The sequence below is a fragment of the Phocoena phocoena genome, chromosome 15, assembly GCF_963924675.1.
Source record: "Phocoena phocoena chromosome 15, mPhoPho1.1, whole genome shotgun sequence".
Lineage (NCBI taxonomy): Eukaryota > Metazoa > Chordata > Mammalia > Artiodactyla > Phocoenidae > Phocoena > Phocoena phocoena.
Window position 1 is genome coordinate 72,467,809 of NC_089233.1, and position 144,179 is coordinate 72,611,987.

At 42.0% G+C, this 144,179-nt stretch overlaps 3 protein-coding genes and 1 pseudogene across 4 annotated transcripts; 3 read left to right on the forward strand and 1 right to left on the reverse strand.

Moving 5' to 3' along the window:
- The first annotated feature begins 4,341 nt into the window (after positions 1–4,341).
- Positions 4,342–89,678, forward strand: STK4 (serine/threonine kinase 4). 2 transcript variants are annotated; one of them, XM_065891806.1, is made up of 11 exons: positions 4,342–4,423; positions 9,963–10,043; positions 16,067–16,195; positions 18,544–18,658; positions 22,176–22,340; positions 26,290–26,457; positions 28,784–28,921; positions 31,602–31,730; positions 32,449–32,635; positions 55,684–55,841; positions 89,117–89,678. In XM_065891806.1, exons 1-11 carry the CDS (start codon positions 4,389–4,391, stop codon positions 89,273–89,275), a joined length of 1,464 nt encoding a protein of 487 aa, XP_065747878.1. In that variant the 5' UTR covers positions 4,342–4,388; the 3' UTR covers positions 89,276–89,678. The 2 variants fall into 2 exon arrangements, with proteins under 2 accessions (XP_065747878.1, XP_065747879.1); XM_065891807.1 differs by lacking the exon at positions 89,117–89,678 and adding an exon at positions 75,790–75,873.
- A 7,882-nt stretch (positions 89,679–97,560) lies between these two features.
- Positions 97,561–101,867, reverse strand: KCNS1 (potassium voltage-gated channel modifier subfamily S member 1). The gene is made up of 3 exons (XM_065892832.1): positions 101,800–101,867; positions 100,286–101,328; positions 97,561–98,031 (listed from the first exon to the last, which is right to left on the reverse strand). The coding sequence occupies exons 2-3, from the start codon at positions 101,309–101,311 to the stop codon at positions 97,561–97,563; spliced, it is 1,497 nt and encodes a 498-aa protein (XP_065748904.1). The 5' UTR covers positions 101,312–101,328; positions 101,800–101,867.
- A 21,734-nt stretch (positions 101,868–123,601) lies between these two features.
- Positions 123,602–124,780, forward strand: LOC136135483 (transcriptional adapter 2-alpha pseudogene; annotated as a pseudogene).
- Positions 124,781–128,434: 3,654 nt separating this feature from the next.
- PI3 (peptidase inhibitor 3) lies at positions 128,435–129,658 on the forward strand. The gene is made up of 2 exons (XM_065892969.1): positions 128,435–128,516; positions 129,375–129,658. Exons 1-2 carry the CDS (start codon positions 128,435–128,437, stop codon positions 129,656–129,658), a joined length of 366 nt encoding a protein of 121 aa, XP_065749041.1.
- The last annotated feature ends 14,521 nt before the right edge of the window (positions 129,659–144,179 follow it).

The following is a 144,179-nucleotide window of genomic DNA, read 5'->3' on the forward strand; positions in this document are numbered from 1 at the left end:
AAGGTGACCACGTGGAGACTTTTTAAGTAAGGGGGGCGGGGAAGGCGTCTCCGAGAGACTAATAATTGAGCCGAGACCTGAGACTATTTAGGAAATGCTGTTTCAGACAAAGGGTTAGCAAGTGCAAAGGCACTTAGGCTGGAAACTGGCACCTAGTTATCTATAGATACTGATTTTATAAATGAATGCAATGATAGATTGATGTAGATCTTTCGCTGAGGGAAACTAGCTTATCTTCAGACTCATTTGACTTCACTCTATGCCCCACTTACAGCTCCAATTTTTTTAAAGCTGCTTGTTGCTACCTGTGCATATTAAGCTGTTTCTTTTGCTTCTTAACCTTTGCTTATGCTCTCCTCTTCCTGGAATTCTTTTCCAAACACTTTTTTCTCTTCCATAATCCTGACTCAACCACTAATCAACTCCGACATCATCTCCTCCATAATCTCCCTCCTCTGCTCGTATTGCTCCCGGATTTTATTCCTAATTTAGCTCTGATTCTGTGATTGTCAGTGTCGATGAAAATTAATCAATAGTCAATCTGTGAAAGAAGTGGAAAATTTTATTTGAGCCAAGTTTGAGGATTGTAACCTGGGAACAGCACCTCAGCTCTGAGAACTGTCCCCCCATTAGAAGTCAAGGCACAGTTATGTAAGTTTTTTGAGACAGAGGGCAAGTGTCATTGTGACCCCCTACAAGATCAAGAAGGAATGTTATCTTTTAAGAAGTTGTCTTTATGCTAGGAGAATGTTGCTGTTTATGGTTGAGCAGGTATTTCTGCTGATGGGGAGGTTTGGTTGATGCATAATGCAGATACACAATGCTCAGTAGGGGGGAGAGAGGAAGCCAAAGGGCAGAGAAAAATTTTTATGTTCAAATTTTTGTCTTGCCATAAAATATGAATTTTATTTCACATCAGTTTACAGTTTTTCTCAGACTGTGAGGTCTTTAAAGGCAGGAAGTAGGTCTTCTTTATTTTTCTCTCCCCAGACCTAATAGGATCTGGCACCCAACACGCACTTATAAAGGTTTGTTGACAAAAACCTGGTTTCTGCCATCAGGTATTTACTTATACAGTTGACCCCTGAACAAGGAAGGAGTTAGGGACAACCAACTCCTGCACAATTGAAAATCCGTGTGTAACTTCACTTGGCCCTCCTTGTCCAAGGTTCTGCAGCCTTGGATTCAACCAACCTTGTGTTGTGTAATACTGGAGTATGTACATATATATATATATATTTGGCTGCATTGGGTCTCCATTGCTGCACGCAGGCTTTCTCTAGTTGTGGCGAGTGGGGGCTGCTCTTCGTTGTGGTGCGCGGGCTTCTCATTGTGGTGGCTTCTCTTGTTGTGGAGCATGGGCTCTAGGCGCGTGGGCTTCAGTAGCTGTGGCTCACAGGCTTCAGTAGTTGTGGCTCGCGGGCTCTAGAGCACAGGCTCAGTAGTTGTGGTGCACGGGCTTAGTTGCTCTGTGGCATGTAGGATCTTCCCAGACCAGGGCTCGAACCCATGTCCCCTGCGTTGGGAGGTGGATTCTTAACCACTGCGCCACCAAGGAAGCCCTGTGGTACATATATATTTTAAAAAATCCACATGGACCCATGCAGCTCAAACCCATGTTATTCAGGGTCAACTGTAATTATTTGTGTAAACTCATAACCCAACCAGACCTTAAACATTCTGAGGGTAGGGTGGATGTTCCATCCGAATCCCCTTCCAGTCTGAATTTTGCCTGAGATTCTCCTGGCCCAGAAAATGGATCAAGATTTCTGTAAACCAATCACAATAATCTCATTCTTTTGCCAGTGATTGGGCAAGGGGTGAGCATGTGACCCTGATCTAGCCGAGGAGATAGGAGGATGTGTGCTGGGTGCTTATGGGAAATTTTTCCTTCCCTGATAAGATAGAGACACAGGATGTCAAAACAGCCTTTTTTGCTCTTTTTCTGTTGGGTTAAGGACATGGTACCTGGAGGTGTGGCAGCCATTTTGCAATTGTGAGTCAATAAGCCCAAGTATGAAAAGCCAACATGCTGAATCAGGCCAGAGAGGAAAGATGAAATCGATGTGCTTGTGCCCCCGAATCAGCCCTAGAGCTGCTGACTTCTGGACTTCTTAGTTATAAACAAGATATGCTGTAAGGTCAGGCCACAAGATGGCTGTTCTCTTGCTCTCTGTACATCCCCTGGCGGACCAGGGCCTGCTGCACCTATACCCTACTCACATGACTGACCTTCCTCCGTACTTGTCCTAGGCCCCAGCTAATCATGGGGTGGTGGGGTGCATGCCCCTCTGCTGGTTTCCCCAGTAACTAATGAGCCCACCTGACCATCAATTCCCCTATAACTGGTAATTCCCCCCCCCCAGCAAAGACTGCCACTATGTCCTGCCTGCCATGAACTGTACACGGGTGGGGTGTCACTCCAGGACCTTGCTTCAGGCGTGTAAGCTCCCCCATCCATCAAACCATTGATGTCTCTGTTGCTGATCCCAGGTTCTTTCTTCGGTCTTGAAGCTGGGCAAGCACAGGCCTTGTAGGCCTGTGGGGTGCAGCCCAACAAATGCCACTGTGCCTTAAACCACCACTTAGATTGTTCTTTCTTTTTCAGTTGCTTGAGGCTGAATATATTCTAAGTGGTATACCAGACAAGTACACCTGAGGCAAGTTGTATTTTCCCCAAATGGCTGAAACAGTATTTCCAGTTCTCCATGCTCCTCCAAAACCTTGCCACTCCCCTATCAAGAGATGGAATCATATGTCCACTCTCCTTGAAACTGGGTGGGTCTTTGGGGGCCCCTTCAACAGGGGAAATGACATTATGTACCTTCCAAAGCTATGCCATTGAAAGGCATTACAGCTTCCTCCTGGCTCTTTCCAGAAATATACTTTAGAAGCCAGCCTTTATTCTGTGAGGAGGCTCAAGAAAAATGGAGTTGGACCCCCATCCCTGATCACCAAGTGGGCTTCCAGCCAACACTAACACCAATTTGTCAGCCGTGTGAGTGAGCCATTTTGGACAGGGATTCATCCAAATTCTGACTGCCGCTGACTGACACAATGGAGCAGAGGAATTATGGGTATAATTCTTACTTCATAGGGTTTTTCGAGGCTTAAGTGGTAGCTTAGAATTGTGCCTGGCACATAGTAGATTCTCAGTAAATGTGTTCCTCCTGTCAAGAGAATGGCTCCATTACTCCGCTTTTAACATGTGGGGTCCCATACCTGGGTGACCCTGAAAGGTGGTTGATCAGGTGTTAGGTTTTGTAGATGGCATATCTTTGAGAAAAGCAGGACAATTAAAACCAGTGAGAGGCTGCTCTGGGTAACTTTCTCTGTGAGTAAATTAGGTGGAATCTTCCACTTTCTTAAACACTTGCTGATGGTGGTGGCAACTGAGGATTTATGAACTTCCACAGCTGTAACTGGATCTCTGAGTGGAGAGGAAGCTCTGTCTCTCATGCCCAACCAGAGGGTCCAAGTGGTTGTCCAGTTTGGTGGTGCAGGCTCTGGAATCAGATCCATCTGGATTTAAATCCCCAAACCTATACTTTTAGCTATGGGAGCTTCACCTCTCTGGCCTTACGAGAATAATATTACCTAACTTACAGTGTTTGAGAATATTAAATGAGTTAATAGTATTAGAGTACCGCAAACGTGATAAGCAGTGTCAAATAATTAATAGGTAAGATTGGAGATAACGTTACAGGCTTGATATAAGGATTAAATGAGATAATATATGAAAGCAAGTACATGGTAAGAGCTTAACAAACATTAGCTATTTTTATGTCCTCAAACTAACTGAAAGGTAAGGCTCTTAAAAGGATGCGGCAATTTGCAGGCTGATGCTATGTGACATCCAATGAGAGGTCATGCACGTTCCAGCCTCCACCTGGAACAAGAATTCAACCAGAAAGGAACGGTAGGAAACCACAAATACCTCCCGCGTAGAATTTGGCTTGTTAAGAATCCACAGTTCTTATCAAGCCGGTGCTTCGCAAGAAGCCTCAGTATCTCCGTCTGAGAAACGAGGGGCCGGGCCCGAGGCACAGATGGGTTCTTGGTTTCGAGACCGAGTGTCTCGGGCGAACAATGTCGCAAGAGACAAGGACGCCGTCCCGAGCTTGATTGAGGAGGCCTCCCCCGGGAGGAGGCTCCAGTGCTCCGCAGTTCCGGGTCCGCGCCTCGGCGCTCCACGTGACTCGGGTCCACACCACGTGGTCCAGGCCCGGACCTCGCGGCCCCGCCCCGCTCCCGCCCCGCTCCCGCCCCGCGCGCCGCTTCCGGTAGGGGCGGAAAGCGGAAGTGTGGGAGGGTCTGCGGGGCGGGATCCAGGAGGTCCCGGGGGAGGATGGATCAGTGAGCGGGTCTGGGCGGCTGCCGGCAGCGCCATGGAGACGGTGCAGCTCAGGAACCCGCCGCGCCGGTGAGGGGCTGCTGGCCAAGAGGAAGGGGGGGGGGGAGAGGCAAAGGCGGGAACTGGCGGAGGGGAGACACTGGCGTGCGAGACCCCGGAGGGGACGGACCTGCGGGGTGATCCGGCTGATGGGGCACCTGCTGAATCAGGGACCTCTGGCTGGTGGGGGTCCGGCCGAGGGGGATAAACGTGGGGCTGGTTAGAGAGATCGCTTGCTGGGGGGGGGACATATTGGCGGAAGTGGGGGACAGGTGGGGGGAGCAGCTGCTGAGGAACGTCGGGACAAGTTAGGGAGAGCACCTACTGAGGGCGGGGGCCACTGGGTGAGGACTGTCCTAGAAGGGACTCACTGAGGTAGGGAGCATGCTGAAGCCAGTTGAGAACCTACGAGGGGTCTGGCTAAGGGATGGGTCGGGAACTAGCAGAGAGGAGAGCTGGGCAGACTTTCTAAGGGAGGGAGTCCCACCCGAGGGGTGCAGTGGAGAGGATCTGCTGAGGGGAAAAGCTTTGCGCCTGAGGCCGAAGATGTGCCAAGGCAGGTGGACGATCTGGCAAGGGAGGCTTTGTGGAGGAGAGCATGTAAGAAGATGATTTTGATAGTGTCCCCACTCTAGATGATGGCACCTTTCATCCCTGATATCCAGGGTCCTCCAAATTTTCCTCATATCCAGCACTGGGAGGTAGAGAGGGAAATAAGAGACCATTTTCAGGACGGGCAAATTGAGGCCCAGAAGAGTTGAGACACAGTCCTGTATGTTGACTTCTTTGCTCTAGGTCTGGGTCACTGGACGTGGCCAGACTGCCCTTTTCAGGTCTGTATTGTTTTATATCAGCTCCAAATCCTCTTGCTCCCTGGAAATTGTTTTAAGTCAAGATCTGGGGGGTGGCTGATCCTGAAAAGTCTAATCCCCTGAGTTGGTTGCAGTTGTATCAGTGATTTGCTCTGTGGACACCAGGGTCTTCTCTCACTCTGCCACATCTGGAGAAAAATCGAGAGTAGAGACTGAGGTGCCAGTGCAGTTTGCTTCAGTTTCACAGAGACCTCTGACTTCCTGCAGCAGAATGAACTCTGAAGTAGGAAGTGTTCAGTGTGTGGGAATTCGGGGCAGTGGAGAGGTGAAGGGAAGGGATCGACAGCCTGGGCTGCGCCCTTGGCTTTGTTTGAAGGGCACAAACACTGCAGAAGGCAAAGAGCTGGTTGGGATGGACTCAGCTCACCCTACTGTAGTGTGCCGAGTCTGAAATAAAATCATTATTGCACTCATCTAGCACTTACTGGGCGCCAGACACTATTCTCAGTGCTTTCCATGTCTCTTGTTGAACCATATGAATTTGCTGATATTTGACCATTTTTGATCTATAAAAATAGAAGTTTCATATGGTTCAACTTATCGTTGACTCATTTGACCCTCACATCAATCCCATCACCTGTATCTCTGTTTTACAGGTGAGGAAACTGAGGCCCAGAGAGGTTAGTGATCAGCCAAAAGTCCCACAGTTACTAAGTGACAGAGCTGAGATTTCTTTTTAAATTAATTAATTTTTGGCTGAGTTGGGTCTTTGTTGCTGCGCACTGGCTTTCTCTAGTTGCGGCGAGCGGGGGCTACTCTTTGTTGCGGTGCGTGGGCTTCTCGTTGCAGTAGCTTCTCTTGTTGTGGAGCATGGGCTCTAGGCGCCCGGGCTTCAGTAGTTGTGGCACGCGGGCTTCAGTAGTTGTGGCACGCAGGCTCTAGAGCGCAGGCTCAGTAGTTGTGGCGCACAGGCTTAGTTGCTCCGCGGCATGTGGGATCTTCCTGGACCAGGGCTCGAACCCGTGTCCCCTGCACTGGCAGGTTGATTCTTAACCGCTGCGCCACCAGGGAAGCCCCAGAGCTGGGATTTTAATCCAAGCAGTCTGGTCCAGAGTCCATGCTCTTGGCTGCCTCAGTCTGATGCCTTTCTGGAAGTATCCCTGTTTCACAGGGCCTTGTGTATGTTAGCAGATATATGCTGTAGCACCATAGATCCAATTATAAATGGACACTGGTTATAAATCCTTCTGAAACATGTTTGTTCTCTCCCTGAGGCCCTGGTTTAATTGAAAAGAGAATTAGGAATCTGCGTTTTGTTTCTGCTTTTGCCTTGTGCTGTATAATCTTGGGCAAAAGAGTAAACCTTTTTGGTTTTGACACACTCATTTCCTGGGCCTTTTGGATTTTAAAATTTTTATTGAATGTGCAAGAGAAAAGCATTGCAGGGCTGAATTCTTTTTTTTTCTTTTTCAAATTATGTATAATTTTTAATCAACATACAGGAGTACAACTCCTCTCATGAAGAGGGCAAGTACTCTGTAACACCTATAAGGTTGCTCCAAGCTTTTCTAACCTTACAGTGTGATTCTCAGCCATCTTCAAGATCACTGAGATTAAATAAGTGGAGTATTAGTAAACTCTTGCTGGTCAGTATTTCAAAAAAAATTGTCCAGGAGGGCTGAATACTTAAATGACTGGTGCTTTCCTGCTCACCGTAGCTGGTGAACTGCCGGGACTTGCAGCCAGTTAACTTTATTATCATTTGTATCAGTTTGTTAGGCCTGCTGTGTCAGGTTCACAGACTGGGTGACTTAAGAGAAATTTATTTCCTCACAGTTCTGGAGGCTAGAAGTCCGAGATCAAGCCATCAGCAGGGTTGTTTTCTGTTGAGGCCTCTCTTCACATGGTCTTCCCTCTGTAACTGTCTGTGTCCTTATCTTATGAGGACACCAGTCATGTTGGATTAGGGCCCACCAATTGACCTCATTTTTACCTTAATTACCTCTTTAAAGGCCCTATCTCTAAATACAGTCACATTCTGAGGTACTGGGGGTTAGGACTTTAACATGAATTTGAGGGGGCTGGGAGAGGGAAACACATTAATTTTATTTTCATTAAAAAATTTCATCCACTTATCTTATATATTTGTTGTAACCCACAACAACTTCTGTGTGGAAAGAGGGATAGGTATATGTAAATAAAATGGACCTTACAAGAGTTCTAAGGTGGGAGAAAGAAATTTGGGAATTAGCCAAACCGGTGAGTAACTACTTCATAAACACCCTTATTTGTGTTTGGAAAGATACAGGTGTCTTTTCAGAGATTCAGATGGCATGTGTTTCCAGCAAGGGAAAGCAGTCCCAATGCAGGAAGTGTTCTTTGTGTCCTTGAGTTTGACATTTGTGTGTGACTAAGTGAATGATGATAGATTAAAGTTGACGGTTTATGTAGGAGTTTATGATTTTAACAAGTGAGTTGCCATTAGATACAAATAGTGTGGTGGAATGTGTAGGGTACATTTCTGGGATGCTGGCCGTCCACGTGGCCACCTGACATAGGAGCGGAGCATCCCCCTGTGTTGGATCCATGGAAGCTGTGTCGGCCAGGCCTGTTAAGTTATGAGCAAGCGGTGAAACTACCTAGGACCTGGGGAAGCACAGCTGAGAGGGGCTGAATCATCAGAGTTGGGCTGTTTGGTTATAGTGCTCCTTCCATGAAGACTCATGTAAAAAATAGCATTGAGTCCCTTATCAAAAGATTTTCCATAGAAATCTTATCTGTCGATAACACAGTAATACTTTTTCAGGGTGAAATTCTTTTTAGTTTTGAAACTTCACAAGGATTGCTGAGAAAGGTTTATGATTCTCATCATTGCATTCATTAATCCATTTAACAAATGTTCTTATTGACCACCTCTGGGTTCAGGCACCAGAGATAAAAAGATCCCTTAAGACCGGACCAAAACCAAACAAAAGCGCCACTTAGATGGTTTTAAAGAAGTATCTGAGCACTCATATAAAGTTTGTCTGTCACGGTATTATCAGAGGCCTGCAGCTGTCTCTCATGGCAGTGGCCGTTTCCTTTGTTATGCTGTGTTCTCAGTAATAGTTGAAATAGTGAGTTTTGCTTTTTGTAAACCACGAAGTCACCACTTCAAAGGAACACATTTGATCTTCCTTTATATGAACTGTTTATAAAACTGTAATTATACTTGAGAAATGAGGTATTGTCCATTGTTTAAGCAGTTATAAATTCAATGCTTCATCTCCCCCGGGTTATGAGATGTTCATTCTAATTTCTGAGTTCATAGAAATTTCACTTCTGACATTGAAGAGGAATTTCACTTCAGTCCTTCTTGTTTTGAAACTGGGAGTTTTTGTGATGTCATTGGAATTTAATTCTTAGAACCTTTTGATTTTCAAAGGTCGGTGTGGTCGTGTTTGTTAATTTTCAAGTTATGGAAGTTACTGACTTGGAGCAGTTCTCCATTTCTCTAGTCTTTGACATTTATAAAATCCTGTTAAGATTGTCTTTTTGAGATCAGCGTTTATTGGTGGATACACTTGATGTGTTGAGGTGTGTGGGTTTTTTTTTTTCTTTTGTCTCTTTTTTGGCTTCTTTCATGGTTTTGCCACTTTATCTAGGAAGGTACACATTTATGTGTATGTGTATTTTTTTTGTTCAAGTCTTTTCTTGTAAAAATTGGTATTGTCCAGCTAGTTTAAACATTTTTCTTTTCAAAGAAATTTTCAGTGGACTACTTCCATATTTCACCATTTCCTGAGCTCTCCTTTCTTTGTTGTCCTTTGTAGTTTCAGGAAACCATTGTGTAGAACCCACACACGCAAATAGTCCTTAGCAAACTCCTCCTTTAAGCCTGTTAATAATTTTCAGAGGTCTCAGAGTTTTTTCTTTAAAAAAACCCTACTCTTAATTTATAACCTCCCATGTTTGTCATAGTCAGAAAAATCCCAATTATCTGGAAGTTGTGAGTAGCACCTATCTTTGATTTCGGGAGATAGTCAGGTATACAACTGCCCATCAGAGAGTCTTGGTGAGACTATTTGAAACTCCCAGCTGCCTGGTTCGTTTTTACTTTTGGTCACGTCTGAGTGTATACTCTCCTCTTTCTGTTTCTGTGATACCTACAGAATCCACGTGTTTCGACAGAAGTGCCAAAGTCTTGCTAATGGAGGGCAAGACTCTTCTATGTCTTCCTTGGCCTCTAGTCTAAGACCATGTTTCAGTTCATAGCTAAGCTTGCATTAAACATCTTTTCTGAACAGAGAGTTATGCCATCTTAATTCATGGAATCTCAAGATTTAAATGGGTTCTGAAGGTTATAGCTAATGCTTAAATCCACTCTATAACATTTCAGCCACACGAGGACTCATTTTCTGTTTAGATGCTCCAGTGATGGGAATCTAGGGACTTCTTAAGGCAGTCTAAACCATTTCGTAACAACTGTTATTGTTAGAAAATTCTTACTCCTGTGGAACTGAAGTCAGCCTCTTGGTAGCTCTTCACCCTCTGGTCCTGATTCTGCTGATCAGGGTGACCAAGGACATGTGTAACATGTCCATAGACCAGCCCTTCAGCTTCCCTTAAAGTTCTCTTAGCTTGCCTTTGTGGTCATTTACCAGTGAAGACTTTGTAAAGAAATCCCTAAGATGCTAATTGTAAAATAAATAATGCATTTTGTATTCTAGTTGCTAGCAAGTAAAATGTATTTTATGTTTAAATTTCTTTGTCCACAGGCAGCTGAAAAAGTTAGATGAAGATAGTTTAACTAAACAACCAGAAGAAGTGTTTGATGTCTTAGAGAAACTTGGAGAAGGGTGAGTACACAGAAAATGTAGGTGGACTAAGTAGGTCCCAGTCTTTTTCCTGCCCCAACACCAGGAGGATGTGAACCTTTCTCGTGGCAATAATTTGGAAAACTAAAGAAAAGAAAGGGGAATGTTGCATATTACCACTGCTCTGGGTAGTGTAGGAGGTAAATTTAATACTTGAAATGCCCTTTCCCTCTTCCCCCAATTAGTTCTATAGACAGATTTAGTGATTCCTGATCTTTTCAAGACCATGGACATCTATTGTTTTCTCTCTTGTAAAATCTGTGGTTTGCATGATTTTATCTATTTAACAGATAACACTAATAAGTTTTTACTTCATTTAAAATTTTCTTATTAATCAGACATATTTTAATTTTCTGTTCATAGCTTCTGAGAGATATGCAATAACTTGTTTCATGAAAAAAACACTGGAAGGACTTCCCTGGCGGTCCAGTGGTTAAGGCTCCACACTTCCACTGCAGGGGGCACGAGTTCCACCCCTGGTCAGGGAACTAAGATCCTGCATGCCACACAGAGCAGCGGAAAAAAAAAGGAATTCAGCATTTTATCAATAGTTAATGCAGCTTTGGGAAATACAGTAAATAAGTCAAGGACTGTCACTACCTTTACATCTTTCCTAAGAGATCCAGAATTACAGATTGGGAACCAGAGGACTTCTTGAAACACAGATTGTGAATGAGTTTATAAAATACTGGTGAAATGATATTTGGTAGTAGATAGTGGCCGTCATTGGCTTTCCTGATACAATAAACGTTATATCATAAGTTTTTATACTTTTACATATATTGATACTTTTAATCTTTGTATGTTTATTTCTTTTTCTTAAGGACCAAGACATTAAAATATTACAGACACCCTTTCTTAAGTTTTTGTTGTTCATTTTTGAATAGGTAATCAAGTCACATGATCCAGAATTTTAAAAGTGTAAAAGTGTTACAATGAAAAAAATTTGCCTCCTGTCTCTATCTCTCAGCCACCCAGAAGCAACCAGTATAGCAGTTTTTTATGTGTTCTTCAGAGGTAGTTTATGCATATATAAGCAAATAAACATGTGGGTGTGTGTTTGTGTAATTTTGTAAAATCTCTTGGGAGTACTTCTGGTTCAAGAGAAGACCTGAAATGTTAACTTATAAAAATGTCAAATTAATGTCTGTTCTTTAAAATCAGCTTTTTTATGTCATTAGATTATTTTGGAGTTTAGTGTTATTTATGCCTAATATAGATATGCAATGTTAAACCCAATCCTGGATTACATGGAATAGGTTTTCATGGATTAGCTCCTTGTGAAAAACATTAGTCATCATCTTTTTGTAAGTTGGAAAAATACTCTTTGGAATCAAGCAAGAAATCAAGCAGAGAAGGGAAGTAAAAGATGACACCACCTGCGCTGCTAAAAGACAAGTACACGATGAATCTGAAACCACAAGTTGACTTGGCATTGTTAAAGGTATGCGGGGGGCGGGGAAAAACCCAGTCCTTCTATGTCTCTTTGCTTGCCATTTTCGGCTCTAACTTGATATCCTTGGTATTTCCTCAAGGCAGTGAGTCAAAGGCCCTTAATCTAACCATGCTCACAGGGTATACTTAGACTAAGATCAAGAGTGGTAGGCATAGTTGACTATGTATGTAACTAACTTGTTTCTTTCATTTTTAATGAAAGTATATTACAGTTGTAAGAACATAGACTCTGAAGTCAGACATATCTGGGTTAAAACTTGCTCTACTGTTTATTAGTCATAATAAACAAGTGAGCTCCAGCAAATTGCTGAATATTTTGAAGCTTCGCAAACCTCAACTATAAAGTGGGGATATTTGCATCTCCCTCATAGGGTCGTGTTGAGCGTTTCATGAGATGGGACTAAAGTACTTAGTGCAGTGCTTGTCACCTAATAAGACCTCGTTAAATGGCAACTATTATTATTTTATTTTTAAATTTATCAATTGAAGCATTTTTTCAGACCTTATCATGACAAATGAAAGTTAAGTCGTAAGTCTTAAAGTATATCTAGGTGTTTTTGAAGGGAGCTCTGTTTGGGTTGTTTGGTTTTGAGGAATGTCAAAAGAATACTGTAGACAGAGAGTGATCAGGAATGTAAAATAAGGAGAAACTAAGCTAATTATGATTATTTTAAATTATGTTTTAGATCTATGGATGTCTTCATTAAGGACCTTGGAAATTTCCCTGTAAAGACATCACCAGAGAGAAAACAATTAAAACTTCAGATCTTCCCATGTTATCCTCATATTGTCTTTTTAAATGATACCACAAGTGCTTGGATTTCTGTCATCCCGACTGAATGAGCCTGAACAAGCTTCATTTAATGAGCAAAATCCCAAAGGAAAACCCAAACTGTGCTTCCTTCCTAAACACAAATGGCCATGCCATCCCTGGAAAATGAATGGATTGTGAACTCTCACTGACATGGGCCTTGTGAAATGAGCTCTGGCTAAAAGATTGTATCGGATTCCCAAGGCTGCAGCTATTCTGCATTTTGAGGAAATCATATGGATCTGTGGCAGAGCAGAGCCAAAGCTCCAGACCAGGATGGATGGACAGCACTTGGAAAGTGTTTTGAATTAGAGCCTAGTGCCTTTTTTTTTCCTCTTATACTTAAAGTTTTACACATTGACTCATTTAAGTTTTTAATCATAGGATAATAACAAAAACATCTTGCCCATAGTTTCATAGCTAGTGAGTGGTATTAAGACTTATGCCTGGTTAATTTGGCCTCAAATACTGTATAATTTCTATGTTTCTGCATTGACCCCTTGCCTTGCATAGCTTGTGGGAAGCACTTCCACCCCCACCATCTTTGTTCTCTGCCAGTTAAAATTCATTGAATCACTGTAGTTTTTGTTGTAGGGAATTAGGTCTTAAGGGACTTGCCTATAAGGGAGCATGACTGCTAAAGCCTTCTAAATCCTCTGTACTGTAAGTGTGATCTGTGGAATCATGAATCTTAATTGTTCCTATGAGCTCTTGGAGTTTTCTTGGCTGTCCAGATAGCATAGTGAGGCGTGGAGGGTGTTCTGGTCAAGACTGCTGAGTAAGTGCACGTAGGAACCTCTCCATTTCAAATATATAGGAATAATAAATGAAAAAATTTTTTTAAAATATAAGGATACATAGCCAGCTATAGACCAGGGGTAGAAAAGATAGCTGTCATCGTAAGAGGAGAGTAAAGCATGCCTTGTCCTTGTCGGGGGATTGTGGATGGGCTTCCTGTATGAAGTTGTAGTATCATTTTCCTGTGGCCTGGGGAAAAAGCAGAGGGACTGGTCTGACTATAGGAACTGGGCCTGGACTGTATTCAGGTATGGTGTCTTGAGGGGCAAAACCCCTAAATCTTAGTGCAAGACCTGGTTTAAATTGTATAGCCTAGATGACTGAGCTAGGGGAACCATGAAACCATCCTGACATCATGAAACACTCATGACATTGAGCACTGTGTAGAGAAGAATCATTCAAAATAAAAGGAAACCCATACAAGGAAATCCAGCGCCGTGAGATAATCAACAGACCTAACAAGTGGGGGAACTCCCACCCGAGGAAATAGAAATAATGGAGCCATCTGAAACAGGATTTAACGTTTGTTTACGATTTTCAAAAAGGTAAAAGGAGAGAATAGCATCCTTAAAAGGAGAACACGAAATTATTAACCTGAACAACCCCATGAAAAAGAAAAAGTTGGGAATCTTGACAATGAAAACTACAATAATTGAAGTTCTAGAGCCCAATAAATTGGATAAACAGTCAACTAGACAAGCTGAAGAGAGAATTTGTGAATTGAAAGCTAGAAGTGAGACTGATCACAAAATGCAGGACAAAAATATAATGTTGGAAACTAGGAAGACAGCATGGATTGAGGTCCGATATAGGTCCCATAGGAGCTCTAGAAGGAGATTAGAAGTAATAGAGAGGAAATAAAGAGATAATACTAAGAATTTTCCAGACTTGAATAAAGCTTCAGATTGAAGAAGCTTATGGAGTGCCAAATAAATCAACTTCTAGTTATAGTAAAATTACAGAATGTTAAGGATAAAGAGAAATCTGAAAAGCTACAGAGAGATTACCCATGAAAAATGACAACCTGATGACAACTGACTTCTTTACAGCAATAGAAGATGAAAAACTACAGTAAATGAGCTGAGGGAAAGCTATTGTCAAAGAATTCTATATCCAGAAAAACTCGTTCCAGAATGAGGGTGAAATAAAGACCTTTTCACATGTATGGGACCTAGGGTATCAAGAATAACTTTGGATGAAGTTACAGAATACCCAGCTAACAGTGGCTAACCAATAAGAGCATTTGATAACTAAGTAGCAAAAAATCTGGGGGTGAAAGATTCCAGAATGGCTAACTGGCTTGATAATGGTTTAGCATTTGTGTAATTCTCATAGTCTCAAGATGACCATGTTAGTTTCAAGCGTCGTGCCTCACGTGACAGTAACCAAAGCAGGAAAGCAAGTGGCAGGTGAAAATGGGCCACCTTGTTTGCTTCTCTCTTACCAGGGAGGAAAGTTTTTCCTAGAGACCCTTCTGAAGAATTCCCCTTAAATTTCATTGGCTGGAACTAGGTCATATGCTTACTACTAGTTCAGTCACTGGCCAAAGGGGATAGAAATCCTGCAACTGGCTTGTACCACCTTGCTTTAGCCCCAGGGACCAAGCATTTGCCACCCTCACAAGTCAGGGTGTTATCGTATCAAGGAAGAAGGGTCAGTGGTTGGATCTTCCACACATGGTCAGCCGTTGCCTTTCCCTGGCAAAAAAAAATGTTTTAGGCAACATTTAAGTATCATTATACTAGCTTTGCCGATATAAGGGATTCTGATGGAATGGAAATTTTTTGTGTGTGCTCTACATAGATTTTTAAAAAAAGTTTTCTGTGACTTTCACATTGAAACAATCCTTGAGCATCATTTTGTTAGCTAGAGCACTCAGCTACTTTGATGTATTAGGTGGCACTGTTATGATCTTTTTTTTCACTAAGACAGTATGAAGAAACAGGTGTGTTTGGGAAATATGAAAGACAGTTTACTCATTATTTCACTGACAGCCATCCAGAATTTCAGTAAAAATGTAATCTATGCAAGATGATGATGATATCTCATTTAACCATCACAATTGTCTTGTAGTAGTGTTGTTGTCATTTTATAGATGAGAAAAATGAGGCACAAGGTTAATACTATGTCTGTAAATGAGAGCTGATATCTAGTGGTGGTAGGACTCCAATCCTGGGTCTTTAGATTCTAAATCTACTGTTCTTTTAGCCCCCAAATTGAATAGCTACATAACCTTTCATTTATCTTGATAATAAACTCGTAAAGGAAGATGGAGCAAAAGGCAAAAAGAATTTGTATGTGCTCTGTTCACCTGATACTAGCATTTAAGAGGCTTACATTTTTAGTTTCCTTAATGTTTTAAGTATTATTGCAAGTAAGAGGAGAAAGGACTAAAAGACCTCATGGTACTAGAATGAGTGCAAGAAAACCAAGACCCCCATTTTTGTACCCCAGTACAGATGTGGAAAGAATCTAGGCTTTGTATTCTGACAGACCTGGATTCATATCCTGGACTGACCACTTATTTATCACTTATGTGACCTTGGGCAAGTCATGTAACCTCTCTGAGCCTTTTCACATTTGCCTGCAAAATAGGGATGATGACCCCTTCATGACCCCCTTTTTTGTAAGGATGAACCTCAGATGATGCAATTTCTAGCAGACATCAGACATGGTAGCTACTCTATCACTGTTATTTCCTACTAATACATTCAGTAAAATTTAAATGTGAAGTTTCTAAGATGCCATTTTGTGGTAAGTTCTCTTAAGGCCAGTTTTTCCCTGAAGTACTTTAGCTATCTCAATTTTGCAAGTGTAGCTAAGTATATATGTCTTGGGCATGTAGGGGTATAAATTAGAATGGTGAGTTGCTTGTGTTTTACCACTTTTTATCTCTTGGCTTGCTTTGACTTTGTAAATGTTCTCCTTCCCCCAATTATAGGTCCTATGGCAGCGTGTACAAAGCTATTCATAAAGAGACAGGTCAGATTGTTGCTATTAAGCAAGTTCCTGTGGAGTCAGACCTGCAGGAGATAATCAAAGAAATCTCTATAATGCAGCAATGTGACAGGTAAAGGCATCTGGTGTTATTTTGGAGATAACATGGTTTCGAATATGCTGTGATTATTTAGAGTTTGACACCTAGAATTGCATTTACTTAGATATTTTGCAAACGGAAGAGTTTAGTGGAATCACTACGAATGTTCTTTTCAGAAAAAAAAATGATGAAAAAGTTTCTGTGTTTCAGCAGCTAAACTTACAGAGTTTCTATTTTTGCATTGTTTTGTTCTGTTTTGTTTCAGTTTAGCCCTTTTCAAAACTAGGAAGAAGAGGCAAAGAGGCAGAAGGTGGTGGTGGCTAGCCTTTTTTTTTTTTTTTGATAATGATCTCTCTTACTTCCTATTGAGAAAACATTTCTACAGAGACAGCTAAGAAGAGAGAATTCAAATGGTTTTCGCTCCAGAAACCTTAGAATAGCAAATGGACCTACAAAAAGAGAATACTTATTTATGTATTACTGTTCTGTTCCTTCCTTCACAATTTTAAGAAATGATTCCAGCTGAGAGTAGTTAAGTATTTTATTTTTGAGGAACTAAGATTTGTCAAATGCTGCAAGCAGGAAGTTGGGCCGGCAGGTGACCGCAGAAAAGCACGTGGTTTGCCCTGAAGCTCCATGACAACATGGGAGGTCACTGTGGTGGAGCAGGCTTCCTCGGTTTCGATTGGCGAGAAACACAAACTGAAGGGCAGTGGCAGCTCTAGGGAGTTGAAAGGAGACTGAGAAAGTCTTGCAGCTCGAGGCTGCCTTCATCTTTCTGAAGCTCTTTTGGTCCGCAGATCAACTCAGTACCTCCTGTTTGTAAAGCTTGTACCTTAAGGCAGGTGGGGCTACCTGCTAGGCATTTTGCCCAGGAGCCCTTAAGTCTTGTAGACTTGTGAACGCAATCACTTCTCTTCTCCCTCCCTCCCTTTCTTTTTTTCTTTATACTTTTGTGGTTATTTCGTACTGGCTAAAACCCTCCTATTTCTTGATTGGAGGGACCAGAGTAAGGTAGCAGTTTTTCTTTGCCTCTTGCATAAGATACATTACAGGAGCTCTTTCCAGTGGGCAAATTGGAACTTTGCCACTTTTGATAGACTGTGCAAGAGCTGTGTTCCAAACAGGGTGTGCAGATGTGTCTAATTAAAGATGAGGGATTTCAAAGAGCCTACTCTGTGCTAAGAAATACAAAGAGATACAGGGCAGAGTGCTGGCCCTCTTAGAGTTTATAGACTTTTAATTGGACAGGACAGGCTTATAGATGAACAGGAGAATCTAGTCGACAATACAAGATTGTATAGGACATACTCCAGCAGTGAGTACCTGACAGTAATTGCCTTGTAGAGGCATTAAACACTATAGAAATTCAGGGAAGGGAGAGCAGGTGTGGTGATCTGTATCTTAAGAGGTTTATTCATCCATTTCTTCATTAATATTCATTTTGTGTATGTGTATATATATTTTTCCTGCTGTCCTTGTCATTGGCGTGTTTCCCAAGGATGAAGGGGCGTTTGAAATTTTGAGAGTTAATGCAGCTGAGTTGGTTTTAGCATCTTCCGTTACTATGTTATGCAATATTATTTAGCCCTGATAATGATCTAGCTAAAGCTGGTAGCTTCAGAGGACAAATTATTTCATTTTAAAGGGATTTTGACATTTTTCTGAAATCTGTCTTCAAGACCAAACTTTCAAGTCTGATTCTGAATATTTTTCCTTTACAATAGATTGTAGTATGATTTTATTTTTTTCCTTGTTACAAAGTATATGTGACTTCTTGGAAAAATGCAAATAAAAAAAGAAAGGAAACCACTTTTCTCTTTGGAGAGAGAATCGTTGTTAAATACTACTTGGTATACATATCCTTCCACATCTCTTTTTGGAGTTTCACCATGCTTGCTATTATGTAACCTGCGTTTTTGTTTGTTTGTTTTTTGGTAAACAGAGTATCGTCTCGTATTATCAAGTATTCTTCTATAACGTCTTCCATGGATTCATGGTTGTTGCATTAAACGGATATATCATTATTTCTTAAAGAAACTCCCTAATGTCAGACATTTAGATGGTATCTGAATTTTCACTTTTATAGACAGTACTGTGATGTTACCTATTTATTTTTGAATATCTGTAATTCTTTTCTTAGGATGAATTGCAGACTTACAAATGCTGGGTTGAGGGACCCACACAATTTTTGCACTACTATTATTGCCCTCCAGAAATCTGTACTATTTTACATTCTCATCAAGAGGGTGCGTGTTTTAACCTTAAATATGAATAATTGATCTTTTGACCTGAGAAATTAATTTTCATGTATTTAACATCATGAATTCATAGGGATGTTTGAAGGCTGTTCCACTAACTCATATTGTCTCTCTCTCTAGCCCTCACGTAGTCAAATACTATGGCAGTTATTTTAAGAACACAGACTTGTGGATTGTGATGGAGTACTGTGGGGCTGGTTCTGTGTCTGATATCATTCGATTACGAAATAAAACGGTAAGTTTACCTTCTGGAATAGTAGGTATTTCCCCCTTTCCATGGTTCTTTCCCCCTCTGCTTTTTGATGTTTCTTAAATGTGGCAATTTTGATACCAACCAACCCAGTCCAGTGAAGTGCTTTGCTTATTTCTAACTGGGGACAAAAATGACAATCAAATCTTGGTTAAGCAATGAGTTCTGAGTGTTTAAATTTGGTTGGGTTTTCTCCTTCTACCCAGCGTGTTCACAGATTAGCTTCCTCATCAGAGAAAACTCTCTGTGAAAGATGATTTGCTGTTACTGTGATTGCTGAGAGAAAAGCTAGGAGTCATGGGTTCTAGTTTGGGCTCAGTGGCTTAAACTCTTTGTTTATTCGTTCAGTAAGTATTTCTAGAACACTGGTCTGGGCCTTCGGGATCCAGTAGTAAATAAGACAAGGACCGTGCTCTCATGGTAGTGCATTTTCTAGTAAGGCAACAAAAAGCAAATTAGTGGTAACCAGAGAATAAATACCAGATAGAGAGAACGGCTGTGAAGACAGGGAGTGACAATGAAGTGATAGTGGGTGCTTGGTGGGCTACTTGCGAGGAGATGGTTGAGAAACATTTAATTGTCTCTCGGGGAGGCGACATTTAAAGTAAAACGTGAATGACAAGAAGGAGCCATGAGTTCTAAAAGAACATTCTAGGTAGAATGAATTTGGCATGTTTGAGTGCTGGAGAGAAGGCCACTACATGACTAGAGAGGAATAGGTAAGGGGGAAGCTGTAGGAGGTGAGGTGAGGCAGGGGGGCAGGGCTAGATTATGTTGTGTATTATTGGCGGTGATAATGAGTTTGATCTTTTTCCATGTACAATAGGAAACAGTTGCTGGGTTCTAAGCAAGTGAGTGAGCCATCTGATATAAAAGATAACTTCTATAAACAACAAGGTCCTACTGGGCTGGCCAAAAAGTTAGGTTGGGTGTATTTGTTTTTTTAATTTAATTTAATTTATTTTTTATACAGCAGGTTCTTATTAGTTATCTATTTTATACATATTAGTGTGTACATGTCAATCCCAATCTCCCCATTCATCACACCACCACCATTTTCCCCCCTTGGTGTCCATACGTTTGTTCTCTACATCTGAGTATCTATTTCTGCCCTGCAGACCGGTTTATCTGTACCATTTTTCTAGGTTCCACATACATGCGTTAGTGTATGACTCACGTTATATTTCTGTTGGGCAGTGCTACCTTAACTGATTAACTCAGCTGGTTAGAATAAAGAGTTAGTAAGTCATGAACTTTGTTCTTTGGCCACAGAAGGTACCCCAAACTCTTGCTTGCCACTGTGCCAATAGTGTTTGCTTGGATTTTAATGAAACCTCTGTCATTTATTAGCTCTGTGACCTTTGGCACAAATTACTTGTCTGTGCTTCACCTTCATTATCTATGAAACGGTGATGATAATAATAGTACCTACCTCATTCGATTTTTTTTTTTAATTTGTATTTATTTATTTATTTTTGGCTGCGTTGGGTCTTCGTTGCTGCACGTGGGCTTTCTCTAGTTGCGGCGAGCGGGGACTACTCTTCGTTGCGGTGCGCGGGCTTCTCATTGCCGTGGCTTCTCTCATTGTGCAGCACGGACTCTAGGCGCGCGGGCTTCAGTAGTTGTGGCACACGGGCTCAGTAGTTGTGGCACACGGGCTCAGTAGTTGTGGCTCACGGGCTCTAGAGCACAGGCTCAGTAGTTGTGGCACACGAGCTTAGTTGCTCCGCGGCATGTGGGATCTTCCCGGACCAGGGATCGAACCCGTGTCCCCTGCATTGGCAGGCGGATTCTCAACCGCTGCACCACCGGGGAAGCCCCTCATTCGATTTTTATAAGGATTAAGTGAGATTATAAAAGTAGTGTGTAGCATAGATGAAATGCTTAATATTTTTTAGTTATTTTTAATATTATTAGCATAGTGCCTGGCTCATAATAGATGCTTATTAAATATTTGGTGATTGTCTGATTGATTCTGTAATAGTTATTAAACAACGTGGATTCTTACATGCCTTACTATATCATTTGATTTTCATGACGATCTTGAAGAAAGGTGATTCGCCTATTTTATAGATGGAGCAACTGAGACTAAGAGACATTAGATAACTTGCTGAAGTCACATGACTAGAAAGTAGAACCAAGAGTAAAAACTAGGTCTTTCTAATCCCAAATTGCATATTTTTTGCACCACAGCATATTCCCTTCTAAATATGAGTTGTTTGTCAGAAGGGGACTGATTGAGAGTCTGTTGATTGAGTTTGTTTAGGACTGGGGTTGGATCAGCACAAAGTCAGCATCGCACCGATCAGATATTCTGTTAGTCTCCCGCATTCTTGCTTACGTTTACTCATCATCATTCAGCAAATATTTTTTCAGGACCTACGGTGTGCTAGGTGGCTTTGTTGGTGCTAGGGATTCAATACTAAGCAAATCAAAGACATTTTAAAATGGAGCTTATGTTTCTAATAGGGAAGATGTCACATAAATAGGTATACAGATAATGTATAGTATGTCAGGTGGTGATAATGCTGCAACGACCAATAAGTAGGATAAGGGAATAGAGAATAGTCTAGGAATGGACGGAGCTAGCAAAGGCCTCTCTGATTTTCTGATGAGGTGACATTTGGGCAGAGACAGTGAAGTAAGGGACTCACTCATCCAGAAATCTAGTTGAAGGGCACTGCAGGCAGAGAGAACAGATAAAAAGGCCCAGAAGTGGTAGTGTGTTTAGAGTGTTCAAGGAATAGCAGGGTAGCCTGTGTGGCTGAAACAGGATGAGCAAGGTAGAAGGTGATAGAAGATGAAGGTAGCTGGGAGCCAGATAAGGTAAGACCTTGGTGAGGACTGGCTTTAATTCTGAGTGACTTAGAAAGCCACTGGACAATTTTGAGCAGATATGGCTTATATTTTAAACGGTTCATTATGGCTGCTGTGTGGAAAATACAATGTAAAGGGTCAAGGGAAGAAGCAACGAGACCAGTTAGGAGATTATTAGAATAGTTCTGGCAGGGCATTATGGTGGCTTGGATCTGGGTGATTACAGAGGATATAGTTGCATATATTTTGAAGATAGAGAAGAGCCAAGGATGACCTCAAGGTTTTTGGCCAGAGCAACTGGAAGAATGAAATTGCCTTTTACTGAGAGAGAGAAGACCATGGGAAGAGTAGAGTAGGTGAGTGGGTGGTAAAGAAAGGGATAGGGTGGTGGTAAAAATAAAGAATTTGATTTTGACATGTTATGCTTATGGTGCTTGTTAGGTATTCATCTGGAGGTGTTGTGTGGGCAAATATATGAATCTGATATTTGGGGAGAGATCTGGGCTGGAAATATAACTTTGGGAGTGGTCAGCATAGCAATGGTATTATAAGCTGTCAAATGCTGTTCACACGTTGAATAAGATTGTATATTCTAGGAAAGGAGTTTGGGTCTTATTTATTTTTTTCCTTTTTCAAATGTGCTGATGTAAACTAATAGCATTTTAACTTCTCATTCTTTTTTCAGTTAACAGAAGATGAAATAGCTACAATATTACAGTCAACACTTAAGGGACTGGAATACCTTCATTTTATGAGAAAAATACACCGAGATATCAAGGCAGGAAATATTTTGCTAAATACAGAAGGTCATGCCAAACTTGCAGATTTTGGGGTAGCAGGTCAGCTTACAGTAAGTAAAAATGTTACTTGTGTAGGTAACTTTCAGGTCTTCCTTGAGAAGGAGTTCCTTTTATTTATTTATTTAAAAATATAATATTTGATGTAATTGAATTGTAAAAAATTAAAAACTGTACCAATAGGTTACAAAGGAGCTGGTAGGTTATTTTAGATCCTTTCCTGGACTTCAGGTCCATAGTTTAACTTTGTTTAGCTTTGATAAAGATAAAAACAAAAACAGGAAATAATGGAGTAGAAGTTTAAATTCTATTGGGCTACATCATCATATTTATATATTTTTTTTTTAAATTTTTTTTTTTTTATTTTTCGGTACGCGGGCCTCTCACTGCTGTGGCCTCTCCCGTTGCGGAGCACAGGCTCCGGACGCGCAGGCTCAGCGGCCATGGTTCACGGGCCCAGCCGCTCCGCGGCATGTGGGATCTTCCCGGACCGGGGCACGAACCCCCATCCCCTGCATCGGCAGGTGGACTCTCAACCACTGTGCCACCAGGGAAGCCCTTTTTGTTTATTTTTTAATTTTTTTTTTTTTACATCATCATATTTATAAAAGGAAGAAGAATTAAATCTAAATGGCTTTCCTTGAATAAGACAGAATGTCATCTCATTCAGCCTCCAGGTAGCAGTTGGCTTTACTGAAAACACTCTCCTCATTTGGTTCCAGAATACAGACTCTTGATTTTCCTCCTACCTCAGTAGTGCATGGCAGTGAAATAAACCTTGCTTTAAAACAGGAAGTCTAAAATTATCTGATTTTGTAAAATCAGATAATATATGTGAAATATGTGTAGAAAAATAGAAGGAGTTCTGGACAGATATATACTAAAATTTGCAACAATGTTATCTGTCATTTTTCTTGGGTAGTAGAAAAATATATACATATATAGTTTGTTTGTTTAGAGCTGGTATTATATACAGGTTTTATTTTTTTAAATTTTAAATCTGCCTGGAACATGTTAGGGAGTTTCATAGGTATTGCAACAGCACAAAAATTGCTTTGATATTAAAAAAAAACTCAGGAACTTATTCCATACTGTGATTTGTGGGCCCTTCCAAAGATTTTGTTGTTAGCACATAAGTAAACAGTACTAAACAGTATTATCTAAATTACAATCTTCATAAGGAAACCAAATTGAAAAAAAAATCTCCTGGTGCTGTGTAAAAGATACTACAATTTAAAATATCAATTGCATTTAGTAACTGAGACTTTTTCCACAGAAATAGAAAATAACAATTTTAAAATTCATATGGAACCGCAAAAGGCCCCAAATAGCCAAAGCAGTCCTGAGAAAGGAGAACAAAGCTGGAGGTTTCACACTTTTTGATTGCAAACTCTATTACAAAGCTAAAGTAATCAAAACAGTATGGTATTGGCATAAAAATAGACACATAGACCAATGAAACAGAATCGACAGCCCAGAAATAAACTCATGTTTATACGGTCAGCTAATATTTGACAACGGAGCCAAGAATGCTCAGTGGGAAAAGATGGTCTCTTCAATAAATGATCTTGGGAAAATTAGATATTCATATGCAAAAGAATGAAACTGGACCCCTTTCTTACACCACTCACAAAAATTAACTCAAAATGGATTAAAAACCTAAATATGAGGCCTGAAACCCAAAAACTCCTAGAAGAAAGCATAGGGAAAATGCTCCTTGGCATTGGTCTTGGCAGTGATTTTTTGGATATGACAGTAAAAGCACAAACAGTGGGACGTCGTTGAGATTTTGGTTGGGATTGAATTGAATTGTGTTGAGGTTGTGTTGAATCGTAAATCAATTTGGAAAATATTGCCATCTTCATGATGTTGTGCTTTAAAAGTCCTTTTCTCCTTCAACATTGTATAGCTATTCATCTATACTTTCCTTTAGTACTTTTTGGATTTTGTTCTTTGTATTTAAATTTTCATCCTATTTGAACTTACTTTGGTGAAAGCATAAGGTAGGAATTTAACTGTAGAATCTTACAAATGAATAGACAGTTGCTCAGTGCTTTTTTCCCACCATAATCTATCCTTTGCTTGCTGATTTAAAAATGATGTTTTAATCGTATCTTCAAATTATACATTTATATACATATAGGGGTATGTGTGTGTTTGTATACCATAATCTGTTCCTGGACTTAATATTTTCCATTGCTATGCTACTATACTAATATAACTTTGTAATACAGATCTAGTTAGGTCAGTATCTACTTATTACTCTTAATGTTCAAAAAACGTTTAGTTATCCAGATATCCATTTCTAATTGGAAATAAACCTTGACAACAACATTGACTGTCACCACTTGAATGGTGCAAATTTGAAGTTTCAGAGCAAAGGAAATGACTTAAGCAGTAAGTTAGTTCCTTTGTTAATATTTTACATAGGACTGACAAAGTGAGATCAATTTAAAAATATTACCTGTTGTTTGCTCCTGACTGGCATAACCTAACTTAAGTGATAGACATTTTAGAAGGAACATGGGTGATGATGATGGGAAGTCCTGTTGTCTATTTAGTTCTGTTTAAAATCCTTCTCTTCCTAAAACACAGGAATTCTAGAAAGGTTCTCTTTCATTAGGGCCATGCTATTCTGGGAAAGTATGCAAGTAGTTATTTGCCCATGTGTACTATATTCATATATTATTTAAACCCCAAAGTAAGACTATATATATATACAGTATAATATTATATAAAATATATATATATTATAAAAAAGAAAATCATATTTGTACTATACGTACACACATATTTTCTCTTTTTTAAATTTTCTCTTTTTAAAATTTCCTGATTGCACATGTAATATACACTCACATAATGCAGCTGAGTGTTACAAAAGTATATGGGATGGAAAGTAAAAGTCTTTTGTAATTCTGTCTTCCAGATATGATTCTTGTTAATAGTTTGGTGTATATTACTTGGAGATTTTTTTTTCTATCCATATAACAACGTTTATTATTATTGGTTGTTGTTTTATTGTTGTTTTGATCATTGTTTTTCTTTTACAAAGACAAGGCTGTATTATATATAATTTTGAACATAAGTTTTTTGCTTCACAATGTGTCTTGTACATTTTTTCCATGTCAGAAAAGTGTATCTAGGTCCTTTTTTTTCATTGTATGGATATGTATTATATTTAACTTACTTCCTTTAGTTGGAAGTAAGTTGTGTTGTTTCCTTTTCTTTTTTCTCCCCCTTCTATTACAAATATTTCTACAGTACTTGTGCATATATCTTGGGGTACTTACATATAGGATACATTTCTAGAAATAGATTTGAATCAAAGGATATGGACATATAAAGTTAATAAATATTGCCAAGTTGCATACTAAAACATTGTATCAGTTTATGCTCCTATAACATTGTATTTTAGTGCCTGTATTTTAATCTATGCTATTATCAACAATAGTTATTAGTAATCAATCTCATTTTAGTGTTTCATTGATTGATTATTATTTTTTAATTAATTAATTTATTTATTTATTTTTGGCTGTGTTGAGTCTTCATTTCTGTGTGAGGGCTTTCTCTAGTTGTGGCAAGTGGGGGCCACTCTTCATCGCGGTGCGCGGGCCTCTCACTATCGCGGCCTCTCTTTCTGCGGAGCACAGGCTCCAGACGCGCAGGCTCAGTAGTTGTGGCTCACGGGCCTAGTTGCTCCGCGGTAATGTGGGATCCTCCCAGACCAGGGCTCGAACCCGTGTCCCCTGCATTAGCAGGCAGATTCTCAACCACTGCACCACCAGGGAAGCTCGATTGATTATTTTTTGTGTTTTAATAATTGATTGAGAATCTTTTATGTTTCTATGTCATTTGAATTTCTTCTGTGACTTGCTTGATCAATCATGCTTGAGTATGGTTTGTGTATGTATTTCAAGTCTAAGACATTTCTTATTGCTGGAAGGGACTCTTTTTCTCAACAGTTTTATCGCTTAGTGTTGACCTCTCTCCTTTCTATTTTAGGATACCATGGCCAAGCGAAATACAGTGATAGGGACACCATTTTGGATGGCTCCAGAAGTGATTCAGGAAATTGGGTACAACTGTGTGGCAGACATCTGGTCGTTGGGAATAACAGCCATAGAAATGGCTGAAGGAAAGCCCCCATATGCCGATATCCATCCTATGAGGGTAAGGAAATGGACAGAAAACCAGTGGGGTGGTTAGTTACCAGTGATCATTAGAAACTTAGTTAAATGACTTACTTGGTTGGGTACCAAACCATAAATGAATTAATTGTAAATAATTGATGTGTCAGTCTAGACTTCAGATGATGATACACTTCCACTAGTTGTAGTCGCTAATGAAGTCAGGTGTAATCCACCCCTCTCCATTCTAGAGGTTGTGTATTAGTAGCCCTGTGGTAGGACGTGGGCCAGGAAATGCGTGGTTGACTTGTACAGTGTGTATGTCTTTAATAGTTCAGGTGCTCACATTTTAACATAACAACACTAACTGGAGCTGAGCAGCAGTCCTCTCCTTTATACGGGGCATGGTCTTGCCACTTTATCAGTCTCCATGATTCCCTATTTGCCAAGTATCACTTACTGCAGTGTTTTCTCTAATGTTTTTTATAGTAGTATTGAGAGGAAAGGGGACTATTTTTTTAAACTTATGTCACTGACACCCAGTCTGATTCATTTGTTGTCTTTTTCCTGCCTGGCCCTTATAGGTATTTACATGTGTAAGTTCTGGAGGCTCTGTACTCTCCAACTTCCATCCACTTTTAGAGTATGAAGGGCCCGTAGGTTCAGTCTCCATTGAAACTCCTTCAGTGTAGCTACGCTAAGCAGTTTCCAGGCTTTCCCCACCCCTAGAACCCCTCATGATAGCACTGTTACAAGCCTTTGACCCTACCTTCTTCAGTGGCTCCGTAGTCTTCTCCATACCGCCCAACTCAGCCCCTCCTCTCTTCTGATTAAGTAGTCCTTCTATTAATAGACTTAACAGTTATTTATTTATTAAAATTTATTTATTGTATTCATTTATTTTTGGCTGCATTGGGTCTTCGTTGCTGCGTGTGGGCTTTCTCTAGTTGCGGTGAGCGGGTGCTACTCTTTGTTGCGGTGCGCGGGCTTCTCATTGCAGTGGCTTCTCTTGTTGCGGAGCACAGGCTCTAGGCACGTGGGCTTCAGTAGTTGTGGCACGTGGGCTCATTAGTTGTGGCTCACGGGCTCTAGAGCGCAGGCTCAGTAGTTGTGGCACATGGGCTTAGTTGCTCCATGGCATGTGGGCTCTTCCCAGACCAGGGCTCGAACCCATGTCCCCTGCATTGGCAGGTGGATTCTTAACCACGGCGCCACCAGGGAAGCCCCCAGTTTTTAAAAAAGTATTCATGTGCCCAAAGATAAGCTCCTGTCTTTTGGGGGGGCAGAGTGGAGAAGGGTGGGAAGATTTACTCGTTATATTTTTAGATTTAAAGAATATAATTTAAGCTGATTATTGCAAAGAGTTTTATGGGGTTTTTTTGTTTGTTTGTTTTTAGTTAATTAATTTATTTATTTCTGGCTGTGTTGGGTCTTCATTTCTGTGCAAGGGCTTTCTCTAGTTGCGGCGAGCGGGAGCCACTCTTCATCGCGGTATGCAGGCCTCTCACTATCGCGGCCTCTCTTGTTGCAGAGCACAGGCCCCTAGAGCGCAGGCTCAGTAGTTGTGGCGCATGGGCTTAGTTGCTCTGTGGCATGTGGGATCCTCCCAGACCAGGGCTCGAACCCGTGTCCCCTGCATTGGCAGGCAGACTCTCAACCACTGCGCCACCAGGGAAGCCCCAAGAGTTTTATGTTTTTAAAAAACTGTACCTCTTTTATTGGAAACTCAATAAATAATACAGACATACCTCATTTCATTGTGCTTCACCCTATTGGGTTTTTGACAAATTGAAGGTTTGTGGCAACCCTGTGTTAAGAAAGTCTATCAGTGCAATTTTTCTTTTTCAAGACTATTTTTAAAAATTAATTAATTTATTTGTTTGGCTGAGTTGGGTCTTAGTTGCGGCATGTGAGCCCTTCGTTGCAGCGTGCGGGCTTCTCTCTAGTTGTGACACGCAGCCCTAGAGCATGCGGGCTCAGTAGTTGCGGCGTGTGGGCTTAGTTGCCCCATAGCATGGGATCTTAGTTCCCTGACCAGGGACCGAATCCACGTCCCCTGCATTGGAAGGCGGATCCTTAACCACTGGACCACCAGGGAAGTCCCTATCAGCGCCATTTTTCCAACAGCATTTGCTCACTTTGTGTCTCTGTGTCACATTTTGGTAATTCTTGCAATATTTCAAACATTTTCACTATTATTATATTTGTTATAGTGATCTACTTTGAGATACCTGGATTTTTGTTGTAATTTGGATGTGCTTTAGTGGAGAAGAGAAAAATCATTTTATCAAACTCCAAATGTATTTCCAGTCATATTTTTATTGGAGCATCACTTTTATTTTGCCAATTTTTTTTTTTTTTAAAACTAGGCAATCTTCATGATTCCTACCAACCCACCTCCCACATTCCGAAAACCAGAACTGTGGTCAGATAGCTTCATGGATTTTGTGAAGCAGTGTCTCATAAAGAGCCCTGAGCAGAGAGCCACGGCCACTCAACTCCTACAGGTATGAGTCACTCTGGGGTGCTGCCTCTTCCTGTTTCATTCACAGGCTGACCAAAAGATGCTGTTAACCCACCTACATGGAGATGGTAAAGAGGTATAAAATATTCCCTTTGAATGTAACTGCTTAGAAAAGACAGAGAATAAAGTTAAATCATTGAACAAGATAATAAGAAAATACAGGGCTCTATGGGATTAGAGAACAGGAACTGACATTTATTGAGCACCTACCGTGTGCTAGATACTTTGCATGTTGTGCCATTTAATCATCACATACACCCGGTGAGAGAGGGGTATTAATTTACTTTTATAGGTGAGAAAATGAAGATTTAGAGAGTTAACTCATTTAGAGCCACTTAGCTGGTAAACAGCGAAGCCAGGATTAGAACCTAAGTCTTTTTGATCCCAAAGCAGGAGTTCCATTAAAGATACCCAGTTCTGACAGAGAACTGGGAGTAATGGTAGGTGCTGTTGTAGCTCAGGGTGGAAAGAGGCCACTTTGGACTAAAGATACCAGGACTGCTTTCCTGGAGGAGGTAACCTGTGTGCTTGGGCCTTGAAGGATGGGTGGGGTTTGGCAGGCAGTATGCTTAATAGTTAGGAGCTTGGATTCTCGATCCTGTCCTGGGGTTTGAATCATAGCTCCCTGTTTGCTAGCCCTATGACCTTGGGCAAGTAACATAACCTCTCTGTTACTTTAGTTTTCTCATCTATACAGTGGAGATCAAGTGCCTGCCCCATAGTTGGTTGTGAAGATTAAGTGATATAATATGTATGACTTTGAACAATGCTTTACACATAATAAAGGTAATATATAATGGATTTGACAAATACCTGCTGTTATTACTGAGCTAGGCCAATGGTTTTCAGTCATGTCAGATCCAATGCCCCCTTTTTATAACCAATGCATATTTTTTTTTTTTTTTGCGGTACGCGGGCCTCTCACTGTTATGGCCTCTCCCATTGCGGAGCACAGGCTCCGGACGCGCAGGCTCAGCGGCCATAACTCACGGGCCCAGCCGCTCCGCGGCATGTGGAATCTTCCCAGACCGGGGCACGAACCCATGTCCCCTGCATCAGCAGGCGGACTCTCAACCACTGCGCCACCAGGGAAGCCCTGCATATTTTTTTTAACATTTATAATCCTTTTGGAATGAAACTCATAGATGCTAAAATCTGTTTATGCCCCAAGTTTAAAAAGAATCAGGGTAATGTTGGTGCTATGATGGAGAAATATAAGAATAATAATTTATAATAATACAAATGTCAATATAGAAATGCTCCAGCTTTTCAAGTTATAGACATAATGAGGTAATGAGACAACTGTATCTAGCATCATGAATGAGTTTAGATTTAAGAACAGTAAGAAGAACAGAAACCATTCCATTCAAGAAGCACAGGAAAACGAGTGGATGGACACTAACAGAAATCTAATGTTAAGTAATAACAGGGCAGACCCATTTATATATAAGAGGAGGGAAATGATCTTATAGACTTGCCCAGTGGAGAGAACAAGGAAATACGATATTCTTGCAAATGAGCTGGGTCTTATTTCCAAGAGCAGTGGCAAATTCTTTTCCTGCCTGGATGAGGTACTGATGCAGTTTTATGAACAAGATATCTTCTGTATTTCGATCGTACCACACGTTGAGGTATACTGTCCGCTTCTAGGGTCCTTGCAAAGACCTTGGAGCCCATATCCTCTGGTGGGTGCTGGGGAACAGAGAATGGATTACAGATAAACACTGAGGGCAATGTCAGAATAAGTTTGGAAAACAATAGGCAATGCTCCCCCACCAAAAAAAAAAGAATTTCCACATGTAACTTTCACAGTATAGATTTCTTACTGTGTTACAAAGGCAGACAACAAAAATATAAGATGGTATTAACATTAAAAACTTTAAACTATTTCTGTGAAGGAGAGTCAGCAGTATCCCTGTGTTTCAAGTATCTTTGCAGATTGAATAATATTGGGGCCTACATCTGTTACATATTAGTGCCCAATTTTAGTATTTCTGTAGTAACTACACTTTGGCACTAAAATCCTTTTTACCTAAATACATAGTTCGAAATGCTATAGGACATTGAGTAGAAAGAACAAGCAGGAGGAGTAAACTATTCAGTGATTTCTGAACAATGTCTTTATTCCGCTTAAGCCCCCTCTCCAGAATCACCTCCCAAATTACTAGACTTTTTGCTTATCTCTTAAAGAAGTTCGTCAGCATTATTTATCAGAGTGTATATGTACTCTGAGACGTTTTAAAGATATGGAGAATTTGCTATGGTTCATTGTTGTATAAGACTGTTCCACACGTTACGGGATTACTTGTGTCCCTGCCCCCTTTCCTATGTCCCATGTAGTTTGTGTTCTCCAAACATTGTAGCAACAAGCTCCCAAGATGTTTACAGAACTTCCTCTAGGGGGCAATGCCAGCCTGTTGAGAATCTCCAGAGTTGGTAGAGAGAAATAGAGGAAACATTCCAGCCAAGCCAGAAAAGGTGGGCCAAGCCTGCATGCACCTGCTCACCATTATAAAGCAAGTGTGGGTTAGCTGTAGTCCAAAGCATAAAGAGAAAGAGTAGATTCACTTATTGATTCAACAAAGATTGTCAAGTGCCTACTGTGTGCCAGGCAGTGTTTTGGCACTCATGCCGTATAAACCGTCTTCAACTTTCTTGCTAAGCACCCATTTGTCAAGAGTGCCAAAGGAGTGTCCATACTGCGGGATTTAATTAACGAAGCCATGGACGTGAAGCTGAAACGTCAGGAAGCCCAGCAGCGGGAGGTGGACCAGGACGATGAAGAAAACTCAGTGAGTGGCAGTGGCAGGCGTTGTGGTGGGCCTTGGGCATCAGTGCTTGTTATTTCATGATTGCCAGCCAGGTAAGATGAGTTGGAGATGTGGGTTCCACCTGGAACTGGAGGCTCTTCTTGCTGACTGTGTCCTGCCTGGGACCAGGGCTTGCTAGAGGCTTGCTGGGTCTGTGTCTGTTCGTCTCCCAGTGCTTCCTCAGACACTTCCACATTTTATTCTTTTGCCTCCATATCTTTTCTTCAGTTTAGCTTTTTATTCGGGAAAGAGAATGCTCAGGTCTGAGACTGGATTTTCCCAGGCCCTTTTGGGGAGTCTAGGATCCATACTAAATATGTAGACTTTACATATGTATGATCTTCTTTGGTTGAATGAGAGTACTGTCAATGGAGTATAACCTTTAAAAATCGTGACCCAATGTCTTTTACACCTGTAACATATATAATATTGTACATCAATTATAGTTCAATTAAAAAAGAGTGCTCTCGGTTCTACAAGTTGGGTTTAGAACCCAAGTAAGCATCAAATCCAGAAATATTTGCACCAAGATAGTAAGAGTAATTCAGAAAACTCAATCTTTTTTTTTTTTTTATTGGAGTATAATTGCTTCAAATGGTGTGTCAGCTTCCGCTCCACAACAAAGTGAATCAGCTATACATACAGAAAACTCAATCTTTTGATCAAATTAGCCCTCATTTGAGATTTCGTCCTTTTCCAGGAGGAGGATGAAATGGATTCTGGCACGATGGTCCGAGCAGCGGGGGACGAGATGGGCACTGTCCGAGTAGCCAGCACCATGAGTGACGGGGCCAATACTATGATCGAACATGATGACACGTTGCCATCTCAGCTGGGCACCATGGTGATCAACTCAGAGGAGGAGGAAGAGGAAGGCACTATGAAAAGTAAGGCTCTGATAGAACAGACTAACTTCGCAGGCAGACCACGCACATTCCAGAGAGCAGATTCTCATGGTCCACATGGACTCAGTCTTGAAGCTCCTGTCTGTTGTCACAGTCAAAGGAGTAAGAGTGTTGGAGAGTTGGGGCAGCAGTGGAGGGTTCGGGGAGGGAGGAAGCCAGCATGTGGAATCAGAGGCAGGAAAGCATCAACAACAAGAAGGGATTGACTTTCAAACCTGAACGGCCATTCTCTCATTGAATGTTGTCACTTTTTCCTTCTTTTACTTGATCTGTGGAGGTGAGCACATACATTTGTGTTTTGTTTCCTTTTTCCAAAGTGATTGTTTATTTTATTTTTGTTTAATTTATAGTGATTGTTATTGATTTAAGTGATTACGTGACTTTAATTTATATTGCCCCGATCAATGTATGATAGTTCCAATGGTTCTACATCTGGGCCAGCACTTGGTATGGGCAGGCTTTGTAAATGTATTCGACCTAGTAGGTGTGTAGTGGTATTTCATAGTGGTTTTAACTTACATTTTCCTAATGACTAATGCTTTTGAGCATATTTTCATGTATTTCTTGGTCATTTGCATATCTTCTTTTGCTTCTCCCTCCTCTCCTTTGTGCTTTCATTATTATACATTTTACTTCTACGTAGCACATACGTTGTTTTGATGCATAATTCAAAGTGTAGTGAAATTCTGAGCTATTGATCATACATATTATCTTAGTCTGTTTTCATGGTACTCTGTGTGTCTAAACCAGACTTACCAGTTCTCAGTCGATCTGTTAAGGATGAATGTACAAATTGAAGAGTCCTATCCAGTCCCTTCTAGTGTAAACCCATCTCTGCTTTTCTTATGCTGCTGACCATTTTTACTTGGCCTATGACTGAGGCCTAACACCTGTGCTCAGTTCCCGTTGAAGAGGGCCATCCTTTCCTCTCCCTTCAGTTGTTTCCTTTCCCTTTACTCTGTGCATTACAGACCAAGCCATGGAGAAAAGGAATTTGGGAGTACAAAGTGGTAATAATAACTGAGTTCTAAACGTACAATTTAGCCTGAGCTTTGCGTAGGTTTAAAGCATTGTCTCTATGATCTTTTCATCATCTTTTTTTTTTCTTTCCTTTTACTTTATTTTTAATTAATTTTTATTGGCATATAGTTGATTTACAATGTTGTGTTAATTTCTGCTGTGAATCAGTTATACATATACATATAACCATGCTTTTTTAGATTCTTTTCCTGTATAGGTCATTACAGAGTATTGAGAAGAGTTCCCTGGGCTATACAGTAGATCCTTATTAGTTATCTATCTTATATATTTTAGTATGTATATGTCAATCCCAATCTCCCAATTTATCCCTCCCCTCTCCTTTCCCCCTTGGTAACCAAAAGTTTGTTTTCTATATCTGTGACTATTTCTTTTTGGTAAATAAGTTCATTTGTACCACTTTTTTAGATTCCACATACAAGTAATATTCTCCTTCCTTTTTTTAAAATTTAGAGTTTCTTCCTCGAAACCAGGGACTGATTGGCAAACTGTGGTCCACAGGCCAAATCTGACCTGACACCTGGCTTTAGCAATAAAGTTTTATTGGAACACAGCCATGTCCATTCATTTGCTATTGTCTGTGACTGCTTTTGCACTACAAAGGCAGAACTGAGCAGTCGTGACTGAGACCATTGGCCCCCAAAGCCTGAAATGTTTACTGTCTGATCCTTTACAGACAGAAAAAGTTCTCTAACCACTGCTTTAGACCTACTGCTTTGTGATTGATTAATTCATTCAATAAATTTCTCTTCAGTATCCCAGGTACTTTGCTAGATGCTGAGGATACAGCAGGGAATGAAGAAACAGTCCTTGCCCTGAAGGAAGTCACTGTCTAGTCTGTGGGACTGACCATTTAATTACACTTCAGCATATGAAATGGGCTTTAAAACAGGTAATCTGAGGGTGTTGGCGAAGCAGAGTGAAAGAGTATTTAATTTAGGCTGGGGATTACTGACAAATTTCTGGAGGAAAAAGGCAGGAAGGTTTGCAGTGAGTAGGGTGGGTGGAGATGTTCCAGCAGAGGGAGCCGTGTCCACAAAGTCCAAGTGGCAGTGAGTTCAGGGCAACTGCAGCTGGTTTATTGCGGCTAGAACACACCGTTCCAGGGCTTTAGATCTCAGGCAGCCCTCTTGAATTTTCACCTTCCAGGTCTGTGTATTTATAACCAACCCTTTGTTTTTGAAGGGAAAAGGTTTTCTTGTTTTCTTTTTTCTATTTTGGGGCCAAGGCTCATCATCTGTGTTTGGCTTCAGGTCAGAATTATACAAATGGTGAAAGAGTAGTAATACTGCTGATGGATGTGTAAATTGTTCTAACTTTTCCGGAATGTAGTGCATATCAAGAGTTTAAAAAATTCAAGCCTTTCACTCAGTAAATTCCACTTCTAGGAATTTGGCCCAAGAAAATAATTGAAGATACAGAGAAATTATATTCTAGCTTTACAAAAGTAAAAAGATAAATTAACATGTTAATATGTACATAGAAAAAAGACTGAAAAAACCAATCCAAAGGCCAGAGAAAAATAAACCAAATATTAAAAGTAGATAATGGGATTATAGGTATTTTACATTTTATTTATTTTCCAAATTATTTTCTAGAGTTATTATCAGAGAAAAAAATCCCACCAGAAATACTGCCGATATCATAGTGTATCCTGTAAATTAGGACTTAGAATTCTGCATTGCCTTAAGAATCCTTTTTTTTCCCTTCTTCCTCCTTGCACTGTTTTTTATGGCCTTAAAAATGGATATTTACAAAGAGTTTATTAAAACATTGTCACTCCCTGCTAGTCTCTCTTTAAATTCTTATCAAAAATGTGTTCTTACAGTATGTTTCATTCCCTGGACTCAAGATTTGGTGTTACATAAATTATTGAGTGAATGATACGTACTAAATTTATTTTTTCTTTTGCTCTTTTAAGTAGCTAGCCCGTGTGATTTGTTAGGAAGGTTTGTTTTGCAGCAGTGAGCTGCTGACTTCTTTCTGTTGACTTGGAATGCTATATCTTCGGCTTGTTTTAAGGGCTTTAATTATGCAGATGATTATAATCCCTGTGTAACATAACTAGACTGACCCATTAACATGTGCTGTGCATGTACGTGTTATGGGAAATCCACCTTTTTAAATTTAAAGAATTAATTTTGTTCCAAATGTAATTTTCATATTTTAAGTGCTCATTAATTCAGTGGGTTGTTTGTTCAGTTTCTGAGCTTGGATAGTTTTAGCATGTCTAATGAGAAACATGAATCTTTTATTATAGTCATGAGGGAAAAACCCATTTAAAAACCTCAACAGTCACAGCTAAGTGACGTTAACTAAACTTAGTTCACAATCTGTTTCAGGTCTTGTAATTCAGTTTTGAGTCACAAGTTAGATAGATTCGCCACTTAATTCTGAGATCTTTACTCATTATTTTAGGAGCTATTGAAACTTTTCATTATGGAAAATGAAAATATATACAGTTACACAGAATAATATCATGACCCCTATTGACATGTAACCAGTTTCAAAAATAACTCACTGCCCATCATATTTCAGCTCTCCACCAAAGAGAACAACAAACTGAATTAATTCAAAGCAGATCTGAGACATTAGACCACTTCTTCATATTGATTTCTAAACATTTAAAGGAGACTATCTGACCAAGCTTGGCTTAGATAATAACTATCTGTGTTACATTGGACAATTCTCTTTCCTTATATGGGCCTCAGTGCCTTAATCAATAAAAATAAAGAGTTATTAATCTTCTTTATTTTCCTTGTCCCTTGTAGCTCTAATTGTTTATAAAAATTATATAACTCGTGACTAATATAGAACTGAAGTTTCTACAGGTTAAAATTTGTGAAAATAAATAGGGTTTCACCTAGTACCTTAGAAAAGTTAGATATTTCAAATGCCTCTATTCTCATTTACTGTATTAAAAATTATTTATACCAACAGTATTACAACAGTATTAATGCACTGTTACAAAAGAAAGTAGTTCACCCCTAAGTCCTCTTACTCCAGCAAAGAACTCGTGTTCTTGACCATATGCCTGTATAGTTCCTGTATGGTAATAATTTGCTTAGATATTCTAATTTCTGATTAATTTCTCCTGAGTAAGCATATACATTTTTCATGTTGTTGCATAGTCCTTTTTATATTTATCACACTTAACAGTGTTTTTTGGTCATTTACCCATTGCTGGGCATTTTGGTTGTTTCCAGTTTTTCACTAGTACAAATAACTCTGCAGGGAACATCCTACATATAAATTTTGCCTTCCTTTTAATGTTTCCTAGGAAAAATTTCCAGAAGTGTTTGAACAATTTAATGTGCAGGTATTGCCATATTGTCCTCCAGAAGGTTTGTACCAGTTTACCTTCCACAAGGATTAATAGCAGCTATCAGTATCCTTAGTTTCTTCCCTTTACAGCAATTTCTCCTTTATATTTTTCATTTTTTAAAATCTCTCTGTGCCACTTTCTGGGTGTTAGCCCTGGATTCATCTTCTAATTCTATAATTCCTTTTTGAGCCATGTCTAATCAGCTGTTTGACCCAGACATTGCAATTTTTTTCAGTGGCTAACATTTGCTATGGTCACATGGCTAGTAAACGCGGGAGCTGGGAATTCAAAGAACTCCAAAGTCTATGGTCTTTTCATTCTGCTGAACTTCTGATTTGTTCTGGAAGCCTACCCTTATGTTAATGGGCATTAGATCCATAATATAAAACCCATGAAAATTCATGGTAAGACTGGTGCTGGCTTTTGAGGGGATTCCAAAGATACCTTTTTTTTTCTTTTTAAGAAACAGTTGTTTTTTTTTTCTTTTTTTTTTTTAACGTATATAGGTATCTATTCTTTTTCGAATTCTCTTCCCATTTAGGTTGTTACATAATATTGAGCGGAGTTTCCTGTGCTATACAGTAGGTCCTTGTTGGTTATCCGTTTTAAATATAGCAGTGTGTACATGTCAAACAATTGTTTTTTATATATAAATTATTTATTATACCCAAGAAGATAGACATTATAACTGTTAATAATAATCATTAATGATTAGGCACTTAATATCTACCAGGTACAGCGCTTAATCCTTTATAAGCATTTCATATATTTTAATCATTACAACCGTGATGTGTGGTGTTTTCATAGCCTGCCCCCAGCCTTTTACAGAAGCAGAAACTGAATTGCCAAGAGACTAAGTAACTTGCTCGTGATTACATAGTGAGTAACAGAAGAGCCAAGACCTGAAGCCAAATACGTTTGATTTCAAAGCTCATGCTCTTAACCATTATATTATCCTGCTCCTCAGCAGAGCCCCTTTATTAAGTTAAGGGACAGGACCAAGGCTCATGTTACAAGGGCGTCTGATGGCAAGTCTCAGCTTGCAGTGTCCCTTGCTGGTTGTTTGAGTACCTAGCCTTGCTCTGTGTCTGCCCAGGATTTCCAGACACAAAGGGCACAAGGTTTTCAAAGGGAACCTGCCTCTGATGATTTTGTTACATCTGAGGGAGTATGTTTTGGTTGTGTATATCTGAATCTACCATAAAGAATCAGATTGCAGTTGGAGGGAGGGTTAGAGTGGGGTGTGATTTGATTGCTTTATGAGAGACCCCAAGAATACCTGTCAGAACCATAGAGGTAAACCATTGTCCACACTACTTTGAAAACCCGTGTCTGGATAAGCTATCAGTTTGGGGATTTTGGAAGGCTTCTCCTGTTTGTCTGTGTCACTGGGTTTTTTTGCATTAGGACCGTAGAAGAACTTTGCCCTCACTATTTGAAAGGCACATTCCTGAGGTGACTTGAGAGGTTCTGTGTCAGTGTCAGGGTCCTTGTACTTTCTCTGGGCCAGCAGAGGGAGCTCTGTCATAGGTTATGAGTTTAAATGGTGTTCCCACTTGTGTCCACAAATCCCCTTTCTATGGAAGGCTTCTTTCTAGATCAAGACTGTTATTTATTTATATTTTAACATCTATTTTAAGTAACCACAGCAGCACTAGGGCAATGTCTTTATTTTAGGTAGGAGATTGGATACCTCATACTTGGCAAAGTTCAAATAAGACTGAAGTCAGTTAGAACGTCTCAAAATAGTTTAAACTTTTCCTTTCTCTTCCCACATTTCTCAGTAAACCATAACCAGAACTGATGTATTCTTTCTGCAGCGTGGTACCACGCATATAGTTTCGAACCTATCATCAGCTAAAATGGCCCTAACAAAGTAATTGAATATATTAAAAAAAATAAAACTTAAAATTCTTGTGCAGAACTGACTTGGGAAAAGTTATTATCTTGTTGTTGTTGTTGTTGTTATTGTTTTTTTGCGGTACGCGGGCCTCTCACTGTTGTGGCCTCTCCCGTTGTGGAGCACAGGCTCCGGTCGTGCAGGCTCAGCAGCCATGGCTCACGGGCCCAGCCACTCCGCAGCATGTGGGATCTTCCCGGACCGGGGCATGAACCCGTGTCCCCTGCATCGGCAGGCAAACTCTCAACCACTGCGCCACCAGGGAAGCCCGGGAAAAGTTCTTTTATGTATCAAAATAAATATTAATGATGGCAGTTTATAGCTTTTCTTGTGTAGTCTCTTTAGTTTTCGTTTAATTTATTTCCATGTTGACTATAAAAGTCTGATGCTTACTTTGCGAGTAGCCTTTGCCCTTTTTCTTTTCTTTTTCTTTCTTTCTTTGTTATTGGTTTGCAGTGGTTCTTTATATGTTGGATACTAATTTTTTATTAGTTATGTGCATTGTAAATATTTTCTCCCAGCTTGTGACTTGCGCTTTTAATTTTTCAGGATATTTTCTTAGAAAGCAACTTTTGTTTTCATGAAGTCACATTGGTCTGAATTTTCTTATACTGTATGTTTTTTGTGCCTTCTTTAAGAATTCTTAATAATATATTAAAAAAATTTTTATTTTATATTGGAGTATAATTGACTTACAATGTTGTGTTAGTTTCAGGTGTACAGCAAAGTGATTCAGTTATACATATAAATATATCTCTTCTTTTTCAGATTCTTTTCCCATATAGATTATTACAGAATATTGAGTAGAGTTCCCTGTGCTATAGAGTAGGTCCTTGTTGATTATTTTATATATTGTAGTCCCAAACTCCTAATTTATCCCTGCTCCCTACCTTTTCCCTTTGGTAACCAAGAAATTCTTAATAATATTGTAATAAATTTATATGGTGATAGATATTAACTAGACTTATTGTGGTGATCATTTCATAATGTATGCAAATCATTATGTAATACACCTGAAGCTAACATAATATTGTATGGTGACAACATTTCAATTAAAAAAGAAATTCTTTCCTACCCAAATGTCTTAGAAACAGTCTCCTATTTTTTTTTCTAAAGGTTATAAAGTTTTACTGTTCACATTTAGGACTTTATTTAATATACAGGAATTTTTTTTTAGTTTCCAGTATGAACTATAGTCATTTTATTCCTTCCATCTGAAAGACTCGCTTTCTCCCTCCATTCAGATCTTTGGTCCTGTTACCTTCTCAGGCCTTCCTTGACCATCTATCAAAAATAAATTCCCCTTCCCCTTTTTATTCTTCTTTCAATACAGATTACTCTTGAAATTTATATCATTATTCTTCCATGTAAATTTTAGCATTTAGATATGTTAAAATTCAAATGACATAGAAACATAAAAGATTCTCAATCAATTATTAAAACACAAAAAATAATCAGTTGAGCTTCCCTGGTGGCTCAGTGGTTAAGAATCTGCCTGCCAATGCAGGGGACACGGGTTCGAGCCCTGATCTGGGAAGATCCCACGTGCCGCGGAGCAGCTAAGCCCGCGAGCCACAACTACTGAGCCCGTGTGCCACAACTACTGAAGCCTGCGTGCCTAGAGCCCGTGCTCCACAACAAGAGAAGCCACTGCGATGAGAAGCCAGCTCACCGCAACCAAGAGTAACCCCCACTCGCTGAAACTAGGGAAAGCCTGCGTGCAGCAATGAAGACCCAACACAGCCAAAAATAAATAAAATAAATAAATTTATAAATTTTAGCATCGGTGTATCCAATTTTGTAAAATACCACTGGGATTTTGACTGAATTGCATTGAATACACGGATTAATTAGGCAGAATTGCCATCTTTATGATGTTAATTCTTTCTGTTCATGCACATGGTTTATCTTTCCATCTGTTTGGCTTATATCTTCTTTCTGTAGATAACTTTATAATTATATCTATAAAGATGTTTTAGATCTTTTGTTAAATTAATTTTTATGGAATTTTTTTTGTTCTAATAGGTTTTCTGGAGTTTTTGTTTTTATGAAGACAGTCTGTGAATTAGTTTTTCCTTTTGATCTTTATACTTATATATTTTTTCTATCTTACTAAGACCTGCAATAATAGAGGTGGTAATGGGCATTCTTGTCTTATTCCTTATCTTAAAGAAAATTCTTCTAATAATTTACCATCAAGTTTGATTTTGTAGTAAGTTTGGTGTAGGTACCCATTATCAGGTCTATTTCTAGTTTAAGAGATGTCTTTTCTAATCAAAATTGTTGTTAAATTTTATTCTTTGATTTTTGAGTTGAACACTTAGCTGTTTAATTTCCTTGCTTACTAATGTATTCAGGTAACGTAATTTTTTCTCTAAGTTCAGTTTTCACTGCATCCCATAAGTTTCATATGTGGCACGTTGTAAATACTTTTTCCCAGCTTGTGATGCTTTGTGCTTATCACATATTTCTTTTTTAACCCATGAATTATTCAGAAGTGCTTTTTAAAAACCAAATTTTATGAATTTTTTTAACTTCTTATTTTTAGTTTTCAATTTCAGAGAATTGTGGCTAAAGAACACAGTCTGTGTGATACCAGTTTTTTTTTTTTTTAAGATTTTTTGATGTGGACCATTTAAAAAGTCTTTATTGAATTTGTTACAATATTGCTTCTGTTTTATGTTTTGGTTTTTTGGCTGCCAGGCATGTGGGATCTTAGCTCCCCAACCAGGGATCAAACCCACACCCCCTGCATTGGAAGGTGAAGTCTTAACCACTGAACCGCCAGGGAAGTCCCCGATACCAGTTTTTTGATGTTTTCTTGCGACATTTGTGGCCTAGTATGTCAGTAATTTTTAAGTGTTTGTGTGCCTTAGAATGTGTGTTTTCTTATTGTTTGTAGGAATCTATATATATACAGTAGATTTAGCTTGTTAATTGTCTTCAAATATAGCTATTCCCCACTAATTTTTGATACTTGATCTTTTGGTTTCTGAGGGAGATATGTTAAAATTGTTACTCTGTGGTTGTGATTTGTCAATTTTTGTTAATTTTGAGACTTATATTTTTGGGGGGAGGACTTTTATATTTTGAGGTTGCATTGTCTGATGCATATAGATTTAAAATTGTTAACTCTTCCTGGGAATTGTTCCTTTTATACTTGACTTTCACACCTTCCCTGAGATATGGGAAGTCCACTAGTTATGAGCTTCCTGCCATACAGAATGAGGAGGTTCAAGTTAAAAGTTCAGCGTCTTGTCTAAAGTCACCCTAGATGACAAACCTTTGACTTCTAGTCCTCATTGCTACTGTGGTAGAGGGCTTCTTGTTAAATATTGTGAAAAGCCTGCCTTTCTTGTCTTTTGACACCTATTTCTAGGCTCTTCAAACCTCAGGCTTTTGTGATGTTGGTGTTTGGATTATCAAGACTCATAGCTGTGATAATACACAGACAAGGTTTTATGGCTAGGTAGATTGACTGAAGTATAATGCAAATGTGATAAAATGTTAACATTTGAGGAATCTGGGTGAAGGTTATCTGGAGAGTCTTTGTAACATTGGAAGGTTTTGTATATCTGATATGTCAACATAAAACATTACATGATTTTTAATTCATGATTTTCAGCTTTTAGAAATAAACCTCAAGAGGCTAACTTGGGATAGTTCATAAATTTGAAAGAGTTTTACTTAAGAGTTGCCTAATAAAATAGTATCTTAAGAGTTGCCTAATAAAGTAGTATCTTGAGGTTGTTCGTTTTTACTGATTCAGCTATTACATGTCATTAATATTGACAGAAATTTGTGCTTTAGAAAACCAAACATATCACACAGGTTTAGGAAAATGTTAATTTTTTAAATTAGTAATCCTTTTATTGAAAAAAATTATATTGTGTCCATATTTTAAATTGAGGTATAGGTATTTTATAATGTGTTTCAAGTATACAGCAAAGTGATTCAGTTATATTAATTATTAATAATGTCATTCAAAGTAATATGTTGGACACTGAATATCATTAGTAGTGCTATGAAAATAATGAAATTTTGGACATATTGCCATCCGTGTATTTTATATTAAATTATATGTGGGGTTTTTGTTGGTGTATTTTAATATGCAGAAAAATTATTTCACCATTTCATTATCAAGCGAACATTTTTTTTGAAAGGAAGAGAATTTCTCCTGTTTTAGTTGATCATTATCAAATAAGATATTTAGGAGCAAAAATGAGAAATTCTATAAGTAGAGAAAGAATCCAAGCTTTCAAAACATATTAAAATATGTTGTCAAATAAACTACATTACTATACTTTAATAATACTTTAAGTATCAAGTGTCCTTGAAAACAACAAAAAAAGTTCTTTTTTCAGAGGCAGAGATAACAAAAAAATCCTGGAGCAACTGATCCCGAATTGCATAAATTTGTAGTTTAGCAGTTAAATGCTTTTGCCCCAAATGAGGAAATGACAAGCCAAAGGATGGCCACTTAAAATATGTACCTCATCTCCTAAAGATTTGACAGGCAACAGTTCTCCCTTCATTGGCTATGATATGGTTTCTTGTCCTCACTGCCTTCCCAAGAGATACATGGCAGCCGGTTCCCCCTCCTTATCTCACGGCTTATTAGGCCACCAGGGATGCAGAACTTGGACCACTGAATTGAAAGATTGTTTCCACTGACTCAAGCCTTTTAAATTAGACTCAGTGAACTAAAGGGAGTGAGTGGATGATTTCTATTTCTAATTGTATTCTAATGAATCTCTTTGAAATAGAATCTTAAAGCATCGTGGCATAATTAAGTTAGAGCAACTCAGAACCATGTTTTGGGTAAACTGCTGTGATAGTATTATGTGTTAAAAACATTACGTATTTATAGTTTCCCAGAAAGTCCTAGGTCTCACGAAGGCACCTATTGTTCCTGTGAGTTTCCTCATGTTAAAACCAAAGTCCAGGATCTTGTTAAAATGATTTTATTTCAACACCATCGGTCAGATGCTAATTTCAGAGCTGTGTAAGATGGAAATTCTTGACTCACAGCCTATCTTCTTTCCACCTGCAGTTTTTTGAAGGGGACTGTTATAACAGTGACTCCCTTGTGTGTCCTCTATCTCATTCTCTCTAAGTCAGATTATAACATTTGCAAGGACAGTTACTAGGACATAAAGTACTACAGGTATTTTAATGCTTCTTTTACTACGATAACCTTACTGTCTGATTTCAGATCCCCTCAGGATGTTTAAAACTATCATCAGAGAATATTAAGTGTCCATATATCTTTGCCACTCACCGTCAGCATCATATGAGAATTTCAGATAGCATTAGTGTGCTTATATGTACCAAAGCTAAAACTTAAAACGTAGTTTGGTTAGAAGCATATCTCTCAATAAGGGTAGGAGAAAGAAAAAGGAGTACCGGAAGGAACATGAATGTTTGGAATCAGAGTCTTTGATTTGAAACTTGGCTCAGAATTTTATAAACTTTGTCAGCTTTGACAAGCTATTTCTTTTTTTTTTCCTTCGGTACGCGGACCTCTCACTGCCGCGGCCCCTCCCATTTCGGAGCACAGGCTATGGACGCGCAGGCCCAGCGGCCATGGCTCACGGGCCCAGCCGCTCCGCGGCATGTGGGATCCTCCCGGACCGCGGTACGAACCCGCGTCCCCTGCATCGGCAGGCGGTCTCTCAACCACTGCGCCACCAGGGAAGCCGCAGCTGTTTCCTGTTTTGAGCCTCAGTTTCCTATCCTGAAAAAGTGAAGCATAAAAGTTCCTGTTTTGTCAGGTTGTTAAGATGATAGGAGATAGATATGGAAAACGCTTAGCATAGAAATGCTTAAAAATGGTAAGTGGGTTAGTAAGTATATAGTAAATAATGGGTCTTTTAGTGTATGACAGTGGTTTTTTTTCATTGAACCTAAAAATTCCTTCAACCTGAGCTACTTTTCTACATCCTAACTCTTTTCTCTTGCTAGTCATGTTTTTTACTTTTTTTTAGTTTCTACCCTCCACTTCTGTGTCTAAGCACTGGCATGAAGATGGTTGATCTAAAGGAAGGTCACTTGTTAGTTTCAGTAATGTTTTTAAAATGTGCTGAGGAGAGAGAGAGAGAGAGATTGATTCACATTCCTTAGTAACAGGATAACAGGTTTGGAGAATCTGTTAAGCAGTAGCTCAGAATATAAGATGGTAGATTATAAAGAAGGCTAGACTTTGAATCTACCTGAGCCTTCCTTTGTGAAGTTTCAAACTGTTATCTTAAAACTGTGAAATTTATTACTGACTGGATTTTTTTTTCCATCCCTGAAAGATAATCAGTGGGGTTCACTGTGCATTTATCAGAATCTCCCTCTAGGGTGGGATTTACAGCAGAAGAGCAGAGATCTTGATCCTCAGACTTTTCTCACAGTTGCACAGATAATTCAAGGTCATCCTGCCAGAGTGGAGGCTAAATCCTAATTGTTTGTGCAGTTTTTCTAATTATGTCCAGATGCTGGGCTCACTTTTATCTTTGGAAACGGTTAACATTCTTGATTCTTTGGGGATAAGCCAAAAAGCACAGACATGTGGTGCCTGAAAATTCATTCAAACCACCTGCCAGACCACGTGTTAGGATATGAAAGTACCAGATCTCAGTGTGACGTGGCTGAAAGGCTCAAGGCCTGTCTTTTGAGGAAGATAAGGTGCTGCTCCATTAGAGTTAAATTGGTAAAAGGAGAGCCAAGAATAGCCATGGGGGAAATCTATTTTCCAAAAGAGAGCAGTAGCGTGGTAGTGATGAAGAATAAAGGAAAAAGTCCAAAAGATATACTTTGGCTCTTATACCTAAGAAGCAGATAAATCGGTTTTGATCAGTTAGGGGAATATATTTTTCTGGTGCTCTGAGCTGTTCTGACCTGCTTATTCTTGCTCAGCAAGAAAATGGAGATACATTTTGATGAATTTAAATGAGTCCCAAAGGAAAAGTAGACGATTCTCTTAAGTGTTTATGCTCTAAAAAAAATATCCGCTTGGAACCAGTATTTGTTAAAAATAAATATTTAATACCCACCAAAAAGTATTTATTAGGTAGTCACTATGTGTCATTACTGTGTAGTGTACAAAAACCAAATGACATGTTTACTGCTGACCAGGAATTTGTTGATTAAAAGGGGAAGATGACATTTGTCATTATCTAATATGTATGGAGTGCCTACTGTACTATTACCGTTCTTTCTAATTCCTTACATGCCTGGAACGTTACTCCGGGCGCCTCAGATAGTGGTATTTGATGTTGACATAACTTAGTTGAGGAGATAGGGCCTCTACATATAAAGGTGGTAATATAATAATAAGACAAATGCTGGGTAAGTGGTTCAGAAAAATGCTGAAGGATTTGTGAGAACTTAGATATACAGAAAAGCTGGGGACGATATTCCAGGCAGGTACAGAGTCAGAAAGGAGGGGATATATGTTGAACATTCAGTTTGGCTGAAGTGGGTGTTGACCAGATACTGGAGGACCTTGAATGCCAAAGTAAGAAGTTTGAACTTGACTTTGTTGGTAATAGGGTAATAGAAAGACATTTTGATCAGAAAAGTGATGTAACAAAGTGGTTTTTTAGGACAGTCAGTTGGATGATAATGGAGTTTGAAAAGACTGGAAACAGTGAGGCCAATTAGGAAATTGTTGCAATAACCAAGGTATGGATCGTTCTCACCAGTAAACCTTTTGTATGTATCTTTTTAGGTGTGCTGCCTCTATTGCTCTAGTTAGTAACCCCTTGAAATCTGGATTTAGATCTCTTCGAATAGACATATGGTAGCACACTAGACTTAAAGATCCAGAGCTTTCATTGCCCAGAAGCCAAGTCAGTTTACACAGAGGCAGAGTTACCAAAACTGGTTCCTGGAAGAGTTATTCAAAAGTTAGACTCTGGGGAACCTTATAACTTATGGTTCTGGCAATTCTTAGTGGTTTCAAAGAACATTCAAAGGAATATTTATGGCCACATACAGAAACTTGGATAGTAACTTGTGTAATTAAATGAATTAATACATGTAAAGCACTTAGATGCCCAGTCACAAAACCAAAACCAAAAACCACACACATAATAAATGTTAGATTAAAAAACAAAACAAACAACCTTATGATAAGGCATATTATTCCAAGCCAGAAGAAAACATGTGAGAGATTATTTGAGTTGTTTTCTTGCAAGTATTCATGCTTGAAACAGAAGAAAATGTAGGCTTTTGCGAGTTCTCTACTTTGAACAGGTAGAAAAGAGTTATTGTAGAAATTAAGGAAAGAGTAGGTTGACCATTGTGGTTTACTTGGTGACAGTCTTGAAAATGAACATTTAAAATGGAAGGGCATAAAGTTTAATGTCTAGTGGTTGGTCATTCCAAAGGAAAAGATGGGCCTCAGTCTTTGGTCAAGCTCCTGGCCAATTATGACTACCTTGGCATTGTGTTATAATCCAGAAATAAAAGTAAATAGTAGAGAAAAGGGATCTTTCTGTTTTTTAAAAAAAATTTATTGAAATATAATTCACTCGTTTAAAATATACAATTCAGTGTTTTTTAGTATATTTATGGAGTTATGCAACCATCACCACAGTCTAATTTTTTTAATTTATTATTTTTAATTGAGATATAATTCACATATAAAATTCACCATTTTAAGGTACAGTTCTGTGGTTTTTAAAAATATATTAGCAGGGTTGTGCAATCATAACCACTGTCAAATTCCAGACATTTTCATCATCCCCCAAATAAACCACAATCCTGTTAGCAGTCACTTCTCACTACCCTTTCCTCCATCCCCAGGCAGCCATTAACATGCTTTCTGTCTCTAAGGATTTGCCTATTCTGAACATTTTATATAAATGGAATCATATAAAATGTTGTCTTTGTATTTGGCTTCTTTCACTTAGTTTAATGTTTTTAAGGTTCATCAGTGTTACAGCATATATCAGTACTTCATTTCTTTTTATGGCTGAATAATATTCCATTGTAAGGATACACCCGATTTGTTTACAATCTAGTTTTAGAACTTAAAAAATATATATATTTATTTATTTATTTGGCTGCACCAGGTCTTAGTCGCGGCACACGGGATCTTCGTTTGCGGTGCATGGGCTTCTCTCTAGTTGTGGCACGTGGGCTCAGTAGTTGTGGCATGCGGGCTCTCTAGTTGTGGCATACGGGCTCTAGAGTACACGGGCTCAGCAGTTGTTGCGTGTGGGCTTAGTTGCCCCACGGCATGTGGGATCTTAGTTCCCCGACCAGGGATTGAACCCATGTCCCCTGCATTGGAAGCCGGATTCTTAACCACTGGACCACCAGGGAAGTCCCACATAGCATTCTTCAAAGAAAAATAAATATAAGATACAGTTGCTTATGAATTTGCCCCTTTGTGGACTTTGACAGATTGTCCATTTAGCTTGCCAGATGCTGCTTACAAAGAACGGGCCAGTCATAGTACAGGAATTCATGCATTCCCTGCATCAGATAAAAGAATCAGAGCAAGACATGGTGTTTTCAAAGTTCGACTTTTCTGCTGAGTTCATTCTCCCAACGGCTTCAGGTTTCTGGTATTAACATTCAGTGGAACGTCTTCATTTCCTGGGATATGTCTGAAAAAAAATACCCTGGCTCACATTGAAACAGAAAGCCCACCAGCCAGCAGAAGCCCTGGGGACAGCATTGCCTTTAGTCAGCTGGGAATGATTCTCTCACACTTTTCAGCACTGCTTGATGGCCTCGCTCAGGAGTGCCGAAAGAAGAGTCCAGGGATAAGGTTACTGGGAAAATTTCATTCCCCTAGTCTTTCTATGCTCAACCTAACGGCAGTTCGGATATGTCAAGAATTCTCATTTTGATTTTAGACAAATTGCAATATGAAAGGCAGCTCGCCAGCCTTAAAGCCTGATGATCAGGGTTCAGATCCTATCCTCGTATAACCGTAAGCAAATTTCTCATCTAGAAAGTGGAAATAATAGTCCATATCTCAAAAGATGGGAGGATGAAACGAAATGAAACATTGTATAGCACTTGGTAAGTGCCAACAAGCACAGATCCTCCTCCCTCCTACTTTATTTACATGGTGTTCATGAAGTGTGGATGGCAACATCCTGTGGAAGCATCTGGTAGAAAACCTGAAACTTAGAAAGTATTCGATCAATGTTAGTTGAATTTGAACCCTGAGTTCCTAAAGACTGGAACTCTTTTTGTAGATATAGGTTGGTGTGTGTGGGTGTGATGGAGAGAGATTGAGACAAATCTCAGATACTGTATCAGTTTTTTCTGTGTAGCAAACCACCTCAAAACCTAGTGGTCAGGGACTTCCTTGGTGGTGCAATGGTTAGGAATCCGCCTGCCAATGCAGAGGACACGGGTTCGAGCCCTCCTCCAGGAAGTGGAGCAACTAAACCTGTGCGCCACAGCTACTGAGCCTGCGCTCTAGAGCCCGCGAGCCACAGCTACTGAGCCTGCATGCCACAACTGCTGAATCCTGCGTGCCTAGAGCCCATGCTCTACAACAAGAGAAGCCACTGCAATGAGAAGCCTGTGCACAGCAACCAAGACCCAAAACAGCCAAAAATAAATAAATAAGTAAATTAAAAAAAACAAAAAAACTAGTGGTCAGCTGGAGCTGGCTGACTCCTGAAGGCCTCAGCTAAGACCACCTGGTCAAGGCCTCTCTCCACATAGTATTCTGCCATCTGGCATGCCCACTAGGTTTATTTACATGGTAATAGGATGTGCAAGCACTTTTCAAGTCCCTGCTTGCAATAAATTTGCTATTGCAGTGGCCATAGCAAGTCACACGGCCAGGCCTAGAGTCACTGTGGGAGGGCACTAGTAAAGGGCGAGGATACCAAGGCTACTTGGAATTATAGAGGCCGTCTTTGCAAATATGCTATTGTAGACACTAATTGTGATAGTAATGCAGATCTGTTTACTGAAAATTATTATCAGTCTATAAAGTCAAACTGTGAACAGGTGCTCTAATTAATTACAGTGTTATTAAGAAAATGTAGGTCACAGTAGAAGTGCTGTTTCCTCCAATAAATTAAGTACAGTGGTGAAGGGCCCTCACATATAAGGAATCATTGTGGTGTAAGCAGTTAACTTCTGGAATCACTAAATACAGGGATCAAAAATACACCTGTTTTTGAATATATGTTGTTTCTTGCCAGTTGAGGTGTCTTCCCCTCTCAGTTGATTCATTCATTTCTTCAGCTTTAGCTATATAAAACATTTTAATAACCTCCATCTATTGACGATATTTTTATTACAGTTTTGGGCCAAGGAGAATTTAGTCACCTCTTCATCTATTTTTAAAAAGCCCCCCAAACACCACTAACAATGACAGAAAGAAACTCAAAGAATCAGAGGCAGTCTTGTCACAAATATTTGTTGAGTAGGTCTGGTCTTTGGTTTATGTCCACGCACATCTAATTTGTGGCATATTTTAGATTAGAGACGATCAAGTGTCATCATCCCTCTGGAGTAAGAATTCCTTTTGAATGGTTATCAGTACCTAGGCAGAAATATGTTGTCATAAGCCACTGTCAAGTGATAGTATCATGGAACTTTCACAGCTGCAATGGGACACTAGAAATAATATGGCTCATGGCTTCTTTTTTAGATTGGAACCTGTGGTTTAATCAAGATCATATAGTCGGGACCAGAATCTAGATCTTTGAACCCCAGGTTAGGGATTTTTGTAGTGCATTGTGCTGCCTCCAAAATCAGTTTTAGCTATTCTGTAATCCTGTACACGCAACCATTTAACTAATCATTTACTGTAATTAAGTTTCTTGTATGTGTGTCCATTTTACTCCTGGGTTATACCTGAATGTGTGATTAGATTAAAAACTTCTCTTATTACAAAGTTCACTATAGTTTTGGGAACATTGATTTCTAATAAATATTAGGTATAATCAGGTCCCTGATATTGATATCAAAAGGTGAAACGAAAGGCATTTTAGATAGAGTTTCTTATTTGTGACCCTTAGTTGTTGAGAGGGACAAAGAATATTAGGTATTTTAACTCCAAAAATATTAGAGATCTTTAAGTGAGTTGCAAAGGGCTATTGTTATCAAATGTAGAGGAATTCAAATATGTAGAAAGCAAATGTTCTCATTTTCTCATCTAAACAGTGATAGAAATTAGACAAACAATTATACTCTAGCTTAAGAGATGTTTCTTTGATCTTTATGACATAGTTTAGATTTAGATCATAGAAATGTTATTGTTAGTGTTTCATCTCCAGTTTAAAGACTTGAATTTCTAAAATCCACCTGTATTGCAACTGAAGGGAATTACTGAGGCATCATAGAAGTATATTGTACCAATTATACAATTTTTATTGTTGGATATGATTTTTTTTAAAATTATGTCTTTATGGTTTTTGTAACAGTTCCACAGAAGAAAATATTTTAAATTATCTGTTATTTCTCTCCAGAAGTTACCATTTTTAGTGATGAACACATTTCAGTCATTTCTTTGTGCATTTATAGAGAAGGCTGTGTAAACAGACATGAAATGACAGAAGTAATGAGGAGAGATTGATGCATGATATATACAACTTACCCTCAAATATTGTGTGTATCTTCAAAAAAAGGAGATATTCTGTTTTATGTGTATTTCCTAAGAAAGAGGATAAAGTTGTCCCTTGGTATAGGTGGGGAATTGTTTCCAGGACCCACCCCGGGTGCCAAAATCCACAGATGCTCAAGTCCCTTATATGAAGCAGCATAGTATTTGCATATAACCTTCACATATCTTCCTGTATACTTTAAATCATCTCTAGAGTACTTGTAATACCTAATACAATGTAAATGTTATGTAAATAGTTGTAAATATAATGTAAATGACATGTAAATAGTTGCTGGCTTGGAGCAAATTCTAGTTTTGCTTTTTGGAACTTTCTGGATTTTTTTTTTTTTTAATGTTTTCGCATCCTGGTTGGTTGAATCCACAGATGCGGAACCTGCAGATACAGAGTCAACTGTACCCTCTTTTATTACCACAATACAGTTGTCAGGTGGTGATTTTTCTAAAGAAGGGCTTTTCCCTTCTCTCCTAACCCCCTTCACTTTTAGATTATTACTCTGAGCTCATGGACTCTTTTTATTTATTCAGTGTTTTTTGTTTTGTTTTGTTTTGTTTTTGATGCTCAGTGTCCCAAAATTTACCGGTGGGAGCCTCTCAAGGTGGCTTCTGTGTCCTGTTGATATGTCCATGTCAGTTTGTGAGTACTTGTTTTTTTTGGCACAAAAAGATGTTCCAGGCTCACTTTGTACTTTTCCTGCCCTAGACCTGGAATCAGCTATTTCTCCTAAGAAGGCTTAGCTCCTTGTGCTGGGGAATGGTATTTGGAAACCAAAATCTGAGTGCTCATTGCTAATGGGGTAGCCATCGCTTCAAGACCTTTTAATAAAAAAAGCTCAGCAAAAATTTTTTTAATAAATCATGAGTTCATGTTAATACCTCGGTTTAAATTCAGCACACCAGCATTTTTTGTACCTTCCTCAGTTTCATATTTTGATAATTAAATATTGCCAGATCCCCTTCATAGGGCTTGTACTACTTTGCATCCAAATTCAGCAACGTATAAGAGTGCCTGTGTTGCCACAGCCTTACCAGCAGATAGCGTATTATCAAGCTTTTGACTTTTGCCAAATTGAAATGTAAGAAATCGCATCTCCAAGTAATTTTGATTTGAATTTCTCTCATGAGTGAACCTACATGTTTTTTTCATGTTTAAGGACTAATTGGGTATCTTTTTGTGTATACTATCTTTAGCCCATGTTTCTACCTTTTTTTGGGTCTTCTTTTCCTTAATTTTTGGAATTCTTTATATATTTGGGAGCTTATCTTCCCAAGATATAAAGAACTCAAATTTATTTTTAAAAGAAAATTATTTTAAAACCTTTATGGTTACTTGTTGCCAATGTTCGAGTTCGTCATTTGTCTTTCATCTTGGCTTATAGTGAATGTGTGCTTAATTTTTATTTTTTAATTTATTTTATTTTTGGCCGTGCGTCAGGTCTTAGTTGCGGCAGATGGGATCTTCGTTGAGGCATGCATGATCTTCCGTTGCGGTGTGCGGGCTCTTCCTTGTGGTACGTGGGCTTCTCTCTAGTTGTGGCGCACAGGCTTAGTTGCCCTGCGGCAGGTGGGATCTTAGTTCCCCGACCACGGTTCGAACCCGTGTCCCCTGCATTGGAAGGTAGATTCTTAACCACTGGACCACCAGGGAAGTCCCTATTTGTACTTATTAATTTTTAAAAATCTGTGATATTTCCTTCACACAAAGAAAACATCCTTTTTTTTTTTTTTTAAATTGCATCTGGGTTTTTGTCATGGTATGTTAAAAAGCCTTTTTCCTCATTCAGGTTTTAAATGCATTGCATTCACACATGTTTTCTTCTAGTACTTATGGTTTCCATTTTTACAATTAGAGCTCTTATCCATTTGGAGTTTTCCTGGTCGAAGGTATGAGGTGTGGATACAATTTAATCTTTTTTCAAACAGCTATCCAGTTGTTTGGATATCCATTTGGGCTTTCTACTTTGTTTCTAGACTTTCTATTCTCTTCAGCTGGTCTGAACCTAGTATCTGGTCCGGATTTGTTTTATGGCTGCACCGTGTGGCATCTTAGTTCCCCAACTAGGGATCGAATCCACACCCACTGCACTGGGAGCGTGAAGTCTTAACCACTGGACTGCCAGGGAAGTCACAGAATATTTTGTATAAAAGTACACTGCGTACTGCGTATTTCAGCCATCTATAGCACGGTCACAGCTGCTGGGCTCAGGAGGCCCTCTAAACACCCCTTTTGATGTGTAGGATTATGGGTAGGCTTGCTACAGAGTTATCTCCGAGCCAACCTTCTCCTCTGGTGGTCCCAGAGGAAGGCACTGATCAAAAGGACTTTCCATCCGAACTTGTCAGGAAATCCAAAACACCCCCATTTTTACAAGTTTTATTTTGTTGCATTTCCTTCAGAACTGTATTATGAAATAATACCTTAAATTTAATTTAAAAAGTAAACAAAATAAGCGTGAAAAGCACCTAACATCATACCTAGAACAGACAAAACAAAACAGACATTCAGCACATAATTGTTAACTGGTCCTAGCAAATATTGTGTTTGATCCCTAATAAATGAGGGGGCAACAGTGAAGTAAGCTATTGGCAGCATCTGGAAGTGGGCAAATCTGAGATTGGCTGCTGTTGAACTTGGCAGTGGTGATGGTGAGTAAGATGACAAATATCTGAGAGGCAGTCAGGGCGATGGCTCGAAACTGGGACTAGGCAGATGTCAAGAGATAAGACTGCCTGGAACAAGGGTTCTTGGAGAGGAAACACTTGCTGTTCTTTATCTCCTGGACCGTTACCCGTTCACTTCTTAAGGCTCTGAACCTTCTGGTCTTTTTTTCTGGTTACTGGGCGAAAAGGCAGTATAAATCCACATGTTCATGCAAAGTACTGAAAAAAAAACTTCTGTACTTCCCAGTATAAGACTGCCGTGAAATAGGTGCATTCAGCTAACTAGGTTTTTAAGTCATGCCAGGTAAAGTTATTCTTTCGGTGATTGTTACTAGTTCTAACTAGTAACTGCTGTATTCTGCTCTCATATGGTAACTGCTGTTACATAACTACTGATTCTGCTCTGCTATATAGCTACCCTGCTATGTGACTGCTAACCTAAGCCCTTCTACCAGTCTTCCCTGACCACCCATCTTGCAAGATTTCTTCATCTCCTGGGCACATGTAACTCTTACCATCAGTTCTATCTGTTTAATATTTATCCTATACTGTCTTCTTTTAAAAAATATTTAAAAGAATTAAATAAAATCACCTATAATCCTACTATCAGAGACAAATCCTGTTAACATTTTGGTATATTTTTTTCTAGTCTTTTTTTTTCTCCTATGTGTATGGTTTTACAGAGTTGAGATTGTACTGTATATATAATATCTTATTTTTTCTCCTTTATCATAAACCATTTGTAAATAGTATTTTAAAAGTTATATAGGGCTCCCCTGGTGGCGCAGTGGTTGAGAGTCCACCTGCCGATGCAGGGGACGCAGGTTCGTGCCCCGGTCCGGGAAGATCCCACATGCCGCGGAGCGGCTGGGCCCGTGAGCCATGGCCGCTGAGCCTGCGCGTCCGGAGCCTGTGCTCCGCAACGGGAGAGGCCACAACAGTGAAAGGCCCGCATACCGCAAAAAAAAAAAAAAAAAAAAAGTTATATAATATTTCATGGAGTGGGTTGTGATTTACTTAGATTTTCTTTTTCATGCCTATTTTTCTCGTTAGTCAAATTAGATTATGATTTTGCCAAGGGAAATCAATCACTATGATATCATCCCCGCTTCCTGACTCTAATTCCTGTAGAGCATATTATATATGTAAATAATTAATAAATATTTTGGCTTGCTTCTCAGTTTTCGGTCTAAATGTTATAGGAACTCTTTGCTATAGGGGATCCAAAAAGTATTACTTGTAGCTGATGTAGAGTTATTGCATCACCAAGTCTTCCCATTTAGAAAAAGGGACCCTGGGGGGGCTACGAATCCTCTGAAATTCTATGAAAAGTATTTTGAGTGAGCATTTGTGCTTTTTCCTATAGTTTTCACTAGAATCTTGAAGGACTCTTTGTCTAACAAAAAGCCACTGATTCCATGATCTTAGCCCATCTGGAGACAGATCCATTTACTAAACTTATCTGAAATCTGAGATACTGTATTTCACCTTTTGTTTTTCTTGGTTTTCAGGAAGGGATGAGACCATGCAGCCTGCAAGACCATCTTTCCTTGAATACTTTGAACAAAAAGAAAAGGAAAATCAAATCAACAGCTTTGGCAAGAGTGTCCCTGGCCCACTGAAGAACTCTTCAGATTGGAAAGTTCCACAGGATGGAGACTATGAGTTCGTAAGTAGACTTGGAAGCAGATGGTCATGTCTGCGGGGGAAAGTTGTTTGAAATATCACACATCCAATTCTGTCGTTTCACTGAAAGTGCAAAGTGCTTGAGCATTTATTTTATCGTGCGGCTCACAGCTCCTCTAAATGCGCCTGGCGGCAGCTCCTGGGCTAAGAGCCTCAGGCGTCTGAGACAACATTTTGACTGACATTTGAGCTGTTCCGAGGGCCCCCAGTTAATTAGTGGCATCTTTTTTGGTTTAATAATTATGTATTCACTTGCCATTTTTCCTTTTATTGAGTTTGAATTTGTTAATGGTAAAAGAAATATTTAGTCATCCAGTGAAGGTGCACTGTTTTTACTAGTTTCTCTGGGATCGTGATTTTATATTAAGAATTAGACGGGAGGGCCGTTAGTGCTGTTTTGTAGTGTCTTTGTTGTTTGGCTAACCATTATCCTAATTTCAGTCTCTCTGAGAGGATTATTCTGGATCTTGTCCGAGGCTGGATATTACATAATTCCAAAGTTTCATAGGAAAAACAGGGTGTGTATTTCCTCTTTCTGCTGTGGAACATTTCTCCCTCAACCACGGACACTTGTTAATGTTCACAGAGATTTAATGTGTAGAGGCAGTAAAAAAAAAAAAAATGTGCAAAAAAAAAAAACGCTAAGGAGTCTGCATTCCTTTTCTAGAAAAGGATTTTCTCTTTAGGAGTATTTAATTTTTACACTCTTAAATTCTGTCATCATTCTGTTGTTTATAAGAACTTAGTTTGCACGTTAGATTTGGATTTGGGGAGGCTTTCTAGTCCTGGCTTTCTCCTATCCTACTGACCGGTCTAGAGGAAATGATGTCATTCTTCCATAACATAGTTTCTGCTTTTGTTGAGTAACAGGAATGTCATAGTTTATACAACTAATGATAGAGATCTTTTGAGGACCAGAATAATTCACCTGAGGTTATTTAACCATTAGTCCCTGAACTAGGACCCAGGTTCATTTGTTTTATCATCTGTTTGTTCACTCATTTACTTATTAGCTCTTTGAGTGCCAGTATGTGCTTGACACTCTTCTAGGGATATAGTAGTGAACAGAACAGTCAAAAACTCATCCCTCTTGGAGGTTTCATTTTAGAAGAAGGAAAATAAGGAAGTAAAATATTTAGTGTGTCAGATAGTGGTAGGTGTTGTAGCAAGTTTGAAGCAGGAAAAGGAGATTGGTGGGGAAGGGAAGGAGAGGGAGAGGGAGGGAATGTGTGTGTGTGTAAATTTGTAGCAATTTAAAATAATGAGTTAAGGAAGTTCTCACTGGTAAGAAGATGAGAGAGTGAACTTCGTGACTACCCAGAGAAAGAGCTTTTCAGGCAGCTGGAGTAGCAAATGTAAAGGTCCCGAGGCAGGAACTTGCTTAGTGTGTTTGCAGAACAGTGAAGTGAATAGTATGTTTGGAATGGCATCAAGGGGATGTGTTGTAGCAGGAAATGAGATCAGAGATGTAATGGGGAGTCAGACGACGTTAGGGCTTTTGTGTAATAATAAGGACTTTAGCTTTTAGTCTGAGTGAAATGGAAAGCTACTGGCAAGATGTGACTTGATCCTACTTACGTTTTGAAAACATTATATTGGTTGCTATATTAATGCACTACAGGAAGACTAGATTTTGTGAACACAGGTGTAGTGTTGTTACCTACTATATAGAAGAGGCCAAATATGGGGCACGTCTGCTGCCATTCCTCTCTTCTAGGTCTTTGGCATTCATATTTTCCACTGAGTCAGGATTCACCTTCAGAATCCTTCTTAACACAGTGTTCCAGGCCGACACTGTTAATCAGAGTAGACTCAGAGATTCGAATCTTCATGTTTGCGATTCCATGTTGCCTCTGTAGTTGTTGTGGACATCTTTGTAAGGACTGATTTTCTCAGTTTAGTGAGTCTTTAGGTAAAGATGAAACAACTTCTGGGTACCAAATCACATCACCATTGTGATAGAATGCTTAAGAATCCTCAAATCTGTATTCCCAGGTCTAGTTAATGATCCTGAGATTCCAGTCACTTTAAGCTAATCATTAATTTGGGATCAGCAGTTCCAGTGTTTGAAGAATTCACTTCTCTCTGCCATAGCCTTCCCATACTAAGATCATTGCCAGAGAACTTATTTTGATAGGCAAGCTACTTATGCAAAGGGACTTTAGTAGGTCTTTAGAGAGAGAGCTTTTTATCTGGGAAGGAGATGACTGTTGGAGGGAGTGGGCCCATGAGCACAGTGACTAGGTTAGCACATTGCCCAACCTGTATTATTCCTGGCTGGTGCAGGAGAAAGGTCCTGAGACTTATCAGAGGTTATAAACTGGCATCATCCAGCCCATACACCTTTTTTGTGTGTCCTACACAGTGTTTAAAAGTTTTAAATTAGTTGCCTGTGTTTAAAACTTGAGAGCTTCTACATGAAATGTTGGAACTCCAGCTTATTTTGAAAGCTTGGAAGAGCTGACCATAAAAGACCTGCATTTTTGGTTGATGGCTGTCTGGAGCTGAGTAGCAGCTGCCCTCTTCGGGTCTGACCTCTCTAGTTCTCCTCAAGATCTGATCGACTTCACTCACTTGTATTAAGCATCTAACCTGTCTGGCATTTTTAGGACATTTGATCTGGGGACTCGTGCTCTAAATCATTTGGATTTGTATATGTCCACAGTGTGTCTGAGCCAACCCATCCTGACATATAAAATTTTATTCTAATTTTACCTTGAAAATTTCAGGAGAATTTATTTTAAAATTCTCTTTTAAGAGAATTTCAAGATAAACAATGAAAGACAGTTGAGGTGGAGTATATATGAGCTACTACACCAAAAAGTTCCGAAGAGCAGATGAAAACTATTTTTAATGCCTTGATATTCTTGCTGTATCACCTTCATCCCAAATCAAGCATTTAAAATAATAGTCTCAAAGAGTGTTTCCCAAAGTGTGATTCCCAGGCCAGCAGTGTCAGCATCACCTGGAAACCTGTTGGAAATGGTTTCTCAGGCCCCACCTGAGACACACTAAATCAGAATCTCTGGAGACAGTGCCCAGTAATCTGTGTTTTAACTTACCTTATGCATGATCCTAACCTGCTAAATTCACATAAATTTCTTCTTTCTTTCCTGTTAGGTACTATAGAAATTCTAAAATCACATGTATTCATATTTTATTAACATTGCATGACTTTAAAATTTCCTTTTTACTCCCCTTTTGAGTCTCCTGTACTCTTATTGGAGGTACCAAAGCAGTACCTAAAATCAGGAAAATGTACATTTGAAAGTGACATCTGGCATAGAAAGAACCAGTTTGTTGAGTGAACAAAATTTTCTGAGTAACCTCACTAAGCTTAAAGAAGGATGTGTGTCAGACTAGCTGTCCTGTTCCCCCCAACCGTCTCTTAGAGACTTTCTGATTTCCCAGCGGGCAGTATTTAGTTATAAAGAAGATATTCTCTTTCTTCCTGTGAAGGCAATTGCTATTTTGAAATGAAACTTTTTGCCCAAAATGGCAAATGGGAAGTAATTAAATCATCAACAGTGGCAGAACTTGATACTGACAAAAAACTTCATATTTTCATCTGAAACTGAATTCTTGTTGCATTTCTAAAATTGAATTGCCTTATTTGCCAAATTGAAAAAGCAACAAAGATTTCCTTTAATTTTTGAGGCATATTAAAGTGTAAATAAAAAGTGCTTGCAAATGCAATATTCTCTCCAATTAGTATTTCACAGTCTATAAACAGATGCATTTTTGGAAATGCATGTTGCTTTTATGAGAATTCAAACACTCCCATTTTGCCATCATAAAGCCACAAAAAGCTGTCAACTTAAACCCAGTTTGGCTCATAGATCTTCCAAAAACACACTGTAATATTTTCGTCTAAGAAGGCTTAGTACCAAGAGGGTGAACAAGACAGACAAGACCCAGGCTCTCCTGGAGTTGACTGTGGTGAGGAAAACAGACCTTAAGTCAGGTAATATACCAGTTCAGGTAATAGTGGCTATTTTAAAAAAAAGCACAGTAAGAGATAGTGTGAGAGAAGGCCTTGCAGAGAAATGGGACATTCAGCAAGACCTGAATAAAGAGGGGAAGCCAGGCATGGGAAGGTGGAGGGAAGAAGTACAAAGTCTGAAGCAGGACACGGTGAGTGTATGTAAGGAGCAGAATGACACACAGGGTAGCAGTCCATCATAAACACATCAGTAATCCCAATACATGCGAGTGTATTAAAATCACCTGTTGAATGATGGAGACTCTGGATAAAAATAACAGTCAAAATTCAGCGAAATACTGTTTATAAGAGATATAGCTAAAAGAAAATATCACCAAAAAGTTTAAAACAGAGGAATGGAAAAAATACGCTAGGCAAATATTCCTAAAAGAAAGTTGGTGAAACAATATTAATATCAGATAAGACAGAATCCAAGACAAAGGAACATTACCTGGGAAAGGGGCATATTTTAAGTTGCTAAAAGGTGTGCTTGATCCAGAGGACAAAAGTCATGAACCTACACAAAGCATATATATCTATCCCAAACCAATAGAAATACAAGGAGCAACGAGAAAACTGCAGTCATAGTTGATGGCTTACATATTCTTCTCTCAAAATTTGACATTTCGGTTAGATAAAAAACCAAAACTAACACAATTAACATGGTTGATAAAACAGAAAATAGGAACACTTTTCAAATATTCGTGAAAATTTTAAAACATATATGGAATATTCACAAAATTTGACTATGTTTTAAAGTGCTTGAAAAAAATCTCAGTACAGAAGTCATCCAGGCCACATTCACCAACTATAATAAATAAAATTGGAAATTAACAAGAATAAAGTAGCCAAAGCCACTTTATTACACTTGGAAATGTAAAAGTATATTTCTAAGTAATTCTTGCTTTAAAGGTAAAATCAAAACAGAAATTATAAAATGTTGAGAAATGAATTATAAGAACCGTACAAAATCCAGATCACTGTCACTTAAACCTGTGGGATGAAGCAAAAACGGTATTCATAGGAAGATTCATAGCTTTAATTGTATTTTCTCTTTAGAATACAAGAAAGATTGTAAATAAGACAAAAATAAAGGTAAAAGCAGAATTTAATGAAATACAAAACAAACAAAATTTGGGTCAGTAAAACCAAAAGTTGGTTCTTTGAAAGGAACCGACATTTGGCAGAATTGATCAAATTAAAAAGGAAGAAGATACCCTAAACTATAGTAGAGGAAAGGGGAGAGAATGTTACTAGAGATAGAACAATGTAAGAATGGGAAAAGAATATTATTGTTTAAAATTTTATATCATTATATTTGAGAACCTAGATAACTAGATGTTTAAACATTATACCATAGTTAGTTCCTATATGGAAGTGTAATTGCATAAAAATATCCAAGATACTTGTGAAAAAGAAGACAATGAGGTTGGATTTATATGTACAACAGCACAGTAACGAAAGCATTGCAATATTGCCAGAAGAAAACACAGATCAATGGTAAGAGGATAGAGCTGAGAAATATACCTGTGTATATTATAGGAATTTATTATATAATAATGATAAAATGCAGAATAATGCAAGCTGTGTGATACCATTTGTGTAAATTTTTTTAAAACCGCAAACCATGCTACATATTTCTGTTACATACACATGCAACTGTATAGATAAAAAAGATAGGATATAAAACTACTTGATAAGAGTCACTGCCTTTGAGGAGGAGAACTTCAGTTTTAACTGTTTTTAAAGTGGGAATGTATTACAATATTAACATACTACTCGCTTAAATTAAAAAAAAATAGAGTGAGATATGTTTTTTTTTAACTCTATCAATACTTAGATTTCCCTGGTTTTAGTCTAAATGGAATTAGCCAGAGCTTCTGCAGACCTAGATGAACCACAGTACTTTTCAATCTTACTAACTTTGCAAGGATTGCTGATTATCAGCTCTTGGTATATTAGGTTTTGGAGTAAGTTCCCTATTTATTCAAATAAAGTTGTCTCCAGATTTCTTATGACTTATTCTTTAGAAAGAGTTGGTAATAGCTGGCCCCCACTTACTAATTCAACCTCTGTACACTGAAGTCCTCTTTGTGTGAATAACCAAGACTGTAAGATCCTTGACGGCTGGGATTTTTACTCATCTCTGTATTCCTAACACCTTGCAATTGCCTAGCTTATTGTTAGCACATACTTTTCAGTTAAACTCAGAGGCAGTCTCTGGATTAATTCAACATATTTAGTCACTACCCTGAGAAAGTACATAGCATAGCAGAAAAGACAATCAAATAATTTTGATACCTTGTGCTAATAATAGCTTACATTTATTGAGAACTTACTTTGTGCCAGGCACTGGTGTAAGATTCTTTAAGTATATTAGCTCAGTCCTTATAACCATCCCAGGAGGTATGCAATATTATTGCCATTTTATGGATGAGAACACTGAGTCTTAAAGGGAGTAAGTACTTGAATAAAGTTATACAGATAGTAAATGGCACAGCAGGGATTTGGCTCTAGAGCCTAGACTCTTAACCACCTACACTTTATGGCCTCTCTCTAGACTATTCTGGTAAATTCTGTCCATAAAGTACATATAAAAACGTGTAGTAGGAGCCCAGAAGAGAGAGCAAGAACTTCAGTACAAAGAACCCCAGGGGAGGCATCAAGAAGTCTCATTTGAAGTGTATTTTTTGTTTGTTTTTTTAAATTTAATTAATTAATTTATTTTTGGCTGCGTTGGGTCTTCGTTGCTGCGTGGGGGCTACTCTTGGTTAAAGTGCACGGGCTTCTCATTGCGGTGGCCTCTTTTGTTGTGGAGCATGGGCTTTCGCCGTGCAGGCTACAGTAGTTGTGGCACGCAGGCTCAGTAGTTGTGGCTCACGGGCTCTAGAGCGCAGGCTCAGTAGTTGTGGCGCATGGGCTTAGTTGCTCCGCAGCATGTGGGATCTTCCTGGACCAGGGCTCAAACCCATGTTCTCAACCACTGCGCCACCAGGGAAGCCCTTGAAGTGTGTTTTGAAAGATGAATAAGAATTCTCGAGCTAGAGAAGGAGGGAAAGGACATTGTAGGCACAGAGACAGAGAGAGGGAAGTGTGTGTGTGGAGGCATTAAGGGGTGTGGAATGGCCAGGAAGTCCTAAGTAATGGTGTTTGGAATCTAGGGGTGTGGGTGTGCGAGGAAGGGGGGAGGGGGCGATGGTGAGCCCTTCAGGTGAAGTAAATTAGTGCCCAGTGTGCCCTTATTTTGGAGGGGGAAATATTTAGTACACTTTTAGATTTTTCCTTGATGTATCAGAGAAATTAAAAATAGAATCCTAATGCAGCACAAAGAGCTAAGCTAACATCCCCCTGAAGTTGTGTGATAATGGGTCCATCAGGATATAAAACCACCGAACTGTTAACTCAAAATTAATTTGATAAAAGTAACAAGATTGATTGTTTGGGTTGCGTGGATAGTTACAAGCCATTCAGATGGCTTTTTGTGGTAGGGAAGGATAAACTTTAGCACTGAGTTTTTCCCTGGAGGGAAAATGCCTATGATTTTATGAGACTTTATCATAACCATTCTTCCCTAGATCAGGGCTCCAAACAAGATTTATTTGGGGGCTTCCCTGGTGGCGCAGTGGTTGAGAGTCTGCCTGCCGTTGCATGGAACATGGGTTCGTTCCCCCGTCCCGGAAGATCCCACATGCAGCGGAGCGGCTGGGCCCGTGAGCCATGGCCGCTGAGCCTGCGCGTCCGGAGCCTGTGCTCCTCAACGGGAGAGGCCACAACAGTGAGAGGCCCGCGTACCGCAAAAAAAAAAAAAAAAAAAAAAAAGATTTATTTGCGTTTTTATTATGAAGCTTTACTGAATTGTCAGGGCATAATCAATTACTCATTTTTTATTAGATGACACTTTTTGCTTTTGGCTGTACACTTTAGAAAGTAGACATTTGGTGGGAGATGAGCATTATTGCTACCTTATTTATAATTTAAACTCACGATTGATATGGTGGCAGAAATGTTTTATTTACTCATGTTTACATTAATACTCTTAAGGGTGCATCTTATGCTTTCAGGGAACCCAAGTATCTACAACTTGAAACTTTATCTGCCATTTTGTAGAAACAAAAGAAACACTCCCCAAACGTCTGTCTTTTATTGTCCATTTATTTCAAGATGAGTTTTAAAAATGCACATCCTTAAATATCCCAGCCTCCATTAGTAAGATAGAATGTAATGAATTTCCCATCACTCAGCTATAACAAATATCAACTCATGACTATTTTTATTTTATCTAATCCTCCTCTTCTGCTGTTCACCACTCCTACCACGTGGTTATTCTGAAGCAAATCCCAGGCATATTTCATTTTAAATATTTCCATACATACCTATAAAAGAGTAAAGATCCCTTTACAAAAACATAACCACAATACCATCATCATACCTTTAAAAATTAAGAATAATAATTCTTTAATCCCAAAAAATACCTTGTGGATGTTCAGTTTTCCCCAGTCATCTCATGCTATTTTCTCATTTGCTTTCTGATTTTAGATATTGCTTTTTATTGTTTCACTTTATAATTATACAAACTAATTTGTTCCAAAGGCAAACTACAAAACAAAGTTATTCAGATTTGGCTTCTGTCCCTATTCCCTCTACTTTGTTTCCTCCTTTTTTGTTGTTTCATTTTGGTTATATGTATACAGTCATCCCTCAGCATCCGTGGGGGATTGGTTCCAGGAGCCGCAACACATGGCAAAATCGGAGGAGGCTGAAGTCCCATAGTTGGCCCTCTGTACCTGTGAGTTCTGCATCTGTGGATTCAGCCAACTGTGGATGATCCGTGGGGGGCCAACTGTATACAAATACATGTATGTTTGTACTCCCATTCATAGATAAGAAGTGTGGTATACACACTTTAATCTGCCTTTCTGTTTTCACTTAACTGTATGTCCTAGGAATCACTCCACAGCAGTATGTAGGGATATTCATTACCTTTTTTCCCGATGCTTAGTATTCTGTTGTGAAGATGTACAGTAGTTTATTCAGCCAGTCCTCCGTTGACAGACAGGCGGGTTGTTTGTAGTGGTTTTAAGGTTGATCACTTCATAAACCTATTCATAAACAGAGATTGCAACTTTTTATAATTGCTACCTTTGTTTTTTAACGTAGCTGTAGCCTTTCAGTTTTGAGAAGCAAGTTACATACTTTAAGTCTCTGTAGATTTTTTTTTTCTTTTTTGTAGCTATGTTGTCTTTTGTTTCACTAGCAATGAGTAGATTGATTCAGTGGTGTCCCTCTGCTACAATCTGGTGCTGCTTATATAAACTGGGCTCTGATTTAGTTGTAAACCCTGTGTCACGAGAGTGTGCGTAATCAGTGTCCCCGCAAACATTGTTAGATGCTCCAGGTATCCAGATGTTGCCAGGTTGGCATTAAGAACCAAAAGAATCCCTGGAGGCCTGGGATTCCTAATTGCTGTTATCAGAACCTGAAATGTCTTAAGTTTGAATCTCATTACAACTGAAGCCAGATTTGGGTCAGTTACTTTAATTTTGCTAAATTTGAAGTCAGAAAAGAAAAAAAAACAGCTCTAAGTTTAGTATTATTTACTCATCATCAATCAGAAGCTTCCAAACCTTTTGAAATGTAAATTAGTTATTAATCTAGAAAGCAGAGTTTTCCATTTTCAGTTGAGGTGAGTGTAAATTATTTTTCTTACTGCCGAATGCACAGCCATGACATTGAATTGTGGTCTCATTTACCTAGACCTATCTTTTTTCACTCTTCTTCCTTTGAGCTGTCAGATTCTTTCTTCAGTCTTTCTTCTTCGCTTCCCCTCCCTTTTTTTTTCTCACACGGACTCTCGGCAGGTCAGTAATCTATATTCCTGGGACATGAAATGTTGAGAAGACAGGGAAAAGGTTTATGCCAGTTTTCTCACCCCCATCCAAAGGCAGGATCTCTATTAGAGTTTTGAAAGTAGTATTTGCTTTTGTAGCCTAGTACCTTTGAAAGAAAAATGATGATGTAGGACTCTTTTCATTCCTCGAGATGTAGTACTTATATCATTTCCCTCCCCAAATGTCACCATATTTACTTAAAAATCCCGATGCTTCATCACTCAAGCGAAATACAACAGAATTGAGCATCTTTTGTCTTTGATGACATGTTCACTCCAAGCACCAATAATTCTGAATGGAAGGCGTGTCTCTTTTTCCTTCTTCATCTCACTATTGGAGTTCGATGCTGATGTTACTGAGATTTTGAGCTGCCAGTGTAAGGAAGAAGAGGTATTGAGAAGATGATTCAGTGAGGAGAAGGCTGATTGATGGTAATTTATTGTATTGTAAAGGCACAACTCATTGTGTGTGTTGATTGTTCTCTACGTCCAAGGTTTTGGAAAGGAAAATATGAGATTTCACATTTATGTAGAGGGTCTTATAAGGTTGCAGTTGGGTCTGTTTCTAAGGAAATACATTATGCCTGTGTGTAAGTGACTACTGCTTTGGTTGAGGTGGTATGTACGCCTGGGTAGTTTAGATCACTACAGTCAGACTGTTAGGTTTCTCATCCTGACTTTACCATTTATTGAGCACTTTAGGGCCAGTTTCTTCTCCCTGTGCCTCAGTTTCCTCACTGTAAAATGGAGATAATACTGCTACCTATAGGATAGATTTTGTGTGTGAGTGAGAATTAAGTGTGGTAATGCATATAAAGTGCCTTCAACATAATAGGCATTTCATAAACGTTAACTTCCCCTCCCTTCTCCCTTCCTTTCTTGAAGCACCGTCGATGAAGTAAATTTCAGTAACCTAAAGCCCTTTCCCCACTGATTTGCCGTTGACTTTCATTATAAAACCAGAGATACATTCCCAAAGAAAACTTGCTCCCAAAGAGGCTGATTTAAAACTGCTCTAAAAGAAAGGAATCAGAACTATTACCAGCTGGAAACTGATTACCCAAAGTGGTCATGGGTATCATTTTTAGAAGTTCTCAATGCTTTCTTTTATTTATATATTTATTTATTTTACATCTTTATTGGAGTATAATTGCTTTACAGTGTTGTGTTAGTTTCTGCTGTATAACTAAGTGAATCAGCTATACGTATACATATATCCCCATATCCCCTCCCTCTTGCATCTCCCTCCCACCCTCCCTATCCCACCCCACTAGGTGGTCACACAGCACCGAGCTGATCTCCCTGTGCTATGCGGCTGCTTCCCACTAGCTATCTATTTTACATTTGGTAGTGTATATACTCAGTGCTTTCTTGCTTTCCCTTACTTCTCTGTTCCATATGGCTTTCCTTTGTAGCCACGCCCCATTTCATAAACTATTAACATTACTGATATTTTTCAAATCACACTGACTACTTCCACTGCAGCACACGCTTTTCACCAATAGATGCCGCCCTCTCACTTCTTGTGTGCCCAGATTCCTGGGTAGAATGATTTCCTTGTGATACAGAGAGGTTGCCAGCTGTGTAAAATTAATGATAACATTCCTTCATCAACCTGAAATTTGGACGTTGCTTGAAAATAGGTGTACCTTGTAACTTAGACCAGTAGAATGAACATCAGATCATGTCAGAAGAGGGTTGAACGGCCCTGGCTTTAGCTGGGAGCTGGGATGAGTGACTTTTCTCTTTCAGGTTTGTGTTTCAGGTTTGCGGTATGTAAAAATCAAGCATAATTCCGACTGTCCTGCTTTTCCTCCAGGGTTAGAGGAAGGATCAAATGAAATGTCAGTTGGGGTTATTTGAACCAAGTTTATTTTTAGAACGATGATAGAATTCTATTAGCTGAGGATTGTAAAGCTGTTTATGTTTGCTTTTGGTTCATTGTGTATTAGTATTATTGCTTATTTTATTATTATTTTACTTTTTATTTTACCTTTGTAAAAAAAAGAATTAGATCTTTGAACAAGAACCGATAATCCAGAGACAAAGCCAAAGGAGCCGTTACGCCCGTTAAGCCCAGACTCCTGGAATGCGTCTGTTTGCTGATGACGGTAATGTCATCACATTAGGTTAATACAGCATTTAATATAGTTAAAGGTGCATTCATATTGTCCTCTTTAACTTGGTGATTCTTACAGTGTACCTGTGAGAGGGGCAAGAGGAGGGTCTTATCCCATTTATAGTTTGAGGATCTGAAATCCAGACATACAAAGGCAACTTTCCTACTTTAATGCCAGAATCAAGTCTAGAACCCAAATCCCCAGGTTGCTTCCTGTCTCTGTTAACTCTTGGGTATTTTCTCACAGGAAAAACAAAACAAACTGTGCGCTCCAGTGACATACTAGATACTTATTTAACTTTACAAAGCAGGTGAAAGAATCTTCTTTCAGAAAATACGTGATGGGGGTTCTAGTGACCAGGAAGAATGGTTTCAGGTTTATCGAGTCTTAATGGGAATTTTGTAATAGTAAGAGAATACTTATTATTGACCCGAATGATCTTTTTCATGCTTATTCAGAACACAATGTAGATTGACAGGCTTTGCATTTCATCAATTATTTACATAAGTAATTCCCCTTGTCGGAACAATGTAATTTTTACCTTCTTTTGATGTTCTTTATTATTTACTTTGTAACCGTGGGTTTTACAGTAGTTGTGATGTTGTTCAGGAAAAGTCATGCTCACTATAAAAAGGCATTATTATTTTAAGAACACTTTGAGTTTTGACCAAATATAACCTCTGTGAAAACAAAGGTATCAATTGTAGAGGAGTCTTAATGGCTACAGCAAACACTTGATATGCCCTCTGGTGATATCTCTGTCACAAAGTGCCTATCGGTCTCATTCAGGCACTTATTCCTGAAATTTTCCCCCCTCATACCCTGTTATCTATTCAATATTAGCTTTTCTGTAAATTTACTCTTCTTACCTTAGTGGTAGACGTTGAATATTTTTAGTAATCTTTTTTATTAATTTTTTAAAAAAAATTTACACAATTTTTAAAGGTTCTGCTTCATTTACAGGTATTAAAATATTGGCTGTATTCCCTGTGTTTTACAATACATCCTTGTAGCCTGTCTTACACCCAGATAGTTTGTACCTCCCACTCCAGTAATCTTCATATTGGTTGCTTGTTATCTTGCCTTCTTTTCCCTCCCACCTTCTGTATTTATTTTATTATTATTATTTGTGTGTGTGTGATAAGAACTCTTTATTAACATAAGAGCTACCCTACTGGCAAATTTTTAAGTATATACAATACAGGAGTGTTTGCTGTAGGCACCATGCAGCATGGGAGATCTCTAAGACTTATTCATCTTGTATACCTGAACTTGGTACCCTCTGACTAATACCTCCCCATTTCACCATTTGTCTTATTTTAAATTTTACTGGCAGGGACACTTGCGCTTTTCAAGTTGTAGAATTTGAGAAGAACTGATGAAAATAGCAGTTACTGGGTGCTAATCGTGTGTTGGGTTCCTGCAGAAGTCTTGTCCCATTTGCCTCTCACAGCATCCTGGTGCAGAAGCTCCCACTCGTTGACAGAGAGGCTCAGAGACTCTGACTTATGGGTACCCGCCCACCCATCCCCCCACGGCACGTGATTCATGGGTGACGAAGTTAGGCTTTCGATTTAAGTTTTCTAATGGTCAAGACCATAGTTTTTCTCAGAGTAACACGCTTCTGTGGTGAGAAGTGTCACACACGTGCTGATGGTGGGTGATCATCTGATTCAGGGGCTGAATTGTCTTTCTCTGAGGGGCCCAGCACTTGGCAAATCGCCATGGTACACAGGCACTCAGAATGTGTCATCTGATTACGTTGTTCGAACCCATTGTGCCTTCTCTGACAACCTTTCCAAATCTCTTCATATTTTCTTCCTGTGACATCCATTCATCCGTGTGTATAGGAGCATGTTAATCACCTTGTAAAATTGTTAGATGTGAAATTTAAGTTTTGTTCCCCTTCTGTAGTACGTGTTAGTAGAAAACATTGATTGGAACAGCAGTGTGGGGAATCCCCTAGATCCGAGTTGGATGAAGAATGCAAAGCATCTAGCAAAGTGCCTGGCATTCCTGCTCTATAATTAATACGTTGGTTCCTTTCAGAGCGAGAGCTTAGATATCATTAAAGAGAGCAGTGGGCTGGTAATCAGATCTCGGCTCTGATAGTAACTAGCTTTGTGTCCTTACGCAAGCCACCTAATCTTTCTGGTGCTCTCGTTTTTTCATCTACTAAGTAAAAGTGAGATGAAAAAGTCTTCAAGAGCCCTCAAGTGCTCTCAGCCTTTGTTCACTAATCTTTAAAATGGAGACAATGCATACCTGTCAGAGGGTTTATTTGAGCTGGAAAGAGATAGCCTGTGTAAAGCACATAAAAGATGCTCAGTATATGGAATTTTTTTTTTCCCCTGTCCTTTTACAATGCGGGGAGGTGCTCTGGACACCCTGGAGACCAAAATGAGCACAGGAGGCAGGATAACATGCTGACCGAGAGCCAGACACACCTGGATTCAGTCCTGGCTGCACTGTTGAGGGGATCTTTAACTCTAGGCCAGTCCCTTAACCTAGAATAAAGATACTAATCATACTTACCTCAGGCTTATTGAGAAGATTAAATTAGAAAAGGCTTTTAAAGAGTTTAACAGAGTGCCTGACCCATAGTAGGCATTTGGTAAATTTTGTATTCGTGTGTAAGACTTAGGTGGGAGAGATGAACTACCAGGGCAAAAGAGTTAAAAATGACGAGGTAGGTCGCCCCAGACAAGAGAGGCAGGAGGCAAGCCCAAAGCTCATTTCACAGCTCTGTCGAGGGCCCTGCTGCTGTGGCTCCCCGCTCCCAGTTAAGTGGTGTTTGCTTCAAAGTATTTATTTAACACCTGAAATGAGCTTAATTCTGTTGAGGCTTTCTTGTTCATGGGGTTTAAATATCAAACTTACTGATTCCTACAGACGTTGTGTGTTTTCTCTGATGAGATTTCTCCCCTTCTGTGCCTACCTGGGAGCTGTAGGACCTGGAAAGTCCTCACATTGGTGTTCTTTTTCAAAACAGTTTTGATCCGGATGGGTGTGCTTGTTGGTATAAAATAGCTCGTGTGTGTGTGTGTGTGTGTGTGTGTGTGTGTGTGTGTGTGAAAGAGAGAGAGAGAAAGAGAAAATGAGATGAGAAAGACGCAAGACAGACCAATAGAGAGCCGTATCTGGGAGCCATCACCTGTCGAGTGCTCCTGCCTGTATAGCTGGATTTGCATTGCACACATCAGATTAGAGGGTGGCCAGCTGCTGGAAGAAGAGCAAACTCGTATCTACTTTTTTTTTTTTTGCGGTACGTGGGCCTCTCACTGTTGTGGCCCCTCCCGTTGCGGAGCACAGGCTCCGGACGCGCAGGCTCAGTGGCCATGGCTCACGGGCCCAGCCGCTCCGCGGCATGTGGGATCCTCCCGAACCGGGGCACGAACCCATGTCCCCTGCATCAGCAGGCGGACGCTCAACCACTGCGCCACCAGGGAGGCCCATTGTATCTACTTTATAGACTCACCAATCACTTCCATTTGCTCTTTACTTAACACAGTCATAGTAAAGACTATTCCAGGATTTTGTAGCCTTCAAATATGGATGTATCCCTTTAGAAAATCTTATCTATATTCCTTTTTTTAAAACTAGACTTTTTATTTTGAGGTAACTGTAGATTCACATGTAGTTGTAAGAAATAATACAGAGAGATCCTGTGTACTCTATACCCAGTTGCCCCATTGGTAACATCTTGCAAAATCATAGCATAGTTTCACAACCAGGATATTGACATTCATCCGTCAAGAGTGAAAGAACAGTTCCATCACCACAAGGATTCCTCCTGTTGGCTTTTATAGGTACACCCTCCCACCCCATTTCCTAACACGTGGCAACGACAAATCTGTTCTCCATTTGGTGTATCTGAGAGTTTAAAAAATCTTGGGGGAGCAGTGTTTAAAATGAAGTAAATCGAGGAATCGGTTGTCTTCTCCCAAGTGTTATTATTCCCAGATACGGCAGGACCAAGCATAAAGTTGTTTTCACTGGGAAGAAATGTTCCATTCCAGATTCAGATGGACATTTTCTACTTTTGACACGCTGCTGAGACTGTAATTATAAACTACAACCATTCTAGGATGGATTTAAACCAGTTCCTGGGATGAATTAAGATCTTGTGATAAAATACCATATATCACCTGTCACATTATCTGTGGCAACCCTTCTCTGTGGTTAATGAGGGCAACAGCTGCCCAGAAGTTTATTGCTGAAGGAATGCTTAAACAGTGGTACTGTGAACTCAGCACTTTACGCAAGAAGTTTCAGAAATCGCGCTTGAGTTCCCGGAATTTGATCAGTTTTACGTACAGTTATATAGAAGGTATGTGATTTGGAGGATTTCGCCTTCTTTCATTCGCACGACCTCTCCTCCCATCTCAGTTTTCTTCTTGTGGAAAATGAAAATCCCACAGGATAAGCCTTATTCCCTGACTACTGGCCTTCCACCCATCCGTGCCTTCCCCTTCTCCTGGCTACCTTCTGTTTCTGGGCCTGTTCAACGAGGCAGAATGACCGTAGCCTCAAGGAAACGTGTAGACGAGATGACCTTTAAGGTTTTGTCTTATCCTGGGAGCCAGTGATGCTGCATCAATGAACTCTTTTGTAGCTCCTCCAGTGTGACGGGTAGGTGAGCATCCCGCATTCACAGTGAGGGGAGAGACCAGGCTGTAGTATGTACCCCGTGGCTGTGGATTACACATCTAACCCTGAGGGGCCATGGGGACTGGGGAAAGGAGAGCCAGTTTGGCTGTGGCACACATAATTTTTACAATTTGAATTACTGAAAAGGGTCTGAGCTCTTCAGTTCACCACAGATTGCACCACTTCCTGTTTCCCTGTATCAAAACTGGCCCATTGAGCTCATTTTCCTTGCCTGTGCCGGCCCCTAAGAACGGCTGCGTTTATGACCTCTGATTTAAGCAGTCCCCAAATCGTGGACCTTTAGGTGGCTTCCGGCTTTTTAATATTAAACATTGTTTTAATGAACCACCTTTGCACAATACATATGTCCTTAGGGTTAATCCCTGCAAGTAGAACACTTGGGTCAAACTATAAATTTAAGATTGTGATACCGATGGTCAAATCCCCCTGTCGTTTTGGTGTCTGAATTGTCAGTTTGTGTTATTTATCTAATTATCCTTGGAATTCTTATTTTCCTATTGATTTCAAAGAGTTCTTCATATATCAAGTGAGATTATGAACCTTTAAAGATATTTTCCCAGTTTTTAAAAACTTTATATAACGTGTCTAACTGTCCAGGTAGTTTTAGTTTTATGTGTTTTGATTTAGCAGCTTTTCCTCTATGGTTTCTGGAATTTAATGCCATGTTTAGAAGTTTTTCAGATCCCAACATTATAAAAATATTAACCCTTACTTTCTTTTAGAATGTTTCTTTTTTTTCATTTTCATTATTTATCCTCTCTGGAATGTGTCTTGGTGTAAAGAGTAAGGTCGCAATCCAGCTTCACCTTTTTCTAAACAGTTAGCCAATTTTACCTCCAACCAATGATTTTTAATATACCTGGTGAATTTGGAATCACCAAATCTTGAAGGCTTCTAATATTTAAAAGTGGCTTGTTTTTACAGGTAGCAAGTTTCCACTTCAAACTTTGAGTTTAAATATTTTTCTGCTTTTACAACCTCTGGAAAGGAGCTGTGAACAGAACACCAGACTGGTTTTGGCGTTAACTTTAAAGCATCTCAAATAGGCTGATTCTACAGAATTTGATCCAAAGCATTTCTCTGTCTTGATGCTTTTTTTGCCAAGCAAAATTGATTATTTCTGACCAAAAGGCCTTCAGTGCTGGACTGAAAAAGGAGTCAGGGGGAGCTCTTAGGCTGGTTGCAGGTTATATAATTTGGCATCAAATACAGTGCTTTTTTCTTTTTCTCCTAAGTTTCTTTCTATTCTCTAGCCTCCAATGGTCAGTGATCCTTGTTGCCGGGGACTTTATATTTGGGGGGCAAATTCAGACCCTCTCTAAGTCCTAGTAATTATAACTTTAAAATGCTTTTATTTTTGTCTTGGAAGTTTGATGAATAGGTATCTGAGGTCTTTCTTTGACAGTGATTCCCAGCTTTCTCTTGTATTGTAGAATTTAGCTGTGGGTTGAATTTGTTGTAATGGTATATTTTCACCTGCAATGGTGATTCACTCTTTCACATCGGTTCTCTTTATAGCTTTAATTAGAAATGCCTTTGGTTCTTCTAGTTTGAAACTTACTTGAGTATCTTAGTGTCTTGGCAGGTTCCTCCTTTGTAGTCATAGTCTCCTAAACTATGATAGTGTCTTTTAAAGATTTTATCATCGATGCTTGCTTTTAGGTTCACCTTGCAGGCAAAAAGGCAGATTCTGCTGCTGTGGTCGAAAGACAGTGTAGGTCTGGGTTAAAACCACCAGTCTTAGAGAAGAAAATTTCTTCTACTGTTCCTCCACCCCCAGCAATAATCACAGTTCACGTTTTAAAGTATTTGTTTCCATATTTCTTATACTTAAATTGTTGTACACAGCTGAGATCATTCTGTATATATAATATGGCATCTTGATTTTTTTTTCACTTAACATATGAGACATTTTCTCATATCATTAGAAACACCTATGAAATTATCATTCTGATGGTTATGTAATAGTCCATCACATCATGTTATTATTATTATTATTATTATTTTGCTGCATTGGGTCTTTGTCGCTGCGTGCGGGCTTTCTCTAGTTGTGGTGAGCAGGGGCTACTCTTCGTTGCGGTGCGCGGGTTTCTCACTGCTGTGGCTTCTCTTGTTGCGGAGCAAAGGCTCTAGGCGCATGGGCTTCAGTAGTTGTGGCATGTGGGCTCAGTAGTTGTGGCTCACAGGCTCTAGAGCACAGGCTCAGTAGTTGTGGCGCATGGGCTTAGTTGCTCTGCAGCATGTGGGATCTTCCTGGACCAGGGCTGGAACCTGTGTCCCCTGCATTGGCAGGCAGATTCTTAACCACTGTGCCACCAGGGAAGCCCCACATCATGTTATTTTGATTGACTTCCTCATTCTCTTTTTATTTGGTGTTTAGTATTGGGAGCTTGTTTGGTTGGAGCGAGGTTGCTCTGAGATCATTCACAGTTACTAAGCCAGGCTTTCTCTTCTTGTCAGTGAGAGGTTTAGGAGTTGAGGCTTTGTGTTTGCTTTTTTTGTTTTGTTTTGTTTTTTCATTAACTTTATTTTTTTTTACTCTTTTTATGTATAATTTTATTTATTTTTAATTTTTACATTTTTTAACATCCTTCTTGGAGTGTAATTGCTTTACAATGGTGTGTTAGTTTCTGCTTTATAACAAATTGAATCAGCTATACATATACATATATCCCCATATCTCCTCCCTCTTGCGTCTCCCTCCCACACTCCCTATCCCACCCCTCTAGGTGGTCACAAAGCACCAAGCTGATCTCCTATGTGCTATGTGGCTGCTTCCCACTAGCTAGCTGGGACACATATACAGTACCAAATGTGTTTGCTTTGTTGGTGGTATTTTGTCTGTGGAGTGTGTGAATGAAGCCAGGATTTTAAACCTCAGATGCTACTCTCTCTGTCTCTGGCCACCATCTTTCCATTCTGGACTAACTCCATGCTTGTTTACTTGTTAACCTTTCTTCGATGGGTTTCTTTTCATAATCCTGTGCTGGAAGAAAGGTGAATGGAGACCATGATTAGTCCTCTGGTCTTCGATGCTGCAGTGCCTTGTGAGTACCCAGGAGCCAGCCAGGATAAACACCAGTTGCACATTAATGGTCTTTACTAGGGTAACCACGCCGAGTGGTTCCTGGTGAGAAGACTGTCCTAAATTGTTCCTGACAAGGTATACTGTTTTTGTTTCAGATTTCTTATTTTTCCTGTAAAGCCGGGCTTTGAGGCTGAATTAATTTGTACTTGGGAATATAATGAGATCTTGTACTTTTACTGTCAGAAAACCGGCCAAGAATATCAGTCAGAAAAAGAAATATGTATCCAGAATTGCCCGGGCAACCTGCTGTTTAGATATGCTTTCTGAGAAACCACATGGCAGATGAATGTCGTCTTTGTCCCGAGCCACAGCAGCCTTGTTCTGCTGGGGAATTGAGCAGCCAAGGGAGGCTTGGATTTTAACTCAGTTATTGAAATGACACCAAGAACAAGGCTTTAGTGCCGCAGCTCGTGACCCCAGAGGGTTGTTTAGAACGATATCGGCCTGTGTGAGCTTGACACTGGTTTTCATTGCCTTTGTTTGGTTCTGAGGCAACCTGATCCGTGGCTGCTTGGCAGCCTCCTTCTTTCAAGTTCATTCTTCGTGGCCGGTTACTCTCTGTTTTTACAGTGTAGGATGGTTTTTAGCTCAACCACATGGTGAGCCAAAGAACAGAGTCCGTACCATGGGTTTCGTGAATTTGGGTGGCAGCAGTGTGAATAGGAGTAAGAAATAATTTAGATCTAGATGGATTAGAACAGAAGAGCAGAGGGACTTCCCTGGTGGTCCAGTGGTTAAGACTCCACACTCCCAATGCAGGGGGCCTGGGTTTGATCCCTGGTCAGGGAACTAGATTCCCACATGCCGCAACGAGAGATCCCGTGTGCCACAACTAAGACCCGGCGCAGCCAAATAAATAAGTAAACATTAAAAAAAAGAACAGACGAGCAGAAACGGGTCCTGAGACCTGCAAGCAATATCTTGACACCTCAGGTCCTAGGAAGGGCTGTCCCAAGGTCACTTCCACCTGGCTTCACTGAAAGCACAGGTAACAAATGGCCTATGTCTTGAATTCCTAGAAGCCATCGCCTCTCTCAATAAGCTCTTGTGGCATTGTGTCAGTCAGAGAGTGCTGGGCTTTCAGAATGGACAGGGGCCTTAGAGGGCATGTGTTCTAGTCTGGGTACGTCTCCAACAAGAGACATCGTCCAGCGTTTTCTTGACCACTTCTGGTCATCTCTGAGAAGGGGGGATTCCACGGTTGGGAAATAGTACATACCGCTGCTTTCAAAGGTCTGCCTGAAGATACCTTGTGTTTTGATTTCAGCCAAAATTTGTCCTTAAGGATCTTCTACCCTCATGTTTATTTTGATTATTCCTCACAGAAACTTTCCAGAAGGTTAGTTGGGATTATCTGGCTTTTCCGTTTTACAGATGGAGACAGAGTACGTTATCCTGCAGACCTGAAATTCTCCACCTAAAGAATCAGGTTAACAATTAGAGCTGTAAGAGTTAATGAAGATCAAATGAGATAATACACAAAAAGTACTCGATGTAGTGACCTGCTGATAGTGGTTAATAAATGTTGGGGTTTTTGTTTGCGGTACGCGGGCCTCTCACTGCTGTGGCCTCTCCCGTTGCGGAGCACAGGCTCCAGACGCGCAGGCTCAGCGGCCATGGCTCACGAGCCCAGCTGCTCCACGGCATGTGAGATCTTCCTGGACCGGGGCACGAACCCGTGTCCCCTGCATCAGCAGGCGGACTCTCAACCACTGCGCCACCAAGGAAGCCCAATAAATGTTTTTAAAATGCTGACTTATATTATAGTAATTATTACTATAATCATTATACAACAAGTTCCTTAAATCCTACCCTGTCACCAGGGCAACCCCAGGGGGGGCTTCTGCTTATCCTTCTGTCCTACCTTTCTGTATGCTTTCTTGATTTACCAGGAATAGCATTGTTAGTATTATAAGAAGGTGGGATTAGTATTATAACAATGGTTCTGGCCCCTGGAGATTTCCCTTCTTCCACAGGAGGAAGCTTCAGGAGTTGTATCAGTAGTCTGCCTTGTTGGGAGAACTGGAAATTGAGTTAACTTTTTTTTTTCCTGCTTATAGGGGAAGCAGCTTTGCTCAGGAATATCATGGTTATCTGTGTGTTCAAAGATTGCTTCATCCTCTGTGTCTCTATTAGTTAAGTACACATTTTTTCCTTTATCCTTGTGGTCCAGATTTCTTAGTCCATCGTCTTTTTGGTTTTATTCCACGTAAATCTAAGGTTTTTCCCCCCCTAGAAATCTTGATTGCATATAAGTTTTTAAATTTTTTGGCATCAAGTTTTGGATTTTAAAATTGGTAGAATATGTAGTTCCAGCTTAGTTTCATTCCCAGTGTTTGTTTCTTCTTTTTTTTTTCTTTATCAAATTTATCAGAAGTTTTCTGGGTTTTTTTGTTTTGTTTTTTTTTAGTCATTTGAAAGATTCAGCTTTTGGTCTTATTGATCCTTGCCATTGAGCATTAGCTTTTGAATTCATAAATGTATATTACCTTTTTCTACTTTCTTTGGGTTTATTCTGGGTTTTTTCCTTCTCTAATTGGATAATTAAGCTTAATAATTTTAAATCATCTCTCTTTTCTAATCTATGCGTGTAAGGCTCTAAAATTCCCCTTAAGTATCACTTGAACTACCTTCCACAATTTTTTATATGTAGTTTTTGCTTTATAAAGTCAAGTTTATTGAGGTTAAATTTATATACCATAAAATTGGCTTATTAAATTAGTGTACAGTTTGCTGAGTTGTGACGGTTGTGACGGATGTGTACAGTTGTGTAAACACAACCATAATGAGGATATAGAACATTTCCATCACCCCCAAGAGTTCCCTCATGCTGTTTTTTGTTCTGCTAGTTTTGTCTTTTCTACGGTGTTTGTGCATGGAGTCAGTCGTTCAGGGCATAATCTTCTGTGGAGGGTTCTTTCCTTTAGTGAGCTGTTTTGCAGTTCATCGTTGTTGTCACACATACCTGGAGTTGTTCCTTTGACTGCTGAGTGGTTTCGATTGTTTGGCTAAACCACAATTTGTTTATCTAGTCACCATTAGTACAGGTTTCAGTGGGAGGAAGTAAGAGTATTTTAATCCTACACTTGGGCTGTAAATAAACGTTCTCGACTCTTCTGCATTTGAAATTGCCTGGGCATTTTTCAAATTGAAACTTTTCTTCGGGGTTTGGCATTTTGGACGTTTTTCCATTAGTGAGAAAGCACGTGCTCGTGTGTGTCCTCACCGGCACCCTGTCTCCCTGTAGCAGTCTGGGTCCAGTCAGGAGATACAAACCACATTGTAGGTTAAACGGGGGAGGTTTACTACAAGGAGTTATTAATCTAAAAAAAAGACAGAAATAGAACAGAGTCACAGATACAGAAAACACACATGGTTACCGGGGGAAAGGGGGGGAGGGATAAACTGGGAGATTGGGATTGACACATACACACTACTATATGTAAAATAGATAACTAATAAGGACCTACTGTATAGCACAGGGAACTCTACTCAATACTCTATAATGGCCTAAAAAAGAATGGATATATGTATACATATAACTGAGTCACTTGGCTGTACACCTGAAACTAACACAACATTGTAAATCAACTATCCTCCAATAAAAATTAAAAAAAAAATACAAGGAGTTATTACCTATGATACAAGAGGAGCTGTAAGGTATAGGGAAACTCTCTATGGTTCCCTAGGGCTGACGGAGTATCCCCAAGGAAGGACAAACTACCAGGGGTTCACATTTCAATAGAGAAGGTGGGGTTCAGCCCGTGGCCTAGCAGAGGAGTTTGCCGGTTTGGCCAGACCTGAGCTGGCCCAAAGGCTCTGGGCAGACCATCCCTGGCCCTCTGGAGTGCAGGCAAGGAGCAGCCAGTGCCATGGACGTGCATGGAGGGTCTGGGTACCGGTGGGGCCAGGAGACCTTCGGAGCCTGCAAACCTCATGGGAGCTCTGGTGTCCACGTCGACAGGACTGCTGAGACATTATTACCAGGCTGAGGCTGCACGGTCACACAAGAACCAGGTTCTGGGCCGTGGCTGGGCCACACGCCACCAACTGTCCTCACATCCACACTGCTGGCCCCAGTGCTGGACGCTCAGGGGAGCTGTCTCCTCCCTGCACTGTCCCCCCAGCCTGTCCTGAGAAAAACATCATGTACACTTCAAAGGAGAAGCGCTCAACATGCATGTTTATCACAGAGCATTACACAGAGAAGGGTGCACTCAGAGCTGAGAGGTAATAAATTGGTAACTGATACACTCTCCCTGTTCTTTTTAAAAGAAATACTATCAAGTCAAAAGCAGTACTAACTATATACTTGTGCTATTAACAGTCAGATATACTTGTGCTGTGAACAGTCAGACATTTCACAAGGGGAAAGGTTTTAAGCAAACTAGAACTTACAAAGACTATGTTTATAGACAGATATAAACATCATCTTAATCATGAAATATGCCTTCCCATGGTATATTACCGTATACATCGTCTTATTATCACCATTCTCCCCTCTCCCTGTCATTATAGTTTCCAAATTTTATGCCAGACCCCAGGTCGAAGACAGTTTCTTTCTTCATGATGCTTGCTCACTATAGAAAACATTTAGGATACAAATTTTAAAGAACAGTTTCGTACCAGAGGAACTAAGTGTTTTTAACTCTGAGCTTGGATGAGCTTACTACTGCTAGGAATGTGGTGATCATTGTTTCTGAGCCAAAAAACTAGGATACGTGGTCTTTACAAAGAATGTTTTCTGGTTTGTGATTTGATACACATTTGAAAAGTATTACCATGGCATAAATCAAATCACATTTGATTATCCATACTGATTAAACATTGGTTGAAAAGAATAAAGAACTATCTCAAAGTATCTAGGACACATACATATTAATGCTCTTATTTTTCTAAGTTTCTTAAAAAAAGATGACTTTATACAGAAGTCTGAAATCAGAAAAAGAAAAGGAAAATGGTAAAAATCCATATTGAACAGTTTTGTGGTTTGGGCAGAGTAAGTCTGACACACCCCTCTATCTAGACCTAATTTTTTCTTTTTGACACTGCAAGGAATTTAGGTCCCAAAACTTGATGGCCATTGCAGACAGATGCTGACATGCCTTGCAGATAGAACTTACCTGCTTTTGCTGCAGATTTTTTTTTTTTTCTCAAAGGATATTGTGAGAATACTTCTCTTGGGGTACTTAGGTTGTAAATCTCTGACCCTTCATTACATGGGAGTGCCCAGCAGTAAGGCTTATAGAGGTTTTATATGCTTTCCAGAAATCGAGTGCTGTTCATTACTCAGAGACTTTGTACTTTCCTTCTTGACTAGTTTTCTGTAAACATTTTGTTCTTAGACTGGATCCTATTTATGTTTGAAGATACCTTTTAATACAACCTTTATTAAATAAAGTGAGATTAATTTGTATTTCAGCCTTCCGATTTTGCTTGGGATTCTTTGGGCTTCTTCTTATTTGGTAAGATAAGAGAGAAAATAGCCTGGACTTTTTGTTACCTTGGAAATTTCCAGCCCAAGAAAGTGTGCAAAGGCACAGCTTCTAGGGATTCTTGTGTGATTAGCTCGCCCTTTTCCCGAATTATTCAGCTACATTAAAACAGCAGCTTGGTGCAGTTGGTGTTTTAGGTTTTCGTATCCTCTGAAAGATTCATATCCCGCAAGAACGATGATACTGTCGATGTCTCCCTTCAGTGCTTTCACATATCGGGAGCATCGTATTCAGCTCTATTCCTCTACTTTGCCTCCTTTAGACATTGACAGTTATTTTAGGACGTTTCATTATTCTAGGAGGCTATGTGTTTGCTAACTTCCTGAAAATTTTCCTCTCATAGTTTGGCTTCCTTAAGTGTGAAATGTATAAACCAATTTAGAGCTACTCGTAAAATAGAATTTTTCTTAAAGAGCAATCGTCAGCAGTCAAGACCAGCGTGGATTTTCCTGTCCATTTTCCCTCGCGACTTTACTGCAATCATTACACTGGTCGAGCTGTTCATTTTGGCTTTGGCACGCATGAGTCAGTTTGGAATAACTGACGTAACCTTATTTAACACAGTTATATTATGCTCTTAGGCTTATTTATTGATTACATATTTTCAAAGCTTCCGAAAAGCCCGGTGTCTTACTAGTCATTGAGGGAAGCCAATAAAAAGTCAGTATCATTTTCAAGCAAAGGCTTCAAGATTGAAGGATCTATTTCTTTATTAAATATTCATTGAGAACTGTTTTCTGCTGTCCTGACTCTCTGAAAATATATTAGAGGTAGTTCCTACTCTTAAATAGCTCCCACTTTAGTAAAAGGAAAAGGGAGTTGGGGAGAGAGAGGAGTGGGAGCTTGAGCGGGGCTGCAGGGTCGAATGGGCATCTCCTAATCCGAAGACAGGGAGGATTCTGTTCTGCAGAAGCATGGAGGCATGAAAAACCATGGCACCCAAAGGAATTTTGAGTAGCTATTAGTAATATTGATAAGTGAACTCGTAAATCCTTTCATTTACTTAACCTAATTTTATTAGCTCCCTGTACCTCATATGTGATAGTTGCTTGAAATAACAAGATTTGCATTTCATTTTTGAAAATTCTACAGTTCAGACGTTCCCTGAATTAGAGTGAGTACCCCTTCTTTGCACTATAAATATATAAAAAGGCAAGCTCTTTCTCTCAGAGACTCTGATCACAGAGATACTTCCTTCTCTCAACTGTAGTACATGTTCCCTCCCTCCCTCCCTCCCTTCCTTCCTTCCTTTCTCCCTCCCTCCCTCCCTTCCTTCCTTTCTTTTTCTTTCTTTCTTTCCTCTCCTTCCCTCCTCTCTTTCTCTCTCTCTCTTTCTCTATCTCTCTCCTCTCTCTCTTTCCCTCTCGCTCTCTTTTGCTGTACCACTTGTGGGATCTTAGCTCCCCGACCAGGGACTGAATCCACACCCTCTGTAGTGAAAGCTCAGAGTCCTAACCATTGGACCGCCAAGGAATTCCCTATTCTTCATATTATAGTAAAACCCCATTATTTAAAGAAAAAAACCCTTTTGCTTTTTGTCTTTTTGCTTATACCATTTATCAAATTACATCCTTCGTACGCACACAGACACACACACATACACACACGATTCATACTGAACCCTCTCTGGGTAGGGGGCTCTCTGGATGCAGTCTTCAGGCTGTCTGAGGCCAATCTTCTGACCCCTGTTGGAGCTCTTGTCATTATATCACTGTGCCTGCTTGAAGCCAGGTGTCTTTGTTTTACCTGTGCTTAAAGTCTACATTTCATTCCAGTCATCTTGATAACTATTTTATACACGTGCAGTCATGTTGCTTTGATTGGAATTCTGGTAACCGTTCCATGTGTTGATTTGAAGTTATCATAAGCTCAGAATGGCATTGAAGTCATAATTCACTGATAACAGTTTTGCCACTTTTCTTCCTTATTGGAGAAGCATGAGGAAGAGTTTATAAGGGACTGATGGAAACATGATTTGGCATGACCACAATTTGAATCAGAGGAAATCTCTCATTAAAATTCTCACAAGGCTTATTTAAGGAGCAAGATCTTTTGAAATTGAGTAATCTAGTGCTTACTTAATCCACACCAGCTGTGATTTGGGTGTCAGCGTCCTTGCTTTTCTGCTTGGCTATCTTCTCACTCATCTGCTGAGAGGTGACTGCATCACTGGAGAGTCTTATCTTACTGGAGTCACCTCTCCCCAGTCTTGAATCCACCCCTAGATAAAGATAAGGTCACATCAAGAAAGGGAACATATCTTTTTTTTTTTTTTTTGTGGTACGTGGGCCTCTCACTGTTGTGGCCTCTCCCGTTGCGGAGCACGGGCTCCGGACGCGCAGGCTCAGCGGCCATGGTTCACGGGCCCAGCCGCTCCGCGGCATGTGGGATCTTCCCGGACCGGGGCACGAACCCGCGTCCCCTGCACCGGCAGGCGGACTCTCAACCACTGCGCCACCAGGGAAGCCCTGAATTATTTTTTAGGGACGTATCATGACACCATTCTCATGACAGACTTCTGAGGTAAGAGTTTCTGGCAGCAGCGGAGCAGGACTTTGAAGTAGGTCTAAATCCTATACCTTGGATTGCTTGTTCACCATGGGCCTCGTTGCCAAGGCAGGATGAAACTCTCCTGTATGTTCTGATATGTTCAGTTTAGCTTGACCCTGCTGATTCAAGATGGGCTCACTGTCAGTGTAATTCCTGTGACTTGTTGCTTGTGATGAAACACCAGCCAGAGCTTCTCAGTTGTTCTCTAGGCCACTTGTGCAACTGACATGGACACGCCATCATTCAGAATCTCAGGGTTGCTAAGGCCATTTGAGAAGAAATCACTTCCCATCAGCCTTCTGGCTCCGTCCTAATGCCGGCAATCTGAGGACCTTGCTGTCGTCTGGCCCAGAAGAAACAAGCCAGGTCCATCTGATTCGGGGTTTCTCACACACCGTTCACTAGAGACGCCTCCGTGAGTGGGGCGTGTGTCCTGCACCACACTGTGAGCTCGTCAAGTTCAGTTCTTACAGCAGCAGCAGCTACTATTACTCACCTAGTTCCTCCATTTTCCAAGAAAGGACTTAAGGTGGCGGCTTCCATTTATCTACTTTCTTTCTGCGCACCGGGCGCTCTGTTTTATACTTTACCAACACCTCTAAGCCTCACAACTTCCCTTGTAGGTGAAATACTTTTGTCCTCCATTGAAAAAGCAGGCAGGTGCGGCACACAGTAAAGACTTGCCCAGGGCCATCCAGCTCCCAAAGGCAGGGCACCTGTGGAACCAGGGCCATCTGACTCAAAGCCACTGCTCTCCCCCTAAACCCAGCTGCTCCTCCAGCAGCCTCTCTAGATAAGACGGGCTTGCTTGCTTGCAGGAGAGGGCTTGCTTGAGTTCTCTGAGGAGTTCACGTCTGAGCTAAGGCCAAAAGGATAAGGAGGAACTGGCGACAAGCCATCCAGGCAGGAGGGTCATTAACTGCATAGCTGTTGAGGCCAGACAAGTGTGGCCTGTCTGACGATCTGAAATAAAGCATAGCTAGAGGGTCCTGAGCAACAGCGGTCATGAAGCTGGAGGGGATGACAGGCCAGAGACGTAGGGCCATTGTAGCCCCTGGTGAGTTGTTGGATTTTATTCTAAATGCCGTAGGCAACATACGAGCGGCTCATTTCTGTATTTTTAATTGTTTGTTGCTGGGAGATGATGGTGGCCTGAATTGAGGGCTTGGAGGCAGAGATGAGAAAAGTGGTTGGATTTGAGTTATACCAGTATTTCAGAGACTAGATCGAAGGACTGTATGTGGGCAGGGGGGTGGTGACAGAAAGGGGAAAATCGGGGATGATTTTGAGCACCTGGGAGGATGGGGGTACCATTCCTGAGATGGGGAAGACCGGGGGGTAAGGAGACAAGGTTTGGGGATGAGGGAGGATGGGACTCAAGAGTTTTAGTTTGGATGTGTTAAGGGACAGAGGTAGCCAGTAGGATCTGATCAGGGTGTGTGAGTCTGGAGTTCAGAGGAGAACTCTGGTCTAGAGATGGAATTGTGGGGATCACAGTGCAGAGAGGATGTTTCAGTCCTAGGGTTTAGATGAGACACCAGATGGTAATACTCCCTTTAGCTAGTGAAAACCGCTCAAGCTACCTATGTGGCTGGTATGAGCATTTACTCCATCAGGATGCTGGCTGCAGCAAACTGTAGAACCACAGCTGTTTTACTGCAGGATATACATTTGAAATTTATTTATGCCACCAAGGACCAGGAAGGTGAAATGCTACACTTGGCGCCAGAAAACCATTCTCTGAGCTTGTTTTCAGAAAAATCCATATCTGGATGGTGTGACCGGCTGGCTGTGTTCTAATAGGTCAGTTGTAACTTAAGCCCCAAGGGCCTTAGGGCAAGTAAATTAGTCTGAAGGTAGCTGAGGTAAAGCCAGGGTGCTTGTTGTTGCCCCCAGATTAGAATCAAGGGCAAAAGAGCTGCATAGAAATTGGAAACCTAGAAGAAGCCTTGACCAGAGACAAGCAGCGATTACTCTGTGAGAATTTCACTGCCAGGAGAAGGAGAAGGAAGGTGTAGGATCACGCTTATCAAATTGAGGGCTTATAAGAAATGCCTGAACAGCTTCTTTAGCACCTGAAGGCCTGCGCCTCCCCTCCCCGGGGGCCTGATCAAGTAGCTCTGGCTGGGGGCTCAGGAGCCTGTATTTTCAACAAGTGATTCTGATGCAGGTGATCCATGGATCGTGCTTTGAGAACCACTGAGTTTCAAAAGACCTTTGAGATCATCTAGGCAGCCCTCTCTTACAAGTGGGGAAACTGAGGCCTAGGGAGGAGGTGGTGCTTGCCTGAAGTGGCAGGACAAGTTGGCAAGCTAGTGCAGTTCCACCGACTTTCACTTCTTCATCTTGCAGTTAAGTCTTTATCCAAATGGATGGATCAGAAGCAAGCCTCTCGTCCCCATTCCCAACTCGCCTTCCTTCACTGTATTTTTTTTTCTTTTCTTTTCTGTAACACCTTCTAATCTAAGAGTCATTTACTAATTTACTGTGTTAATTGTCATATGTCTGTCTCACCTCACTAAGATGTAAGCTTCGTAAGGGCAACAATTTGGGGAGCTTTTTGTTTTTCTTCCCACTGAAGGATCCTATGTGCCTTCAGTACACAGTGCCTGGCCTAGAGTAGGTATTCAGTGAATATTTGATGAATGGTTGGATGAAAGCTATTTTGTTAAACTATACAGACGTTAACGGGCATTGTGGGAAAGTGCCAGCCCTTAGGCATTGTTAACCCAAAATAGAGTAGAATATTCTCTTTTTCACTCCTTTTTTTTTTTTTTTTGCGGTACGCGGGCCTCTCACTGTTGTGGCCTCTCCCGTTGCAGAGCACAGGCTCCGGACGCGCAGGCTCAGCGGCCATGGCTCATGGGCCCAGCCGCTCCACGGCATGTGGGGTCTTCCCAGACCAGGGCACGAACCCGTGTCCCCTGCATCAGCAGGCGGACTCTCAACCACTGCGCCACCAAGGAAGCCCTCTTTTTCACTCCTTTGACTCTGGTTTGGATCCGAGGTTACAGGAACAGCTTATTGATGAGAGATTAATTAGAGACTTCCCAATAATATTAATAATAACGATAATATAACAGCAACAACAATAACGGTTATTTTTATTTTTTTTTGCGGTACGCGGGCCTCTCCCGTTGCGGAGCACAGGCTCCGGACGCGCAGGCTCAGTGGCCATGGCTCACGGGCCCAGCCGCTCCACGGCATGTGGGATCTTCCCGGACCTGGACACGAACCCGCGTCCCCTGCATCGGCAGGCGGACTCTCAACCACTGCGCCACCAGGGAAACCCTACAAAAACGGTTATTAATAACAACAGGGATAGCTATCATTTATGGCATGTTTACTGTCCACCGAATACATACGACATGAAGTCCTACACTAAGAGCGCCACACCTATTATGAACTCGTCCAATTCTCTTTTCACCCCAAGGGAGGAGGAACTGAGATTGTCTGTTTTCCAGAGGAGAAAAGTGAGGCTCAAAGAGGGCAAGTTATTTGTCCAAGGTTACACAGCCAGTGCAGTTAGGATCTGTCCTTAACCACCAGTTACATTCAGTATTAGGTTTGGGGTGTCCTCTCTTTGGAGAAGGAATCGAAAAAGCTAAAGATGAGGCAGGCATCACCCTCCAGGGTGTCCCTGCACCAAGGACACCAGCCTCCAGGATGGTGTCAAACCACACAGGCTGGAAGGCAAGATGGATTTTTTTAGCCCGACTTTCCAGCACTTCCACACCCTCTCAAGTCTTTCCATTCTCACATTACAAAGAACCTTCCGTCTTGAACTGTGAGGCTTTTCTCACTTCTGAGACCACCTCCCTGAAGCGGACCAAGGGACATTCCTGTGGTGACAGGTCACTAAGCCATTTCTAGGGAGGCCACTGCAGTGCTTCCCTCTAAAGGGAAGAGGGGGACAGAAAGAGGCTCCTTCACCCACCTTTCGATACCCTTTCCCTGGTGAGGCTTCAGGAAGGGGCTGAGGGAGCCAGTGATTCTATAAATCTCCTGTGATACTTGAGTGAGCCTTTTGAGCTCCTGAAACACTGCCTGTTACACTGGCTGTGAGCTCACAGAATTTCTCACCACCTGCTATGGAGAATGTCGGCATTCATTCCCACCCCTGCCAGCCTGGCCTGGCCTCGCTCGGATGCAGTGAACACTCCACACATACGGCAATGGCCACAAGGCCACTTGCCCGACAGCTGCAGACACAGGTGGAAGATGGCGCCCCCCTGGGCTGTAGCCAAGATTGTGTGTTGTCACACTCATTGCCATCTTTAAGCACACAGGGCACCAGGCGCTGTGCCGACCACCCGACAGCCACGGTCTTATTTGATTCTTACAATAAACACGATGAGGCCCTGTGGTCCTACTTCTTTAGATGAGGAAGCCCTGGAACAATCAGTCCCTGGTGGCGTGAGTCTCTCACAGCATCTGCAGAGGCAGAGCCACGTTTCCAACACAGGTTGAGTTGGTTCTCAAACCCGTGCTTTTGTGAGTCTGCCTGCCCCCAATGCTGGTTAAGAGCAGGGCCTCTGGGTTTGAATCTTGACTCTGCCACGTCTCGGCCGTGAGACACTGGGCAAATCACTGAGCCACCCTCTTCCTTGGCTTGTTCTGTGACATAGGGATAATAATATACTGAAATCACAGGATTGTCATGAGGATTAAATTAATTGACGTATAATGTATGTCAAGCACTTAGTGTCTGGCGCATGGAGAGCATTGTGTAGGTGCTTGCCTTTATTATTAACTTACATATCAGGTCCTCTTTTTCCTTTCTGCAGGACGGAAACTTCATCTCAGAAGTTTCAGGGCTTCTCCAGCTAGCCCCCCGTCCCACCACCCCCACAAAGCGCTTGTGTCTGTATTCCCAAGACACTTAGGTAGATCATCCATATGAAGTGCTCACTTAGAGTGGTGCCTCCAGTAAATGCTAGCGGTGACAAGGATGACAGTGCCGAGACTCTGGGGTGTGGGGAGACGGGGGCCGGGGGAGAGCATCTGATCCTCCGCGAGCATCTGTCCTCCCTGGTGTAGGGTCCCGAAGGAGACATGGCCACCGTGCAGATGCCCACGTCACGGGTAGGACGAGAGCCAGGAGGCAATCATTATGCTGCATATACCAAGTTACTCTTACTTTAGTGCCCTAACAATGAATCCAATGTAATTAATTTACAAGAGAGGGGAGATGGAAGTCTCATTCATTAAGTTCCTGGTCAAGGAACAGTAAATCAAAGAGATTAACACTTAGAGCTCTTCCCAGGGGAATTCCTCGGCGGTCTAATGGTTAGGACTCTGCACTTTCACCGCTGAGGGCGCGAGTTCAATCCCTGATCAGGGAAGTAGGATCCCACAAGCCGCATGGCACGGCCAAAAAAAAAAGAACTCTTCCTGGGATAAGTTGTCTCAAAAAGCCACTGACCTGGATCTTGTCATGACTATACTTTGTACCTCTCTTGTAGCTGAAGAGTTGGACGGTAGAGGACCTTCAGAAGAGGCTCTTGGCCCTGGACCCCATGATGGAGCAGGAGATTGAAGAGATCCGGCAGAAGTACCAGTCGAAGCGGCAGCCCATCCTTGATGCCATTGAGGCCAAGAAGCGGCGGCAGCAAAACTTCTGAGGGAGGCCAGGCCGGCAGGGCCCCAGGCCGACGGTGAACTCCGGCTCGCTCGCCCCTCCAGCTGCCTCCGTCATCTCTCCAGCCCCTCTGTGAACTCAGGAACGCGCGCCAGTGGCCAGGGCTGCCGTGCCGGTCAGCGCGCCGCCCTGATGTGTGTATTTAAACTGGGCAGTTATATCATTTCAGAGGATTCATGTGGGTGCTTTGAAACTCAGAGTTTTCAACCCCAGAAACAGAGACTCCTAGTTGAGTGAGAGCTGGGAAAGTGTCCCATTGTCTTTTGTTTTTCTTCTCCCAGTAGCTTTCAGTGGTTCTTTCTGGAAGACTTTAAAAAATATATATAAATATGCATATATATATAAATTATAACTAGATTCCCCACATGGCGTGGTGGCATCTCTGTATAGGTACAGTTTTAAACAGTTGCCTCTTTTCTGTAAGATTATGGTACTATGGGACATGAGGGCAGAGAACACCAGGAGACTGCTGGGGGCACTCCACCCCCTGGAGCCAACCCCACCCTTTTGCAGGGATGCACTGACAGATTAGGTTGGGGCCTGTTCCTTTACCACGCTTTCAGCCTTGTGCAGGCCATCCCTGGCTTCTGGAGCTATCAGTGATGCCCAAGGGAAAGCCTTGAGCACTGGTGTTTACTTTCTGAGTCCCAGGAGAAGCCTGGCACGCTCCTTGCAAGACTGGCCTTTGCAGTTTCAACGCCTTTCATCCATCTCCACTCTCCCAACTGCCTAGAGTCACAGCAAAGACACTGCCCAGTGCCTTAAGAGGAGACGTGATCCAGCAAGGGGACAGGCCTGCCAGGAACTCCTAGCAAAGTGGAGCTGTGTTCAGTCTGCAAAAGGGAAAAGGTTTTTGAAGTTCTCATCGTCCATGTGAAGATTACACACATGGCATTTTGCTCCACATTCCTTACAGACAGGGGTAGAGGGCATTGCTTTTGAGACCCACATTCAAACATGTGACTGTTTTCTTTTTCATTTTACTGCTACGGGGTCTGGAAAGGGTAAATGAATATCAGACTAAGATTTGTTCTCCAGGAGACTCAACCCAGACCCGTAAAATGCCAGAGCTGGAAGGGACCATAGACATCATCTGGTCTAACAGAGGCTTAGGAGAAGTGACATGGCCCAAATCACAAAGCAAATTAAAGTAAGAGCTGGAATTGGACTTTGGGGCTCCTCACTCCTGCTTCACTGAACCAAGCAGCCCCTTCTTGGAGGGAAGACACTTGTGTCCGTTTTGGTGAAGTTGTTTCAGGGAATCCTGCTAATGGAAACTTGCTCTTGCTTTGTCTCTTCAGTAGGGGACTAGCTGTGAGGAGATTCCCAAGGGGAGCCAGATCGTTCAGTTTCAGCCATTCCATGAGCTCCACAGCATCTGCCGGACAGCAGACAGGCATCACACGGGCAGATGTAGGGCCTAAAGCAGATCAGAGGGCTTTGCAACAGACAGCACTGAGCCATCCCTCTGGAGCCTTGGTTCAAGGCCACATGTCACTTAGTCACACAGCCAAGAGCAGACAGTTGGGAAAGACAGCTGTCTTTTTGTTTTATAGTACCTCTCCCCCTCAGATAGGGGAGCTATGACTGGGTTGCACCTAAGGATACTGTAATTTGATTCCATTATTGCTTTTGCTACCCAAACCTGGGGATCAGTGGAGAGTCAGGGAATGTTCCTCTTCTGTGGCTGGATTCTGTTCTTTACAATTACAGCAAGTTTTTTAAAATGCAAGAGGCTGTTGTCGGTCTGCAGGGCTTGGCCAGCTAAGCAGCCTTGTGGCAGGTACAGACAACAGGACAATTCGAGGATCCCGCTACAATAATAAATGGCAGCTAGCGATCGTGACCACTTATTATACGCCAGGCACTGCGCTACGTAGGTAGGCTCTTTGTGGCAGCTCCAAACTTCCCAATAACTCTGTGAATTAAGTGCTTTATCTCCATTTCATAGATGAAGAAAGAGAGAAAAAAGTTCTTTCCCAAAGTGGTACAGGTAGTAAGTGGTAGAATCAGGATTCATAGCATCACCATGTGGGACCAGTATTTACAGGGAAAAGGAAAGTCACAAGTCGTCTTTTTTTTTTTTTTTTAATTTTATTCAAGTATAGTTGATTTACGATGTGTTAATTTCTGCTGTACAGCAAAGCGATTCAGTTATACATATATATACATTTTTTTTCACATTCTCTTCCATTGTGGTTTATCACAGGATATTGAATATAGTTCCCTGTTTATCCAACAAGTCTTTGCAAAAATGAAATGACCACTCTTCTTGCACAGACTAAAAAACTCTAGCTGGCATTCTCAGGTTGGGAAACCACTGAATTAGTCAAGTCTGACAGCCAAGTGAGTTCTAAAACCCAAAGTATGGAGCATGAATTTTCCTACACCATCTGCTGTGCTAATTAACAGTCCTGCCTCAGTTTCTCTCTCTTTCTCTCTCTTTTTTTTAAAGGATTTTGCACTTGGCCAGACAAGAGGGGAATGCCCATTATTCTCCCTTCCTAAGCTAGAGCCAAGTAAAAGAAGGTTCAGTTTTCCCCCATAAATATTCTTGGGAGATGAATCTCTATCTGAGGTTTATTTTGTTTCAAGCATGTGTGCGTCCAGCATGCTGGTCCAGCAAAGTACATTGCTTTCCAGTCTAGCTAGGCAGAGCCCTTTGGCCAAAAGTCAGTTTATTTTGGATGAGATGGATTTCCTGACAAGGTGTGTTTGTTTTCTTGGGACAGGAAGGCAGAGAAGCAAATCCTAGTCATTTTTTTCCTTGAATACTAAATTCAGGATAGGTCAGCTGGCTTCCATTGAGCCCTGCGTGTCAGTCATTGCTTGAGCATTTGTGACTCAAGCTTCCAGGGGACTCGGGGCCTCTCACTTGTTCTCTCCTAGGAAACAATGACCCAGACCTAACTGTGTCTTTTAAAAATCTCAGATTCTCCAGGAATATCTTTATTGCTTCCTCACCAGTAATTTTGAAGCAAATTTCCATTTTTCTTTTCCCTTGTCCCTTCTCCCAACCACCAGTTGGATGGACGGATGGATTGGTGCATGAATGTTTGGCTTGATGGATACATGGTTAAATAGATAGACAGACAGACACACAGACAGACCCAATACTCCAAAGCAACTTAAGAACTATAGCCTTGACTCCTCCAGACTGTAGGTTCTGATCCAGGAAACATTTATTTAGCACCTGCTGCCAGAGATGTATTATTTATACCATTTAAAATTCAGTTGTGCTTACCAATAACAGGAATGAGAGAGGTGACATCATTACAGATCCTACAGATATTAAAAGGCTAATGACAACTTTATGAATGACTTTATGCTAATAAATAAGATGGACAAATTCCTTGAAAGATACAAAGTACGTACCATACCCCACTCAAGAAGAAGTGGATAATCTGAATAACCCTTTATCTATGAAAACTTAATGGCTCTGGGTGATACACGTATTACTGTCCTCATTTGACAGATAAGGAAACCGAGGCTCAAGAGAGGTAGAGTGTTGCTCAAGGTCAGGTAGCTAGAATATGGCAGAGCCAGAATTCAAATCCAGGTCTTCTGATCCTCATTCCAGTGCCCTTTCTAGCATACCATGTTGCCTCTAAAGATTGCAGCTCCTTTTTTACCGGAAAATTGTTCCTGCCCAGTCCACATCCTCTCACCCCATCCTTTCTTAAGCACTATGTCTGTATTTTCACCAGGATTATAGTCATTGTATTTGGAATCCATGTTCTTTTTTGTGTTTGGAAAAAGAAAATCTCTTCTACCAGCTTGCACTCAGACCAACTTGGAAAAAAAAAAAACTTAAATGCTGTTGCAGACGTACAACTTAAAAATGTGAAGTTTGTAGCTTTAACTTTTTGTAACAAAAACTAATAACACTGGCTTAAGAGCCGACTTGAAATGCTATTTTATAAAGTTTGGATGTAAATAACCAATCGAGGTCAGCAGTTTGTATATGTATGAGACATAGCTTCCTCCACTGCCTTTTTTTAAAAAAAATTGAGATGCTTCCTATGTGCTTTTATGTTAGAATTGTTGTTCTCCCTCCTTCCTCCTTCCTCCACCTTGTCACCTTTGTTTTAAATAAACTGTCATTTGGACCAGAGTCTATCCTCTTTTTAAAAACGAGAGCCTCCATCTATAGCCTGGATGATGGTATTGTGAAACTTTGTGACATCAACTCTGTGGTGTGTTTATTCTGGAATCCAAAGCCAGGGGAGAGGTAGGTGGCGTAGGAAGTAAACTTTTGTTGGACACCTACTGTGTGCCAGGCACTGAGCTGATTGTCAGGGAGTTAAAGATGAACTAGGCACAGCTCTTTCAGGCCACCTGGGGAGTCGGTTCAGCCCACAAGCATACAACATTGGAAATACTATGGTAGAAGAAAGTACACAACCTGTGGACACAGGAGGGAGCAACAATCGGTTCTGCTAGGATGTCCAAGGAAGCTTTTCTGGAGGAGGTAATACATCCTGAACTTAAAATGAGGAAGAGACGGCCAGGTGGAGAAGGGGTGAGAAGTGAGGGAGATGAGGCATCCTGGGCAGAGGGACCAGCCTATTCAAAGGGTCTGGTGTGAGAGTCTGGACGTAGGATCACCTTGGCATCCTTCATCTCTGTCTGTCATTGATGAACCCAGGCCATGCACTGCCCAGCATTCAGAGGGGATCGGCTGGGTCCTGCCCATCCTTATCCAGAAACAATTCCCTAGCCTGAGCCTGGGTTCTCTTAGTCTTAAAAATTTACTCCAGGGCTTCCCTGGTGGCGCAATGGTTGAGAGTCCGCCTGCCGATGCAGGGGACACGGGTTCGTGCCCCGATCCGGGAAGATCCACATGCCGCGGAGCGGCTGGTCCCGTGAGCCATGGCCGCTGAGCCTGCGCGTCCGGAGCCTGTGCTCCGCAACGGGAGAGGCCACCACAGTGAGAGGCCCGCGTACCGCAAAAAAAAAAAAAAAAAAGAAAGAAAGAGGCCCTGGGAGATGTGACACACACACAGAGGAGAAGGCAACGTGACGACAAAGGCAGAGACTGGAGGGAGGAAGCCACGTGCCAGGAAATGCTAGCAGCTGACAGAAGCTAGAAGAGGCAAGGAGAGGACTCTACTCGAGCTTCTGGAGGGAATGTGGCCCTGCTCACACTTTGATTTTGGAATCTGGCCCCCAGAACTGTGAGAGAAATAAATTTCTCTTGTTTCAAGTTTGTTTCATCGCTTGTGGCAATCGGTTACAGCAGCCACAGGAAACGATACACCTTCCAATAAATTAATTTTTTTTCTTAAAGAAGTCAGTTTCTGTTGCTTGCAAACAAAGAACTCTAACTGTAACCGTTGTTCGTCGTTTCACTTATTTATTCTAATGAATTACCCTTTTTGATTAACTTAGTGACCTGCTGGATTCCTATCACTTACAACCTGTGCCTAATCCAAGACTGGAACCCGAGAATGTGGATTCTGAGTCACTCCACGTATCACCCACCATCCCCAGTCACCCAGAAAGCACACCAGGCAGCCAGCTTCACACAAGCAGAAACAGGCCCCTGGGCCGAGTCTCTCTATTTGCAGAATGGTTTTCACTGATACACGGGAGTGGGAGTGAGTTATTGCCTTTCTACCAGGGCCACACACAGCTTCACGATGGATGCAGGTCAGATGATTTTTCCCTGAGCTTTTCTCACACCAGCTCTAGGGACTCAAAGTCTGGAAGCTATCTGGCTCCTTGGTGTATGTCCAGCAAGACCACAAGGGTTGTGCATGCAGCCCTTCTGGTCTCTGTGCTCCGACCTGAGCAGAGCTGGGCCTAGAAGTTAGGAGGTGAGTGTGCAGGAGGGCTGGTGTGTGTGTGTGGTGAATTCATAGGCAACCCCTTGGCTTAGCTCCAGTCTCTGCTCCAACCTGGAGACTCAGAATCCACCCACATGTAGGGGCCTACTATGTACCAGGCCCTGTGTATGCCACAAGGCCTTTGCACATGCTGTTCCCTCTGCTTGAAATGCTTCCAGGCACCCTCATTGCCTAATTAGTTATTTATCCCTATGATGAGATAGTCACTTGCTCAGGAAAGTCTTCTCTGACCTCGGTTAACGGTCCCTGCTCCCTTACACGCTTATAGTTCCCTTTACTTCATAAAGCTATTACATACTTATGGGGTTATTGAATTAAAATCCATCTCCCCCACTAGTCTGTACACTTCATGAGTATAGGAATATATATTTTGTTCCCCACTGTATCTCTGAAACCTAGTAAGCAGCTGATAAATAGGAGGCCAGGTGGGTAAAGTAAATCTGAGACGTGGCGGGGCTAACACGGTGGTGTCTGTGTGTATGAGGAGGTGGGTGGGAGGGGGACGCGGTGGGGAACTGGAGAGCCTGCGCTTCTCCCAAAGGCATCTGAATTCTTAAAAATACTGTTCAGCCAAACGAAACACGTCTGCAGGCCACACGTGAAGCCCCAGCTTATGCCTCTTCTCAAAGATATTTGTTGAATGAATGCGTAAAGAATTTACAAGGAAGTCATTTTTATTTTTATTATTTTAGTTTATTTTTTTAAAGATTTTTTTGGCGGGGACCATTTTTAAACTCTTTATTGAATTTGTTACAATGTTGCTTCTGTTTTCTGTTTCGGTTTTTTGGCCACGAGGCATGTGGGATCCTAGCTCCCCGGTCAAACCCGCACCCCCTGCATTGCAAGGCAAAGTCTTAACTACTGGACCTCCAGGGAAGTCCCAGGACGTCATTTTTAAATCCTCAAAGAGCAAGGAGGAGGAGAGAGGCAAACTGAAAGGATCTCCTTTTCGGTCTTGTCTCTGTCCTCTTAAGGACAAGGTCTCTCTATTTCCTCTTTCTCCTCAGTGCTCCACATGTAGTAGGCTGTACAAATTGGTTGATCTAGTCAACGTTTACTAAATACCTGCTCCACGCAAAGCCAGGTTCAACCAGACAGTGTCTTCCATCTTGGAGCTCAGTGCAGTGGGACAGAGCTACAGTCTGGCAATGACATGATAGTGATGGCTGTCCCAGCCACAGTATGTGGAAAGGGCTGCAGGACTTTCTCAGCAAATAGAGAGAGGATTCAGCAGGTGAGTATAAAACATGTGGCCCCAGCAAGGATGAGAGGGCTGGACCTGGCCACAAGGGACAGGAGGCTCAAGCGTTTGCCCGGATGGTGACCCAAGGTAGGGCTGGAAGTCTGCGTCATGGGCAGAAGGGAACTGCCAAGATCAGCCTGGGGGGATCTAGGGAAGGGGGGACAGGTGTCGATACACGGAAGCTCCTTGCCACCAACACTTCAGAGCTGAGCTGGCTTTAAATCAGTGCTCCATTTGGCTTTCATCTCCCTCTGGAGCACAGATTGTGACCATCTAATAGATGGGCTGAAATGTGGAAATGGAGTAGGTCCTAGCATAGCTGGTCTAGACCTCAGGCCTCAGGCCAGGGCCCCTTCAGATTTTCTGTATCTTAAGCCAGCCCTGGGAGGAAGCTTCAGGACTATTGTTTAGCAAGTCTTGCCCATCCACTAAGGGGGCAGCCTCCTACCTAGTCCTTCCTTTAAGACCTCATCTTTGAAAGCTGACTCCTGTTGGAAGCTCCTGGAAAAGAACCACAGCTGAGGTCCAGGAGCCTACATCTGAATCCCCTGCCTGGTCGTACATCTGAATCCCCTGCCTGGTGCTTTCCCTAGCTCTAACAGAAGGTTCTAACTCTATGAACCAACTCTGGGGGTTCCACGAACCCCCTACAACCACATGCAAATTTTGTGAGGGCAGAAGAAAGACCAGCGGAAGGAACATTGCCTCGGCAGAGACCAACGAGCTGGGATTCCAACCCTGGCTCCACCACTTCTAGTTGTGCGACATCTGGGCAAGTCATTGTGCCTCTCTGAGCCTGTTTCCTCATCTGTGAAATGGGGACGATTCCCATCCTCCAACAGAGGGCCAATGTGACATGGCTAACAGACAGAAGGTGCTCAGGAATTGTTAGCGTCCTTTTGACTTTCCCTCTTTGTCTCATGCCTGCATCGTGGGTGGCTTGGAGGTTCATCTAGAAAGGTCTCTGGGGTGCTCCCCAGGCTCACAGAATCTAGGGTAACACTATGCTGGTCTGCGCCCTTGGAGGAAAGGACCCGGCCTCCAGGTGTCATTCTGAAGCCAGAGTGAGTGATACTGAGAGGCCATGCCACCAGGAAGAACTTAAGCAGGGGAGGAATCTCTGCTCTGTTTCAGCTCACTGCACGGGTGTGGGAAGGGGGGCACAGAGCCCTGGTTTTAATAAACCTGAGAGTTTGGAGGCCCACTAGTGGACTGAGCCTCCAGGTCTTCAGATCTTCCCTCCTGGGAGGTCTCTCGGGAGGTCTCCAGAGACGCCTCCGACACTCCGTCAACGCTACTCAGCAAGTCCTCAAACTCCCAGTGGTCACTGTTGCGCACGGCAGCCTCCAGGGCCTTCTGGCGTCGGTAGAAGTGGGAGAACTTGTTGAAGATGATGGTGATGGGGAGCGCCACCACCAGGATGCCCCCGAGGATGCAGCCCGACGCTGCCAGCTTGCCGGCCACTGTCACCGGCACCACATCCCCATAGCCCACGGTGGTCATGCTCACCGTGCCCCACCACCAGCAGGCCGGGATGGTGTCAAAGCCCACATCCTCCTCCTTCTCGGCTGTGTAGGCCACGCAGGAGAACACAGACACACCCACGGCCAGGTACAGCAGCAAGATGCCCACCTCACGGTAGCTGTGCTGGAAGAGAGTGCAGGAAGTCAGAGTTGGTGAACTTACAAACCCGGCATTGGGCATATGGGGAAACTGAGGCCCAGAGACTAGAAGGGGCAGGTCCAAAGTCACAGAGCAAAGTGGAGCTGGTGCCAACACCCAGGCGCCCTGCCCGCACACTAAGGTCGTTCAACTACGGTAGCCAGCAAATCGCCCTGAGACTGAACACAGGCCTGATTTCTGTTGTCCAAAGTGCCTGCCTGCTAAACCATGGCTGTTTCTTCTAATGCAGGGGCCACTGGTGGTGCCAGCCAGTTAATGGAAAGCTGGTGATTTTTACACTGTTGCAGAACCACAGTTTATATGCCACAATGTAAAGAGTTGGTTTCATGTCCTTTTGACTGGTCTATCCCATTTCTGATAAGTACAAAACTATTTTCTGCCTCTCAAGGAAGCTAAGAGGATATATGAGTTCCCTGGACCACCCACTGAATGCACTTGCCTATGGGTATGTATATTTGTTCTGCCCCCAAGGCCAAGCCTTATGGCACTGATTCTCGAATAGGGCAGTTCTGTCCCCCAAGGGACACGTGGCAATGTCTAGAGACATTTTTGGTCATCACAGCTGGGAGAGGTGTGCTACTGGCATCTAGTGGGTAGAGGCCAGAGACGCTGCTAATCACCCTACAATGCACAGGACAGCACCCCACAACCCAACAAAGAATGATCTGGCCCCAAATGTCAGTAGTGCTGAGGCTGAGAACCCCTAGTCTGGAACAGGACCTCCCAAACTATAAGGTGCAGAGAAATCATGTAGGGGGAACTAACTGAATAGGTCTGTGGTAGGGCCACAGATTTTGCAAACTCCCAGGTAATTAGAAAGCTGCTGCTGGCCAGGGGCCTGGCTTTGAGTAGCAAGGCTCTCCTCCGAAGTCTTACACCCGTGCCGTGGACGCTGCAGCTTTGATCAGCACTCTTCTTCCCTGCAGAAAAAGCTAGCAGCATCAGGCCCTGGCTTCCTGCATGGTGGAGGCAAGGCAGAGTTCTAGGGCGGACTGTCCCTGGAGAAACGCTCAGTTCAGGGGTCTGGCTAATGGAATTCCCTCCACCTGCCCTAGCAGTCTGCCCAGGTCACCCTGCCTGCACCCAGCATCCTGGCTGTCCTGCCGTGAGAGCATGCAAACGGCTTTCCTAAGCCACGGGTGGAAGGGGTCTTCCAGCACCTTTTAGGGATTCTTAACAGGGCTGCATGGAGCTTTAGGAGAAAGCGGTGCTAGGGTCAGGGCCAGGTGGATGCTTCTCTGGCCTGTACCACTTATTTGCTGAGGGACCTCTGACAAGTCCTGCCACCTCTTGGAGCCTCAGTTTCCACATCTGCAAAGTAGTCACAAAAATACTTGCCCCTGTTTAAACCTCTCACAGGATCCCCTATTCCCACAGGAAAAAGTCCAAAATTGCAGGCCAAGAGTCGATGAGCCTTCAGTGCCCTGTGCCCCACTCACCTCTCCAACCTCCTCAGTGGGCACACCCTTCCCTCCATGTCCCCCTCCCAGCATCATCCTTTTCCCTCTCCAGGCCTTCTTCCAAGCTGTTCACGTTGCCTCCCTCCCAAAAACCAGGCTAATTTCACCCCCTTGAGGGTAAGCTTGCCAGGGCAGTGATTCACCCCAGTGCAGGCCCTGACACGGGGCGGGTGCTCAACAAATTGCAACCAGGCTTTAAAAAGGCATCCCTCCAACCTCAGCTTCTTCATCTACGGGAAGGGAATAAATAATAGCATGTTCCTGAGGAAGCTGTCCTGAGGATGAAATCGATGATGGATATGAAATTGGCACAGAGTTAGCAGTCAGTAAGTGTTAGCTCTGGGGCTATGGCTAGACTTAGCCTATGAAGGGTGACCTAGGATACCCGTGCGCCCTGATGATGCCAGCACGGAGGCTCGGCAGAGAAGCCAGTGAGCATCCTGCTTGGCATATTTTTGTGATGTTTGACAGATAGATCCAAAGTAACCTTGGTCTTGTTTTTGTTATTGTTGTTTGTTTTTGTCTTTTGGTTTGGTTTTGGAAAGAAAGACAAGCAAAGCTCTGCCTCGGTTTTCCGTTTCTCTCCTGGGAAACAGGTAACAGAAAGACCCTTCTTACAGGGCTATTGGGAAGGTAGGACTGGATGTGAAATGCACACCTGGTGTCTAGCCCCGTGTGTCTGGACACCACAGGCTTGGAAGTTCCCCTGCTAACCTGCCCCATGGTTACACCCGCCTCCCCGAAACCCCTAACCCTACCTTGAGCGTCGCACCCAGCGAGCGCAGCCCAGTGGAGTGGCGCGCCAACTTGAGCACGCGAAAAATGCGCATGAGACGGAACACCTGCACCACCTTGCCCAGGTCGCCCAGCTCCTCGCCACCCGCTCCGCCCCGGTCTCGGAGTGCCACGCCAGCCAGCAGCGTGAGATAGAAGGGCAGCACGGACACGATGTCGATGAGGTTGAGCGGGTGGCAGAAGAAGTTGCGCGTGCTGGGCGCTAGCAGGAGGCGCGACGACACCTCGAAGCTGAACCAGGCGATGCAGAAGTACTCGAGGTGCCGCAGCACCGGGTCGTCGCGCAAGCCTTCCGCCCTGCGGCCCGCGGCCACCGCGGCCACGGCGGCCGCTGCCTCGCGGGCCTGGTACTCGGGCAGGCTGTGAATGCACATGGCGGCGATGGAGGCGAGCACCACGCCGATGGAGACGCAGCTGAAGAGCTTGCTGGGCAGCGAGTAGCCCGGGTTCTCCATGGTGAGCCAGAGGCGGCGGCGCAGGCGGCCGCAGCGCACCGCCCGGTAGTGCGCCAGCTCTCGCTGCACGTCAGAGATCTCTTCGGGGCACGGGCCCACGCTGCTCAGCGTGTCGCTGTCCTCGTCCCAGACGCGCGGTCGTGCCACGCGCCGCTCTAGGTAGCGCGCACGGCAGCACGTGGCCAGCGCGCTCTCGCCCAGGCCCCAGTAGTCGGCCTCCTGGCCGAAGGCGAAGACGCACTGCTCGTCGAGCACGTGCAGGCGGCCGGTGCGGTAGAAGTGCAGCAGGCTCAGGAAGAAGCCCGGGTGCCGATCGAAGTAGAACTCGCGCGCCGCCGCATCGTAGTCGTCGCACAGGCGTCGCGCCTGCTCCTCCGACGCCGCGGCCTGCAGGCGGCCCAGCCGCGTGCCCGGGAAGCGCGCCAGGGCGCGGGCGCTCAGCCGCCGCCGCACGCCGCCCACGTTCACGCGCAGCGCCTCGTCGCTTCGCCGCCAGGGCACCCGGGCTCCGGGCCCCGGGCACTCGCTCACCATGGCTGCCGCGCGCTGGCCTGCGGACAGGGGATGGGCACGCTGAAGGGGGCGTTCCCGGACGGCCTCCCTTCCACGAAGACCAGGTCTAAATCCCCTCCCTGCTCCATCCCCAGCCAGGGGCGTTGGAGGCTCTATGTGAAGCGTCTGGTACGCCGTAGGCACACAGTGTCAAGTGCTCTCCGGACTCAAGAGTCAAGCTTGGGTTTGAATATCCCTCACTCCCCACTCCCCCACTGGGGTCCTTGGCCAAATCACTGAGAACTCCCCCCACCCCTTCATTTTCATAAAGTGGATGCTGAGATGTCTCTTGGAGGACTATGAAAGCTGTAGGACGGCAGGATGTCCTGACCCCCGGTGGCCGCTCATTCAGGACGTCTCCTTGCCCAGACTGGGATTTTCGCATATCAGAGGCTTCCTATGGGACCGTGCTCAAGCTGGCACTCTGAAGCTGGGTTTCCTCCTCTACACAGCGGGATAGTGAGCATTACTATCTAGGGTCGTTGAGAGAATCCGTTTAGACCAGAAGTTCTTAAGGTGTGTTCCCTGGACGAGCAGCTTCACCGTCACCTGGGAGTTTGTCAGAGATGCAGCGTACGTACCCTCAGCCTGCTCTGGACTTGCTGAATCAGAAACTCAGGCGATGCGGTCCAGCAGTCTGTGTTTCAACAAGCTTGGAGGGTGATTCTGATGCCTGGTCAAAATTGAGAGCCATTCGCTTAGCCTATTTAAAGCATCTGTAGCGTCAGCCTGATTGAATTTTGGCACTCTTGTGTGACCGTAAGCAAGTCATGTCACCTCTCTGAGCTTCTGTCAAATGGAGCTAAACATATCCACCTCCAAGTGTGGTTAGAAAGATTAAATGACCTTGAGCAGGCCTGGCTCCCAGAAGGGGTGTAGTAAATCATGCACCGGTTTGTCTCCTGGCGTCAGTCAAACCTGGGTTTATAGCCACCCTTGCTGCACCTGGAGCCTTGAGGAAGATGCTTTTCTCTAGGTCTCAATTTCTGGCACGATGCACAATTCACAATGCGGACAGTAGCACCTGCTCCCGAGGAAGGCTGGAGGGTTAAGGTAGGTCATGGAAGTGCTCGGCCTTAGTGGATGCTTAGGAAATGTTAGATCCTTCCACCGCCAACGGTCTCCAATTTCTGCTGGAATTGAGGGCTAGTGACTCACCTCCTGAGCCTCGGAAATCTCATCTGTGCTGTGGCTTCAGTACAGTAATGCCTGCTTCCTTTGGGTGGACGGGGGACTGAGTGTGTATCAAGCAGCTGGCCCAGTGCCTGGCAGGGAGCGAGCAGGGTGCCCTTCACTTACCCTGGGCTTGGTATTTAAGGGGGTCAGGGTTTCGTCCTTAGCTCTGTCACCTGTGTGATCTCTGGCCAGTCTCCTCCAGCTCTGGGTTTTAGCTCCCTTATCTACAGAATGGGGATAGCAGCACTTCTGGTGAAGGGTTATTGTGAGTATGTGTGCAAAGCCCCCGGAACACAAGGGGTGCTCAATAAATGTCAACCCCCTGCACTTCCCTCATCAGACATAGGCTCAGATTCTGAGTCTGCCACTTACTAACCGTTGACCTTGAACAGAATCACGCCCCTCTCTGAACTTCGGTTTCCTCATCTGTAAACTGGGGAACATCACACTTTCCATAAGAAGTTTTGTTTGTTTTTTTTTTTTTTTTGTTTTGTTTTGCGGTACGCGGGCCTCTCACTGCCGTGGCCTCTCCCGTTGCGGAGCACAGGCTCCAGACGCGCAGGCCCAGCGGCCATGGCTCACGGGCCCAGCCGCTCCGCGGCACGTGGGATCCTCCCGGACCGGGGCACGAACCCGTATCCCCTGCACCAGCAGGCGGACTCTCAACCACTGCGCCACCAGGGAAGCCCCTCCATAAGAAGTTTTGAGGATTAAATGAGGCGACTTGTTTATCGGCAGCACAGTCCCTGGCACATAACTTGTCCATAATAAATACATATGTGATGCAGCTCCACGCCTTCCCCCCCTACTTAGACTTGGTGTCAAAAGATGGAGTTTCTAATCTAGTTCCATCAACCATTAGGTGCAGGACTGTGGGCAAATCGCTTTCTCTTTTTTTTCTGGAACTCACCTCCCTGCTCTATGAAATGGGATGATTAATTTAACAAACCTTCCCTGCCTAGAATCTGAGGATCAGTAAGAAAGATTAAGTGATTTGCTCAAATTACCCCGCTAGCCCATGGCACAGCTGAGGTTGGAAACCAGGCTTTCTGATTCAAGACTCTCTCCACACATTTATTTTGAGCACCTAATACGTGCTGGTCATTTCGCTGGGCTCCAGATACACTTCACGGGTTTAATCCCTCCACCAACCCTGCCAGGGAGGTTTTCGAATCCCATTGTGATAGTGAGCAGACAGGACAGCCCAAGCCCGGCCAGCCCCACATTGCTCCCTCCTGGGTCGGGGTTGGTGGGGGGGTGTCTCATAGCGGGGACACGGGCACCGGGACCCAGGGCAACCTGGCTTCCCATTCTCTCAGCCCCCGCCCCTTCCCCGGACCGTGCCTCCCCACGACCCCCGGGAGGTCCCTTACCTGTCGCGGCCCCTGTAGGGCGTCCGCTGGCCGCGTGGTCCCGGAAGGTGCCGAGGCTGGGGAGCCGCTGGCCGCGCCCGATGTCTCTGCCCGGAGGCCCCGCTGACTCCTCCTTCCCCGTCTTCCTCCGTCTGTCCCGGTGGCTGAGGCCGCATCGATCGCTGCCCGGGGAAGGAGGGAGGCCGCGGGCTGTCGGAGGCGGGGGTTTCTATTCCTGACTCAGTTGGGGAGAGGGGATGTCTGGAGACGGGACCCAGCCAGGGCATCCCCCCACAAGTCAGGGGCCAGGGGATGAGGGGTAATTTAAGGGGCGGGGGTCCCTCTAGAGAGGGATTTTGGCCGGAGCTTCTCTGACAAAGGAACAACAACAACGGCAGCAGCAGTAATAATAGCTTCCTTAACTGAGTCCTTAGTATGGGCCAGGCACCAGGCTTCAGGTGACTTATCTAAGTTATTCCTGACACAAACGACATGGACAGCGTCTTCTGTTACCCACTTCACAGACAAGCCCCAGTCATTTGCTCAGGGTACTTAGCTAGGAGTTGTGGACCTGGAATTGGAACTCACATCTTCCAAGATTTCCTCAGGGAAATCTTGAAACGGATCAAGCCTGAAACAGATCATTTTGCCCCTGAAGTTCAGTGTCATCACCTGCCCATAGATTCCTGATTCGTGGTGCCGAGGGTAAGAGAGAACTGTGCCAAAGAGTTTTGTCAAGGTTGTGTAAACCACAAGCATTTATTAAGCACCTACTGTGTGCCTGGTTGGGGAGAGGGTCCTGAAGATTAGGACCTGGATACAGGAAAGGATCCCTACTTTACAAATATGGTTAATAATAATGATTTATCTATTGAGCTCTTACCTTGGGCCCAGTATTCTACAAACCTCATCTCTTAAACTGCAAATATATCTGTGGCGTAGGTGCTATTATTGATATTATTCCAATCTCACAGATAAGAAATGTAAGGCTTTGAGAGGTGAGGTGACTTGCTCAAGGTCATACGGTTGACTTCTGAGTCCTCTAGACCATCACTGTCCAATAGATGTAATGTAAGCCACATATAGAATTTAAAATTTTCTTATAGCAACATTTAAAAGCAGTAAAAAGAAACAGGTGAAGTTAGTCTTAATAATGTATTTTATTTAACCAAAATATTATAATTTCAACATGGAATCAATAAAGAAATTATTAACGAGATATTTATATTTTCATTTTTGTGCTAAGTCTTCAAAATCCAGGGTATTCGTTTGTTTGTTTTTTAAATAAATTTATTTTACTTATTTATTTATTTTTGGCTGCATTGGGTCCTCGCCGCTGTGCGTGGGCCCCCCTCCATCTGCGGCAAGTGGGATCCACTCCCTGTTAAGGTACACAAGCCTCTCACTGTGGTGCACTCCCCCGTTGCAGAGCACGGGCCCTAGGCGCACAGGGTTCAGTAGTTGCAGCACATGGGCTCAGTAGTTGTGGCTCATGGGCTCTAGAACGCAGGCTCAGTAGCCGCGGTGCACGGGCCCAGCCGCTCCACGGCATGTGGGACCCTCCCGGACCAGAGCTTGAACCCGTGTCCCCTGCATTGGCAGGTGGACCCTCAACCGCTGCGCCATCAGGGAAGCCCCAGGGTATTCGTTTTTTATTGCTGTGTAACAAATTACCACAAACTTAGCAACTTAAGGCAATACAAAATTTATCATCTCATAGTTTCTGTGGGTCAAAAGTCTGAGTATGGCATGGCTAGATTCTCTACTCAGGGTCTTACTAGGTTGCAGTTAAGGTGTCAGCCAGGATGGTGGTTCTCATCTGGGTTTCGGCTTCTCTTCCAGCTCACAGATTGTTGGCGGCATTTGTTTCCCTGTGGTTGTAGAACTGACCTCCCTCTTTCCCTGCCTGCTGTCTGCTGGGGATACTCTCAGCTCCTAAAGGCTGCCTGCGGTTCCTGGCCACGTGGGCCCACAGGCAGTTGCAACATGGATGTTTAAATTCTCCTAGGCAAACCGGAGTGCTGTGTGAGCAGCCAGAGAAGACGTTCTGCTTTTAAAGGACTCCACTGCTTAGGCCAGGCCCATCCAGGACAGTCTCCCTTTTACCTACTCTCAAAGAGGAGGAGAGTATACAGGGGTAAGGGTAACTGGGAATCATCTTAGAATTCTGCCTACTACATTCACCTACAGTAAATCCCAGTTTGGGTTAATCACATTTCACGTGCATAGTAGCTACTTGTGGCTAGTGACTACCATATTGGACAGTGCATCTCTGGGCTGTGCCACTTCAGTTCTTCCCTCAAAATAAGAGATTATGCCTACAGCCCGTGCTCTGCAACAAGAGAAACCACCGCAATGAGAAGCCCATGCACCGCAACGAAGAGTAGCCCCTGCTCTCCACAACTAGAGAAAGCCCGTGGGTAGCAACAAAGATCCAACACAGCCAAAAATAAATAAAAATTTTAAAAAAAGAGGTTAGAGCAGGAAGATGCTCTTGTCTGATTCCCTCACTTTACCAATGAATAAACAGAGGCCTCCTAGGGAGGAAACAAATTTTTAAAATTTTAATTTACTTTAATAAATTGAAGTATAATGTTCTTATAGTAAAGTGCGTAAATCTTAAGTTACAGCTGAATGATTTTTTTTTTACATATCTATGCATCTGTGTGGCAGCCACCCAGGTCAAAATATAGAATGCCACCAGCACCCCAGTAACCTGGGGGTGGGCAAATATATCTAACTGCGGACATTGCTGTTGGTGTCATACTTGGTGAATTCTTACTAAAACTCAACGTCTTGGCTTGACTCCCCCTCCTTCAGGAAGTCTTCGCTGGTCTCCAGGCTGAGTTAGGTCCCTCCTGGCCTCCCGTGGTCCCCTGGATTCCTCCAGTCTGATGCATAACATAAACTCTGTAGCTAGGGCTCTGTCTCAGCCTCCAGTGTGGGAGCTCTATGAAGGCACAGCCTAGAGCCTGTACTAAGTGCTCAGTAAATATTTCGTGGATGAGGGAGGGAGGAAAGCGAGATTGGAGTTTGAAGGCCCAGGCTCCTGGACACAGGTGTCCAGCCTCCCACCGGATTTTCCAGAAGGGCAGTGGAGACAAGCAGTGGAGATGCAGCTGGATGGGCTGGAATTTGGTAGCTGAGGACAGAACTGACACTGCAGAGACCAAAGCACAGACCTTACGGAACAGTAGTAAGCTAGGCAGGAAGCTAAGCTGGTGACTCTAGAATGGTCTGTATAGTTGCTGCCACCTGTAGCCAGAGAAGCTGTGACCTGTGATCTGTTGCCTGCAGCTGTTCCAGGCAACTAGCTCAGAACTCAAAGCCTCAGGACATGGGGCCCTTGGCAGCCAGATCCTAACTGGCTCATGTGGGAGTCTCTTCCTCCTGATGCCTTTCAGGAAAGGAGCCCAGGGCAATGAGCGGCACACCATCAGACTCGGGCTCTGAGCACCTAGAATTAAAGCTGGTCACTCATGCTTCTTGGGTCTTGGGTCTTGTAATCCCCATTTTTCAGATGTGGAAACTGAGTCTTTAGCGCCAGAAGGAATTTTCAAATTCCTTCTTTTCAATAATTACAGAATGTAATTATTGTGGTCAATAAGGTTGTAAGCTTTGGTGTCAGACTCCTCGGGGCTGAATCCCGGCTCTACTAGTTATAAGCTGTACAACCTTGGCCAGATTAACCTCTTTGTGTCTCAGTTTCCTCGTACATGGCGTGGGCAAAAATGATAAGGCCTACATAGTAAAGCTGTGAGGACTTAATGAGATTATACAGGTAAAGTAATGAAAACGCCACCTGGTCCAGGGTAAGTGCACCGTGATTTTAACTGTGGCTGATTCTATCAGTATCGGAGGAGGAACATGATACGGTTCAGTTCTGGCTGTTTCAGGTCTTAGCTCGAAACTCCGCTCCTTCATTGTCAAATGGGAATAACGATACCCACCTTTCCTGGGCTTATCGGGTGGATGAAATGATCTTTTAAAGTGTGAAACATACAGCGGGCGTTCACTAAAGAATACCAGTCATTATCTGAATTAGACAAGCTCTTAGTGTGATAAATCTGTAAGGAACAACCCCCAAATCTCACTGACTTCCTATCACAAACATTTATTTCCCTCTCACAAGTTTGAAGATTGGCTGGGACACCTCAAGTTCAGGCCTGCCCCTCCCCACCAGGTATCTTTCATCTGAGACCAGTGGCTTCTAGGCAAGTTCTTCTCATGGCAGAGGGTGGAAGCTCCAAGAAGCCTGGTGCCTTGCCTCGAAACTGGCACACTGTCACCTGCACCCATGTCCCATTAGCCAAAGCAAATTCCAGGGCCAAGCCCCAAATCACTAGGCAGGGGATGTATACTTTCTTCCACAAAAGCCAGGGTCAGGTTGGGGAGGGAAGGGAAGGCTATGGGCAAAGACTACAATGTACCATATTCTCTGCGTTAACCACATGAGTTTATAGATGGGCAAACTGAGGCCCAGAAAGAGGAAGGGAAATACCCAAGCTCATAGGCAGTCAGTGACTCCCTGATTGTTCTCCATCTTCTCCCCTCCCAGGTCTCACCTCGTATCCATATAATTAGCATTTGCTGCTTTTGAGTCAACAGTTCAGCCATTTGAATCCCCTGAGAAGGATTGTGGCAGTGAGGAAGTAGAATCCTTGCATCTTCCAACAGGGCCAACAGAAGCCCAGAGCAATGACTCACCTGTGATGACACCGCAAGGTCAAAGGAACAAGGGGAGAAGACCCAGGATCTCCAACTTCATCCCCAGATTCTATCAGGACACAAATGGAGACCCAGCAGGTAAAGCAGGGAGGAATCTGCTCACCTCCTTTCCCACCCCAAAGTGAGTCCTGGGGAAGAGGGAGAGTCAGAAATCCAGCTCCCTGGGTCCAGGAATGTCCCTTGGGGTGGCTCTCATTCCCTCATGGACACTCACACTCATTAAGTCCTGACTATGACCAAGCCCCCAAGAAATAGAGGCCAATGAGGTATCGTCCAGTGATAGAGACTGACCCACCCATAAATAATGTGTATGCACTTATATGTCTCTCTGTTCACAACACATATGCTAAACACTTATGCATATATGACTGTGTATGTATAATTATGTGTGTAAGCATGTGTTTATAACTTATTTGACTATGTGTATATGTCCCGGGTCATACATCCCAGTTCATTATACATGTATGTGTATGTCATTTACACACAACCACACACCCAGAGCAACACAGACACAGATCCATTCACATAACCATTGAAAACATTGGTCAGTCACTTACTGTTTACCAGGGACTGTGCAGGCTTTTTATGTCAGAGATGCCCAGATGTTTGAGGGGTGGGAGTAAGGGGGGTGGGGGGAGGTGTCTTTTAAACAGAGGTGTTTGGGCTTTCACAGACAACACTGTGTCTCTCTCCATTGTCTGAAATCCTACTGAGTCCCGGGCCGATGTCTCATGGGAAAGAATCAGGGGAGAAAGGGACGTGTGAACTAGGGAGAAACCAGCGTATCCTACTGAGCCGTGACACAGGTCCGACGTGGGCTCAGGTTCTGCGGGCGCCAGCTCTCATCTCTGTGCAGCTGGGCTGGGTTTCGGGGTGTCCTTTCCCAGTGCCCCCAGAAGCTCTCCTGAAGTGCCCACTTAGGCCGCACTTACTGGATGCCAGCACCTTATTCCTCAAGACATTCTTTACTCCTAGGAGAGTCATGCGACCTCATTTTCCAAGGAGTAAGTTGAGAGGGTGAGTTTACCTGATTCCAAAGCCCTGCATCCAAATGCCACATGTGACACTAACTCAGAGTCCTGTCCTTGGCCTTGCACAAGTGGTTTCCCGCTGAGCCTCAGTTTCCTTATCTCTAAAATGGGGATAAAGATAGTCCTGACCTCACAACGTGGCAATGAGAGGAATGTGGTGATGGTGCATGAATCACAACCAGCGCGGCCCTGGCCTTGGAACTCGCCAGCATCCTTCCCTCGTCAGCCTGGGGGCCTCTGGGCACTCTCCTTCCCAAAGCCGCTCACAGCCCTGAGGAAGGCTCGAGGGGCAGAGAGGATGCAGAGAACTGCTCCCCAGGGCCCTGTGGAGGAGGGAACCTGCCCCCACGACTGTCTCTTTCCCCCAAAGCAGGGCCAGGGCTGCCCGGGTGTATCTAGGTCAGAGTGTTACAGCCCCAGAAGGGATGGAGGTGGAGGCCTCGCCCGAGCTGGGAGGCACCTGTGTAGCTACCCCAGCAGCCCCAGCCTCCCGCGCCTGTTGACAGGTCAGACCCAGCCTTTTGGAGGAGGCGGAGGAGAAGACAGGTAGGGGTAAAGCTTCCTCCAGACAGATCCCAGATCCCAGAAACCACACCCCCTAGTCAACTCTGGAGGCCCTTTCACAGATTGGGCTGGGAGACAGAGAAGGCCGGAGAATTACAGAAACAAGATGGACAGGGGGCCAGACCAGGCCTAGCTGGCCACAGAAGGTGACAGAAAGAGTCATCTCCCTGCCATGTGAACCCACAGATCCAGACACCTCCATAAAGACAACCAAAGAGCAGGGACCTCCGATCCATCTCCTCCCCTCCCCAGAGGCACAGGGAGACACGTGTTCTCACGTGGACAGGCACACAGGCTCAGGCACACATGTATGCGGTCGTTCCTAAGGATACATGTGTAGATGCAAACCACGCAGACAAGCAGGCACAAAGATACACGTGTACACAGAGACAGACACAGGTGTGTAAACACCATCTTACACTCAAATGTGTAGACAGGCACAGACAAGCACAGGGAAACTGACAGGAGGACATTTACAGCCACACACGCAGGCAGGCTTACAGGCACAAAGCTAAACAGAGAAAAGACAGGCTGCTGGAAGCACTAAGAAACAGGCACACTCCACACACACACACACACACACACACACACACACACACACACTGCACTGCTTGCTTTCCCCCAAACCCTTATTCTCTTCTACGAGGTAGAAACCACCTCTATGCCTGGAGCAGAGGAACCTACCCATACTCACCTCCCTTCCTCCTGCCCAAGGTAGCAGGCAGCTGGCTCCCCAAAGCCAGGAGGGCCACCAGGAGAAGGAGGCTGTGGGCCCTCATGTTTCTGTTGCCAACACCTAATGAGGTGGAACCCAGAGGCCCCTAAATTCACATCTGTAGCCTCAGGGAGGCTAGAGCAACTGAGTCAGGGGAAGAAGGAGAGGAGTTGGATGGAGTGGCATGTGTCTATCTCATCCTGGCCTCAGTCCCTGCTCAAGAGCCTCTGTGCAAGGGTGCTTGTGCAAGAACTGATGGTGGGTGGGGACAGGCCCTGGGCGCCTGGGGCTAGGATCCAGTCCTGCCTGTATCACCGACGTGGGCTGTGATTTGGAGAAGCCTTGTTCCTCTTTGGACCTCAGTTCTTCTCATCTGTATAAAGAGTGAGGGTTGTTGAGTCAGATGCTCCCTTTCCTGGTTCTCTAAGACTTTGAAGCCCCAGCAATGGCTTAGGCAGAGGATAAAAGTCAGCTCTGAATGGCCAGGAGGGGTTTGCAGAGTTCTGGGTGCTTAGGAAGCATTCGAGTTAGGGTCAGAGCTCTCTGCTGGAGAAGGCTGGCCCAGGCTGGCACAGTGATTGAGGCCAGCCCTGGCCTCCCCTCTTGGGCTCCCGTGGATGGGAGAGTGAGACCTCCCCACCTTTGGTAAGGTCACCTTCAGTGGCATCTGGTAGAACTGCCCTCCACCTGGGGCTGACGGAGCTGTCGGGGCTGGATGGAGCAAGGGTTTAGGTTTGGCTGCGGTCGCTGGTCACAGCAGATGGAGGTGCCTCTGGGACCCCTTCTCTGGCCCTAAGGGATCCTGAGCAAAAAATCGTCTCAGCCAAGGCCTCCACCGTACATTTCGCATCATCTCACTCCTGCGTTTGGTGGAAGAGAGACAACTAGGGCTCAGGGTCCTAAGGGGCCCCAAGTAGAAACTCCGCTGACCCTTAGTAACTTACCAGGACCGGGTGAGATCAAGACCATCCTCCCCACCCTCCCATTTGAAAGATAAGGAAACTGTAGGCTGTCAATGGGAGGGGACTGGCTCAAGGACACAAAGTTAATTTCTAACTAGGACATCTGTCCTCACCTCTCCATGATCCCCATCCAGGTCCTTGGAAGTGAGGCAATACCTCATGTGACCCTGAGAAAGAAAGAGCATGTTCCAGTCAAGGACAGCTCCCACATTCAGGAAGTTCTTTCTTGGGTTTAACTTGAATCCCTTATGCTATCTTCTAAGCTCTCAGGAAAAGAGGAGCCCTGTCGTCTATGATCTGATGTGACTTTTGGAATTCTAGCATCCCCTTGGCAGCTTTATTTAGAAGGAGAACTTTATGAGGCTAATTTTTCTTCCTGATTACAAACTACATGTACATTGAAGAAATGCTTTTCCAATTAAGATGATTTTGTAGACATTTTCCAGTGTCATGAAGTGTCCTCCAATATCATCATTTCTAATGGTTATATGGTATTTTGTAAGATTGATATGCCAAAACATATATAATTAGTTCCTTATTGTGAAACACGTAAGTTTCCATTTTTTAGCTTTCATACATAAAGCTGTGAAACAATCTCTATACGTACATTTTGAGTCACATCTCTATTTTCTTAGGGTAAATTTGTCAAAGTGGAAATGTACAAGTACAAACTTCCAATTATAAAATATGTAAGTCCTGGGAATGTAATGTACAGCATGGTGACTACAGTTAATAATACTGTATTAGATATTTGAAAGTTGCTAAGAGAGTAGATTTTGAAAGTTCTCATCACAAGAAAAAATTTTGTAACTATGTATGGCAACAGATGTTAAGTTTTATTGTTGTGGTCAATTTCACAATCTATACAAATAGCAAATCATGTGGTACACCAAAAAGTAATATAATGTTATATGTCAATTATACCTCAATATAAAACAAACGGTAGAAATGTAAATTGATACAGCCACTATGGAGAACAGTATGGAGGTTCCTTAAAAAACTACAAATAGAACTACCATACGACCCAGCAATCCCACTACTGGGCATATACCCTGAGAAAACCATAATTCAAAAAGAGTCATGTACCAAAATGTTCATTGCAGCTCTATTTACAATAGCCAGGACATGGAAGCAACCTGAGTGTCCATCGACAGATGAATGGATAAAGAAGATGTGGTACATATATACAATGGAATATTACTCAGCCATAAAAAGAAACGAAATTGAGCTATTTGTAATGAGGTGGATAGACCTAGAGTCTGTCATATAGAGTGAAGTAAGTCAGAAAGAGAAAAACAAATACTGTATGCTAACACATATATATGGAATCTAAGAAGAAGAAGAAAAAAAAGGTCATGAAGTACCTAGGGGTAAGATGGGAATAAAGACACAGACCTACTAAAGCATGGACTTGAGGATATGGGGAGGGGGAAGGGTAAGCTGTGACAAAGTGAGAGAGTGGCATGGACATATATACACTACCAAATGTAAAATAGATAGCTAGTGGGAAGCAGCCACATAGCACAGGGAGATGATCTAGGTGGTTTGTGACCACCTAGAGGGGTGGGATTGGAAGGGTGGGAGGGTGGGAGACACAAGAGGGAAGAGATATGGGAACATATGTATATGTATAACTCATTCACTTTGTTATAAAGCAGAAACTAACACACCATTATAAAGCAATTATACTCTAATAAAGATGTTAAAAAAAAGCAAAGGAAATTTGTAAATCTGTCACTACAGCTACTCTATCAGGCATGAATACCTTGCACATTTTGCAAAATACCTTTTAATCTTGCATCAAAAATGCAGTTTTTATGTGGATGTAGGATTGCTATAAGAATGGCATACCTGTAGATTGTCCTAGTATCATTTAGTGAATAATTCATACTTTTGCCATTGATTGGAAATCAGAACTTTATAAAAACTCAAGTTTTATATGTAACAGGGTCTGTGTTTGGGGTTTCTGTTCTTCTTCATTGACTGTTTATTCTTGTGCCGTCATTGCTTTGGTAATTGTAGCTTCACAATACATTTTAGTGACTGGTGGTGCCCATTACCCTTCATTAATCTGCATTAATCTAATTGTCTATGTCACAAGTGTTTCATTCTTTCATGTGGACCTAACAATCATTTTTTTAAATTTCAAAACCAAATTCATTGTTTTTTGTTAAACATTTTATCATAAAAATTTTCACACACACAAAAAAAAACAGTAAATACTTTTCTGAGGCCCTGTATACCTATCAGCCAGATTCAATAATCAACATTTCTCCCAGCTTTGTTGATATCTTAATTGACATATAACATTGTGTAAGTTTAAGGGGCACAATGTGATGATCTGATACACATGTATATTACATATCACCATAATAAGGTTAGTTACCACATTCTTTTTTTAAAAATTTATTTTATTGATTTAACAGTTGATTTACAATGTTGTGTTAGTTTCTGCTGTACAGAAAAGTGATTCAGTTATACATATAAATACATCCTTTTTCATATTCTTTTCCATTATGGTTTATCACAGGATATTGAATATAGTTTCCTGTGCTATATAGTAGGACCTTGTTGTTTATCCATTCTATATATAATATTTTGCATCTGCTAATCCCAAACTCCCAGTCCATCCCTCCACTGCTTTCCCCCCCAGCAACCACAAGTCTGTTCTCTATGTCTGTGAGTCTGTTTCTGTTTTGTAGATAGGTTCATTTAGGTCATTTTATATTCCACATAGAAGTGATAGCATATGGTATTCGTCTTTCTCTTTCTGACTTACTTCACTTAGTATGATAATCTCTAGGCCCATCTATGTTACTGCAAATGACATTATTTCACTCTTTTTTATGGCTGAGTAATATTCCATTATATATATATATATATATATATATATATATATATATATATATATATATCTCACATCTTCTTTATCCATTCATCTGTCAATAGACATTTAGGTTGTCTCCATGTCTTGGCTATTGTGAATAGTGCTGCTGTGAACATAGGGGTGCATGTATCTTTTTGAATTAGAATTTTGTCCAGATATAGGCCCAGGACTGGGATTGCTGGATCACATGGCAACTCTATTTTTAGGTTTTTGAGGAACCTCCATACTGTGTTCCATAGTGGCTGCACCAATTTACATTCCCACCAACAGTGAACACATTCTTTAACTCACACGGTTACCATTCTGTGGTAGTTGTTGTCATGGTGAGAACATTGTTTTTTTCTTTTTTTTTCTTTTGTATCTGGGGTGATGAATGTTAGTTAAACTTATTGTGGCAATCATTTCATGATATATGTAAGTCAAATCATTACACTGTACACCTTAAACTTACAGAGAGTGCTGTGTGTCAGTGATCTCAGTAGAACTGAGAGGGAAAAGAGTGAGCAAACTCCAGCAAGAACAAAAAAAGCTCTACTCTTGGCAACCGTCAAGTGGACAATACAGTATTGACAGCTAAAGTCATCATGCTGTACATTACACCTCTGGAACTTATAAGTCTCAGCAATTAACATTTGACAACACTTCCTTCTTGTATAGCCCGCCCCTTTTCTGGCTGAAGTATTTTAAAGTAAATCCACTGCGTCTCTCATTTTTATCCTTTAATACTTCAGTTTGCATCTCAAAGAAATAAGGACATGTTCTCATGTAATCACAATACCGTTGTCATACCTAACACAATTAACAGTATTTTCTTAACATCATCTAATAGTCTATTTTTCTCACCATCTCAGAAAGGACTTGGTACACTTCGTTTGTTTGAATGGAATCCAAACAAGTCACACACATCGAGTTGGTTGTATGTCTCTTAAGTTTCTTTTAATCTCGAACATTTCTTCAACTCGTACTTCTCTTCCTTCCCGTCCTCCTCTTCCTACTTCATGTTATTTATTTGTTGAACGAAACAGAGGAATTGTTCTTTAGAGTATCCCATGTTACTTCCCTGTGATATCTTTCAACTTACTCCTCTATCCTTCGTATTTCCTGTAGATGAGTTTTGTTGAGCTTCAAGTTCGGTATTTTGACAAGAACACATCACAGCCATGCTGTGTGTTTGTATTCAACATCTCAGGGGGAAGACTTTTAGTGCAGTGAAGATAGATGAATGCTTTTTAGGTGAAATCCCCTCATACTCTCTTTGTAAAGTGGTGCTTTCCTACTTACAAACTGCAGATAAACTGTGAGGTGAAGACTTGGCCCCCTGTAAATATCCAGTCCCAGTCAAACTTTTACCAAATGATTTTAGAAGCCATGGATAATCATCACCTGAATCAATTACTTGATTAGAGGTTGGAAAACCCACTGGGTTTTGATTTTGATTATATTTAAGGTATAAATGATGTTGGCCAAGAAGGACATCTTGACCTTGTAGAGGCTTCCTGTTTGGGGAAGAGCATATCTTTTTAGAATCTTTTTTTTCCCCATTATGGAAAATTTCAAAATCAATTTATCCATATCTTTTTAAATGTCATTTAGTAAAATTTTGTAGGTTTTTTTCAGAAAATTTCTGTACATTTCTAGATGCATTTATTTGTAGGTATTTTATGTGTTTTGATTATGCTCAATAGTAACTTTTTTTACTCATATTTTCTATCTAGTTTTTGCTAGTATTTAATAATATGAATTACCCCTACTTAATTACCAAGAGAAATTTGAGAGGTTTTTTTTGAATTTTATTATATTTTTTTTAGAGCAGGTTCTTATTAGTTATCCATTTTATACATATTAGTGTATATATGCCAGTCCCAATCTCCCAGTTCATCCCACCATGACCACCACCACCACCACCCACCCTGTCGCTTTCCCCCCTTGGTGTCCATACGTTTGTTCTCTACATCTGTGTCTCAATGTCTGCCCTGCACACTGGTTCATCTGTAACATTTTTCTAGGTTCCACATATATGCGTTAATATACAATATTTGTTTTTCACTTTCTGACTCACTTCACTCTGTATGACAGTCTTTAGATTCATCCACGTCTCTAAAAATGACTCCGTTTTGTTCCTTTTATGGTTGAATAATATTCCATTGTATATATGTACCACATCGTCTTTATCCATTCGTCTGTTGATGGGCATTTAGGTTGCTTCCATGTCCTGGCTATTGTAAATAGTGCTGCAGTGAACATTGGGGTGCATGTGTCTTTTTGAATTATGGTTTTCTCTGGGTATATGCCCAGTAGTGGGATTGCTGGGTCATATGGTAATTCTACTTTTAGTTTTTTAAGGAATCTCCATACTGTTCTCCATAGTGGATGTATCAATTTACATTCCCACCAACACTGCAAGAGGGTTCCCTTTTCTCCACACCCTCTCCAGCATTTGTTGTTTGTAGATTTTCTGATGATGCCCATTCTAACTGGCGTGAGGTGACACCTCATTGTAGTTTTGATTTGCATTTCTCTAATAATTAGTGATGTTGAGCAGCTTTTCATGTGCTTCTTGGCCATCTGTATGTCTTCTTTGGAGAAATGTCTATTTAGGTCTTCTGCCCATTTTTAGATTGGGTTTTTTTTTTTTTTAATATTGAACTGCATGAGCTATTTATATATTTTGGAGATTAATCCTTTGTCCATTGATTCATTTGCAAATATTTTCTCCCATTCTGAGGGTTCCCTTTTCATCTTGTTTTTAGTTTCCATTGCTTTGCAAAAGCTTTTAAGCTTTATTAGGTCCCATTTGTTTATTTTTGTTTTTATTTCCATTACTCTAGGAGGTGGAGCAAAAGAGATCTTGCTGTGATTTATGTCGGAGAGTGTTCTTCCTGTGTTTTCCTCTAAGAGTTTTATAGTGTCCAGTCTTACATGTAGGTCTCTAATCCATTTTGAGTTTATTTTTCTGTATGGTATTAAGGAGTGTTCTAATTTCATTCTTTTACACGTAGCTGTCCAGTTGTTCCAGCACCACTTATTGAAGAGACTCTCTTTTCTCCATTGTATACCCTTGCCTCCTTTGTCATAGATTAGTTGACCATAGGTGCGTGGGTTTATCTCTGGGCTTTCTATCCTGTTCCATCGATCTATATTTCTGTTTTTGTGCCAGTACCATATTGTCTTGATTACTGTAGCTTTGTAGTGTAGTCTGAAGTCAGGGAGTCTGATTCCTCCAGATCCATGTTTTTCCCTCAAGACTGCTTTGGCTATTCGGGCTCTTTTGTGTCTCCATACAAATTTTAAGATATTTTTGTTCTAGCTCTATAAAAAATGCCATTGGTAATTTGATAGGGATTGCATTGAATCTGTAGATTGCTTTGGGCAGTATAGTCATTTTCACAATATTGATTCTTCCAATCCAAGAACATGGTATATCTCTCCATCTGTTTGTATCATCTTTAATTTCTTTCATCAGTGTCTTATAATTTTCTTCATACAGGTCTTTTGTCTCCCTAGGTAGGTTTATTCCTAGGTATTTCATTCTTTTTGTTGCAATGGTAAATGGGAGTGATTCCTTAATTTCTCTTTCAGATTTTTCATCATTAGTGTATAGGAATACAAGAGATTTCTGTGCATTAATTTTGTATACTGCAACTTTACCAAATTCATTGATTAGCTCTAGTAGTTTTCTGGTGGCATTTTTAGGATTCTCTATGTATAGTATCATGTCATCTACAAACAGTGACAGTTTTACTCCTTCTTTTTCAATTTGTATTCCTTTTATTTCTTTTTCTTCTCTGATTGCCATGGCTAAGACTTCCAAAACTTTGTTGAGTAATAGTGGTAAGAGTGGACATCCTTGTCTTGTTCCTGATCTTAGAGGAAATGCTTTCAGTTTTTCACCACTGAGAATGATGTTTGCTGTGGGTTTGTCATATATGGCCTTTATTATTTTGAGGTAGGTTCCCTCTATGCCCACTTTCTGGAGAGTTTTTATCATAAATGGGTGTTGAATTTTGTCAAAAGCTTTTTCTGCATCTATTGAAATCATCATATGGTTTTTCTTCTTCAATTTGTTAATATGGTGTATCACATTGATTGATTTGCATATATTGAAGAATACTTGCATCCCTGGGATAAATACCACTTGATCATGGTGTATGATCCTTTTAATGTGTTGCTGGATTCTGTTTGCTAGTATTTTTTTAGGATTTTTGTATCTATATTCATCAGTGATATTGGTCTGTAATTTTCTTTTTTTGTAGTAACTTTGTCTGGTTTTGGTATCAGGGTGATGGTGGCCTCATAGAATGAGTTTGGGAATGTCCCTTCCTCTGCAATTTTTTGGAAGAGTTTGAGAAGGATGGGTGTTAGCTCTTCTCTAAATTTAACTTGCAAATTTTACTTGCATTCACAATGTGAGCTTTTAATATGTAGACTCAAATCTTTTATTTCAGAGATATTTTCCTCAATTATAGTTTTAAATAATTCTTCTATTTTGTTGTTTTGATTTTCTTCTTTGTGGGACTTGATTTATGTGTCTGGTGAATCTCCATTGACTTTTTAATATTTAAGACTCTCTCTGTATTTTTAAGCTACTTCTTTATTTTTATTTCATGTTCTTTGCTTTTCTTATGTTTTCCATTTTCTTCCTTACTTTACTTAGTCCTTATTTATGAAATGTTTTTGTCCTTTTCTTCAATTTCTCTACTGTCTTTCAGATTCTATTTCACATCTCCCTGCTATTTTGCTATCACTTCTTCGAGTTTCTGTATTTCTGCTTTATGATGGTTCCTCATACCTTAAATTTGCTTTACTAATTTTAAACATTTATTTTAGAATATCAGTTTTTCTCAGCTTTGTGGTGACATTGTACTGGGGATTTTTAAAAATCCTGTTTTAAATGCTTTTAAGCTTTGCTACTCATTTCTATTTTTTAAAATGGAGTAATTTTGTATGGTCTATGATTTCTCAATTTCTTTCTTATTTTAAAATCAGTAGATTTTCATGGACCAGTTATTGAAAGGAATATCTTACTGGAGTGGGAAGGGTTGGAGGTTAGAATAGTTTCTTAGCTCAAGGGCTCCCTCCTCTGTTGCTACAATAACGGACAGTTTTCTTAATACACGTGTGGACTTCTTTGATTGTTAAGTACTGTCTGAAATAGGAGGGCTTCCGCCATCAGCCATGGCCACTAAGAGATATTACTCCAACATTTCAAGGTAATAGCCTCTCTCAATACTCCATATTCTTTTTCCCCGATGCATTTTCTTTTATCTTTCTTTTTTTTTTTTTTTTTTTATCTCCCAGCACTTGTGTCCGAACTTTCTTGTTCTCAGACCCGTTCACTTCAACTCCCACGCAAGGTGGGTGCTTTGCCTTCTAGGTGAATATTTGCTGATGTTTGGAAGTGTAAGTGTGGGAGGGTGCAGGGGTATGGCAGGTACCTGCAGTGTCTTCATCAACAAGCATTTCAACTGATCCCAGAATGCCTTCCTGCAGGGGTTGTAAACCAAACGTCTATCTTTTCCCAGACTTTTTCACATCCAGGATTTCACGTGTGATTTGGGTTCTTACAGTGAAATGTGCTCATACAATAGCTGAAGTTCTTTTTCTGCTTGAACTACCTAGAGTGATTTCTTTTGACTGCATCAGAATAACACACTATTATATTTTTACATTATGACATAATTTAAGCATCTCTTCTTAACACTTGCATTAATGATTACATGTATATAGGGACTTCCCTGGTGGTCCAGTGGGTAAGACGCGGTGCTCCCAATACAAGGGACCTGGGTTCGATCCGTGGTCTGGGAAATAGGTCCCACATGCGTGCCACAACTAAGAATCCACATGCCGCAACTAAGAAGCCCACAAGCCGCAGCTATAAGATCCCACATGCCGCAACAAAGACCCCGTGCAGCCAAAATACATAAATAAATAAAATAAATATTTTTAAAAAGTGATTACATGTATATAATCACTTCTTTAGATACAACTCTCAATTACCCTTTCTCCACTCACATGATTGCTTAAGTTCTTTATGAATTTTAATTTTCTTTATTTGATATGTTCAGATCACTTTTGCTGTGATGAAATAAAATTCATATTATCAGGTAGGACAAGAAAAAATCAAACATAAAATTCTCTCTCTGCATTCGTTTGGGTCTCTTCCCTCCCTCCCTAATAAGCAGTGTGCATCTGCATTACACATTAACCAAACCTCCTCAAAGAAAGGAGTGTCTGCTTGACCATAAAGATAATTTTTTCCCCTTTCTTTTGACACTAGCAGTGTAACTTCTTAAAAGAATAGCATTCTTTCCCAATTCTGTAGTGGGTCATGGACTTGCTGCTCTCTTTGTATGTGCTTACCCGGACTATGTATCCTTGGTGAACTTTGTGTAAAGTATCAGTATGTCATTTTGATGTATGATCCTTTGTCTCGAAAATGTATATGACTGTGCCTTCAACTTCCACCTGGTGGAACAGTTTCTCAGAGCTTCCTGAGAGTCTGTATTCCGGATTATAATTCTCAGTTTGGCTCAAATAAAATTCCCTCTTTTCTTCTTAACTTGACTGTTAACTGAAGTTTCGTCGACAGTTGTGACAAGCAAAAAAATTAGAAACTAATACATATAAAGGAAAAACTACTCATACTTGTCCCCTCCCATCATCATCATGTAACCAATGTTCACAGCTGCGTGTATTCCTTCAAACCCTTTTCCTTTTTCATACATAAATATTGTCAGGAGTTCTATATTCGACTGAAATATTATCAAAACACATATATTACTCTCCTACTTTTTTTTTCTGTTGGTAAGAGTTCATGGACATTTATATTTATAAATGTAATAGGATCACATCAGACTTGATGAGTTCTTTGGTAAAGCAATATTTATTTATTTGTTTGTTTTTATTGCCTTCTCCTTCCTTCTATCCTACCTTTTTAACCTGTATTCTCCTATCAACCACTCAGGGAATGTATATTAATATTATGATGTGCAGCCTTCTTAATATAACCAAAGTGATATTTGTTTACTACAGCCAAGTTAAAAACATACTCTCATTATGTGCAATCAGCTGTTTTGGGACTCTCTATTCTGTTTCATTTACATATCTATCATTGTTTTAATACCACTTTATCATAATTATTAGAGCTTTAAAATAAACCTTGATATTTCCTATATCAAGTCTTATTAAATTATTCTTCTTCAAGAGTATCTTGGCTATCTTGTCTTTTGCACTTTTTGTATGCATTTTAGAATTATATTGCCTTTTTTTTTTTTTTTGGTTTACTTTTACAAAAACCTTTCTGGGGGTTTGATAGCATTGAGACTAAAAATCAGTTTGAAGAGAATTGGCATCCTTATCATATTCAGTCTTCCAATCCATGAACATGTATACCTTTCTGATTTGGGGGTGTTCAAAAATGTCTCTCACTAGAGTTTTCTAATTTCCTCTGTAGTGGTTCTGCACAAACTTTATTACATTTATTCATAAGCTCTTCATATTTTATATAATTATATATATCATTAAAATTTCATTTACTGATTTATATTGTTGATGTATAGAGTACCATTGATTTTTGTATAGTTCCTTTGTATGTGTCTGTCATGATAAACTCTCATTGATTCTAACAATATATCTGTAGATTTGTCTGGAATTTTTTGAACACAGTTGCATCATCTTTGAATAATGACAGTTTTGTTTTTCCTTTCCAATACTTACTTGCACCTTTTATTTCTTCTACTTGCCTGATGTTATAGAATAAGTTATCCAGAATAATATTGAACAGAATTGGGAATAGTTCCTGATTTTATAGGGAGAGGTTAAAACCTTTCACATTTGTGTATGATGTTTGCTATGGGGTAGTTTTTTTATCACTTTAAAAAATTATTCTTCATTCCTAATTTGCTATTTTTATATTGCAATTGCATCTTGAATTTTATTGCATGCTGCTCGGTATCTAAGCTTATATTTTTTCTTTAATCTGTTAGTGTGGTGAATTACATTAATTGAGTTTCTAGCATTAAACTACCTTTGATAGCTCAGATAAATTAAAATTCGGCACAAAAAATTGTCCTTTTTGCATATTACTGCCTTCAGGTGGTAAGTGACTTACTTAGGATTTTTGTGTTCATGAATCTATGTTCTATGAGTGAGACTGGCTTAGAATCTTCCTTTTTCATAGTATCCTTGTTGAGAATTTTATTTTTTAACAGCTTTATTGAGATATAATTGACACAAATTCTTATTAAGTTCTGGTATCAAGATTATGTTTACTTCATAAAACGTGCTGGAAATTGTATCTTATTTTCATTTATAGCATATTAGAATTAGTTGTTCCTTGATTGCCTTTTCTTATGAAGAAATCTGATCCTAATGCTTTTTTTTGGTCAAATAATTGTTGACTGTTGATTCCATCTCTAGGATAGTTACAATATTCTTCAGATTTTCTACTTTTTCTGGTGTCTGTTTCAATTTAGAAAGTTTTTTTTTCTATGATCATTTAGATTTTTTTTTTGGCACATGAATTGAAAGAAAATAATGAACCAATTTCACCAGTTTAAGGATATCATGAAGCAGAAATGCAGAAGTCCAGAGCAGAAGTAACCAAACAACAGGAGGCAATATCTAGATAAAAGGAGGAAAGCGTGCCACCCTGAGCTGTTTTGTGCAGGTCTAAGAATGAGTTAAACTTTTTATTTAGGCAGAGGAGGGGGACGCGGTGACGGGAGTGGTGGTCAGTTTTGGTGTATGTGTTGGCCAGTTCTGAAATCTCCTTGAAAGAGTCCTACATTGAGGAAGATCAAAGCAACAGTCTTTGCCAACTGGGAAATGGACCATTTGAGTTCCTTTAGCTTGTTTCACTCGAGGATTTGAGTACAAGAAACATCAAAGTGATCATACTTATGAAATAATGACCTCAGATTTTCCTGTTCTTGACCCCAGCTGGACTGCTCAAGAAGAAATGGCCCTTTTAGAAGCTGTGATGGACTGCGGCTTTGGAAATTTGACAGGATGTAGCCAATCAAATGTGCACCAAGACCAAGGAGGAGTGAAGCATTTCATCAGTAACCATCTGTTTGCATCTACCCTGCTGAACCTGAAGCAAGCAGAGGAGGCAAAAACTGCTGACACAGCCATTCCATTTCACTCTACAGATGACCCTCCCCGACCTACCTTTGACTCCTCGCTTTCTCGGGACATGGCAGGGTACATGCCAACTCAAGCAGATTTCAGTGAGGAATTTGACAATTATTCAGAAGAGGACTTGAGAGACATTGATTTTGTTGAAGATGACTTGGACATTTTACACACTCTGAAGATGGCTGTTGTAGATATCTATCATTCTAGGTTAAAGGAGAGACAAAGGAGAAAAAAAATTATAAGAGACCATGGATCAATCAACCTTAGAAAATTTCAGTTAATGGAACGGCGGTATCCCAAGCTAGTCCAAGACCTTTCTGAAACAATGAGGCGATTTGCAAGGATAGTGGTGCCAGTGGAGCATGACAAGTTCATTGAAAGCCATGCATTGGAATTTGAACTCCGAAGGGAAATCAAGAGGCTCCAGAAATACAGGACAGCAGGCATTACCAATTTTTGTAGTGCCAGAACCTAGGATCACCTCAGAAAGACTCCAGAAGAGGAACGTCTCAAACGCCCTATGCTCCCAGAGGTTCTCCAGTACATCCAGGACCGTAGCGCCTGCCAGCAGTGGCTCCGCCGGCAGGCTGACGTTGATTCTGGCCTGAGTCCTTCCGTACCAATGGCTTCGAATTCAGGTAGACGAAGTGCACCACCCTTGAACCTCACTGGCCTCCCTGGCACAGAGAAGTTGAATGAAAAAGAAAAGGAGCTCTGTCAGATGGTGAGGTTGTTCCCAGGAGCCTATTTAGAATACAAATCTGCTGTACTGAACGAATGTAACAAGCAAGGAGGCTTGAGACTGGCACAGACAAGAGCACTCATCAAGATAGACGTGAACAAAACGTGGGAAATCTATGATTTCCTCATCCGAGAAGGATACATCACTAAAGGCTGAGGCTCTCTGGGCCTAGTGGGCCAAGGGACAGTACTGGCATTCTGGAGTTTGTTTCTGAGCTGAATTCTCCTTGTAAAAAGAGGGGAAGAAACAAAGGAAACCTTAACTTGTATTAATGTCTACTTTCTTCTCCACCCGGCTTTAAAATACTCCTGTTGTTGGTACCGTGCTGCAGGGTTATGTGTTAGATAAACTATTATTAATGGTGTGTGGGCATTCATTCCTAACACCTCTTGTAACGAAAACAAGAACCATGGTACCTCACATCACAGTGTTGGTAGAAATAGAACTAAACCAGTCTTTAGTCCCAGGAGTCCAGCTCAGATCTTTGTACTTGCTTGGGAGGTTGGTTTTCTGATTATCTGTTTTGCCTTCAAACATTACAGACAGGTTTAAAATAAAGAGGTTATAGAAAGAGAAAGCTTTCTTTTTATGTCTGAGGATTTTTTTAAGCTGACAACTTACGTTTATGAGCATAAGAGGAGGAAAATCTCCCCATGATGGTCTTGTCCCAAACTGCATCTTCAGCTTTAATGTCTGGCTTTGTAACTTGCAGCCTGACTGTCTAATCTATAGTAGACTTTTGAAGAGGTGGCACCGGATATAAAATGTCTCTGTTATTTTTAGAATTAGTGGATTAAAATGTTTTGCTACTTAATTTGTGGGTGTGTCAAATATTCTGGTAACTAAAGCACACCTAGGGTGTTGGATGCACACCTCAGCATGCTGCGCTGTCTCTGCTAACATGTGTGTCCTGGGCTCACCCTGTTCTCACCCTTGGCTTCCCTGGGTGCCAGACCCCTGAGGATGGAGGTGATGCAATTAACCTCAGTGTTGCTTAGATTAAGACCTAAACTCTAATTTCTCAATGGTGAAAGGCTAGCCTACAATAAGGAGTTACTTGTAAAACAAAAGGAAAGCCTTTTCATATATGGAACTCACTAGATATGAGGATGAGTGACCCCACCACATCCGAAACTTGGTCCTCAAATCTTTCTGTGCAATAAGAAGCCAAACCCTGAGTCAGGGTTTTCCCTTTTCTGTTAGAAGCAAAGTTGTATAGAAATACTTCAGAATCCGCACAAATTACCTCCAGTAGCTGACTGATTCTTTAATTCTTTCAATACTCAAAATATCTAATCCACATATTACATGCCTTGTTGGAAGTATCTGCTCAAACTTCTTGACTGATGTAAATATGCATGCAGTTTGCTAATAGACTTCATCTAGTGGGTAACAAATGAAATGGACACTCTTAGGGTCTGAGGGAAACAGAATAAAAGACTTCAGTGTTTAAAAAAAAAATTTTAGGGCTTCCCTGGTGGCGCAGTGTTTGAGAGTCCGCCTGCCGATGCAGGGGACCCGGGTTCGTGCCCCAGTCTGGGAAGATGCCACATGCCACGGAGCTGGTGGGCCCGTGAGCCATGGCCGCTGGGCCTGCGCGTCCAGAGCCTGTGCTCTGCAACGGGAGAGGCCACAACAGTGAGGGGCCCGCGTATCGCAAAAAAAAAAAATTATTTATAAACCGTATCACAGACAAAGGACCTTTCTCTATAATAGATAAAGAGTGCTTAGAAATTAAGAAGAAAAAGGTTAATGACTATATAGGAAAATGAGCAAAAGAAATGAAGTTTTCAGGTAAAGAAATATAAGTGGCTTTGAAAATATGAAGAAATGCTTGAAATAATTCATGATAGAGAAATGCTAACTAAAAACTTCAGCAATGTATCACTTCTCACCCATCAGATTGATAAAAATCTAAAAGATTTTGCTCATGTTCAATTTTACTAGCTGATCCAAATTTACTTTCAAATATGTTGCATGAATATATACTCTCACTAGTAATGTGTGAGAGTTTCTTTTCTCTACAGCTCAACAAGAAAAAGATGGACCACCCGATTAGAAATGAACAAGATGCTTGAATTAACAGAAAATTAGAAAATCCAGGAAAATGTTACCTCTGTGGAGGATGGAGAGGGAAGAAATTGGATAGGAGTAAAGGCTAATAGGGTAATAGGCTGTAGAGTAAATAGTCTCCTTTTTCACCTGGCACGTGAGTACAGGCTTCCATTGTAATGCTTTAATTCTTTAAAGAATATAGGTATGTTCTACACAATTCTTTTGTTTGTATAACTTACTTTGCAGTGAGCTTTTTAAAAATTTTTTTTTAAAAGTAACCTGCAGACTCTAACGTTCTGACATTTGTTTAGATCTCCTTAGTGTTTCAGCATTGGTGGGCATGTGGTCCGAGTCCAAAGAGACAAAGGTGAAGATTTAAACAACTGGTTTACTATAAAATAATTAGTTTGCTTCAATCCCTGTCTCACCCAGAACTCAACTGTCATTTCCACACTTCAGGTTCTGTCCCTGACAACACCCAACTCCTGGGTATTCATTTTTATTACTCTGAACTATGGTAGCAATGACAAAATACCTTCTCAGACTAGCTTAGGCAGAAAGCCAATTTATTGGGTCATAACTGAACTAGGGGAAGGGTGAGGGAAGAGCTGCTCTCAAGATAAAGGGGAATGAAGGGCTGGCTTGTGCCTTCCGATTCCTCTCTCACCATCATTTCTCTGATTTTCTAAGTGAATTAGTTTCCTTTTTCTTGCACAGTTAACCTACTCCCAGACTGGAACCATAGCTTCTGGAGTTCCCAGGCTCATCTCTACCACCTTTACCAAAAGGAGGGACTTCCCCCTTCCCCTTAGTGTCTATTCAAATAAAGGACGTCAGTAGACCTGAGACACACACACACACACACACACACACACGCACCCTGCTGGGACTGGGGGTCAGGCTTTCATGATCAGCAGTCCCCATTAGATTCCTAAGTTGACGGTACAAAGAAACAAGAGTTCTTCAGAAGAAACGGCGTGCTGTTCTAAGAAGGAGGAAGCCATGCTGGATGTATGCACTGTAGATGTCCACCTTATAGATGATTTATATTTTCTTCCTTTTATTTTATGGGTGTTTTCTCTCTTCTGACTGTGATTTCAAGGGCATCATGCCATTCCAGACGTCAGATTCCACCTTCCCTGTTACTTTCTTGGGGCATTTCAGAGACTACCTGTGAAATGGAAAAGTGTAGTGATTGGTCACTAGACGTCCAAGGCAAACATGCCTTTGAGAGTTTTTCTTGGGGTTAGGGGAGAATGAAAGAAAAGCCCAGCTTGATGCTGGGAGGGGTAAACTGTTAGGGTAGGTCTGGGTGGGTCTTGCAGGAACAGGGAGTAACTGGGGAACACCTTGGCTATGAAAACTGAACACCAGACCTACCACTGACTTGTTAAATGACCATGGGTGATTCCTTTCTCTTCTTTGGGCTCCATATTCTTTCTATTCTAAGTATGAAGAATTTGGCTGTAATGGTGCCCAAGGGCCAGCCAGCCCTGCTTCTTTGTGAGAAAGTGAGGTAGCTATTGGGGCTATCAGAGATGATGCAACAGTAACTGCCATTTCTCCCTGTAAATAATCCTTGGGGAAGGGCCCAAGGTACTTCCCAGGATGGAGGTGGATATTTCCTGGTAGAACTAAGAAAATGCACCCCTTGTCCCTTGTGAAACCACAGACCCACCCTTGGCACCCAGCCAAGCTGGAGCTGCATAAAACTAGGTTTGGCCTCAGCTCTTAGCCATTCACCTTCTTGACAACATGAAGTCCAGAAACGTCTTTATCCTGGTGGTGGTACTTCTTGTCCTTGGGACGCTGGTGGCACAGGCAGCTGTCGCAAGAGGTGAATAGGGAAGTGGCCTGGGTGCGGCTGGGTTGGGTTGAGGAGAGGATGTTGGAGGCAGCCTGGGTACTGACAGGGGGTACTTCCAGAGCAGCAGGCAGGGCTAGAGCCCACTCTTCAGCCTGGACAGTAGGTTTCCAGCGTATCCAGAGAAGTAGGAAGTTGCCTACTAGGCTCTACACGCTTTCCACCCCAGGACTGAGATATCAGGGCTCTTTGTGGAAGGAGTGTTGTTACATGACCTTGGCCTCAAGTGTTGATACTTGGACAGAATGTTCAGTGAAGTGAGGGGTCCCAGGAATCTGGTCCCTTGGTGTGGGGTCTGTCCCCTGCCTGTCTGCCCCGTAGAATCATCTGTCATCGGTCCTCTAAGAGAAGGTTAAGAACAAACAGGGCCTCAAAAATCATGTAGTTTGAAGACCCCTATTTTCCAAAGGAGGACATTGAGATGTAGGGAGGGGTGAGGATTTGTCAAGACAATCACCAGAGCCAGGATGGAGCTCAGGTCTCCTGGTAAGTGTCTCACGGCTCCTTTCCCTTCCATTAAGTTTCCTCAGAGATGCCAAAGTGACACCTCTGAAAGACACTTCAGTCTGGCATATCCTCGTGAGGACCCTAGGACCCAGAATGGAGGGTGAGGGGAAGAAATGGACACCCGAGGAACCCCGGTCCCAGCCTTCCAAGAGCACAGACCCCAGCTAGCCCTGGTGACCCTCCCCTATCTCAAGTCACATTTTGAGGGACACTGCAGTGAACAGTGGCTGGACCTGGAGGAAAGACTAGATAGTTAAAGCAGATACACTGTTCTAAATGTGGGGATATTTCTTTTTTGTCCTAAAGGTCAAGGCACTACGAAAGGCAATGTTCTGATCCAAGGACAAGATCCAGTCAAAGGACAAGATCCAGTCAAAAGCCAAGATCCAGTCAAAGGCCAAGATCCAGTCAAAGGTCAAGATCCAGTCAAAGATCAAGAAGGTCCAGTCAGATTACCATTGAACACTAAGCCTGGCTTCTGCCCTAGGACTCTGTTCCAGTGCCCCATGTTAAATCCCCCTAACAAATGTTTCAGAGATGCTCAATGCCTGGGGGCCAAGAAGTGCTGTGTGAGCTATTGCGGGAATGCCTGTGTGAAACCCCGGTGAGGTGAGAACTGGGTGAAGGAAGAGGTGACCTGTGAAGGCACAGAAAGGCTGAGAGGTGGAGAGTGATCCTAGGTTGGTGGGGGAGAGGACATGGGGAGGTGATGGAGAGACCGAGGGGTCTCGTCCTGAGAGGGATGACAAGTGGACTTGGTCCTGCCTCCCACTGCCTCTGAGTCTTCGACCTGCTGAATCACATCTCTGATTCTCTTTTCTCCTACCAGGTGGAATCTGTTCTTGCTGCGCCTGTGAAGTCCCCAGGGATGCAGATCCTGGTGCCTGTACACTACCCTCTCCCGCACTGCCCATTCTTCCTTTCATCCGGGTGCCCAAACCTGGGATGCCTCTCTCATGGACTTTCCAATAAAAGACCACTTTCTACTCCATTTGTTTCTGGCTCCTATGACTTCTGGGCCCTTGGAAGCTCTGGGGAGATGGGTGTGGAGTTGGGACTTCCAGTCCCCAGTGGCGAGTGGAGAGGGACCCACGGTAGATGTTACTGATGTGTGAAGGAGAGCGGGGGCAGGAACGAAAGGCCCATTCCTAGGGTTCACTGTAGAAATCCAATAATCAACCCAAGAACTGCAGCCTCTATTTCACCAGGAAATGGAAACCTAGACATTTTGCCTTTGGCCTTGGACCGGGGAAATAAAACCCAAAACCTTCCCAATTGACCCCTACTTCTGACCTGGCTGTGATCAACCCTGTCAGTGTGACTAGCCAACCCTTGTGGCTAAATCTATAGCTCCCTCCTTTTCCTTTCATGTTTCCCAGGGATATGTCCTCCCAAGAAGACATAGAAACACATGCTGGGAAATCCCTGCTCATGAAGCATCTCTCCTATTCATGCCTGAGATGCCTCCAATAACACATAATTCCTTTGGGTGAAGCAATATCCTCTCCCAGCTTTCTATTTTAAGATGTGAATGAGGATGTGAGACACACTGAGTCCCTGATCCTTTCTTGTGATTGCTGAATAATGTCCTCTGGAGATGTACAAGTTGGGGTAGAGCAGACTCGAGGAGTGAAGACAGCAGAAGGGTGTATGTTGGGCAAACTTGGATGACCTCGTGGCTCTGCTGTTGGCTCACCTGCCCCACTGTCCTTGGGCAATGAAGTTCTCAGGGAAGGTCAAAGCCACAGGGGGAGGAGCATTTGGGCTGAAGTGGGCAGAGCACAGGCTTGAGCGTCAGGAGACCTGAGTTCTAGCCCCAGCCTCCTCCCCAATTGTTGGATGACCTCAGACAAATCTCCGAGCCTCAGTTGTCTACTCATTCTGAGGGGGGTTGAATGAAATTATTCTGGAAATATAATAACGAATGTCAGTTCAGCCCTGACATTATGGCCCTGAAACACCTCTTCTTTCTGTGTGTGTGTTGGGCTCCTGCTAGAGGGGAGGTGGGGAGCAGAGGCTTTGTCGGGAGTGAGAGAACAGAGAGCCCGCTGCCCCTTGGTCCCTCCCAGAGGCCTACAAGCCAGGGTTTTCCTCTCATTCTCCAGGGGATGGACTGGACTGCTCATCTTGGAGCACAGGTGAGAGCAGTGGCTAAACTTCTGGCCTGACAAACACGTAATACACCATTGATGGTAAGGACAGTTTCTGTGTTTTACTGTTTTCTCTGTTCCAGATCCTGTACTAAATATGTTATCTGTATTGTCTTATTTATTTTTCATTAGAATTCTCTCAGATGGGTAGTACACACATCTTTAATTTTGTTAAGAGTTTGAAGCCATGAAAGCTTCACTTAATCACCCAAAGACACACGGTGAGTATGTGATGATAAATCCTATTTAAAAATTAAGCTAAATCCTATTTTTATTTTTAATTTTTTTGGCGGCACCATGTGGTTTATAAGATCTTAGCTCCCCAACCAGGGATTGAACCCCAGCCCACGGCAGTGAAAGCGCTGAGTCCTAACCACTGGACTGCCAGGGAATTCCCATAAATCCTATTTTTATTATAAACTAGCAATAATCAGAAAATGGAATGGAAAAAAATTCCCACTTATAATATCAACACAATTAAACCGCTCAACAAATAAACTTAATGAGAGACAGGCAGAACTTTAAAAAAGAAATGTAAACAAGTGTTCATGTAGCACATAAAAAAGTCTTGAATAAATAATTAACATGTTCCCGAATGTGGAGATTCTGTATGGTGAAGATAGCAGTATTTACCCCTTCGATTTTGTCTCTTTTCCCCCAGCTTTATTTATTTATTATTATTTAAAATAAATTTATTTATTTATTTATTTAGGGCTGCGTTGGGTCTTCCTTGCTGTGCACAGCCTCCCTGTAGTTGTGGCGAACGGGGGCTGCTCTTCGTTGCGGTGCATGGGCTTCTCATTGTGGTGGCTTCTCTTGTTGCAGAGCATGGGCTCTAGGCGTGTGGGCTTCAGTAGTTGCTGTGCGTGGGCTCAGTAGTGGTGGCGTGCGGACTTCAGTAGTTGTGGCTCGCAGGGTCTAGAGCACAGGCTCAGTAGTTGTGGCGCACGGGCTTAGTTGCTCCGTGGCATGTGGGATCTTCCTAGACCAGGGCTTGAACGCGTGTCCCCTGCATTGGCAGCCGGATTCTTAACCACGGCACCACAAGGGAAGCCCCCCTCCCCCCGCCTTTAATGAGATAAAAATTGACATATAACATGAATGTTTGAGGTGTACAATGTGGTGATTTTATACATGTATACCCTGCAAAATGTTTACCACAATAAGAATAGTTAAATCCTTCACGTCATGTAATTACCATTTTGTTTTTGCTGTTGTTATGATGAAAATATTAAAGCTCTACTTTCATAGCAACTTTCAAGGATAAAATACTTTTGTCCCTGCACACCCTCCCTTGGTGATTTTGGCACCAGATTTACAAAACAATCCAAGCAAGGGGTTAGGGACAAAGAAAAGTCTGTAGGTAGATGTACTTTTCCCCCCCACCCTTTTTTTTTAACATCTTTATTGGGGTATAATTGCTTTACAATGGTGTGTTAGTTTCTGCTTTATAACAAGGTGAATCAGTTATACATATGTCCCCATATCTCTTCCCTCTTGCAACTCCCTCCCTTCCACCCTCCCTATCCCAATCCTCTAGGTGGTCACAAAGCACCAAGCTGATCTCCCTGTGCTATGCAGCTGCTTCCCACTAGCTATCTGTTTTACGTTTGGTAGTGTATATATGTCCATGCCACTCTCTCACTTTGTCCCAGTTTACCCTTCCCCCTCCCCGTATCCTCAAGTCCATTCTCTAGCAGGTCTGCATCTTTATTCCTGTCTTGCCCCTAGGTTCTTCTGACCATTATTTTTCTTTTTTCTTTTTTTTAGATTCCATATATATGTGTTAGCATATGGTATTTGTTTTTCTCTTGCTGACTTACTTCACTCTGTATGACAGTCTCTAGGTCCATCCACCTCACTACAAATAACTCAGTTTCGTTCCTTTTTATGGCTGAGTAATATTCCATTGTATATATGTGCCACATCTTCTTTATCCGTTCATCTGTCGATGGACACTTAGGTGGCTTCCGTGTCCTGGCTATTGTAAATAGAGCTGCAATGGACATTTTGGTACATGACTCTTTTTGAATTATGGTTTTCTCAGGGTATATGCCCAGTAATGGGATTGCTGGGTCGTATGGTAGTTCTATTTTTAGTTTTTTAAGGAACCTCCATACTATTCTCCATAGTGGCTGTATCAATTTACATTCCCACCAACAGTTCAAGACAGTTCCCTTTTCTCCACACCCTCTCCAGCATTTATTGTTTGTAGATTTTTTGATAATGGTCATTCTGACCGGTGTGAGATGACATATCATTGTAGTTTTGATTTGCATTTCTCTAATGATTAATGATGTTGAACATTCTTTCATGTGTTTGTTGGCAATCTGTATATCTTCTTTGGAGAAATGTCTATTTAGGTCTTCTACCCATTTTTGGATTGGGCTGTTTGTTTTTTTGATATTGAGCTGCATGAGTTGCTTGTATGTTTTGGAGATTAATCCTTTGTCAGTTGCTTCATTTGCAAATGTTTTCTCCCATGCTGAGGGATGTCTTTTGGTCTTGTTTATGGTTTCCTTTGCTGTGCAAAAGCTTTTAAGTTTCATAAGGTCCCATTTGTTTATTTTTGTTTTTATTTCCATTTCTCTAGGAGGTGGGTCAAAAAGGATCTTGCTGTGATTTATGTCATGGAGTGTTCTGCCTAGGTTTTCCTCTAAGAGCTTGATGGTGTCTGGCGTTACATTTAGGTCTTCAATCCATTTTGAGTTTATTTTTGTGTATGGTGTTAGGGAGTATTCTAATTTCATTCTTTTACATGTAGCTGTCCAGTTTTCCCAGCACCACTTATTGAAGAGACTGTCTTTTCTCCACTGTATATTCTTGCCTCCTTTATCAAAGATAAAGTGACCATATGTGCATGGGTTTATCTCTGGGCTTTCTATCCTGTTCCATTGATCTATATTTCTGTTTTTGTGCCAGTACCATACTGTCTTGATTACTGTAGCTTTGTAGTATAGTCTGAAGTCAGGGAGCCTGATTCCTCCAGCTCCGTTTTTCTTTCTCAAGATTGCTTTGGCTATTCGGGGTCTTTTGTGTTTCCATACAAATTGTGAAACTTTTTGTTCTAGTTCTGTGAAAAATGCCAGTGGTAGTTTGATAGTGATTGCACTGCATCTGTAGATTGCTTTGGGTAGTAGAGTCATTTTCACAATGTTGATTCTTCCAATCCAAGAACATGATATATCTCTCCATCAATTTGTATCATCTTTAATTTCTTTCATCAGTGTCTTATAATTTTCTGCATGCAGGTCTTTTGTCTGCTTAGGTAGGTTTATTCCTAGATATTTTACTCTTTTTGTTGCAGTGGTAAATGGGAGTGTTTTCTTAATTTCACTTTCAGATTTTTCATCATTGTTTTATATCAATTTTATGGGGAGAAATTTAGGAAGAAATGCCTTTCACAATTTCAGTCAGCAAATCAGGGCCACCAAGATCTGGTTCCCTGTTTCCTAGACCAGTGTTCATTCTACCTTCCCATGGAACTGGCTATTTTGATTAAATTGTTACAAATGTAAATTTCTCTGATTCCAGCTGATGCCTAAACATTTGTCTCCTAGCAACTGGAGCCCACTAGTATTTTTAATCATTTATAGTGTCAAGGGGAGTTATTAATTCAAAGAAATAAGGGGTTCATGGCATGATAAGGGGCCCATTTGGGGAGACATGACTTTGGACCAGGTATCCATTGGTCCCATGTCCTCATTTGGGCCAGGTTCTGCTCATCTGGGAGCCTGTACCTGGGCAGGGAAGAGAGTCTTTTCATCCCCATTCAGATATCCAGCCTCACATTCCGTCCAGGTACCCCCTGTTCTCTGATTCCCTTCCAGATTTCAGAAGCAGGCAGTACTGTGTTGTCACCCAGACCTCTGTTCTGATCCACTTAGACTCAGAAAAGTTCCACACACTCTCTGAACCTCACTGACACCATCTGTAAAAGAGAAGGCCAGAGCACATGGAGGTTTTCGAACTCTTTGCACTAAAACTCCACAAACGACCTAGAACCTAATACAGGCATATCTGACCATGTGAGTAACTCTGGGGAGGAAGTCAGGGGGAGGGTAAGAAAGTTGATTTGTTACTTCCAGGCACTATTAAGGTCACACACACACAAAAAGCCCTTTGAGCTACTCACAGTGGCTTGGTGAGAAGAACAGACATCAAACGTTCAGTGCCAGTGGAAGGATTCATATTCCTGCTCCCTACTTCCACCCACTGGATCCAGCATCCGCCAAACTTGAGTGCCCCCCTGAGGCTGGGAGCCCTCTGCCCGTCTCTGATGTTTCATGCTCAGTCCAGGGGGCAGAACAACTGAGCAGTCACTGCAAAGTTTACAGAGAACTCTAAGTACTTCTTATGCCCTATCTAGAACAGGAGCAAGGACACGACCCTCTCTTCCCACTGGGCATATGTGTCATCCTTCTCAGGGGTGCCAGTCCTCGGAGGCAAAAACATGCACCCACTGGTTATCAGCTCTTGGCAATTCCTTGATCACACAGCCTTCTATCTAGTTAGAACAGACAGTACACTCTGAGATTATCATGAACCGCTTCTTTACATTGAACATGAAAAACCTGAGGCCCAGAGAGGATGATGAAGGGCTTCCCAAAGTCACAGAGTGCTCCCCCCGGCCATGCCGTGTCCAAAACCAAGATGTAGAGCTAGCTTCTTAATAAGGTCACGTTGATGGTTTCACACGATTTGGATCTTGAAGGGTGGTCCCTAAGATGAGATCGATATTCTTGAGTGATGGAACAGTACAAGGAAATACGTTGATGGAAAAGTACAGTTAATGGGGAAGTTGGTTCATATGGAAGCAATTTGGCCGAGATGATCCTCTACAAATCCATCAAGTCAGCTCTTCTCAGTGTCAAGGCAGTTATTCTCAATGTCAAGGCAGTTATTCTCAATGTCAAGGCAGTTATTCTCAATGTCAAAGCAGTTATTCTCAATGGGGTCTTCACCCACTTATTCTTCCTTTTCAATGGTCTCAACTCCCTGTGTTTTCTACTTTTATCTCACAATATTCAGAAAAATGGCTCTGATAGAATCTTTCAGCCTCTTTCATTGTGGAAGGGACTGATGGAGCCCTTGGCGACAATCTCTCCAGCTCCCTCATTTTACAGTTGATAGAACTGAAGCCCAGAGAAGGGAAAGAATTATCCAAAGTTTTTAGCGAACTAAATATGTTTCAGTAAAATGCAGTGGAAACAAAACACTTTTTGAACTGGTGTTTTATGATCAATGAGATGGTATATCTTTCATATCGATTCAGGTGTTAACACTTTTTTTTTTCCCTCTGTGAACTGCCTTTTCATGCACTTGTTGCCTTTTTTATTTAGCTGTTTTGATAAGTTTAATTGCTTTGTCACAGCTCTTCCTTTTAAATTTATTTTATTCATTTAAAAACTTAGGGTTTCCCTGGTGACGCAGTGGTTGAGAGTCCGCCTGCCTATGCAGGGGACACGGGTTCGTGCCCCGGTCCGGGAGGATCCCACATGCCGCGGAGCGGCTGGGCCCGTGAGCCATCGCCGCTGGGCCTGTGCGTCTAGAGCCTGTGCTCCGCAACAGGAGGGGCCACAGTAGTGAGAGGCCCCCGTACCGCAAAAAAATAAAAATAAAATAAATAAAATAAATAAAAATAAAACGTATTGAAGTATAGATGATTTACAATGTTGTGTTAATTTCTGCTATACAGCAAAGTGACTCAGTTATACTCAGCTATATATATTCTTTTTCATATTCTTTTCCATTATGGTTTATCACAGGATATTGAATATAGTTCCCTGTGCTATACAATAAGACCTTGTTGTTTATCCATCCTATATATAATAGTTTGCATCTGCTAATCCCAACTCCCAATTCATTCCACCCCCACTGCCCTCCCCCTTGGCAACCACAAGTCTGTTCTCTATGTCTGTGAGTCTGTTTCTGTTTCATAGATATGTTAATTAGTATCATATTTTAGATTCCACATACAAGTGATAGCATACAGTATTTGTCTTTCTCTTTCTGACTTAGCTCACTTAGTATGATAATCTCCATCCATGTTGCTGCAAATTTCATCCTTTTTTATGGCTGAGTAATATTCCATTGTACATATATATACCACATCTTCTTTTATCCATTCACCTGTCAATGGACATTTAGGTTGTTTCCATTGCCTTGGCTATTGTAAATAGTGCTGCTATGAACATAGGGGTTCACGTATCTTTGAATTATAGTTTCGTCTGGGTACATGCCAGGAGTGGGATTGCTGGATCATATGGCAACTCCATTTATGGTTTTTTGAGGAACTTCCATACTGTTTTCCATGGTGGCTGTACCAATTTACATTCCCACCAACAGTGTAAGAGGGTTCCCTTTTCTCCACATCCTCTCCAACATTTATTATTTGTAGAATTTTTAATCTTGGCCATTCTGACTGGTGTGAGGTGGTACTTTGCTATAGTTTTGATTAGCAAAATTGAAATATATTTGACATATAACACTGTAAATTTAAGGTGTGCCACATGTTAATTTGTTACACATATATTGAAATATGATTGCCATTGTAGTGATAATTAGTACCTCCATCATGTTACATAATTATCTTATTTTTTTAGTGGATGGAATAATTACGTTCTAGTCTCTTAGCATTGATGATTATAATACAATATTTTTGTATATATTCACTCTACTGTGTGTTAGATCTTTAGGACTTATTTACTACTCTTTACAAGTTTTTACCCTTAAATAACATCTCTCTTATCGCCCCTGTACCTTAGTAACCACCAATTTGCTCTGTTTATATGAGTTTGGCTTTTTTAGATTCCATATATAAGTGATATCATACAATACTCATCTTTCCCTGTCTGACTTTTCTCACTTAGCATAATGTGTTCAGGGTCTATCCATGTTGTTGTAAATGGCAGGCTTTCCTTCTTTTTCATGGCTGAGTAATATGCCATTGTATACATGTATTTACATATACCACTTCATTCACCTGTTATAGGCACTCAGGTTGTTTCCATTCCTTGGCTATTGTGACAAATGCTGCTATAAACGTGGGAGTTTATATAGTATTTGTCTTTCTCTGACTTATTTCACCTAGCATAGTGTCCTCAAGATTCATCCATGTTGTCACAAATGGCAAGATTTCATATATATAACATTTATATATATGAATAATAAAAATGAACTATTGAAAAATCTGGAATTTAACGTAAAGAACTAAAAAAGGACAGAGTAAAACAAAGGACAACTAAAGGAAAATAATGATAAAGATAAAATCATTAAATTTCTAAAGTCAAGAATAGGAAAACAGTAAATCTAATTAATAAATCAAAATCCTATTTAAAAAAATTACAAAATAGTGAAACCACGAGCTAATACTTAACCTAGATTTAAAAAGGAAGAAAATATAAAATGGAAGGAAGCAGAAATAAATATAATTAAGTATAATGGTGGAAAGCACCATGGTATGAGAAAAAAAATGATCCTGAGACTACTTTGCAGACTGGCTTCTTTTCTCACCCTTTTGGCTGCTCTCCTGGTCCCAAGGTCCTGAGGACGAGGAGTCTGCGAGAGGGATGAGGCAGCTGGGCGACACCCACGTGCTTGCTGTTTGGGTGAGTTTCTATCTTTCCTAAAATACAATCGAGCTGTTATTTTCAAGGCTCATGGTGAACAGTGTTTCAGTTTTACTAATTGGGGCTGCAAACAAAGTTCATGATATTTAGAATACAGACCCTTTAAGTAGCTGCTTACATCTCAGAGAGGATAGGCCAGGCAGAACTGGAAGAGAGCAGTGAAGATGCACAGAGGAAAAGCACAGTATCTTGGTAGTACCTTCCCTGTGTGACCGTGAAAGGACAAGTGCCACCACTGTGGCCTGAGAAGGGTGTGGTGATGCTCAGGAAAGAGGGTTTGGGTCACACCACCAGGTAAGCCACGGAGAGTCGCGTTGATGGTAGCTGAGGTCGAGGAGACTAGAATGGGGTGACGAGAAGAGGGGTGATGTTGATGAGCAGTTGCAGCCCTGGCACCAATCACAGGGGCTGGGGCTGTAGTTTGTTCCACTGACCTTCATCCTCTATGGTTTCCTGCAGGAAGAAAGCCCACCAGAGCTGTTCCCAAATGCGTACGGAGATGTGAATCCCCGCAGCAGAAGGAGATGTGCGGCTCAGACCCCCTTCAGGAAGCAACTCGCCACCCAGCTTCGAGGAGTGTGTTAGCTGATCACAGACAGCAAGTGCTTCTCAGCCACAACCTGGTAATTGAGCTGAGGCCACACGATACCCAGGGGACCTCTGGCCAGGGACAGAGTAAGGCTGTGGTTCAAGGGTCTCTCCTTTTCTGCCTAAGGGAGGACCTCTCTAATGGAAAATCCTTGCTCCAAAGCTTCCCCAGTGGACTGGCAGGGATGAGGTCAGGTCAGCACAGTGATGTTCCTGGTACCTCGTCCTGCTTCCGCTCCTTCCCTTTCACAGGTGTTACTTTGCCATGAAACTTGTGCTCCTAACTCTGTCTCAGCTCCTGCTCCCCTGAGGATGCAATCTGCAAAACGTGGCTCATGGAATTATCAGGATTCAGGCTCAGGGCATTGTGAGAATGAGTGTCGAGGCAGCGTGATCACAGCCAACAACAGCTCAACAACTGTGTGATGTGGTCCTGGACACTCACCGCAGCCACCAATGCCCCTGGCTGGGCGCTGCTGTGCATTACGATACCGCATTGCCCTGGGAAAGGCTGCCCCTTGGTCCTTGCTGCCTCGGGTCACTCAGTGGAGATCTAAGTGTCAGGTGGAGCATCACATTTGCCAAGCATCTTCGCACAGCCCGAGGTATCAGAGTGAAGGAAAGTGACCCTTTGCAATGGGAAGCCAGAATGTCCATCAAGAGTCAAATATGAACTCAAAAGGGAGGTACCGAAATGTAGTGGGCAGTCAACAAACGTCAGATACCCTCCATGAAACTCCAGAGACTTTTCATATTGGCAGTTACAAGGAGAACAGCACAAATGTTGCCACCTCTCAAACAGAAGGCCACACTCCCTAGTCACCACGGAAATGTCCCTGGGAAAGTGCCTTCTCTTATCGGACCAGACAGCAAGACACCTCTTCTATCAGTTTCTCTATGAGCAGTAATTTCTTTCACAAGGTCACTTTTAATGGACCTGAATCATTTTTCTGCCCCTATTTTAATCCCAGGTTATCTTCCCAGCTTTTCCACACTAGATGGTCCTTGGTCTTCCCTAGTCTGCAGCTGAATGTTTTTAGATACTAAGGCACTGATTCTTCAATAATACTTGTCCCAGAGTTGTTTCCTCCTGAATCACGCTAGAGCGCCCCACCGCTGCCTCCGGTCAGGATGATGTCACATCTTGTCCAGCCAACACTGCCAAAGCCTTGGGCATCCGTCGCGCTTCTCTCCCTGGAAGTTAAGATGCTGCAGCCATTGGCTGCCAGGAGAAATCCTCGCTTCTTCCTTTCTCTGTGTCTGCTTCTAACAATCACTAGTCGTCACATCCACGGTGGCGTTTGTGCTCGGGTTCTTAAAACGAGAACTCCTGCCTATGTGGTGGCTGAAAAGAGGGAAGCGGGAACAGGCATCTGGACTTTCCAGCTCCCATGGGGAATGTGGCCTCGGCCCCCCACTCCCAAGACTGACCTTGTCCGATACTCCCTCATTATAGGAAGGGTGTGTGAACCTTAGAAGTCAAGACATGAAAGCTGTCTAAAGCAGTCCCTGTAGTTTAACCAGCTGTTAAAAGGAAAGGGGATTGGCTGGAACAGGTCTCCAATATTCTCTAAACCACCTACTGCCTCATCACACTCTGCACGTCATGGTGAGGAGAGAACAAGGATCACGGGAAAGGTGAGAACTTCTGGGGCTGCATGATATTAGTGAAATCATCAAGAGATGCTCGCTGAAGTTCCCAGAACGGGCATTGCAGCCAGAAAACTTGTGGTTAATTGGGAACAGCTCAACTGCTTCAAATCTGACTTAAGGTAAACTAGTTAGCCTGTAGTTGAGTTTTTTGCTCTCATGGAGCAGCAGCTTCCTCCTAATTGCTTACCACCAAAATCTCCACTGTTTTTTTTAATTTTTTAAATAAGTTTATTTATTTTATTTGTTTATTTTTGGTTGTGTTGGGTCTCCGTTGCTGCATGCAGGCTTTCTCTAGTTACGAGCGGGGGCTACATTTCGTTGCGGTGTGTGAACTTCGAATTGCGGTGGCTTCTCTTGTTGCGGAGCACGGGCTCTAGGCCCGTGGGCTTCAATAGCTGTGGCGCATGGGCTCAGTAGCTGTGGCTCGCGGGCTCTAGAGCACAGGCTCAGTAGTTGTGGCCACTGGCTTAGTTGCTCCATGGCATGTGGATCTTCCTGGACCAGGGCTCAAACCCATGTCCCCTGCATTGGCAGGCGGACCCTTAACCACTGCGCCACCAGGGAAGCCCCTCTCCATTGTTTTTAAGAGTATCTTCCAGCTTGAACTTTCCCACTCTGTTCCCAAAAAAGTGGGTTCCTTTGGGGAGAGCTTTAGAACTTTAGAGCTTTAGAGCTTTCTGTTGTTGAAGACTGCCTCTTAACCTGGGCAAAATCTCTGAGCTATGTCTATGGAGCTGTGATGGAGATAGTGGTTCACTTCTCTGGAGGTGACACCCCTGTTTTACAGACAGGGTTCTGTGCATAGGCAGTAGCCTCTGGTCTTACAGACATTCATTTCCTGGCATGAAAACTCCACCCGACGAATGAGCCATTCCAAGGGCTGCTGTGGCCTCAGCATTCTTGACCTTCAGTCTGTGGGGTAGAGCCTCAACCCTACAAGTGGGGTTGGGGTGGAAGAATGGAGCCCCCTATCTCTTGGCCACACTCAGCTGGAATTTAGGTCCTGAAACGTAGAGCTGGGGGCCGGAGGAGTTTGAGATATATTGGCAGCTTATATCTCCTGGGGAGATATAATCCTTGATAAGGACGTGGGAGAATGAAATCTTGCATTTGTGACAACATGGATGGAACTAGAGTGTATTACGCTAAGTGAAATAAATCAGACGGAGAATGACAAATACCATATGATTTCACTAATATGTGGACTCTAACTAATAAAACAAATGAACAAACAAACAAAACAAGAACAAACACATAGATGGAGAGAACAGATCAGTGGTTACCAGAGGGGAAGCTGGTTGCAGGGAGGGTGAGATGGGTGAAGGGGATCAATTGTATAGTGATGAATGGTAACTAGACTTATGCTGGTGATCCCTTTGTGGTGTATACAAATATCAAATTATAATTTATATAATGCCCAAAAGTTTGCTATATAACAAATTTACCTCAATAAAAAAAGAACTTTCCTTTGGAGCTCAACTCTAAATTTTTTAAAAGGGCATGTGCAGTGCTGTGGAAAACCCATTGAATGAGATCTATTGTTCTTATTGTAAAATGCCTAAAATTGCAGCAAATATGTCTAATAAAATCTTCTTTAAAGAAGGAAAGAAAGAGAGAGCGAGAAAGAGAGAGAGAGAGCAAGGCAGGTGAGAAGTTGGTGGACAGAGTTGCTATGCTAGGGAGTCATCTTTTTCCTCAGGCTCTCTCTGCCTCCCGCCGGGTACCAGCTCCCCGTGCATCCATAGGTCTGTTTCTCACCATTGCTTAAGATAGATACTCTCTTTGCCACCAAGCAAGTGGGAACAACACACACTTTTACAGGAGTGCAGAAAGAGTTAGAAGGGTTATTTGGCTTGGGGTTCACATTCCAAAATGACCTCAAGTTAGACTTTTGACCTCAGTAACAAACAAAGTTTATACCAAGTAATGGAGACATAAAGGCAGGCATTAAAGTAGAAAACATTCATTAGACCACTTAAACTTACGCAGTGCCCAATGCACGATATTCTCCATATTATTTTGCTAATAGCTTACTATCTGGCCTTGTCTTTGTACCTGGGTGGGTTCCAAAAGTTAATTTGTTCAAAGTAAACTCTTCAAATGTACGCATTTCTGAACTCTGTTGGGAGGGTTGGGGTTAAATTGTCCTGGATACAAAGTGAGAAGGGGGGAGTTTGTCAGACCTGATAAATACTCTGGCAAAGACAATTCCCTCCTATTGCTTCCGAATCCACTGCATAAAGCAAGAATCAGTAAGGGCCAGGCCAGTCCTGCCACTCCCTGAAGAAGACTGAGGACTTGTGGACTTTCAGAAGTTACGCCCCAGAGGTCATTACAGTGCCTTTTTCAGGGGTGAGAGAGCTGATATCTCCTGGTCAAATTCAGGCGCTTTTGACCCTGGGCCCTAGGAACTACAGCTCCCCCTGCCGGCGGTTGCCTGCCAGCGTCGATATCAACCGAGATCTAGTAGCCTCCACGTTCACCCACACGCTTTTCTCGCATCATGAAGCTGAGCAGCATCCCGGCGCCCACTGTGGTCTTCCTCTTGCTCTTTCTCCACATGGCACAGCCTGGATTCCGCAAGGGTGCGTGGTGGACGTGGAGGTCCTAGGTGTGGTTGGGCGGGGGGAGGGGGGACGCTTCCTCCTCCGAGGAATCCATGAGACAAGCTGGCGCTGATGCCCTGGTGTTCCCACCTCACCCCGTGGCGTTTTTCCCCCAGCTATCAGAAAACCTGGCTATTGCCCAGATTTTTTTCTTTCCTGCCCTTTCGTCTTCTTACCTCTGTGTCGGCGCGACAGAGGTTGCAGTGGGTCCAAGAGGTATTGTGTGTACAACTGCAGACGTCAGTGTACGGAGCCGTGGCCGACTTTGGACTGAGGTGAGAAGCCCCATCTACCCCGCTTCACTTTGCCCCTGAAACGTTCCAGAAGAACCAGGTGTCCCAGAGGGAGTGGAGGACTCTCAGTGCCCTTAGAAATCATTGAGATAAGAGCTTTTAAATTGACATCGGCCCTGAACCTTGCCTCAAGGACAGTAAAGAAAGAGGCCCAGCAGACCTCCTTCCTCAGAAAATACAATTTTTTTCATGTTATGGGCCTCATTCT

What these genes read in the sequence shown, in the direction of transcription:
- STK4 (XM_065891806.1), top strand. Translation starts at nt 4,389, where the DNA reads ATGGAGACGGTGCAGCTCAGGAACCCGCCGCGCCG. An exon ending in GGGTAGCAGGTCAGCTTACA is followed by an intron (nt 22,341 to 26,289) that starts GTAAGTAAAAAT and finishes TTTCTATTTTAG; the next exon opens with GATACCATGGCCAAGCGAAA. An exon ending in AGAGGAAGGCACTATGAAAA is followed by an intron (nt 32,636 to 55,683) that starts GTAAGGCTCTGA and finishes CTTGGTTTTCAG; the next exon opens with GAAGGGATGAGACCATGCAG.
- KCNS1 (XM_065892832.1), bottom strand. Translation starts at nt 101,311, where the DNA reads ATGGTGAGCGAGTGCCCGGGGCCCGGAGCCCGGGTGCCCTGGCGGCGA. An exon ending in CGCTGGGTGCGACGCTCAAG is followed by an intron (nt 98,032 to 100,285) that starts GTAGGGTTAGGG and finishes ACTCTCTTCCAG; the next exon opens with CACAGCTACCGTGAGGTGGG.
- PI3 (XM_065892969.1), top strand. Translation starts at nt 128,435, where the DNA reads ATGAAGTCCAGAAACGTCTTTATCCTGGTGGTGGTACTTCTTGTCCTT. An exon ending in ACAGGCAGCTGTCGCAAGAG is followed by an intron (nt 128,517 to 129,374) that starts GTGAATAGGGAA and finishes GCACTACGAAAG; the next exon opens with GCAATGTTCTGATCCAAGGA.